Source organism: Simochromis diagramma, unplaced genomic scaffold, assembly GCF_900408965.1.
Source record: "Simochromis diagramma unplaced genomic scaffold, fSimDia1.1 OVJJ01000603.1, whole genome shotgun sequence".
Classification (NCBI taxonomy): Eukaryota; Metazoa; Chordata; class Actinopteri; order Cichliformes; family Cichlidae; genus Simochromis; species Simochromis diagramma.
The window spans coordinates 10,799,796-10,943,974 of NW_024387414.1; the positions used below are offsets into that span (position 1 = coordinate 10,799,796).

Below are 144,179 nucleotides of genomic sequence, written 5' to 3' on the forward strand. Positions count from 1 at the left end.
AAATCTCTGTTCAAAAAGACTAATGTTGTACAAAAGGTATCATGTCTCATTAACATAACTCGTAGAATATAGTACTTAATAGTAAGCATACGGTAAGTAAACACTTGTACATACTGTAGTTTTAAAATGAACATTCCAACAGATGTTTTACGCACATGCACAAAAACAAACAAACAAACACAACTTTCTCTCTCTCGCTCTCTCTCTCTCTCTTTGCTGCCTCGCCACATTTGGGCCTCCTCCATTTCTCTTTGGACAATCTTATTCTCCTTCTGAGTGATCCTCTATCCCGAAAGAACAACTGTTGCTACTGCTCTTTCTCATCTTCCATCTTTCCCTCGCTATCGTTTACCTAAGACAACACAACTCATTTAATACTGTGGGGTTTTTTTTTTTTGCTCCACGTTATGACACTTCCTCCGTCGAGCGCGTGTCTGTCTTGAGACGCACAAACTCTTTGGCCACCTCGTCGTTGGTCCTTTGAGAGAGTATCCTCATGATGGTGATGCCCGTTTCGTCCATGGAGATGCTCTTCACCAGCGGGTAGCAGGCGGCGCAGCTGCCCTTGTCTGCCAGCTCTTTGAGAGGGATGACGGTCATGCCGATGATGCGGTCCTCACGGGCAAAGCAGTAGTCCTTCACTGAGACATGGAGCTCATAGGCCTCTGGACCGTGTTCGTTACTCAGAACACTGAGAAAAATGACAAGGATGAGGTTGGGGTGTGACTTAGAAAGAAATTAGACATGAACAGAATTAAAAATGTAGTCCTAAATCCTACTTTTAAAACAGCCATCATGGGTAATGAAAATTTACATCACAGGCAGTGAGAGGGTGTCTGAGTGTCACTTAAAAGTACATGAAACTAACCTGAATGCACTTTTTTCCTATTATCACATAAGCTTAATAAGTGTTCCTGTCAGGAACTGTACAAGAATGTGAACGAACTGCTGACATTTGGCTTTGTTTACAGCTGAATATAGCCTGTCAGTAAACAAGTCTGGCATGGTGACATTTCCACGGTGAAAAGCCTCCTTACTGTATGCGTGGCAATCATGAGAAACCCAATCATGTTTTGTGAGGGAAATGAATGTATCTATTAAAAAAAGCAATTATTCTGAGCTTTTTTTTTTAGGCTTTTTTCTAATTATCCACAGAAGCCATATGAATATATATGCTGGACTCTGAGAAATACAATGCTTAAAATTGTCACGCTAAAACAGTTGCTTGATTTGCTTTTATTACAAAAATAATGCTGCTTAATAATGTACATTCTAAGGTTAGAAAAGTAAGGTGTTACAGGTACTATTAAGCATATAGATTTCTGCTGCTTTCTTTGTAGTGTGCAGCAATCTCAGTTGTTAAAAATGAAGGTAATGTGCCAAAAACTACAGTTTGTTGAATAGCCACCTGAGACCTGAAGTGCCCAACTTTAAAACAGAAATAAACACGTAGAACCTGGAACTTGTTTTTTTTTTTTTTTTTGGTGTCTCTTCAGCTTATTTCCCCTACATGGGACATTTTTATTATTATAGATGACTGATGGTGTGGACTGAACTGGGACAGGACTGTCATTCTGGCATTCAGTTTAAAAAGGAAAAACCTGATAAATAATATGGCTCACTGTGTAGTTCATTTTACTGATAGACTGTGCAACAAAAGTAACATTTTTCATTATGTAAATTTTTGACAAATTATTAGCATTCGTCACTGTGTGATGCAGAAATATAGTATATAAAAGATATAGCCACTGTGATGGACATGACTAACACAGTGTATCTGACAGAGAAACTGAGGGACACTGCTGCTCATTGCTGCTCAAGTTGTAAATTGTAAGTTATTAGTCATCCATTATCTTTTCTGAATCTTAGATTGACCATGATTTATCAAAAGGGGTTCATGTTCTTTTCAGTATGATTGGAAACTAGCAATCAAGGACATGAAGTCTTCCCAAAAGTGTTGACTGAGGTCCCTGAGCAAGGGAGCCAAGGGCTAAGTTCCCTTACACCTCTGTATAACAAGAATCTTTGTGCAAACAGAGGAGTTATCCCCTGCTGGCCATAATGCATAATGCAGGTTTCAGGGGCTTCAGCACTGGCTTCTCTTTACAGACCTCAAAGCTCCAGCTATGTTTTATATTGTATATAGATGCACCCTAGTTATCTAGGCTAGTTAACATTTGCTATTTGATAACTTAATACTGAGACCTGTTCTCCAAACACAACTCTGCCAAAAATATCTTTTGAAAGAGTAGACCACAAAACAATAGGTGACATTACAGTTCCAGGATGCATCCATATTTTATTTACACTTTGTGTTTGTAGTTTGCAGATAGCACACTGATTTCTGATTTAAAAGCAAATATATGAAGTATATTATTATTAATGACAGTAATAGAAAAAATGACACTAAATTAAAGAATATTACAATATTACAAGAAGTGAATAAAATTGCTCACAATTTTATTCACTTCTTTTAACTGACGAGGAGGACACAGATACTTACTACTGGAATGTTTCATTGTACTTTGGTGACCAATTGTTATTCTTGGTCTTGGTGCTGAATTTGCGTTTCTTGTCAGCCAGATGTGGACCCACAGCATTGACTTCTACAAATGGCCGGAACATGGCGTTGGTTTGCCAGATGAGGTTGTTCACTCCGACCACTGAGAAACGCAAAGGAAATAATAATCTCATTCATTACGACATGGACACAGGTACAAGAAAAGAAAGTCCACTAATTCTGCCAAAAAAGATTGTGTATTCCAAGCTCAGTTTCTATTTTTGGACCTGTATTTATCTTGTTCCCACAGATAAACGGCTAAATGTAGAAAATGTCACGTTAAACTGAGATACCGTCGGAGCAAGCATAACAGAGCGTGATAACAGAAACATTTCCAGCTATCTGCAGCATTAATGGTAAACATCTCTGCGTGTTAGTGCCTATGAATCAGCCTGCAAAGATTTCTTTTCATACTCACTCTTCTGCACTGATATTCAAATAACGAGTAAATCCACAGTGAAGAAGACCAGAGACATCGACTGACATGCAGCGTCAGTAAACCATAATGATGTGGCAGCATGCTGGATTTTCTGTGTGAGCTGCCAAATTTAAATTCAGGAAATGCAGAAAAAATTTAATCAAAAGCTAAACTGTGACTCATGTAATGATGGCTTTTCCTGTTTGTGAAAACATTGTTGCTTTGCTCTCACGTTTTTAGTTTCTCTAATGCCTATGGTGCTTTTGGGGGGAGGCAGGTTTAGAGACACTGTAAGGAAATAAGGAGGCTCACAGTGAATTAAAAGAAATAAATCTCTGGAGAAATTCTGTAATGATAAAGCAAAGAACTAATAAACAGCCAACCTTTGAGCCAGCTGTACATGCATAGCTGAACTTGACTTGTCTTATCTGTGTAGTAGCAGACCTATGTATTTTCCAGTTTATAGTTATTACAGTATACAAGTATCAATCTTTTTTTTTTCAGCTATCCCCTAATTACAGTGACTTTGTACTGTGCTCTAGCAGGATGTAATTTTGAAGTACAATAGAAGTATAACTTGCAGGGATAACAATGCAGTTTTAGGACTCCGTTTTGGTAAAAGGCTTTTCAGGTGCATTGTTTTAAAAAAAAAATCATACTGGCAAATGCAGACGATTTGAAAGAATGAAACTATTAAAGAGTAAGGTAATTACATTTGGACGATCAAATAACAACTGAATTAGTTTTAAAAAAGTTATTTTTTGCAATTGTCTTTTGCTTAAGTTTGATTACGTAATAAAATTTCCTTTGTTTTTATCAATGTCTTGTAGTATGTAATGCTCTACTACTACCAGAAGGTGGTGATAATGTATCTATAAGCTGTTTGCCAACAACCATGAAACAACACAACATAGAAGAAGAATGTTACTAACACTTAAACAGGAGACACACATAAAGGCCAAAACTATTGCCCCTTGTGAAATTGCATGGAAATCCAAATATGCACGGTCATTTGAAAGCTTAGAAGAATGATTGACTAATACCTATAGTACCTAGTGGAATTGACAACAACAGCTATTACAAATATGACAATACTGCATCAATCCCGACACTGTCATGCATAAAACACCTGATTTTCTATTTAATTACAATAAGAAACAACATATCAAAAGGTAATTAACTTATTCTCTGATTTTGAAGGCGCTCCAAGAAGCTGTGCTGCTGATGGCCCCTGCAGCCCAGTTGCACAGATGAGATAGATTTTTGTGAATATTTGCAGGTGTGAACAGATTTGACTAGAAATAACAAAAAGCAGGTTTGAGTATAGGAAAAAGCTCACCCTTCACGCTGACTTTGTGCTCTCCAGTGCCAGGGTGAGAGATGAGATTCACTTGCATCGACACCTCCCCCACTGATCCGTTGGATGACTGACCTGGACACACACCAAAACAGCAACAGGAGAATTGGAAAGAGGCGTAATGAAAATCAGAAAGAATGGAGGAGCAGCAGTGAGGAAGCAGGGAGAGAAATACAGAGATCAGGAACCCGAAATAAAAGAGATGGAGACCGAAAAAAGAGAGAGAGAGAGAGGGAGGATGTGAGGACAGATGCAAAACTGTGAAGACAACTATCTGTGTACCTGGTGAATCCAAAGATTGATCCAAAAAGCTGTGTATAAACACATGAGTGTGTCAGAACTAAAAGAGAAAAAACAGACCTAAGGAAAACAGTAAGAGAGTAGACTTGTTTTCACTCTCATGGCAGCCCAGTAGCAAGCAAAGCCAGAGTTTCCTTTAGCTCCAGGCTAAACAAGAATAACAACAAGTAAAAAAAAAATAGAAACATGAAATAATCTGTCTGGTTTGAGGGCTGTGAAAAAGGCACATGTTGTGAGGGAATCTACTAAATAAATAATGTTCTACATGCTGAAATCAACAACGTCTTAGCTCAAGTGAAAACACTGGATTTAACTCCATGGAAACACACTATGAATGCCATGCAACAGAAAGGAAATAGATGAGGCAAAGGGAATGCATGAATATAAAGGAGGACTCTGCTCAGTTGCTGTGCAGCATCATTAACGTGTCACTCAGTCAGAGATGAACAATTAGAATGGATTGCTGACCATGTTACATACTGTCTGATGTAGGGAGCCTTGCTCATTTCAGCTGCTTCATGTTTAAGCCAGCCAGGAGCAAGTAGACGTTGAACACTACTTAATGTAGAGGCATGTTGATCCAATAGCTAATCAATACATACCAAACATGCAGCACCTGTTGTGGCTGGTAATGGGGAAACAAGCCTTGAGATTTATTGTAATGAAGCCCCAGGAAGCCGATGGAGAACTAAGAAACTGCAGCACAATGAAGTCCTGAACTTGTGAGAACACACAGCAATGCCACTTTAGCTATCAGTGTAAAAACCATTAGACATTATGATATGTTGTGCATTTATGGAAAAAAAATATACCGGTGTACTCAACAGATACTAGAAAAGGAATTCTGAGAGACGTGGAAGCTCAAAGTGTGAAGAAGACAAATGGTACATGTTGAAGATAAAAGAAAGCAGGGATAGATAAAAACCAAGGTGGCAGCGAGTAGGCCTTAGGATCAGATTAAGTGAGGAAAATGCAGATAAGAAAGGTGAGTTGTCTGCATTAATTGACGAAGACTTGCTCTTAAATTCCCCGATTTTTTTTCCACTGTTTTCCACTGCTTAGCCTACACCGAGTGACATTTCAACACACCAATACTACATAACCAAAAAACTGCAAAATATTCATGCGAGATTACTGTAAGCTAGACAACAGCCCCCACTCAACAAAGAGACACATGTATGCTTCCGAGAGCAGGCTTGGCAGGATTAAACTGGTACATGCCGTGGTCTAAATATGTCGTTCTCAGAGCACAGGGGTTGGTGATTAATGAAACTGTGTCCACTGTGCTACATCAAGCATCATCTCCACATTCTTTCATTTTTGACCTCAACCAGCTCACTACTTCCACTTAAAGACAGAACATTAGGCCACCTCAGATAAAAAGCATGGTGTGAAATTGCGGGTGGAGCTGGAATGGGATGAGAGATGTAGCGCGGGTGGAAGAAGAGAAACACATCGAGCAATCTGAAAATAGCACACAGCAAAACACTGTGCATCTATGCCCATCTGCCACTCAGGGAAAACGGCAATGCTGGTTGGCCTGCTGGCTGCCGAGCTTTTTCCTACAGGCTTTCAGTTTCCTGCTGCCTGCTATGCAGTGTTCTACAAGGCTGAGCACACTGAGGGAACCGGGAGCTTAAAGCTTCAACGCCCTGCCGGGTTGAATTCCCTCTTGAGCATCTCTGGATACCTGAAGGTATTTCCACCTTATTACAGAGAAGAAAATCCAAATAAAGACGGATGAGTCAACAACATATACAAGTGTGCCAGAGATGCCGGAAAGAAAGAGTGAGGCGACTGCACAAAAGAGAATATATGGATTTACATAGCAAATACTGTATATCGTATTTATCCCGACAGTGTTTTTTTATGCATTGTTAATGAGAGAGTGAAGGGAAAAGAGCATGAGAGCAATTAAGCCCTTAAGCATACAGGATGAAAAGGCCAAAGATACCGTTGCTGTTTGTTTGTTTTTAAAGTTATTTACAGTGAAAGAGGCACAGTGCTCCTACAGTGATGAGATAAATGCAATTACAGCAATGTTCACTGTGCATTTAAGCTGATAGGAAATAAAGTAAAAAAGAGGCATCTTCAGAACACATTTACAGCAATATATATGGGGTAAATACTGATGGGAAACTCCATAATGTTAAGGTTAAATAAAGCATTACAACTCCGAAATGTTGCAGACAAATCAGATATTAACTGTAAATTACAGCAACAAATATGTTGTGAATAACCTGTTTTGCTACAAGTGTAATCAGTCGTCATAAAAATATGTTTATTCACTTCTGCCTAGGTGCTAAAATATAGCTTCACAATAGAATGACCAATCTGTCTTTTTTCACGCCTTTGCTGGCACTCTCACTGTGTTTTTATAGATGCTTTCTGTAAAAGTGAAGCTGCCCAAGCAAGGCAGAGAGAATACAGAGTATAGCTTTTAAGACAAAGGTTTTCCAGCATTTGAATGCTGGAATAACTCCATTCCCTCCCAAACTGAAACCCAACTGAGCCTGACCATAGCTAGGGGCTTACCTTGAGAGGTTTGGGTGCATATATATTTCTTGATCAAGGCATCTGTAGGTTGAGTGTAAAGGCTGAGAGCATATTTGAGGGACTTCATATCAGGGCTCTTTTCAAGGAAAGTTTTCTTCAGGCCATTTCCTCCAGCATGGAAGTATTGCTATAAGAAAAGAAAGAGGAGTTAACTTCCAGATGACTCCAAGAATGTTTTCCAGGAAGGGATCCTCTGTTGAGTTCATACACATCAGCAAGTTTCAGTTGGCAGAGAAATAACCTGAGATTATGTGGACAGTATGCATTTTCCAAGCAGGAGACCAGGCAAGAGACAGCAGTAATAGCCACTTTTCTGTCTAATTACCGTGCATTTAAATCTGAAACCCCTGCTTGGGTGGTTAATGCACATTTGCGCTGATAAGCATGATAGCTGAGTACACACAAAGCTTTGCATTCTTTTGAAATGCTGTCACCACTCCTACATATGGAAGATTGTGGCCATGGAGAGATCTTATTAAGAAAAGATGGACTGCTTTTTTGTGCTTATCTGTTCAGCTAGCTTTCTTCTACAACACATGATCATTACACAGACAAAAGAGCTATTGTTAATGGCGCTTGTGTTGTTTGTGGAGTTTCTGTTGTCATGATCCAAGTTAAAAAGTTGGTGCACCCTTATCTCATGTCAATAAATACACAGGACAGAAAATGCAGTAGACAGAGATAAGGTATACACAGCTGCAAAGTGACATCCGAACCACATTGTCTTCATCAGACAAAGCTTGACACCACAATGGAGAAAGTGCCGGTAAATATTTTCAGACTGGTGTCAGGTCAGTGACTCGACACATGGGGAGGCGCTGTGGTCTGCCTCACCAATGATTTATTAGTCATACAGTTTGACCGACATGTGCTTCTTGTGAATTATACATAATCTGGCGTGCAGAGGTTGAGTCATCAGTGGAGTTTTAAGAGAAAGAAAGAGAAACGGCACATATTCTATCCATAAAATGCCCAGGAAACACTAAATATACATAAAATTCCCAGAGATTAACATCTATAGTTATTTAAAAAAAACACACCCAACTACAATTGAATTGGCTTAAACAAACAGTGGTACAATAAGAGTTGTATCTATTCACAATTTCCCACCATATAACACAGGAAGATGTTCAGAATGTCTGTGTTTTGTGCCTTGGAGATTTGTCTCATTTTAGGTCAGAACATTTGAAACAATTTATTCAAATAAAAAATATCACCTCCTCATTCCAATCACCGTCACAGCACTAAGACTCACAGAATAAGCTGTACTGATCTATAAGAGTGTCGCCTCATCCTGAAAAATGCCTGCAGTGTTACTGCTGGGCTGCAGTGCTGCATTCCCTCTGGCAAAAAGACCCAAACCAACCTGCATGCTCAAGATATCACCCTGCCTCCAGTAAAATCACCGGCCACCTTTACAACATCCGTACTTTCTTTTTGTTACCCTATTACTTTCTTCCAGTTCCTTATATTTTGCCTCATATATTTGATTTCGTTTTTCTTCTTCATTTATTTTTTCTATCTTCAAGGCTTAGCAGGGGTTTGCATTTGGTAGTTAATGATGTGAAGCTGTAGTCTTCTGCTGATAAGTCTTTAGCACATTTACCTGAGCAAATAAGTGATTACTAACAGTTTATTTTCTGGTAATACTAACATCTGATAACAAGAAAGACAAATAAAATGGCCTGCATAAAGAATCTTATTATCAGTTTTTTTCCTAATATCTATGTTTGTTGTTCAAAAACTGGGATCTATTCTGAAATGCACTTCAATAAATGCCTACATACATTTTATCGAGGAACTCTCAGACATCTTTCTCATACAATCAGACAAGGCCAGAGTTCAAAGAAAGGATAAATAATACATTACTGGGGCTCTGTTAAGTGTGCTATTTTGTCAGGTAAGGTCTGCTTAGGCCACTGCATTATCCTGCCCATTCATTTTTACAGGTTTGAAGTTCAGCTTGGATGAAATATTATATTTAAATGTTTAAATAAAAAAGCATTTAAATAAATAAATATGTTGCACAGGATTTAACTTTTTAGTCCAAGAAGAAATTGTGTATTTTCAGGGTTTTTCTTGTCTTTATATAAGTTTGGCTTTAATAAAGTGTAGACTGTTCTCCACAGTAGTAACTAGTGAGTCATTGTAAGTTGCTGCATATTCTAACTGTAGTAACCTGCCCGGAGGAAACCCTTTGAAAAGCAGTTTTCAATAAGTGCATTATTGGAATACCACCTGCTTATGTGAAGCAAGACAAAGATCAGCTGAGCGCCACCATTAAAAAGTTCAGAATTCTTCATAATGTTGATGAGAACAAACATACAGTATAATACTGTATTTTAGAAAGCCTGAAAGAGGTTTCTAGAGTGTCTCTCCTGTCAGCATATGTCTGCCTTACATTCCTGCAGTGAAAAATCAGCTTATATAGCCTGCCGTTGGAGTTCTATATATTTATAGTTACTGATGAATGGCACATTTCTTTTAAATTTTAGTGTATCTATTTTTGATGGGTTTTGGGGTTGTTCTGTTTTTTAGACTGTATATTCAGGTAGCCATTTAAACAGAATTTCTAAATTTCTACCAACTCTGTGTTAATCGACTGCTCTCATTGGAATACTGATGAAAGAATTTCGGTGACATGATTGATTTAAACCTCCAGGTAGTTTCCTTGGTGACAGCAAAATCAATTAGTTTTTTTCTACACCTTATGGAGTTGTGTTTCCATAGTGGCACCTTGCCATAACTCTCCTCTTGTGCCTGAAGAACTCGGACTTGGTATCATTTTGTATCCTTTTGCAAAAACTGTCAAATGGCAGAAAAGTAAAATGCTGCTGTTTTTTCTTCTTTTTCTATGGGCTTGGGAAGTGTCAGAGGTATTTTTAAGATGCAATTTATTTTTAGTTTTAAGTTGTGCACCATACTCTTGTAGTTTCACTTCATCAATATTAACATTAACAAGCAAACAAGAAATACTAACAAGCTCCTGGTTGAACCAAAGAGCATCGCTTTGGAGCAAATACTACAACTCGTGACCAGTATTTCAGTTTTTTTTAAAACTGCTAAATAATTTTTTAATGTTATTTTTTATTTTATTAAGTCCCACCCTATTACACTACCACCACCATATTTTACTGTTGGCATTATGGTCCTTTTTTGAAATGCTGTGTTAATTATATGCCAGATATAACAGGAATCAAACCTTCATATAAGTTCAGATTTTGTCTCGTCAACCCACAGAATGTGACTTTGACAGTGACTTTGTTTCTCTTGTGTTTCTTTAGATCAGGGGTAGGCAACTCCAGGTCTTGAGTGCCGGTGCCCTGCAGGTTTTGGATCTCACCCTGGGTCAACACACCTGAATCAACTGATTAGTTCATTACCAGGCCTCTGGAGAACTTCAGGACATGCTGAAGAGGTCATTTAGCAATTTGAATCAGCTGTGTTGGATCAAGGACACATCTAAAACCTGCAGGACATCGGCACTCGAGGCCTGGAGTTGCCTACCCCTGCTTTAGATTGTAGGATGATGTGTTGCTTTTTGAGACCTCTTAGTCTGCTTCACTTTGTCACTCAGGTTCTAAGTAATTTCGTAATTCAACAGGTCTGCCAGTAATCAGGCCTGACTGTGGTTAGTAAAACTGAACCAAACTTTCCAAAAAAAAAGTGGTTAATCACAGTTAATTCATGATTTAACAAGACAGCCAATTAATTTTTCACACAGAACCAGATAGGTTTGGATATCCTTTTTCCCTTAATCAATGAAATCATCATTTAAAAACTGCAATCTGTATTTACGTGGGCTATCTTTGTCTAATATAAACAAATTGTTTGATGATCTGAAACATATGCAAAACACTAGGAAATCAGAAAGGGGGCAAACACTTTTTCACACCACTGTAGCAACTCAGCCATAGAAAACCCTGCCACGAATCACCTGGTACACAACTTTTGTACTGATGCTAATGCTAGAAGAGGTTTGGAACGCTGCAGTTATTGAGTCAGCAGAGTGCTGGAAACTTTTACGTACTAGCCTCAGCACTTAGCAACCCGCTCTCTTTATGTGGTCTTTTACTTTGTGGCTGAGTTACTCTGATTCCTAAATGCTTCCACTTTACAATAACACGACTTTCAGTAGATGGTGAAATATCGAGGAGAGAATAAATTTCACGAACCTACTTGTTGTTGCAGTGGTATCCTGATACAGTACTACACTTGAGTTCAGTGAGCTCTGTAGAATGACCCATTCTTTTCTGCCCTTTATGTTTGTAAAGACTGCATGGCTAGGTGTCCGAGTTCATACACCTACAGCAATTCGAATTACTATTTCATTCATGTACTTTATTATTTTTATATTTTGACAATATTTAATATCATTATATATGATGTGGAAAAAATAAAACATAATCGGTAACCTTTAGTAAATCCATTTACAGTGTAAACATAGGTGCAAGTAGAGACTATAGCTCTTAAGACCAAAATGTCCAAAGCATGTCACGAGTAACAGAATTCCACACTCCTAGAATATGCATGTTTAAATCATTTGCATATCTCTGCTATGCTATGCACACCTGCTTTTCCTTTTAAAGGTCAAGTTTAGCCAGTACTGCCAACTGTATAATAAACAAACAAAAAAAAAAAAACTCACCTTGATGGTGGGAAGCACAAGGTCCATGGCTGCGCACTGGCGTGGTGTCAGACTTCTGGCTTCTTCTCGGATGACATGCTCCTAGAGAGAGAGAGTAAAACACTGCAGTAAGCAAATACCATCACAAGTCACATTTGTTAACTTTGAATTTTAAGATGTATCTCCAGCAAAATGGTTAAGACCTTAAGTGAGCCATAGTGCTCGTGATATAGAGCATTTACTGCTTACAAACCAGAACCAGTGCAAGTCATTTAAACTGTGTGTGATAAATTTAAACCTCGCTGTCTCACACCAACACACAAAAAAAATCTATTTTAATCATGAAAAATGTTTTTGTTAATTCTAATTGGAGCTTTCATGACCCGTAAATTGATTGCTGTAAATAACTTCTGGCACTGCCTTATTTCTCAGGTGTGTACAGCTCGTGTGTACAGAAGCAAAAGTTTCATATTGGATGAGATTTAACTATTTAATCCACATAATCACACTGTCAGGTGCATGCCGATGGTGGTTTACTTTGAAAATGCACATCGCAATCTTGAGATGAAAGATGTGTGCATTCAGCTGCAATCATCATATGGTACAGATTTAATTAACCAAAAGTCTTTAAACAGAGCTACTGTGAGAGGAAATAGTTTAATCTGCATCAGTGCTAAAATGTTCTTTGGTTTTGATGCCAAAATTGCACTGGGTCACCCTCATTTGCATTGTGTCTGTTCCAGCACTTTCTCCATCCAGAGAAAACAAAGCCATGGTGTGCCCCAAAAACACTGGAGGTTGCATGGAAGAAGATATGTTCTGATGGAGAAACAGTGTATGTTTAGATAGACTTTTTTTGCCATTTATTTTTATATTATATTACTGTAATAATGTATTTATTTACTCTCGTAATTGAGTATTTCAAATAGAAATGGCTATCTTCCTGCAAAATCCATGTAGTAAGCTGGGAACACACTACAAGCTGTTTGTTGTCTAATATTTGCTGAAAAAGATAAGTGCTGTGTAGAGCTGAGCACGGGATTTACAGAGGTCATAGGACATAGACATCAAAGTGGTCCTGCACACTGCATTACATTTTTCAAGCAAACTGTCAATCAGCCAAAGTGTTCTTCAACTGTTCCAGCGAATCTGAAAACATTACATAGTTCAAAAGTCACATCACTGCAATAGCAATTAGTCAGGGATTTACTTCGGATGTTAGATTGTGTAGGAAGAGTTAGACACATGCTTTAATATATTAACAGGAGAGAACAGAGCTAAGAATAAAAAAATGACATCAGAAAATGAAGCCTACATTTTATGACAAAAGTAAAAGAGCTGGAGATTATCAGTCATAATCACGAATAACAAGAGGATGATGAAGCACTTTAATACTTTTGGAGAACGACAGAAAAACGCCCATCTGTGTACAGATGATCAGTACCCAGATGTTGCCTCAAAGGACATCTGACGGAATCCCACACACAACACAAACATGAATTCGCTTAAAATTCAGCAGGGAAACACACATTACATTTGCAACTTCTGTGTGACTCAGAGCTAAAATACCTCTCAGAGGTATTGTCACACCCTAGTTGTTAGTGAAACCACAGCACAGCCACTGATCTATCCAAATGCCTCACTAAATGGAGCTCGTGGGATTAGACATCCTCCAGTCACATCAGCAATTAGACACCTGCCCAGTTATGTAGCTCCGAGCTGTATTTCATGATGCCAAAGAAGAATTATCTTACAAGGTTTTGTTCTTTTTATATTTCTGGACGCTTGCATGTATAAAATGTTGATCATGTTCAGCTGTGTGGTGAGATTATTTCTTTTGATTTGTGTAATATATATTACATAAGCCATGACCACAAACATTTTTTGCAAATATAAGAACAATCCATCTTTAATTTAAGTCCCTTTTGGAATTAGACAATATAGGATTCAGACCAAACAGAGTTTCTGTATTGTGATATTTATAAGCTCATTCATAAATTACCTTCAGTTTGGATAGCTGTCCCAAGTCCTTGGCAGCACTGAAGATCATCTGAGCTCCTTGCTGTTGGAGAAGCAGATACGGTTCCATCATGAACCATTGTATGAAAATATATTTTTGAAAAATGCAGCAGAAATTGTTAAAAGATTATCAGGTGATCAAGCTAAACAGAGTGAAGGGATAACTTATTGTTGCTGGAATTGGATTTCTAAAGTGGCATTGGGAGACATTGCAAACACTGTTTGACATGATGACTTTAAGCTTTGCCTGGTTTGGGTGACAATAAAAAATGGGCTTAATGAGATACTCCTAAGATGAAATATATTAACCAAGCTCTTACAAAAGGATTAGGAGTATGAAAAAACTCGTTCCACGTGCATAAAGATTTAGAGATGTCATGTTGCCGTGCTTCATCTTCTGTACAGTGATTTGTGTGCTATGAGGGGGCAGGAGAGAGCGGAACAGATGGAGGAAGGGAGAGAGACAGGTGCACAAGAGGAGGGAGGTGGAGGCCAAGTGAAGAGCTAAAAGGGGTAGGAGAGAAGGGAAATCTCACACAATACTCACACTCTGGTCACTCAACGGAGGCAGAACAATTGTTCTCTCGATTGTGTTCAGCACAATCTTCCAAAGCTCTTTGAGGACTCGTTTCAGCACTGTCTTCTCACAAATCTTGGCAAATAACATTAAACTGCAAAACAGGAAAGGAGGTCATGTGTCAGGTCAACACTTATAGCCCTGCCTCAAAACTAAACAAACATGGCTAAAGACTCCTACTAATGTCTTCATAAATATAATGATTAAATAAAGAAAAGAGGAAAAAAAACAGCTGGGATTCAAAGAATAATTGCAGCAGCTTTATGATTTCATCTCACCCTATTGTGCAAGCAGGGTCTAAGAGACATGAGAAAGGATTTTGTATTTCCATATCATTAAGAGGATTCCCTGTAATACCCCACTGGCCTCAATGTTGATTTGACAAAAGATTGAGAACGATTCCCAGGGCTCAGCTAACCATATCAGAACACAGCGTAAAAACCCTCCAAGTAATAAATGCAGTCCTTAGGTTACGTTAGTAGGCAGTGATCGATAATGTGTCTCCTGTGTATTATACCCATTTTTCCTAGTATCAAAGTGGTCCCAACCAGAAATGAAATGATCAAACAATTGATCAGCATTGAGGAGAGGAGGAGAACGGATTTCTTTACAATCAAGGGTCTATTTTTCCCTTAATCTTAGTCTTAGGACACCACACTGTCTGAAAAAGGCAGCCCAAGGACTTAAATGATACTAAATAAAAATGCAATGTCCTCTAACAATGTGCTGAACTGGCCAAACGAATAACACCAAACAATAACTTTCGGTATGTTAATGTGCGTGCTATATTTTTCTGCTTAACTTGCAAATGCTGTGTTTAAGGAAGTGTGATCTAGAGCTCCCTGGTTGGATTGCTTTTGTAGTTCTGTACTTGGATTAATGACATTTGCTGGAGAGGTTGGCACGTGCAAGTATTGTAAACAAAAGGACAAAATTGTGTTACACAATTCTTCTACCTTGTATTCAGTAGATACCCACTTTTTGTCCAGAAGGTCCATAAGAGGCCGGAGGACAGTCTCTGCATCCATGGCAGCATTACTTCCTTTGGCTGGACCTTTCATCTGAACCAGCTCCTGGTTCATCTGCTTCACACAGTCCTCAATCACAGGCTTAAAACTGTGTGATGGAAACCAGAAATCCTTTGAATCTTTTTCTTCTATTTTTTTTTAATGCTGCAGCAGTAAAAATTAACCATTTTGAATTGGTGCTAGCTCACTCCCGCTGTTCCTATTATATGACTGAAAAGGTGTTAAGAGCTGGGGTGACATTTGTTCATTTGGAAATGTTAAGGAACTTGCTGTGCTCACAAAGCATGGTGCACAGCAAGAGCGTGAGCCAATTACATTCTGAGCAAATGTCTGTCAATAACTAAGCAGCCATATAGTTCAATTTCTTTGACAGAACAAGACATGAATGAAGTCATTAACCATTTGAAAAACACCCCATGCGCGCATTTTGAGTAACACCAGTGCTCACCTGGAGCCAAACACTCCGCTGAGCTCATCCAGCACTGTGTTGAGTTTATTTTGCAGCTCCTTTAGCAGATCACTGGCCTCTGCATCCAGCTGTGAGTAAAAAACAAAAAAGACAAAAACCCAGTTATGGCATAATTACACACCATACACTAAACACACACTGACTAGAACTCGGTATCTCTGGAGGATGCCTCTACTAGGGTGGGGGTGCTGGGGGGATGGGGGCAGGCACAGAGGAGTGGTAACCTGCCTTGCTGGTGGCCTCCTACTCATTCTGCCTGCCATCTGTGGCAAACAGCGCTCTGAATACCAATGGACAGCTCACCTCCGAGCACTGTAACGATAACTGCCGAGTCATGAGACACGGTGTCAGCAAAGAAGCAGCGAGCGAGAGGTCTCTCAATGGAGAACATTTTTGTGCACTATTACACATGTTACAGAAGAGAGAAGATGCTGGGAGCCTGCTACATCTCTGGGATTTAAGCATTTGGGCATTTATACATACAGATGTTCTGATTCTCAAGACGTCTGACTGACGTTTTTCAGTTTTAGGGAGAAAAAACCTTTTTATGTTTGTTGCAATAAACAGGTGCAAGATTTATTTGAGAGTGAAAAGTTTATTTATTGAAATGTGGGTGTGTTTTGATTGATATCTGTATTCCACATATCTATATGGTGACAGATGACAACCTTACAAATGAATAGCTTCCAAAGCCAGCCGATGCAAAAGACATCAACACTTTTTTTCCCCACAACATTTACTGTACGCATGCATTTGTTGGCCATATTTATGCATGCGCATGTGATGAATGTATGCGCATGTTCATGTTTGCATTTATGTAATGTTTTGGACATATTTTCATAAAATACATTAGACACATTAGACAATAGACACTCGTGCTATGCTGCGTGCCAGTAACTAAATGTATGACTGCATCTGCTTGTCTCAGTGTTTGTGAGGCTCTGTACAAATGTTGGTGTTTTTGATGTTGTTCAGGCTTAGTGCTGAGATGGATGTTTGAGGTAAGGCACGGCACCACATGCATGACAGATCGTCACGTTATACCCGATAAGCTTAGCCATGGAGCCGCTCATCTCTCACATTCTAGTGGCAGATAGCTCAGCTGGGAAGCAGATGAGTAAACTAAACCTTTTATGGCTGTGGAGGAGACACGCCTCTATTTGTGGATTGATCGAAATAGATTTTACATCTGTGTGTTCACATGCACAAACATTAAGGCTGTTGTCACCTCAATGGAATTGATGGATCATGCTGACAAAAAGTAGTCTGCGCCCATAAAGATTTGACGTGTAATTTTTTTTCACCATGCGTAACGTGATTAACGTCTTTTCATATGATAGCAAAATAAATAAGTTAAAAAAAAACTAGGTATTTTTTATTTTGCTTTCTCCTGGCAAAAGTTTCAGATCGGGGCTCTAATTTCTAGCCTGGCAGTCCCTGAAATTGAACAATATGTCTGGATGGGGGTGCTGGCAAAAAAAAAAAAAAAATCCCAACACTGTTAGAGAAACCAAGGCAACTGTCACCTCCCAAGTGGAAAGAAAAGTCTACTCTGACTAATGTGTTATTCCTGATCCTGCAATCGAATGTCTACCTGCAGTCCTGACAGCAAGGCCTTCATTTAAAACCTGTGACACGCCAATTTAAAGATGTGGTGCATTTTCCTGGATACGATGTCTAGAAACGAATATGGGTACAATTGATAGATACTACTGCATTCTGATTTGAAGAAACTGCTGATGAAATTTAGGGAAAATGTACACCAATTCCACCACAAGATTTCTTACACACGTAGTCTAAGTAGCCAGTGCATTTTTAATCTTGTCAATTAATCTTTAGAGGAGGGAAACAAAATGTCTGGAAATCATGGAGCAACTGGTTTCACTTGACACTGAGTGGCATCCAGAGTCTTCCTGAGTGTACTACTCTCCCCTGGCTGACAGCCTATCAACTGCAGTCCAGCTCTGATTCCCCTTGCCTGTTTCAACAATGCAATATCTACTCACTGGCAGGTTGTTAGTCCAGAGCACCGTTTGTCCATAATGACTAACAATGCCAAGTAAATAAAGGCTTAATAAAATGCCATTTCTAAGTTGAGCGAAATACCCCAAATAAGTACTAATACTAATCTGGGGAGATCAGTCCATGATGAGTCCATAAATGGGCACTGTAAGAGATTATTGTTAATCTCTGTTATGATAACAGCTCTTGGTAATTACACTGGTTCTCTGGGAGTTAATTTCTGATACGGAACTCCTCTGTTATAAATAGAGGAGAGAGGAAACTAATAGGACACTTTCACCTGAAATAGACTTTGGCTTTATAGTTAGCCAGATAAATTACTTGAGACATGCTTAAAAGATATGCCTGATCATCTATTACCAGTAGTTATTCACAGTTTTTGAAAGGAAGTTACGACTTCTCCTGTCACTATAATAATGGAGAGATCCGAGTGTAGATCTGCAAATATTTAGGCCATAGCAGCACCTCTGCTAAGGGCACAGCTGGAGAGATGTAAGTGTTTGAGAAGCTCATTAAACACAGTCTGAAAAATCCTGTCTAAAGCATTTTGTGGCTGCAGCTTGGGGGATGGAAAGAGAAGATCAAAACCACAGCCAACAACTTAGTGAGCCCCTGACTCTGCTCTTTGCATCGGAGTAAAAAAAAGGGAGCAGTGAACTAAAATAGATATCACACTTCTAAATTTGACACGGATAGAAAAGTGGCAGACAGACCCCCCCCCAAAAAACACGCTAAAAATAAAGATGGGATCAGGTGGTTTGAGCCACTTTCCCCAGAGAGCAGGGGATGGTGAGCCTGAGCAGCCTGTCCAGAGGGGTGATGGGTAATTCAGATTCCGTATGCTCTGTGGCACATGCTGCTGGAGGGGCTGAGGGGGTGGGGTGGGGTGAGAAGCGTACAAGCGTGAGGGGTGGAACGGGGGAAGAGGGTGTGCTTTTTTTTTTTTGGTATTATTTGGTAAATGGTGAAAAGGGGTGCTGACAAATCCTACTACACACACCTTACAGAAGGACACAACCCCCTCCTCCTGGAGACAGAGAGAGAGAGCACAAAAAAGAAATGGGAGGAAAACAGAAGACACAACGACAGAAGACAAAACGCAAGGCAAGACAGGTGTTAGAAACTACAAAGAAACATGCAGGTAAGTCATAGGAATAAGTGGCAGCTGCTTCTCACGTTTGAATGACAGGTTGACAGGGAAAATATTCACCTGTGTTTCAGGCACAACACGGAGATTTTGGGGGTTTAAGTCAATACGAAAAATGTTAAGTCAACACATATTATACACAGGGGAGATTAGAGGTGGGGAAATATAGATGGAATACAAAGAAGGTACGAACAGTAGCAGACGTGGTAGTCGGAGGGGTGATCTACATGTCAGATAAATCTGTTAGCTGTCTGAACTGAGGTTAAGATTATAATGGGGTCAGTTCACTTCCACTTCATATGGATATCATCTGAAATGATCTTTTACATAATCACACCATACATATTTTACATTCGAGAAGGGAGGTTTAAACTTTCAAATTAGCTGGCACCACCTGTGCTGAAGACACTTTAACAAGATACTAAATCCTGGCGATGCCGTTTTTTAGCTAACCTTGTAATTTCCTCTTCCTGGAAGATAACAGATTAAGGGAGTATTTAATTGTAATGATTGATATATATGAATAGATTGAGGGTTACAAGTCTTATTGAAATTGAAAGTGAATTGCCTCAAAACAGACACAGACATCACACAGAAATAGCATATAGATAGTTATGTAAGTGCACACCTGCTTGCCACCCATGGACTCAAACATCTTCTCCAGCTGGACACGAAGCTGCTGAATGTTGTTGAGAATGATGCAGGGCTGTAAAAGGATGAGAATGAATGTGACTACACTGTTTTGTAAAACACAATGTAACATCTAATGTGTCTAAAAAATATCTTTGAAGTTTAAATCCTGCAAAAAAAACTAGCACATCAAATTTAATGGTTCCCAGATACTGACATAGTAATGTAACAGTTTGCTGGATTAACATTTAACTGAAAACACAATGCATAGTGTCAGAAAAATCACAGGGGCACTCACTGTAAAATCTACTTTTGATTTCCTGACACATCATCTACACAAACTGGCAACGTTTCTGAATGACATCAGCAGTCAACGGGGGGAAATGCAATCCGTACGCAACACAACAAAGAGAGAAATATCTACACCGAATGTGTCAGGTGGCAGCGTTATCGATTCTCCGCTCCACAAGAAGTTTAACAGATGACAGACATTAATCACAGTGCTCTTTATGGAGACCAAGAGTAACTCAGACAGTCACAGATTATATACGCTCAAAACAAAGCAAACAAACATAAAAACAAGACAGACATGAACTCAACAAACTACAATTATGATACTTGTAATAGAAAGTACTAAAATGATCATAATGCGGCCCACAGAAGAGGGGATGATTACTGTCTTTCAATCCCTAATGCAGCCAAAATTGTGTCTGTGGCAAAACGTAATGGGTTTCTTTTTATAAGATTTATGAGCATATGAGATATTCTAAAACCACATATGATTATTTTCCACAGCTGCATAATTTTAGTCTGTGAAAAATGTAACCTAAAATCCTTGGTTTACTGACATATGCACCGGATCTATGGTGCAATTTAAATGTAAGAAAGGGCAAATAAATAGAATAACAAATCAAACAAAACAAAAAAAACAAAAAAACAAAAGAAAATCACACAAAACTAAAACTAATATGTTATTGTGAATGCACAATGTTCATATGTAAAACTAGAAAGTCTGACAAAAGCAAAGACAATTATAGGGTACATCCTTGGTAAAAAATAAAATAAAAAATTGTGTACTGTATAATATATGAGTTCTAATAAATTAGAGATTAGATTAGGTTAAATTTCTGGAACTATGTAACTTCATTCTTTTCATCAATTGTCATTTTAATTCTGTCTAGGGAAGGGACATTTCATGTTTTCTCTGGGACAGTTGTAATGAGCCTGTCAGCACTGTAAAGAAACATCTGCCTCCTCTGCGCGGAAACTGTGTGTTATCGCTCACTTCAACTTCAAAGACCACTGTGGATAATTAGGCCACTCACAAGGCTCTGTGTTTAGTCATCCGTCACATTAAACAATGGACAGAGAGCTCAGAAAATACCAATGACTTTTCCCCATCAGCTCTGGGCTGTGACATGAATAATTGCATCCCGGTTAATAAAGACACTTTGTTACGTGCATTAAGGAAGACAGGGCAGGGCTCTACATAGAAGAGACTGCGCTGTTATTGCAAACATTTTTTACATAGTCTCCATGCCAACTGCTGCTAGAGACAGTAATCATAGAAACACTTTCTTCTGACTTGCCATATTTGCACTTGCACAAAGAAACTCAACATAACCTTTCCAATTAGCATTTGCAGGCTTTGAGTGGGCACTTACCACATTCTCCTTATTCAAATACAAAGGAAAGTCCTTGGATATGATTGCAGCATATTGCAGAAGAACTTTGTTTATAGTCTGCGGGGATTGAGAGAGAGAGACAGTTTTCTAATTAATGACTGCTGCTCTACTTGCATTGCTGTATGTCCAGAAGTCACTGAAAAACCCTAAACAGTTAAAGCCTCATAACTAGATCATATTAAACACAATAAATATACCAAAGAGTATGCTTGTATCTAACAGTGAGTTATTATTCCCAGCAATAGTATTCAGGGTTCACTAGGGGGGCCTTTCCAAAGAGCCTGACCTTCGCAAAGCGGCACATGAAGTGAGCCAGAGCCTGTGGGTTTGGGCATTCCAGCTTCTTGATAATCTCAAAACTCTGGTTTAGCTGAGTGAACACATCCACCACAGAACAGGAAAAGAGGGCATGCTCTGAGGTTTGCTGGAACTGTCGAGACATGTTCAGACAAGGAAACATGGAAGGGAAAGAGAAAGAAAAAATGTCAGACCTTAAGACCTTTAGGCACCTTCATAATTGCCTGACAGTTGTATCTTAAAAAGAAAGATAATTAAAATGTATTTACTGAGTAAAGGTACTGATGATGTTTACTAATGACTGGGGATGCACTAATAACATTCCACATAACTATCTGAAATGCTTTCAAAAGACCATATCAATTTCTGTGGTTATTCAGTATACACATGAACTACAATCAATACATTTTAGGTGATTATGATATTTCATGAATTTAAAATTTAACTGTTTCCAACAAATAATGAGTAAAGTGCCAAAATAAAGTACACTTTACACTTGATTGAGGAGTATGGACGCTGATGGGGAGTAGGAGGCATAGAGCTTAAATGGGCCTGCATCCAAAAATACTGCAGTTTCTACATATTCTCTAGCATAGTGTTTCTGTTAAAAATATCTCAGTCATAGACACCATGAGTAGATAACAGAGAAATATGCTTCTGACTTCAAAAAGCTTGTAAAAAATCACAGAAGACACTGAAATACTGTTTTCAAAGGCTGTGCATAAACTGGGCTTGACATTTAAAACCTGGGAATCTACCCCTTTTTAAGTTATCCACTTGGGCAGGTTTAAATAAAAAACACTTTCACTATGCAGTTTGAAATATCAGAAAATGTTAACTTTAGCAAACAATATTCTGTGATGTTGATAGTAGCATTTGTAGGTGTTTATCTGGTTAAATGCATGAGATGAAATATATATCTTTTTACTCTGATAAACATTAACAAACAAGCGTACAGACCTCAGTATACTGCAGTTGTTTTCTGAAGCTTTTTCCCATTTCCTTTCATTATTCTCTAAGATAATTCAGTGCCTTTCTTTGCCCTGAAAATCCTGTTTTGTTTCCTGTTCATATCAATTTTTAATTGACATTTTATTAATATTCCAATCATGTCTTAGAGCTGTCTGTTTGGACTGTGTGAAATTCCTTTTATCCTCCCATATCCTACTCAAGAGGTAAATTCAGGCTAAACAGGCCGTCCTTGTGAATAACCAAGCAAGTGGCGTTGGTGAGTTAATATAAAAGTTATATATTAAGAACTAATTCAATGCTGTACTCACTCCATCTTTCTTGTCCCTTTCCAGCGCTCCATTGAGGAAATCCATAGCAACATCTTCATTTTCATCAAGCCACTGAATGACAAATGGCTCAAACCACCTAAAACAAAAAAGCCTTTTTTCATTAAAGGATCAAACTGTAGTTTGGGGTTTCTTTGTATTATACAGAAGTTATTCAGACGCAGAGGGCAAGAGATTTTCATATATAAATATGGGGGAATCAATTGAAAATGATTGTAGTGCACTCAAAAGTTGGCAGATTTTGTTCGTGGTATTGACCAAGGTTGTCATTCACGAAGGTTTTTAAAATCAAATTTCAGTTTGTGGACAGATTAGACTGCGAAGTTCAGACAGAGGACAGAGGAAGACAGGCCGGAACAAATGAGTCTGGTAAAGAAGTACATTTGTTAGCGGAATAATAATGCTGTTCTATCTGTTTCACTTTGACATTTCCGTGTTTAATATTGTGCCTGAGTCTGTCCTCAGAGCAGCGGATGTTCCCCCAAAATTGCAGTGTACTCTGGCTAAGGGCATCTGCCACATGAAGTAAAGCCAATAAATAAGGTGGGCGGGGTGACAGAGAAAGGGAAGACCGACAGGGAGACTTGTGTGTGTGTGCGTCCGTGTGTTTGTATGTATGATGTGTATGCCTCTAGAAGAATCAATCTTGCTGTTGATGGTGTTTGAGTGACAGTTGGGCCGACAGGAAGGGTGAGTCATTATTCTGATAAACCGGCTGCATGAGAGAGGGCAGCGCGTTACTTGCATCTAGCACATGTTTCTATATCGCAGCTATTTACACAAAAAGCAGAACAAAACATTTTTTTGCTTCTAAGTGCTTTAAATTCTTTCTCCTCATCAAAACAGTATTCTTGCTTAACCAGAAACGGCTGCATGTATAACAATGGTTTTAAATTATATTTAAAAATTCAAAGTTTTAAAGATAGATTGTTCAAGTGAAATATCTTCTGTAACAATACAGCTGAAGGTGAGTGATATTTACCCATTTAATTTTAACACTGAAAACTTATCATCTAATAAAGCTTTGTAATGCCTAATGGCAGATATGACTACCACATGATAGAATTTGGACAAAACAAATAAATTAAGCTCTATTGCCAAAAGTATGGGTCTGCACCTCTTAATCTTTGAATTCAGCCATGTTTAGTCCCACTGCCTCAGGTATATAAATTCAAGCACTTAGCCATGCAAATATTTTCAAAATAATGGTTTGTTCTAAAGAGCTCAGTGAATATGAGCACTAGTCTGTAATGCAGATTAAAACATGCAATAGCATGCCATTGCTGCAACAAGTAATTTTGTAAAAGAGATAGTGCTAGAGATTACATATTCAACTTAAAGTGGGATTATTACAAACTGGCAGCATTCAGGAACCACGGCAACTTAACAAAGTGGCAGACCACATGAAGTAACAAAGGGGGGTTACTGAATACTGGGGTGCAGAGTGCAATCTCCAGCCCTCATCCAAACCTCCTCTGGCATTAGCAACAGTACAAAAACTGTGCACTGGGAGCTTCATGGCGTGGGTTCTATGTCCGCACAGCTCGTGTAGGTGTGATGTCATTCCCACTCATGCTCCTTTAACTTCACTCTAAATGTTTTAACTTGGCTTTATAGTTTTAATCCTTCACTAGCACTACCATTGAAGACCAGCGCTCTGATACAAAATCACCTTCCACCTAACTTGATGCAGATTTCCTGCAGTGAATCTGTGTTGATGCACAGAAGCTGTTCTGTTATTTATTTGATCCTCATTTATATCATTGGGAATTATTACAGCTGAATCAACAGCTCTCTAAACCATTTTGACAAAAGCTGATTATGACTTTCATTTACTGCTAAATCAGCCTGTATTAGTTTTATCTTTGCCATAATTTTAACTAACAGTTCATGCACAAACCTTTGCTCATACAGTAACACGTGTGTGTGTGTAGGTGTGTGTGTGTGTGTGTGTGTGTGTGTGTGTGCGCATGTGGGCACGCCCATGTTTGTGCATGTAGATGCGTGGAAAACACTCACAGAGAATACTCTGGTGGAACATCCTTGAAGGCCGGCAGGTCACGGACATACTCATTATGGAACCATTTGACTTTGAAGTGAAGATTCATGTATTCAGTGCTTTTGCATAGGCGGTGCTTATCATGCTCTGTAATGCAGATTAAAACATGAGGCACACATGTTAGCAAGTGCAGTATTCACTGGAAGTCATTAATAATGACACACTGAAATCTAAGTTGTAAAATGAATGAGTCTTATAGGTAGAAGGACCTGGACTGACTGGAGAGGATGCTTTAAATTAGTGGTAAGTGTATTGAATGCATTCTGTTGTTCTTTCAACATCTTCACAAGAACCACAAGAGCCGACAGACACTCACATACTCTTATATTTGCTTATATAAATAAGCAAATATCCCCATGAACATGAAAAACACCTGCGCAACAGTGCTTGCTTTTAGTCTGACATCTTAACAGCCTCGATTATGTATAGCCTTGAGCTATCAAAGAACAAGGAAATAAAATGTGTCTGCGAATGTGTCCAGCTCTCACCAGAGACAGAAAGCTTTTGAATGACTGCAAACAAACTAGAGCTAAAATGAATTAGACTTTCATGTCAGCTGACAAGTCTGCTGAGTCATTTAGTCCAGCTCACCGTGGGCATTTCAGAACAATTAAACACTTTCATGGGATCCCCTTTAGAAGAGACGGATGGTAATGGTGCAAACGAAGGGGTTAGGACAGAATAGATGAGAGAAAAGAAAGGAAATGAGTAAAAAGAAACTGTAAGAGAAATGTCAGACAAAAGAGAAGGGACCACTGGAGAAAGACCAATAAGAAGTAAAGCATTTTGCGACTGCAGTGATGGGCACGGATGAGATTATGGCTCTCAGAAGAAGAAGAAAACTGCAAAAATGAGAGGTCCATATGGTGGAGGGAAAATCTAACACAACACAAAGGACCACTAGAGTCTCTTGTAACAAAGAAATTGGATACAGGAAACTGTTTCATCACAGTTTCAACACAGGTAAGATAGCATATAGGTCAAGGAGACCATCCTTCACTGACAAGACAAAAACATTTTCTGTACAGGTCTACCGTACATGTCTACAGCCATACAAGCAGCTCACATCAAGTGTGAGAGGTGGCAGCAATGGAAAAGTTTCCATTGGGTGTGACACAAGCTGCCAGTCTTCTGCTTGTCACTCATTATTGGGCTTCCAGCTGTCCTAATCAATAACCACCCAAACAAAAAAGAATACTAATGGAATTGCATTTAATTATATAATGTCATGCTACCGTGTGAGAAAATTGTTTACTAAAAGCTATTCTGCTCAGTTGGATGAGTGATGTTTTAATAGTAATGGGTAATATTGATAGTGAAAGTTAATACTTTGCTTCCTTCACAATTCTATAGCTATGTAAGACATTGAGCATCTGTAATGCAGTAACGTAATTTCTCTTATCCCATTATAATTACAATTATGCCATTATTGTTTTATAAAGGTTCTTTAGATAGCCTGCAGAAGGGCAAGGGAGCATGGCTGAGCTTTTGAGGTGGTAAAATGAGGACATCACTTGTATTTGTATTGCACAGATTATAGTAAATTTGATTATGGTAAAGCGGAAACTGCATCCAGGACAGAAATAACTATCTACTGCTGCTAACACAGCATTGTCCCTTTGCAGAAATATGCAGAAATTTGTCCAATTTGTGTTTGTACTTAAACACTGTAAGTGCGTGTGTCCCCTTATTAGAACAGGGATTGGTGCCAGTGTGTTGCCTGAGGTTTCCATATATGTGTATATATCAATGCACTCCTACGTATTTTAGCATCAAGCTGGATGTTTAACAGCTTTAAAAAAAATGTGACTTTTTTGGTCAATTACAACAATTATACTGACAGGAATGCTGTTTTCTGTGAAACTGGTAATTATGAGAGTGACCCAGTAATGACGTGATCCAGCAGTACAAGTTGTGATTTTAGTTAAATACTAACATTACAATATTGGCTAAACAGTGCAAACATTGACAAGCCTTAAATTTAGACTGTAATGTTGAGCATTCGGTAGCAGTGGTGGCAGGGAGCTAACCCTTGCTAATTAGCACAAAACACATAGAGCCCTTCTAATTACCGTCATGTGCCACCTTTTCTACTGTCCTCTGTCCTCTTGCCTGTGACCTAGAGACTGATCTCACCACACCACAAGAGAACATCTTAGTTCCTATCTCTAAGGAGAAGTGAGGACAGAACAAGGAGCTGAGAGTGAAGATGCACAGGTGTATGCTCTGCAGAAGCATTTTTACCAATCAAGATGTGACACACGCTTTTCCACATTAAGAACACCGTTATGCTCATTTGACAGAGATCTTGACACAGAGCTGTATGCCGTAGCAAAACAATGGACATTTGGTGCAGCTTTGACACACATCAAATTTAATTAGCATTGATTAAAACAGGGGGAGGCGAGTTCTGTTCAAAAATCCACAAATAGAAATGAAAAGAGGGCGCCGTACACAAGTAAAAAAAAACATTATTTTTCTTTTATCTGTAAACAACAACATTATGACAATCCATGAAAATGTTGTTGCAATGTTTCAGCTCAAAGCGATGGACTAAGAGACTGATGTTTCCTGGAGCTGTTGTTGCCATCTACTAGTGCACATTTGTTAGCATTATAGTCTTGCACTAAAGCATCCTGCACTCCCCTTGGAAATCCAACGCTTCTATTGAATCACGTGTTGGTCTTTTTATTGGTCTCTGCTAGCCAACCACTCCCTGTTATTTTGTTTGGTGTTTTTTCATTTTTTGCACAACCCTTTCCTTCTCATTTTTCATGCACTTTTATCCAGTATGCAAATAGCCATACAATTCCTTTCTCGATGGCAGACACGATTTAGTGTAGCAGCTGCTTCAGTGTTTCACAGATGGAATGTGTTGCGTAGGCACTCTACATCTGATCATATGGTCATTTGATACACATTTGAGGCGTACTGTAATGCCAAATGTATACCGTAATCCATTTTAACTAAACCATAAAAACATTTGTCTATTTCTGGACACACGATAAGAGGTCTCAATAAGGCTGAAAAAGCGGGGAACATAAGTGAGCACAATAGTTTAGCAGAAAGAAAGAAACCACCTAATCACACACATATTCAAATGCAGGAAAAGATATAAACAAGCACACAACATCAAAGACATGTTTAAATCCAATGCATTGCACCGTGCCTGTCGTGGCTTAATCCTGATAAGAACCTCAGTGCTTACTTTGATGAATAGTGCCATGCTTGCCATGCTCGCTATACTTCCTTATAAGCTCAGAAAAAAGATATTTACATATGTGCAATTAACACGTGTCTGCCTCAAGATGCATTCAAACACAATACAGTGAGTGCTGTACTTGAGTCAGTCGGTTTTCAGCTGTTACCGCAGCTCGTTTTATACCTGATTTAATAAGTGTGACTCCACTTTAACAACGACATAGGCAGGCTGTCATGTACATTAAATATCTATGTGAATGCATGTGTTATAGTAGTTCTACTGAAGCATTAACATAATAATTGGATGGCACACTATTGTTTCAACGCATCTTACTGAAAGGTTACATAATGTTGATATCCCCAGAGAAAACGTCTTCAAAGCAAAGACCTGGGTTACATTTTTATGAAATGTGAAGACAAATGCAACAACAGATAGAGAAGTGCTATAAAGTAAGACATAGAGAAATGTCACAATCAACTGATTTTCTCCACTCCACAAAGTAGTCTGTGCTTGAAAATGCACACATTAGACTTATTTTTGAATATTTTCATAAGCAGCCATGAAACCGGTTGGTTTAAAGTGATTTTCTGTAGATTACTGGTATGAAAAACCACAATGATGTCAGGAAATGAATTCTTTTCCTGACATGTCACTAATTTCATCAGCACCTAACCTGCAAGGCTAAAGTGGTTTTCAATGTTGAAACTGCCATGTTAGTTCTTACCTGAATTCCCTGATTCAGTCGTTGTCAGAGAAGGAGCAGCTGGTTTAAACACCGAATACTGAGTCTGCATTGTTTTATTAGGGAGGACCTACGGTTGTAATATCTGAATAGCTATGGCAGTGCCACTTTAATAATCGAGCTGGCACTGCAAGGCTGCTTACACACACAGCAGAACAGACACATATACATGCACCATCACAGTGTGTCAACCTTTCTGCCCTCAGCTCTGCTTGCATACACCTTTGCTGTCACATACTCACAGTCACCTACAATCATCACCTAAAGGAAGCAGATGGAGGTCAATTGGAAGACAGAAAAGTAGAGGTCAGCAGGTGTTTTGTTCAGTGCTGCCAGTGAGCTTCTTCATTACTGTATGTACAGGAGCATCAATGACTTAGTTAGAGAAAGTGGTAACAATTTTTATTTTTTGACAGCAGATTGTTCTAGCTATAAACTTGCTGAGGAAAATAATCAACTCTAAGAAGAGTTCATGCTTGAAACAAAATGAAAGGAATCCAGTAGTCTTCAACCATGTTATGTACGCTCCATTTCGTTTTGTCTGTTACATTTCTGTGTTGATAATTTATCTGATTTTAGGACTTTTCTAACTGAAGGTTATTCCAGCTTTAGAGGAGAGCTCGTGAATTTGATCCTGATGTTTTCTGGCTTAATCGTAGCACTTGAGTAAAGTTTAGGGATACCAAAAGAAGCATCATAAGGACAGATCCTTTAAGTATAGTGAAACAGCATGAAGGGTATGTACTATTGTGTTACACTGGCACTACTGGCTATTAAAGCAGATTTAATCCTTAAGCTCATTCTGGATACAAATTACTTAATTACTTAAAAGAGGGCTATACTCTTGACTTTAAAAGTGCCTCAGTCATAAAGACACATCATCTTATATCATCTTTCTAGAAAATGCAACACAAAGGGGGAGAATAATTCTTTTCAAACTTGGACTAAAAGTCATTTTTCTTACCAGTGTGATTTTTTTTTGGAACAGAGGAAAAAAACTGAGGTAAATAAGACTGCAGGGAACATTAAAAAAAATACTGCAATAAAACATACAGAAGCTGCCTGACTTCACAATGAGTCATCTGAAAGTGGTTTTAAATTTTTTATAGCTGAGAATTCCATTTTAAAATCTTGAAGGCGACAGACATAGCTTGCCTTTAAAACAGGCAGAGCCTTCTTAAAAAATGTAATTACAGGAAGTTGAAATTCAACACGATTAATTTATAATGTGACAGTAATTATACTGTAGCTCTTTGTCAGATCTGTCATTTTGCAAGGTAAGTTGATTCAAATTTATTGTTATGCTGATATGATTACTTATGCAAATATGTCAGCTGCACAAGGCCTCGTGGTGTCACTGCACTGACATATTAAAAACTATATAAGTATTTAATTGTACCATGGCTGTTCATGCTTCGATGTGAGCTATATGCTTAAGTACACTTGATCATAAATACTGTGGCAATAATGTGGTGCTAATGTGTTTTGTTTCTGTTCCAGCTCTTCATGAATGATGCAAAACTTTGCAGAGGGCCACAGCAATAAAGTAGCTGTATGCAAATGAGGTAACACAAGGTAAAGTGACAGCCCGATGACATCAGAAAGCCTTATGATTGCATATGATCGATTGGACACTTCACCTAAGACATTTTTCACTAAATTAATGAAGTTAATGGTAAAAAAAAAATGCCAGTGAAAAAACTCAGTAAGGCACTGAGGTGCTCTATAAATGAGACCTAAAGTTCTTTTTAGTACTGGTGGATAATGTCCATTACAGCTTGTATGAAGACCTTCACTCTTCAGCTGATTGGCCTGGCAGGCGTCTATGTGTTTTCACAGTCCAAAACACAGATGCAGGTGCTAGTCCCAAATAGGATGCATTAGGAAAAAACTGTCCACACACTTCCATTAGAAGCAACTTTTGTCCCTGCATGACTAAGCTCCCTCACCAACCTTACCAAGTGTCCTCTTTCCACAATCTCATTCACAAAGAAGATTTACACCAATGCTTTCTCACATTTATTAACAAAAGTATTAAGTGAGCTTGAGTGTGGTCTCATTGTCTCATCTAGCTTTTTAATCGTGCTGTAAATATGCATGTAAATGTGTGTAGTATATCATTTTGTGCACTCATACACTGTTGTATGTGTATTTGGATCTATGTCATTTTCCCCTGCTGGTGGTAAACCGTGTGGGCTGTCCTGAGGGAGGAGTAGGCTCAAGGTCCCTGGCGAGGATGTCATCTTGTGTGACGCAGCCCACAGGGACAGATAAACTCACAAGAGACTGCCTCACTCTCTGCCTCATTGATTTAATACAGTGGATATTATGAAGTGTAGCAGTTTACTGCAGCTTTTGCATTGTACAATTACCATTCAGCGACTATATCTGTAAGAGTGCAAGGTTAGACGGATGTGCTCAAGACAAAAGCCCAGAGGAGCAAAATGGCAGCCAAAGGCAGTGTACTTTTCTCTGTGGCATAATTCCTTCATCTTGGCTTCTGACCCAGTTCAGTCAAAGGGCCTCCGTAGCTTTATCACAGGGGTCTACTGACACAGCTCGGCTAAAACACAAGAGTCCACAGAGACACCAACCCATGTTGACGAGACTCAAACAGAAATATAATGAACTGAGACACAGCCAAACCTGAGGTGAACTAATGTTAAGGCTCCACTCTGGTTCAGGATAATGAATCACCACTGCAACACGTAGTGCGGCATTTGTGGTCTTATGTTAAATCTATATCTTTGTGGATATTAAGTACGGATTTATGTTATCCATTTTATTAAAACAAATACAATAACATTGCATATTATACAGCAGCTCCTTAAGAGGGGAAATATAAAACATTATTGTTGAACTGGACTGACAGAAGGCATTACATTTAATGGAAGCTTTATTAAGCATTTATGAGACCTCCATGTATGAAAAAGCTGCTCTTCAGTGCTTTATAAAGTCAATGAATATAAAAAGACATAAGCTGTCAGATGATGTACTAAGAGATCTGAACTGAGGTTCCAGTCTTATGCCAAAAAAAAATGAAATGAATAGTTTAAAAAACATCAGGCACGCCTCAGCCCTGTAAACACCACCTTGTTATAGAAACCAAAACCGTACTGTACATTAACTGAAGTTCAATTTAACTCTTTTATGGAGCGAAGCTGTTCCAACAGGCTGAAGGTGAGTTAATGGGCTGCAGAGGCACTAGATCTTCAACGGCATGCCCTGGGAACCACCGTCATTAAACAGCTATACAGCGCATATAAAATGTGTGCCTTAAACTTCATCACAGTCTGAAAGTCTAGAAATAAATCCGTTGTTGCTGTAATGAAGCACTATTTTTATTCTCTTCCTTATTTGCTTCTGTTTAGCTTCAGTGACCAGTCTGCATGCTCCCTGTCGGATGTTTTTTTTAAGGTTTTTTAAGAAATCAACAAACTACACAACAACATGGCAAATTATAATAATGATTGATATGCTTCTAAAAGCTCAGTTTCTAACTACACAGCACAATTTTACAAGTTTATTAGTAAGTTATCAGGGATTGCGGGAATACATTCAGCTATAGTCACAATCATTCACACTCGATATGCTCCCACATCTTTTCTCTGTCTCTTATTTTATCCACTCTGTTTTTGTTATCCCTCCTACCTCTCTGAAGCGCCCTTTCCCTCTCCTCTCACACATTCAGAGATTCTCACAGTGATGCTAAAATTAGCAGCATCCATTTCTGCACCAGCACTGGCACCAAGGGCCTCCAAGCAGGAAGCAGAAGATGCATCAAAGACTTCATTAAGTAATGTGCATGCACATCTGTGCACAGAGTCACAAAGACACAAATATTCTCTTTGTATTTTCATTCATTCCTTCTTACTTACTTGCACAACTGAGCGCGTGAACAAATGTGCGAAAGTGCCTGCACATTTGTCTGCACACATGCATGCACATATGCACGCATGCGCACACAAGGACACACACACGCATACAGACACAGATAGATAGACCAATGAAGCAGGATATTCCGGCCCACCTCCTTCAGGGTGTCTCTGTCATCCACCCTGCCAGTTTTATGGGCCTTCTTATATAAACAGGTTACGATATACTTCCATTTGTCTGAATGAGACAGCTGAGCAGAAACCTGAATTGGCTCAAAGAAATCACCTCTTCTCTACCACCTCATCAAAACACGGTACATGCAGGAACAGTGCACGTGTTCATACACATATGTATGCAGCTTAAAATAGACCTACAGGACCAATTTGGTCACTTGTCTACAGTTTCTGCTATTACACATGCAACTTTCAAATAGCACTGTAGGTGGTTGTGGACATAGCAAAATGTAAAAAACTTCCTGAATAGTATTCTTACACAATGAATGTGAAACTTTAAGAGGACTTTTCTTACCATGCCATACCATGAATTGTGACCAATCAATTGCTGATGTTCACTTTGATATTTAACATATTTAGTCATGACTGTGAAACGGAGTGATGAAGCAGAAAGGTGATTTAAGGGACTTTAAACTTGGCATGGCTGTTGGCGCCAGGTGGGCTGGTTTGAGTATTTCAGAAATTGCTGTTCTATTGCAGTTTTGCATAATCATCTTTAGGGTTTGCAGATAATTCTTTAAAAAAGAGAAAATATCCACTGAGTGCCAGTTTACTACTCGGAAAATGCCTTGTTGATACCAAAGATAAAAGAAAAATGGCTAGACTGCTTTGAGCTGATAGGAACACTGCAATAACTCAGATAACCACTCGTACAACCAAGATTTGTGGAAGAACATCTCTGAACATGATGCATGAAACCTTAAAAAGGATGGATACCAGACTACATTGGGTGCTATAAAAAAAAAGAAAGAAATTGAGCCTGCAATTCACACAGGCTGATCAAAATAGGAAACTGGAACTGAAACTAGAAAAATGCTGACAGGTCTGCCGAGCATCGATTGCTGCTGCAACATTGCGATGGTAGGGTAACAATTTGGTGTAAAGAATGTGAAAGCATGGATCCATCCTGCCAGATATCAACAGTTCAGACTGCTGCTGGTTGGTGTAATGGTGTCGGGAATATTTTTTTGGTACACTTTGGACCCCAGAGTACATCCTTTGCACACAAAGTATAAACATTGTAGCTTGAGTATTGTTGCTGACCATTTCTATCCATTTATGACCACAGTCACTAAACTGTAGCTATTGTTACTGATCATTATCATTGCTATTAAAGGTCCCTAAAAAGCCTCCAGTTGATCCAAAATGTTACTATCAAGGACTAGAAAGATAGACCGTATTTCTCCCATATTAGCTTCTCTTCATTAGCTCCCTGTTAAATCCAGAACTGAATTTTAAATTCTTCTACTCACACACAAAGTTTTGAAAATAAGTCAAAAATATGCATGGGAATAATCACGCCCCATTATCCCTTAAAGTCCTCATAATATCACACTATGGCAAAACAGCACTTCACTCTCAGACTGCAGGCTTACTTGTGGTTTCTAGAGTTTCTAATAGCACAATGGCTGGCAGTTCTTCCGGACACCAGGACCCTCTCCCGTGGAATCAGCACCCAGTTTGGATTCAGGAGACCTTGTCTATCTTTAATATGAGGCGTAAGGCTTTCTTTTTTGATAAAGCTTATAGCAGGCTGGATCAGGTGACCCTAAAACATTCCCTAGGTATACTGCTATAGGCTCAAACTGTTGCAAGAACTCACGTGATGCACTGAGAACTTTGTGAGTTTTCACTCACCACATGTTTATATATCACTGCAGCATGTCATGAAATCATTGTCTAGTCTGTGTGTGAATGAAGACCAAAAGGGGGGTCCAAGCTGACACCAGCAAGATGTTCCTAATATAGTGACCAGTGAATATATTTAATTTTATTATTCCCAAGAAAATGTTTCGTGAGTTTACATGCAAACCCTTTAAGATGTAGCTTAAAAGTGTATGCAAACTTTCCAAGTTTTGTACTGTTTTACAATCAGTAAAGTAGAAAAGCATCTCGCATGATTTTGGGTGTGTGTGCTTCTGCTACACCATTATGTGGTTTATGAGCCGTCAAATGCTCCCTCATTTAACTACTAACCTCTCTCCACCAATCCAAACCCAGAGCTCCAACTACTAGCCGATCCAACAAAAAAGTGAGCAATAATTCATACAAAGTGCTCCTTTGAGGAACATGACAGTCATTTCCTCCTCCTGGCATGTGTCGCTGTGGGCATGCAGTGATGTAATGACAAGAAGAGGCACGAGGAGGCAAAGCAGGGGAAAAGGGTTCAGGCTCAAGGAGCGGGAAAGAGGGTATGTGTGACTGAGTGCATCCGAGATTCTCGTCTCTTTTTGTAACACTGACTCCACTGGGCAAATCGTGCACGCACACACAAACACACATGCTGCCCAAACCTGCTGTGACAGCAGTCAGTAACACCCCAGGTGGTCACATGCCCAGCTGCCCTGACTCAGATATCCTCACATACAAACACAAAGCCCCAACTGCTCTCACTGTCTCTGTTGCATTATTGATTTGCTTAAATACATATATTATCAAGGAAGTGTAAACACACGAGATGTTTTTATATATTACAGAATTTTATTGACTCTCTTTAAGTTATTGGTTTAATATCTAAGAAGAACAAATATAATAATTATACATTATTTTGACCTTTAATGTACACTAATGAAAATGATATTTTATCATCTTTGGCATGTTTAAAGTATATTCGCTGTTTATTGTTACAGTTTTCAATTTTCTTAAGTTAGGTATTGCAGAACTAAATCCTGCACAGGTAACAGTACAACATGCCACCAAGCTGGATTGTGTGAAAAATATTCAAATTGAATGTACTTCAAGTACAAACAGATAAACAGGTTCAAGAAGTTCTGCATTGCCAAATGATGAAATAAAGAATAACTTTCAAATTCTTTTCTTACTTCAGGGCACAGGAAGTAGCAACATCCTATATAAGACAGAGAGTGAAGGAAGTCTGAGGCTATACAAGTATGTGATGCTTTCATAAGTATGACGTACTTATGAAAGCATACGTATGTGATAGAGGCTACTCAGCATTTACTGACACCTAATATGTTATGAGTAAATACCACTACTAAAGTTACTGTGGAAATTAGAATTAAAAAAATATGATTAAAGTATAAATTTGTGTGTGAGTTTATGAAAGTCTCAGTTCACATAACCCTGAAATCTTTGTACTCTGTGCTCTTTAACCTCACCATAGAACCCCCCCCACACACACACACACACACACACACACACTCTGCACTTGTCACAGTATATTAAATATAAAATGGACATTGACAAGAATTCTGTAGCCTTACCTGACAAATAAAATATCAAAACTACAACCATCTCAATATAACACATGTAGAATATACAGTATATGCTTCACGTGTGTGTGTGTAAGAAATACTGCAGTTTGCAGTGTCTTCACCATGACACCTGGTTGCTATAGCAACTTAAGAAGGCTTAGTACAGATGAAGCAGCAGGTATATGCTGAGTAGATGAGAATAAATTGTCAATAAGCTCTTTGGTGCTCCTGAGCTTTGCGTCTTCAGCACAGTCTGAAGAGCATTTCTAGTGTTTAAACCTCAATCACATCACCCAGCCTGCTTGCCTTCATCAAAGTAACAAATATGTCTTCTGTCATATTTAATTCAGCACAGATGTGGCTCAGAGGTTCAGCTCGGACCAGGCAAAATATGCATGTTTAAAAAAAAACAACCCACTGAAACATCAATGTAAATGATAAATCAGGGTCGCAGTCGATAAAGAGAATCTCATGATATTTAATATGAGGTGCAAACCATTTGATATCATTTTCTAAATGCTGCTGGACATTTTATCTTCTCTGCCCAAATCAAATATGCATAAATCAAATAGATCAAATCAGATAAGCTGTGTCCTACATAGTCACAAACAATCATTTTGTTCATAGAAATAATGAGTTGAATGACATGAAGTGATTAGATAAGTAAGATGAATTTGGTAAACTTAAGAGTAGCATCTGTTGGGGGCGGGTGATTTCTGTGTGAAAAAAAAAAAAGCTCAAAAACATTCATTGCTTTTCAGAGACGTGACTTTGGCAAACTTTATCTAAGTTAGACTTCAGAGCAGAAATCCACAAAAACTCAGAACCAAGGGTGACACCCTGCTGAGTCCTTATGTGCAAACACACTGACACGAAACCATCTTAACACTTGTTCACAACCCCACTCTTCATTAACGCCTTTCTGTATTCCGCCTCCCACCATATATCCTGTGGGGATTGATCCAGAAGCCACCAACCTCAAAAACCAGCCTCCAGGTGGCATTTACTGCCTTTTGGGAGGAGAGCTAGAAAACGCGTGGGCAGGGATTAAAGACAAAACCCACATAAAACAGGGAACATCTGTTTTCGTACTGGTAGAATATATCAGAGATTTATGACCTGATCACTGCAACTCTCTGCTACCTGTCTGGAAAAAAAAAGACTTAACTTGTATTGCAAAATCTATATTAAACCACCAAAGCATACAGAAAAACAAATACTAGTTTCATTTTGCAGTACTACACAGCTGCAACAGCTTACACTGTTTTTGGTTCGTCCATAATTACAGTTAATAAATAATCTCATGAAACTGCAAAATGTAATTTTTTATACCTTTACAGTGCATGTCAGTCTGGTGGCCCTTTTTCCAATACCTTCCAGTTTATTGTGTAATACAATAAGTTAAATACAGTGTTTATTTGGCCAAAACAAGGACATGCTGTAAAAAATAGAGATGCAGCATTACTTGAAATTTTATATTGATCATGATTTTGGATTCCCAGAAATGAACATGATTGTGCAATATTGAACATGCATGCTAGAGAGAAAAGTGAAAGCAAATCAACCTCTCTCTTAATCTCTACCTGACAACAAGACTGAATGATGGTGCTGCAAGCTGTTCCTTGTAGCACACAGCTTGAGGTTTCCTGGACTAGTCATTGCGAGCAAGCAACACTACATTATATAGACAACAAGAATCAAATATTTGGCACAGCAGATGGTAAAGTTCATCCCTCCGTGTTTGGAAATAATTTGGATATCCATCCATCCATCCATCTTCATCCGCTTATCCGAGGTCGGGTCGCGGGGGTAGCAGCCTAAGCAAAGAGGTCCAGACCTCCCTCTCCCCAGCCACCTCCTCCAGCTTGTCCGGGGGAATACCAAGGCGTTCCCAGGCCAGCCGAGAGATATAATCTCTCCAGCGTGTCCTGGGTCTGCCCCGGGGCCTCCTCCCGGTGGGACATGCCTGGAACACCTCGCTAATTTGGATATACTTAGGGCAATTGTTTTTAAACCAAGAAGTCATCATATGCGGAAAATGCTGAAAGGATAACTAAGTTGTTCTATTACCCGAAAGAACATCACAAACTGCAGTACGATGAATACATGGAGACCAAGAAAAACAACGCAGTGGTTGCTAATGTCAATCATCCAACATCAACTCTGACACCCACGAAAGACAGAATCTACAGCACGTCAGAATCCAGTTCACCAAGATGTACTACAATTATCAACACAGTCTTATTAGCTAAAGATACATGTCCAGTAAACAAAATGACTATGCAAATGTCACAGAGGAGAAACAGTCAAATCTCACAGGTGTCCAGCACTTTTCTCTGAGTGCTATTCACATCAATCATGCAAGTACAATGATTGTAGTGAAAGACTTTATTTTGCCTCTTGAGCATATGGGTCAAGTGAATAAACGTTAGTAACAATGTAAAAGTGGAAAAAATAGACCTGTTGATTTACCATTGTGTTTTTAATTTTTCTTCTAATTTAGGTGCACTCAAGTTTGTTGTCCTCTTTATTCACCTAAGCATACTTTTTTATTTATTAAAATCGGCAACTGTGGCAGCGTCTCGTGATCTGCATTTTGATTAAAATAATCATAATAATAATCATGTAGCCCTAGTAGAAAGTATACGTTAGAAAAAACTCCAGCACACGCTTGCATGCTCTGTATCTTTAAATATTTTAAACTGTTTGACTTACAATCAGTAAGATATAAGACATCCTTTTATCCCAAGGGAAACTTAATTTCTGAATTTAACCCATCTTAGAAGTAATGCGTTGCCACTCTGCAGTGCCTAGGGACTAAAGCCAGTGCCTTGGTCAAGGGCACAGTGAAAATACCAACCTCTTTAGGGCCAGTTTTTGGCAAATGCCAGCTAAATACCCTCACCAATGGTGTGCCAAAGAGGATGAAGAAATATTCTGTCATTGCTCCTATTCCTCATGAAAAGGTCTGGCACTATAGATCAATGTGCCTCACACATTGTTAAAAAAATGTTTGCCTCACACTGCAGTAACAGCTGATACTAACACCATAGACTCGAAACATACACTGATTCCTGCATAACCTGACTTTTTCAAAATCATATTTTAAACTAGAGATTCGGTTGCTGATACTGGTGAGCAGGTATGACTAACCAGGGTACTGACTTTCCCTCCAAACAGGTCAATATTGTCCATACGGCATTCACTTATATTACAGTTAATATTGTATGTGCACAGTTGTGTCAAGAGTTTCTGTGACGTAGAATTCAGTATTGAGAAACAATGATCCTAAATCTGACATTAAGATGTCACTGATGCTGCGTGTAAGCAAATATAAACATTTTCATATTGATTTAAATGTTGGCCAGTTACTCCAATTTTACATGCTTGGGTTTTACATACTGCGATAGTTCTACCTCGAGCAGAAAGTTGCTCATATTTACTCATGTGGCATTACAGCAGTAACATAACCAAATCATAATCTTGCCTCGAACTTACTACTGCTTACTGAAATTTGCCATTAGCCAGGGACTCTTACTCCAAATGTTGCAAACTGCAGTAACACTGGGGCATCATAAATACTTTTCTTTGTTTTTTTTAAGGCGGCGACTGAACGACGGAGGCAATTAAATAAAGAGACACAAAACCTGAGCATCTCACTTGTCTTTGATTGTGCAATTGATCAAATGCTTATCTTGATTAAAAGAAGTTCCAGTTTCACTACAGTGATCAATAGAATGAAAGAAAACAAGCATAATCTAGATAGGCAGTAGCGCTGACCACAGCCAGGCACAGGTGATAAACAGTGAGACACCAACCGATAAACAGCACTTACATAGACAGGCATAAAACACAGTAACACTCTGAACTTTTGACTGCAGAAAGCAACACAAAGGTCAGTTATTGTTCTTCACCAAGACTCAGTCAGTTCATATCATTTGTCTTAATCTTCCACTCGGTCACTTATATACGCATGCAAAATTATCTGATGAGCACTGACCTTCCATTGCATACTTCATATCTAGGGCAAAGAGACTCCACATGATTTCAGCGCTGATCTTGCCCGCATTCAGCTCCTGTGGAAACCTGGTGGAATTCAAATGGATTTCAATCAGACTCATATCCGTACAATGACACGCTCGAGTGGATGGTCTGATGGCCATCCCAGGTCTCTAACGAATGACTTAACAGATGTGGTAGAAGACATCTCATAATCTAATAATCCCCCGCTATTTCCAAACCTAGTTGAATTGGGGCGGAAATGAGTTGTATGTGCGTGCCTTAAAGATGAGAATAAGTGCAGAAGGAAATGACAAAGTGAAAGAGAGAGAATGAAGGTGGCAACGCATTTGGGAAGTAATCTTCTATTTTGAATGCCTATAGATTTTCAGTCAAAGCTTGAATGTGAGATGTCAATGGTTTAATTATCTGTATCTTCAGACAGTGAAGGGAGGACATTTATAGATGGCGGAGCCTTGGTTTGAGAAAGGTCAATTTATCTGGAAATGTTTTACTTTTGCTCCAGGCCGCCTTGTTTCTAACAACAAACTCATTTGTCCGACAATTTCTATTGGAGCAGTAATCATCTGCTCAGCTGGGACACTCCTGCAGAGAAGCAATGCTGAAGTGCACTTACTCACATACACAAAAACTCTGCTGTTCTCCTTTTCCCAACCTCAGGTCTTTTTATTGAGGTAAGGAGCCAAGTCCAAAAGGCTGATTCATTGCACCCAGCGAAGAAGAAAAGTGAACAGAATCCCTGAAACAATTTCACTTTCATCTCTATCACTCTAAGAATCTTTGTTTCCATCTCAGTTATTCCTCAGCCTTGTCATACAACCAGATGGTGTACTGTAGGTAGGCCAGATAATGAAAACCCTTTGTGGTGAAGATGAGCATAATATGTTCTGCCACAGTCTTACTTCTATTTGGTGAAATAAATGGTTTATGCATGAGGTGTTTCTGGGGATATTGCTATGCTTATGCTTTTAAAAACAACTGCAGCATCCACGTTTTTCCCCAATCATAAAATGTATTCTTTTAAATTAGTTTAAATGCGTGAAATTTTCAAGGCTAGTTTCATCATGTAAATATTCTCAACACAGTGCGACAGACTAACGTATTTCTCCCTATGGCTGCAGCGGCTCCTATTTAAAGGCAACAAGTCCCCTCCTGGATTTATCATGAAAAAGCATCTGAGTTGCTGTCACTCTGGAAGTTGACCAGGGGAATGTGGAGGCATTAGGCATGAATATTGCAAATCTATCATTAGACAGTGTAGGAGAGAAAGCTCAGGGCATAAACAGAGTCTTAATAAGCATCGTAAATCAGCAAGAAGAAGGAGAAAACAAAAAGTGGGAGGCATTTGAGCAGATATGTATGAGCGAGGCAGAAAGAGGGAAATATATTTAATCTTATTTTCTTTAAAGGCAAATGACACTCTCTTTCCTTTAGGTCATGAAATTTGTTTATTTTATAAACTACAGTGCTGTAGTATTGTGTAGTTTTGAGTCACCCTGCATTTCTTCAGCGTGCCAAGAAAAAACAAATTTGCCCCTTTCTGATTTCTTCTTCTTCTATATATTATTATATAAATAATAATAAAATACATGTAAAATATTATATTAAATTGCTTATTTTTACACAAAAACAACCTGAGCAATTAGAAAATGCAGTGTTCAAAATATTGTGTAATTTATTAATCAATTAACTGACATTAACCTTTTTGCTTGGAGAGCTAAGTATAATTTTCCTAGCCACACCCAGGGATAACTGCATCCAGACCTAATGAATCGAGAAAACACTTTAATAGAACTTGTTCGAAAAAATGTGGGGAAGAGATCTCAAAAAGTAGCACATCATGCCACAACATAAAGAATAGAAAAACTGTAAATCTCACTATGTGAAAGTTTATTTGTCACAACATGAATTTTTCAGGATGGCCCTTTATCGCGTGTTATGGTTAGAATCATAAAATATAAGGCTCATCAGTGTATATGCAAGGCGATGAAAATGCATATATTGTCGAGTAAAGAGATACATACTGGTTAATGACAGGGGTGTAAGCTGTCCGGTCTTCATCAATCACAGAGACCATCAGAGTGATGAGTTTTGGCCAGAAGTCCAGGTTTTTTATCGATGGACCCTGTTCCTCCCTGGGAAGGTCTTGCTTCCGGCTCTAAAGGAAAAATTGAAAGTTAAGGTAGAGGCTGAAGCATTTTTATAATGAAATTTCAACAAGACAAAACACAAAAAAAACCTCTTTTTACTTTATAATGACCTAATGTTCTATTTATATGTTCTCTTTTCAGCATCAGCAGTGAACAGCTTTGATAATGAATGGGAACCTGAACCTAACACGACTAGTATATGCTCTTTTTCTCAAAAAAAAAAAGAATGTAACTAAATCTGTTTCATTGTTGTTCTCCTAATGTAAAGTGAAGTTTTGCTGCTAGGCAACAAAGAAGATGGCTGTGAGACATGCAGTGTATTTGTCTTAGATCCAAACAAAGACACGGTAAATTAAGGTGTTTTTCTGATTGTAAATGAGTTTTACATTTTACAGTGGGTAATAGCACGAGAGTTGTTAAATGAAGAGTGGCAGGCATCCCAAAGTGCTCAGCAGGGTAACAAAATCCTTTTACTCTGTGCTCATGTTATGCAAAAAATAATGATGATAATAATAATAATAAATAAATAAATAAGTGTGCTCTGTGTTCAGCATGAAATAAGACTGCATTGGCTTATCCCACGAGAGGTAGATTATTAACTGAACTAATTATAATAAACACACAGTTCTGAGTTTTTTCTGGCTTCACTGCACACAGTGACATTATTGCACTGTGTTTCAGACAGCATGTCTCCACACTGAGTTTCTTCCACCCACAGGTTTCTGGGAGCTGGAGGATAAAATTACAATGGCTATAACCATGAGTAACAAGGTGTGGTGGTAAATCAAGGACAACAACCTTTCAGTTTCAATATCTAATGTGTGTCCATGCAAATGTGAGTCAAAGTCCACTGCATAAATCTCTTGCTATACTGGGGAGAAAGGTGTTGAATCCAAACCTCTCACTGACTCTGCCATCTGTTCACACCACACTGCGTGCGTCCACACTGATCTCTAGTCACCAAGTAATTGTCCCTGTCGTGCCCTTTATCATAAACAGGTTTTATAGAAAATCAGCAAGAAAACAGCAAAACACTCCTGAGTTTCCAAATTGACAAAAACGTACACACACTGAGAGAACTGCATCGTACGCACAAACGATTAAACACCCACGCACAACAATGACAATGAAAAATCTAACCCAGTACTGTGGACATGCACTCCCGATAGGAAGCCATGCACATTCCAACAACTTGCATGCATGACTAAAGCAAACATGTCTTTCTGATGAAAAGAAAATTTTGTTAAAAAATGAAAATGTTCAGATTAGTCGTTGAATAATTTAGGTTGAATTATTTAACAATCTTCTACATATTGACTTTGGGGTGCAGCACAAAAAGGAGCGCTCTGGAAACATGTGATGAGTCCATAAATCCTCAATACAGTCTTCCCTACAATAATCAACTTGTTTCTAATAATGAATTTTCTCCTTTTAAAGAAATATAAGTCACATGGTGTTGGTATGTCCCACTGACACTGCATTTAGGAAGAATCGCACTAAGATTAGACTATTACTTCTTCAATGAAAGCTTCTATCGTACTGATTATATCCATCCATCCATCCATGTAGTGACACATCTGTCATGGCAACAGTGCGATTGGTCTCAGTCCTATTTCTTCACATATGTATGGTTGCACAGGACCCCTTGGTATCACATTTTTAGTACGCCGAGTACCCTTATTTTTCAGTATACAGGGTTATTGTTGTGAATATGTTTATTTTAACCCAACCACTATATTTTCCAAATCTAAAAAATTATATTTTGTTTACTAAGCCTAGCGGATGAAACGAGTGAAATCAAAAGCAACTAATTTAAAATGAAACAAATTGCAGCTTTGTGGTCTGATGATTGGTGTTGTTATTTATGCCACTCCATCTGTCTACTTTTACACTTTTGAAAACGATTATTATAAACAACAGGTTCAACTTCATAATGGCCATCTAAATAATGTCTACAGGTGCACATAATACGTAATATTTTTTTAAACAACTGCAATTTTTCAATAAACAATTATGAACATAATAATTGGTTATATTTATGATAAACATGAATATAACCAAAGATTTACTAATGATTAACCAATCAGTAAGAAAAAAAGCATAAAAATTAATCAGAATCACGCTGTTTTGTTTGATCTATTAATGATGTTACTGAACTGAGCACATGCTGTTCTGTGTTCATTTGTACAAAGACTCCATTTACACCATGATCTATATAAGCTGGCTATGAATGAGAAGTGAAACTAGGCCGGTCAGTGTGATCAGAAATTAAGACAAACAATGACAATGGCAGATGCACTTGTTAAATGAATCATTAAGTCAAATTTATTTGGATAAAGAAGCAATTTTTGAGTTCAAACAAAGCTACCTTAAACAGACCAGCAATCCTTATTGGCCTCTATCTGTACTTTGGTAGAATACTGATGCTCACTTCAATGAGAAAGGCAATGGTTTAATGTGAGAGGCCTGAACCATTGGGGAGACATGCCACTATGTATTGGAAGGTAAATTTTTGTTAAATTGGAAACATGAATAATAAAACACATGTCTCTGCAGGTAGGGAGTTAGCTATGCAAAGCCTATCTGTGTGTGTATTTGTGTGTGCAAAAGTATATGCATATACGAAGGACACTGAAGGTTGTGTCATCCCTGCTAAATCTGATGTGGTATGCAGCAAGCTAAAATGTTGTGTGTATTCCCTTTGTTTATTGGTATTCACTTCAAGTAGGTACAAAAATCCACTGTAACAAATCCATTGTCAAACGTGATTAAGAAACTTCTGTCATTTTTATCTTATTTTTTTTTTTTTTACTACGCACCCATGGGTTTGACTCCCAGTTTCAGTAGGAAGTCAATATGACAGTGAACTAAGAGTCCAGTGCAGTTTCTCTACTTCTGCTGCACGGGGTAGTGGGAGCATAGCAGAAATATTGATAGCCGTGTATAATTCCTCTAGGGGGTAGCCAGTGGTTTATGTTTATTGTTTAGCTCCTGCAATTCCCATGCAGAAGAAATAAGCATTAGCATACCACTGGCTCCTCATCAATTCTCGCAATGTGACACAAATTACAGAGCCTCTGATTGAAGGATGTTCCCAGAGAATGTGATCAAATTCCCAAGAGAACGAGCTGCGGGTGGAACTGAAACTGCTTCCACGCATTTTAAGGCACAGTGAGAAATGGTTGTGTGTTTAATGCGTTGGTGAAAAATACATTTAAGGACACCGATTCTGAAAACGAAAAGCATCTTTTTCTTAAATACCCCTTTGTGTATTGTTGGCAAATATGTGATAATGAAGGTAATGTAGCTACCTATCAAATCACTTTGAGAGGCTTGCTAGATAAGTGGCGGAGCGCTGTAGCTTCTCCTTTGTTCCTGTTGCACACAATCATTGAATCCTTTCCTCCCCATACAACACCAAACCGCTTCTGTTCATTTGTCTTCTTGTGCATTAGCATTTGCATTGGCATGTGCACGCGTGCGTACATATGTGCATTATTTAAGATGCATGTGCATGTTACCAGATATTTCTAGTGTGTGCACCATCACTGCTGCTCCACATTCCTCCATAGTGGATAAACCTTTTCTGTGATTTCTTTGCCCTCCCTCCAATTCCCCTTCATCTTGCTTTTCAAAATCCTCCCCTTACTGCCAGGATTTAAGAAACAGTTAAGCTAGATTCCCTCAGCCCCTCCTCCCCCGAGTCATTTTACACCCAGGCAGAAGCAGAAAGCTTTGTTGTCGTGTTATGCAAGATTCCTCGTTGTGGCTGGGATATTTCTCTGCTTGCCTGGCCACTGTGTCAGCTCTTGTGTCACCACACTCAGTCACTGTTAGCAACTGGAGAATTGGGGTCTGAGATGTGTTCTATCTGCTGGGCCAAAGGCTACCTGGTGAATGTGAACATAATTTATAATCACAGTGAGGTTTACTTTGGGGTGAAGTGCATGCCTTTTTTTCTCTGCCATCGAAGAAACATTGATAGAGAGGCTGTCTACTGCGAAACTGGTGGACGAAGACGTAATTAGCACCAAGTGTCTATCTCACCGGTTTGGTAATTACTTACAACCCCTAAGGCTGTTTAAACAAAGGAAACTTATTATTCAACTTTTGAGCAGATTGCACCCTATTACGACCTAAAAAGACATTATCTTCTGTGATGTAAAGGCCATTCTCCCTGGGAAGTAAACCGTAAAATAATCAGCGGAGCTGCCTGTTGACTGATTATTTACTCAGGCGAGGCCAAAGCACAAGTAAACTATCACGCGGAAATGAGTCTGGAAGAGCCAAACATAATGCAGGACTTGGTGAAGCTACTTTTTGAATACGTAAACAGGTGAATCTGTCAGTTCTCAATATAAAAATGCTGCTCATAGTACTAATAATACTGCATAGTATTTTATATGAATAGTAGTATGATATCATAGTTTCACACAAAAAAACCATCATTCAGAATGAACCTTGTTTTTGTGGTACTATATTATCTGCGGCGACACTTGAGAAAAAAAATCTTCAAAACAGTTGACAAACTTTGTTTTTGTTTTGTTTTTTTACATAAGGAAAGATCTTCCAGACGGTTGGGTGCTTTATACGGCTGTTTTCCACCTACACGCGTCCTTTTCAAGGCTGAAGTCTTTTATACAAAGTCTGCAATAGACACTGTGTACATTTTATTGTCTGATAAATGTCTGTGGGGGATATATAGACTATTGATTTCCAGCCATGCGGGATTGAATATACTTTCCAGCATTGTCACACATCAGTACAAAGCAAAATAAAGCTGAAAAGGAGACCATGATGTCACCTTTATTATAGGCTGGAGGTTTTACCTGATAAAGCTGTGCTGTCAGATAGATGCCAACACTTGACAGACCATGTTTTTAAAAGAAAGTTTTTAACTTGAAATTAAATGATTCCAAATTAATAACCACGTTAAATGTTATTGTTACTATTGCTTCTACAGTACTTTTCACACTGATGTCAGTAAAACTCAATTAAGTACCAGTTATCTAGTTATTGGTGTGTGCCTTGCTAGTTAATTAGCAGATGTTGAGTTGCTAGTTTGTAAATTACGAATGACTGCATGAACTGTGAGTTGTTCTCATTAACATTTAGGAGCTGTTGCTCAGACTGTGTTTACTCGTCAAATCAAGAAATTGGGAAAATATTACATTAAAAAGTCATTATGATAACAATAGGCACATTAAATTTTTATTACAGTATTTGTCATTACCCTGTGTGTACCATCTATAAAAACCCATCATCTTTGCAGAAATTGTCTTTTTTCTCCTGTGAATGGGCCACCATCAGAGAGGTTATAGTTTTCAAGCCCAGGGAGGCCAAAGTAACCACAACCATAATAAAATAAATAAAACATTACAGAGCTGAACAGGTGGCAAGCAAATCCCATTCCAGAATACTAGTGAACAAATGTGTTTTAAAACTGCTGTTTAGGAAGGAGGAAAATTGGAAAGTGTTCACTGACCCCAGTGTTTCTCCTGCAGCAGGTCTACACACAAACTGCTGTTATATAACTGCACAGGTGTGCAGATGCCCTGCACATGAACCGGGCTGTGATTAAGCCACCTGACCCTCTTTTAATTCTTCTTTTCTGAATTAAACAATCCATGCATAACTACATTACTGTACCCAACCTTTACTTTAGCTGTTTACATATAACTTAATATCAAATCACAACAGCAGTCGCCTCTGTGCGGCTTTATATTGTAAGGTAGAGACCCTACAATAATACAGACAAAGCTACAGTGAAGCTGGAGGATGGACGCTAACTTTTTTCCACTCGATAAAAGTTACGTGAAGGTTCCCGATGGTTGTGGACAAATGCAATCGCATGGCAGGATGCTGTAAACGGACCAAACTTCAGTCAGGAGAACAACTGAGATAATCCATCCACAATACGAGGTTAGTCATTAATATACTGCAACAACATGGGAATAGAGCAGCTGCGAGAGAATTCAACATTAATGAATCAAGAGTACAGAATTGGAGGAAGCAAGAAGAATGAGATGAGTAAAGTTTGACTTCTCTGACTGTTTTGTTTCGCTTCATGCACCTTATAATCCGTGCACCTTATGGTTCGAATAATACGGTACCTATCTTTCTTTCACTGTATCACAAGCTAACTTTAGCCAATAACATGTCTGAGGAGCTTCAAAAGTAAGCAGTCAGTGTAGTATAAACAAGTGCATAGTTAGCAAGCCATTGAAGATTACTAGTACACAGCTTGAGACCTAGCATGAAGTGTTCTCATGTGCGTTCTCTCACTTTGTGCAAAGCATCTGATTTTGTTGTTTAGGAATGTTTAAGTTTAAAAGTACAGGCCTTAGTGTCCTTAAAAGAGATACAAGCCAGTTACCTGATCAAGGAGCTGGTTGTACAGCTCATGACAATTATCAAAGATGTATTTATAGGTGGAGTCTAGACAGGCTTTGACACAGTCCTTCACCACCATACTGGCTCTTGGTGGACTCTGGAGTTCTTGCACCTGTAAACACACAGAAATACATACAGTGTTTAAAAATTATGCCTTCACATTCAAACATCCTAGGTTTGTTAGCAGTCCATTCAACATGAAAATCATCCAGATAATAGACATAATGCTAGCAACCCTAATCAACACCTTATCCCTTTGCAAAAAAGGGCAACCTACTCTATGTACTATATATAGTAACTGACATGTAAGTGAACTAGCATTTAGGTACATGTGCAGTGTATCACATACTAACACAGGGGCTCCACTGTTTGAGCAGCGGTGCATACTGTATACACAGTGAGGCTCAGCATGGCTATGGCACAGAATGAAAGCTTTGGTAACCTAAAGTGACAGTTTTCATTCCTTTGCTCGCAGCTGCCATCTTAGCTATGCCTCAGTGCGCTAGCGCTACAACCCGACTCCCACAAAGAACGTCGGATGGAGCCGTGCTTTTCATATAGCAGGAGACAAGTCAGCATACTCTTGGGGTTGAAGGAGGTAGAGGAAACAACCATAGCTGTTTATTGATGAATGAAGTTTAACACAACTCCACTGCTTTAGCCTCAACTCATGTGGTTGTGTAACAATAAATGGTTTAGTTTTTAAGTAGTAGAAGGTTTAAGGAGTAGAAGGTGAAAATTCTAATGTATATCAGAGGTATGCAAAGTGCTCCGTTATCATTTAGTGCAAGTTTATGTCTCTTTTAGTTTTTTCTTCAATTACATCCTTGTGTTCCCCTTTCACCCCTCAGCTTGTCCACTGCCCATCCACCCTTCACTGTCACACATAATAACACACCTTCATCCTGAAGAACGTGATGCTGGTCAGCAGATCAACAGTAGATTTCAGATCTTGGAGACGCTCTGGGTTTCCCGCAGGGAAATTATCCTGATTTAAAACAGAGAGAAAAATTACATAAGGAGAGAGGACAACTTGTTGGAAGCAGCCTTGTAACGTCACACACCTCCAACTACCACATCATATCGCTTAGGCCAAAATATTAAAATTGATTACAGAGCAATGCCCAGCAATCATAACAAAATGACTGTCTGTCTAATCGTTTAGTGGACAAGGGAGGTCTCTGCTGATGAAAACCTCTATTTCAGGGCCATGAAGTCATCAGGCAGTGCAAAGCACCGTGACGGAGAGCATATAAAGCCCTGACAGCTCAGAAGAAAGGCATCGCCGGCCCATACATTATCCTACTTCTCCTACTCTCTCAGTGCTCTAATAAAATTTTGCTTGTTTTCAATCCGTCCTCTTCCTTGTCGATGAACGCACATGGGAGACTCAGGAAGTAGAGCCAAATCTTAACGCCGCCTTTAGGCTCGACAGCACAAGCGCAGGAGGGGTTTTTTATGCTAGACGATCAGCAGAGGCAAAACTCGCCTGACATCTTAACGGTGTCAGCAGCATACAGAATTTGATTGGGTTTCCAAGAATACACACAATAGACAATTGAGGTTTTTAAAAAGAAATGTTAAACACAACCCAGAGGCAGGTCTCGAATCTATCCAACAGATGAAAATGCGGATGACCTGTTAATGTTTCACAGTCAGTCTGCAGTCTACCGAGACATTGCAGTATATTTCTCTAGACCCGTGATTAACAGGAAAAGTCCATTTTAGTGGTGAAAGTGTAGACCCCAGTAAACAAAGCTTGACACACATTTCGCATAAGCAAATGTAGATCACGTATTCTATATTTGGCTGCTGAAGTGGGAAAAAAAGAGAAGAGAGAATCAGTAGGGGCTGTTTCTTCTTCAGATAAAACGCTGTTTGTGTCGCTGCCTTTTATATGAACAATACAGTTCTTTGAGCGTTTTATCATTTCTCTCTAGATAAAAGATTCCATTCAGTTTACATTTCAAAATGAAATTTATCCAGTTGCCAAGGGACTTCTTTTTTTAGAGTTATTGGGAAAATACATGGTCATCAGTCACTTCCTTTGCCTTCTTTTTTCTTCTTATGTAGCCTTGAAACACAACATTTGTACCTATGAAACAACTGCTCTATACTGTAGTGTCACCATAGCCTTGAAACTTGGTGTGTGCGTATGTACTCAGACCACACAACAACAGCTCAGTATGTGCTTTAGTTGTTATGTGTTGGTACTGAGTAAAACTAAAAGACTGCAATAGGATTTGTTTCTATAAAGCATTTTTTTAAAACAAAGGTAATCCACTGAGGCTGATGAATTTCTCAATTAACATTTAACCTAATCTGTGGTTTCTTATTTTAACAAAAGAGGCAATAACAACTCTTGGTATGAGAAGAAAATCATCTCAGAAAGAGTTTAAACTGCACTCCAGAAATGTTCAATTTTCACTATTGCCAGTCTGCCTTTCAGTGATAATGGAGGTCTGATCCATTGCTGAGTTATACAATTAAATGACTCTTTTATATTGCATTTAGGGAATATTTTAAATGTATTAATTCCAGCAGTTTCCTCAACTTAAAATTGTAATATAGGTGTGTAATTATGGTGACTAATGTCAAATAAAATCAAGTGCTTGTTGACATTCACTTTAGCAGCTGTACAGAACATAGCATCTACATTCAAATATTATGACCTCACCTACCAATCTAATTTGATATCTGACAGCCAGTTTTGAATGCAGCTGGCATGTTTTTACAAAAAAAAAGACTTTATTACTGATTACACCTGTGTAAAGCGGGGGATTTCTAAAAAGCGGGCTACTTTAAACAGCTCAAAATGGCCCATACTTGTCAATTAGTGTTACAAAGTACAAGATGTTAAATTCTAATCTGCAAAATCACTCATTTATTACTGTTCAAGTGCTGCTGCTCTTAACTTCAGGTCTTTCTAACAGGAGCAACAGTGGTGGTGTAAGAATTTTGTCTAGCTCAACCTCTGACTATGCTTGAAAACACAATGCTGCAACTAAGAGCTCATCAACAGAAAAACAAAGTGAAAAGAAAGGAGAAAAAAGATTTATTGTCCACAAATAGACAAGTATACTAAAAGTCTAAGCATTCATCTCTGCTCCAGGAACAAAGACATAAGCATTGCCTTACAAAGATGACAGAAAGTCCATTATGAGATGAAATGAGGAGTGAATGATGCTGATTAGCTTTTAGTTCTTTGTCTTTGCTCTAGCGTATACTGAAAATTATGTTGGGCCAGTGCTTACAATTAGTGCAAAATTCCAAAACACTAGCTGCTTAACACATAAAAAGAAAAGTTAGAGCAAGCCTACCATTTACAACATGAACTGTTTAAAATTTCAGCTCAGACGCTGTAAACAATACCCTGTACACTGTACGACTGATGTTAGGAAAGGCTCGAATATTCCACAGACAGTGAACAGTTAGACTGATTTTACATGTGTCTGCTCTTTGGATACCCCCAAAAAAACATTTTTCCTGCTCTCCCTGTCACAGCAGCATTAAGTTAAGTTTCCATTAAATTCAAGTTATTAAATTCCTCCAGTCTATTTTTCTAAACTGGTGACCTGCCAAGCACCACTACTTTAGGTAATACCCAGACTATAGACAAGTACCTCACACAATCCTACTTAAAAAAAAGAAAATTCAAATGTTTATTTTTGCCAGGTATGGAATGGACCAAGTCCAGCTAATTGGGTGGTAAAAGACATCAAAAGCAGTCATGTACTGTTGAGCGCTGGAACACATCATGGGATCTTTGAACTGGAAACAATACACTCTGACCATGAAGACATGTGGTATGCACCTCTACACCTCTACCTCTACAAGGTATAAATACTGCATTTAGGGGTTGCATATTAGATTTTATACACCTTTTAGATTTTCAAAGGCCTAACTTAACCTCCAATAAAATTAGTTTTTAGTTGTTTTGCTGTTTCAAGTAGACTGAGGTTTATGCTGTAATATACTGAACTTGTTTTTTTTCCTGAGTATGTCAAATTTATAAGAGACCCCAAAAAGAACCAGAGAACACTGGTTAGATTATATTTCTCATCTGACCTGAAAATGCCTTGAGCGACCCAAGGACAAGCTCAAATCCTGCTGAAGGGGATGTCTGGACTAACTTATTTAGTCTGCTGCCACTGTGACCCACCTCTGGATGAGCAGCAGAAAATAGAAGAAAGTACTTCTAAGCCCTTTCTACACAATAAATCCAGCCAAGGTTATGAACATTGAACGCCACTATCTCATTCATTCCACTTTAGTTCGTTCTGTGCCCTTTCAATAAATAAATATAGTTGGCACAGAAGTTTCTTATTCTCTGCATTCTGTGAAAGGTGACACTAGCTCTTTTCTTCCGCTTGGATTTTTTACACTTTCTGCCATAAATTTCAAAGGGCTGGCTCTGGATTAAGCAGGTTCTGCTCTGGAAAGAACAAGATTACTCTAAATGCGTGCAACAATGCAGGCGTAGCTTTTGTTTTCTGAATGTTTGCTTCACAAGCTTTGAAATTATGTCTGGGTGCTATGTGGGAATCATATAAGGGTAATGTTTGAATAAATGCAAATGCTTTAACAACATCTTGTTGGTATTGACTGTTAAGCATTTATTTTTTGTTTTGTTCATTTGATGCTTTATCCAATCCATAAAAAGGTGTTAGTAAAGAAAGCTGACGTAATAGTGCTGTGGAAAGCTACAGGTGCATTATTACATTTTTTTCCCACAGGTTTTGGAAGCAGAAAGAAAAAACTGCTGTTTGCATGAAGTTCTACTATACAGAGTTTCATTTTGAGACTATATGACAAGACTTAGTGTTGCTCACTGAACAAACATCACTTTATATCAAACTGCCCAAACTCAGCCCACATCGTGCTCTAAATGCTGAGTTTTTATGCACGACCCAGTGAACCCCAGTGAAATCCCAGCTGGAACAGACTGGCCATATGAGGTGTCACCATGTATCAGGAGTATCAGACTAAAGTTGAAGGGGAAGAAATGCATATGTAGCAAAATGTAGAGTGGCACTTGCAACCTGGCTCCCTCACTGCTGATTCAAGTCCTCTGTTTTACAAAAGCAAACTCGATCTCCCTCAGAATGTCATTATAGGGAAATCCATACTGTGAGCAGGCGGAGAAGCCAGATCTGAATCTTATTACTGTCCAATAGTGGCAGGCGGGCTCTGTGGGATGGCTTCAGAAAGTGAGAGAATGAAAGAGAAGGTATAAACTGTGTGTGGATGTGTGTGCATGAACCACTGGTCTGTGGCAGGTTTGACAAGAGAGCAGCAGGGCAGTGCTGGCAGGTGAAGCCAGTGCGATATACTGTGACTTCTCTCAGTGAACGTGTCATTGCCAGATGACCAGGCCATCTGAAAATAAGAGAGGCCATCTCTCCTACACTTAACTCTCTCTCCTTCTCTGTCTACCACCCATACTTTTCATTCGTCATCTGTTACTCCTTCCCGCTCTTTCCAAATCCATCTCATTCCTTCCAAATGTCTCCCTCTTTGTCCAAATCCTTTCTCCTCCAACTCCTTCTCTGCTTCTTTCATCCACTTCTCTTTCCAAATCCTCGCGATCCCTCCCTCACTGTTTGCAACTTCATTCTCCGTCTACCGTTTAGGCGCACACTGCTGCTTTTCGGGTGTGTCTTTAATCACATGTGGCTTCACACTGATGGCTGTGGCAAAGAACAGGGGGACTGAAGCAATCACCCACTTAACGACACATTGCCTTTTGTGTTACATTAAAGGTGAGTGGGTCATCTTTCAGCTACAGTTCACTGTTTCCTGCCTCCAGCTAGAGAGAAGCGTGGAAGTGCCTGCTCTCAGGTGCATACCTGTGTGTGCATGGCAGTATAGTGGGCTTGTGTGCAAATATATTAAATAGACAGAGAAAAAGCGGGAGAGAGAAAAATATGTGTTTGTATTGTATATCTGGAGGTGAGCAAATCTACATGCACAGGGTATGGAGGGTAAGGAAAATGGTGAAAAAAATGAGTGTGTGACTAAGTATGTGGTATGTACGGAAGAGGATTAGGGCCACTGGAAAAAAAAGAGGAAAGAATTCTGACTTTAAAGTCAGAATTCTGAGATTAACTTCTCAGAATTCTGACTTTAATCTCAGAATTCTGACTTTTTTCTCAGAATTCTGATTTTAATCTCAGAATTCTGACTTTTTTCTCAGAATTCTGAGATTAAAGTCAGAATTGGGTTTTTTTTTCCAGTGGCCCTAATCCTCTTCCGTAGGTATGTAGCAGGACGAGCTCTTAAAGATTATATGCTGGAATTTAGAATTTTAATTTAAAATATGAAATAATCTGCATCCAGATAATAGTCTCAGGACAACTGAAGAATTACTCTCTTTTTGTATCAACATTTCTTAAAATGCACATCTCATGACGATACATTAGGAACATTAGGAAAAAAATTAGGATGTCTTGGATACACAATGATGCAAAACCACTAGCTGAAGACATTTTTATTTAGAAAAGCATTTGATTAATTTCTTCTTATGCTGTTTTTATAGTTTTATTGTTTTACATTGTTTTATTTACTGTTATATTGTTTTTATATTCCCATTTCCTGTGTTGTAAAGTACTTTGTGATTTTTATCTGTGAAAAGTGCTATATAAATAAATTTTACTTACTTACTTACTAGACAGTCAAACTAACTATATTCATATTTATATTGATCAAAACCATTATATTAAAAATTAAACATTAATATTGTTTAAACACCCATACAATGATACTAAAAACAACTGTGTAACTGTTGTCTTTGCACACTTTCATACAGTTATTGTTCCAACCACTCTCTATCAGCATGACCTGGTAGTAACAGTTTTGTTAATTTGACGATAAAAACAGCACATAATCAACAAGTTATAGAATAATTTAAGTTACATTACTATTGCAAAGAATTGTAATTTTCTATGATATATACCAGGATAAATATAACTTGATAAGGTGAAAAATAGGTGAACTATATGGTCATCATGGTGATACTGAGCAGCTAAAATACACAGATGGAGAATCATCATAAAACAGTCATAACATGATCTATTACAGTGGGACTGAGAGAATTAACTATTGAAGGAAGAAGTCATGATAGTCCCAGAGTTTCAGAAATTATGTGTACAACAGCATTTCTGACATTCACTGTCTTTGAGCTCCTAATTCACTAAGTAATTAAAAGTAACATATTATAAAACTGATGCAGACATTGTGTTGCAGACACATTTATTGAGATATGTTAAATTGCAACTTATTATAAATTTGGAATATGGTTAACAATATATCTGTTTTTCTTTATTTACCTATATAAATATTGGTTTTTGCATGTACGTAATTTTATACACAATATATTTTTCTACTTCAGTAGTCAGTGATACATCTATCACTGCGGAGAAAACAGCATAAAGCAGAAGCAAGACAACATGCCAGTGAGGTCATAGAGACGTGTAATAATGTATAACGGTGAGAGCAGTTTACATCAAACGCGTTCATGCTATGGCTTTAACAAGTCAACCAGGAAATTTTTACATAAAGCAGGACAATCAGGCTCACAGAAAGAAGCTGCCTGATGTGCACTGTTCAGGAACAAGGTCCAGGCAAATGACCCTGATGTATGAACCAATATCACCTCCACTGGGCTCATATAGTGAAATGATATTTCCCACCATGTGCAACAGACAAAATATTAGAAGCACGTTTCCCGAGACCAGAACAGTTCAACTCTAGGGTCACTATACTATAGATCTGAATCGATATCTCTATACCATAGTATTAATAAAACTGATAACATCTACAAAGATTTATTACAGGACACTTTAAAGGACTGAACTAGCTTGCACGCGTAACAGACATTTATAGTATTGCCTCATGGTACAACATTTTGATAAATTGTAACTTTGATTGCCAGTAAGGCAATCTGATTGTTCCTTTAGAAAACATAATTAGTAGGTTGTTCTTTCTGCAGTCTGTCCCTTGCTGCTAAACTGTATAGTTAATTTAATGAAGAAGTTTCTGATGCTGGACACTGCAGATGAACCATCAAAGGAAAAAGGAAGAAGACATGATTGCCTCATTAATTAAGAGCCCAGTTTAGGATTTAGCACTTATGAAATACCTTTGTTCTTTATAACAGTAACAATAAATTCATATTTGTCTGCAGATTATAGTCTCTGGGTAGAAAAGAAAATGGAGCTAACAGCCTACTTTATAGATATTTTCAGGATGTCCATTACCAGAGGCAGAGTGCTGGGCACTCTTTACTGGATCTCTTTATTGCACTAAGTGGACCACTATTTTTGAGATGATGGCCTCTTGACATTGTGGGCTGATTACTGATGTTTATGTGCCTGGATCTACCAGGGGCTGAGAAAACTGCAAAAACTGAGAGGCCATGTTTTTGTACATTTGATGCAACAATTTTGTTAATTATGGCATCAACAATAAATGCCATAATGCCCATGTCTAAATATAGACAATGTATATCTATAATTATTCTTTTCCAGATCATGCTTTTTAGGTTTTCACTTCTTTTAGCACAGCTTCATACTATTAATATTGTACATAGTCCACTTGGTAAATGTCATCCTTGGCATGACATCACAACATTTACCAATGACATTTACCACACCTTAAGCCCCAATATTTTGCGCATTTAACACCTTTGCACTTGGGATTAAGATCCATCTAAGAAGGAACCGTATCCAAGAAAAAGAAGAATCCACATGCATTTGGCATTAACAACAAAGTGTCACTGTGCCACACTAGATAGTCAAAGGAGAATGTAATCCAAACAAAGGTGACTCCATCTGGAATTTGTGATGTAATGGGTACTTAGACCATCTTTACGGCAATAAGGAACATAGAAAAGAAAATGCCAAGTGATGAATAATATTGAGACAGACTCACTATTCTCAGAATATTTGCCTTAGTCCCAGTCCTTGTATCCAGAAGGCAGTTGTCTGCTCCCTAGAGTGTTTTGTTCTTCAACCGTATCACTCCTTTGTTTTACCTGTGTATGTCTAAGTCTTTGATCTTGCCACCCCCAGGGCTGTCTTCCAGACCCTTGATGTTTTTACCTTTTGTATCTATTTAACACCTATAGGTATCCCACTGCCCCTGTCATCTTCTTGTGCTTCTGTACAAACAGTATGATTTCTCAGAGGTTTTGGGTCAGCTTACCTTCCAAGACTGACATTCTGTGCTGGTAAGCCTAGCGTATGCTTGAATACTTTAATAAACATTCGAACACAGCAAACTCTTAAGAAACAGAATTGATTTTTACATTTTTTTTAACACAAGTACCTTTCTTTGTAAAAAAAAAAAAAAGAAAGAAAGAAAGAAAAGTGTAATGCTATGGCAGTGTATTAGATGAGAGACATATATTACCATCCAACAAATACACTCCCTGGTTGCTCCATTAGATATATCTGTTCAATAATTAGTTAATACAAATACCTAATCAGCCAATTAGATAGCAGCAACTGCATTAAGGGATGTAGACATAGACAAGATGACCTGCTGAAGCTGAATTGAGCAACAGAAGGGGGAAGAAAGGTGATTCATGTAACTTTTTACGTGACGTGTTGAAAGTGTCAGATAGGCTGGTCTGAGTATTTCAGAAACTGCTGATTTTCCCACACAATCCTATCATGCCAATTTCTGTTGTGACATTCAGATGGTAGAGCCAGAATTTGGCATAAACAACGTGAAAGCATGGATCTTTCCTGTCTTTTATCAACAGTTAACTTTGTACGCCTTAATACCAACCAAGCACCACAAACATCACAGCAAAAGCGTGTTAAACCCAGTAGTAGACAGGTATACTTAATAAAATGCCTGATGTGCATATGTACATATGTAAAACAAGCAGATATCAAACTGTCAAACATTACCAACATCATATTTTTGTAGTGACAGATGCCACATAAACATGACTTCACACAAACACACACACCACATGTAAAAATCTAATACATACCCGATATTTGGAGAGGTCGATCCTCAACGAGTTGTGCAGCTGGTCCAGTAATTTGACAAATTTCTCCCTCTGCAAGGACAGAATTGTATAATTCAGTTTGGAGTATCACCTCAAAAGTATTGTGCCTAAACATTTCTAACACTGCATGGTGTGGAGCATATCTTCGCCCTGTTAATTCAGTTTTATTTGCTGGAACAAGATTTTGTCATTTTGCAATATTGCCAGCGTCAGCTTGCTGGCTAAAAATATTATATGATGCCTTACAACATTAACTTCTGAGATGTTGCTGATTTTATACAAAACTTATCTTCCACTAGAACTATTAAAAACAAATAGTGAAGTCAACAGTTCAATATCAGCTTGTAGAAAAGTAAAACATGCCACTTAAGTCTGACTGTTGCCAATAGAAATTACATTTTTTTATGAACACTATATTACACTACGGTTGGCAGACAGCAAGAAAGTATTATGTGTACTTACCCCAAAGTTAGAGGCAGCAAATCGGTCTGAAGCAGAGGCAGTGGTTGTGGTGGTGGTAGTGGGATGGGCGAAGTAGGAATTGATATTAGCAAGCAAGTTGCTCATCACTGCTGGCACCCCAGGACACATGTATTTGGCGGACAGACAAGAGAAATGCCTGCAGAGGAGAATAAACAGCTATTATCCTACAACAAGTGGCTGAGAGAGTAAGAAAAAAAGGCATGATTTCTTCACAAGGGAACATAAAACAATTACATGAAAAAGTACAACTTAAGATCCCACATCAACTGGACAATTTCAGAAAGCATCAAGAGCTCAACACGCACTTACATAGTGGCGAGAAAATGCATGTGCTAAGTTACAAAGGTGAGAAAAAAGGCTGAAAAATATTCTGTGCTACTGCAGTAACCACAATAAAAAAGAAAGTGAGAAGACATAGAGCAGTAGAGTATTTCCTCATCATATTTCAGCTTCCTATGGCTGAAGGGAGAACGTATTTTAATGTTCCAAACAATTACTTCTGTTAGAAGAGTTAGTTAGTGCAAGTAGACCACTGCCCATGTTCATGCAGTAAAATGCGTCTTCAATGAGTATCTATAGAAAATTGTGTCATAAATCAGACTGAGCTGTATAACCTATACTGTTAACGACATAAGGCTGCAAAGTAACAGATGGAGCATATAGGTTTAATAGTAAATCAAGGGAGGTTCAAAGGAGGAGAAATTAAACGTGTAAATTTAACTGAGAACCATTAATCCTGTAATTTTAAATATCACAGAGATAGACTCCAGCACAGTATTTGAACTGCCTAGCTGAAATCAGCCCAACAAAATTTAGATCTCAGTACTGGATGGTGCTTTAAAAATAAAGCAAGGGAGGGGGTGAGGATGGAAATGAATGAGAGCTCTTTTACTGCTGCAAACTTGACATCTTCCTGCTACCTTTTCTAATCTCCCTAGATCCTTTTTTGATTCTGTGACTTTTAGACTACACACAGTAACAGCGGCACATGCCACTTTGGATTTGGCATAAACTTGCCCTTTCTCTCTACACACATCTGAGCAGCGCTACCCAGCAGTAATTAAGTGGTGGAGCCTGAGAGGCCTAGTTTGAGCAGGGATCTATGCCTGAGTGAGGAGCATATGCTCCTTTTAACACTCCATCCTGCTGCTCCACAAGCCATTTGGAATGCATCTTAAATCATAATGCAGCAGGATGTTGTTATTGTAGATAGTATACCGCATATAAAATTAATAGGTGCAATAATCTGTATGTTTACTTTAATGCATCTCAAAACCATGCACACTTGAGCTGCCTTTTCAGCCTCAGGCATGACCCATAGCAAACAAACATTTGGATGCATGAGAGCTTAAAGCAAGATAAAATAAGCTGAACTTTATACATTTAGTATATTTTAGCACCACTACCTTTGAGGCAAATATTGTACTTCAGTCTTACAGCTTTAGATACTACCGTAAAGATTACAACTTTGCATGACCTTACATATCACCAAATTACATTTATGATAATTTAAAGTATTACATGTTAGCATTACATGAGTTGGAAAAATATTTAGGAACCAATTGATTTGTCACTGAGTCGAAATCTGGGCTGTAAAAGAACTGGACAGGTTGTCTCATCTACTTCTACTTGCCTTAAAGCACTGAGTTGCTGCCATGTGGTTGGCTGATTAGGTATTTGTATTAACTAACAGTTGAACAGGTATATCTAGTGACGTGGCCAGTGAGCTTCAACGCACAGCGATGGGCATATACAAATACATACAGGACTCGATATGCTGCTGTAGCCAACAATGCGACGCAGTTAAAATTAGCTGAAGCTTAAATGCCTACAATGTGCACATTAATGCACATTACAATATTACTATTGACGGAATAGTACAGATGACATCCATACATATATGCTCTCATTTAAGGTTTTGAATTCAAGATTTTTATTTTTAGTGGTGTTTTTTTCACATGGTGGTATTATGAATTTAATAGGATTCAAATCCACAGATTTGAGCATGTCTAAGAGTCGGGCATTTAGACTGAAAACAGACATTTTGAAACTAAGAACATCCTGCTGAGTGAGTCATCACTTCCACAGAGTTATGTGGAGTAACGGTAGCAGATTTACTCCCCCTTCTTCTTTGTGGAGCGGACACACACACACACACACACACAAACACAAACACGTTCTCATTGGGAGGCCGATTTAATTACTCTGCTTTCAGCCTCCAAATTACCCAGGAGCACTTGGGGTTAGGAGAGCAAAGTGAATGATGCAAAGAGAGTGATGATGGCATCCGCTGAATTCCCATGGTGCTTTTAGAGCTGGATCTCCTGAGCCTATTTCCAAGAGGGAAGACATTGCCTCCCCTAAAGTTATCCTGCTTTGGTTTTTTACTAGCGGGTGAGATGTACTACACACTCACATATCATTTAATGGGTTCAGATAGCTAGGAAAAATGAAAAAAAAAAAAAAGATGATGAGAGATGCGGACAGGGAGACAGGGGAGTGGTGATAGTGTGCGATGAAGAAAAACGAAAATGAGGGAGGGGTATGCCGGGAGTTGTTGTAAAGGGCACCGGAGGGAAAGTGAGCCTTCACAGCTGCTGTGATTTATGCAGTCATGATGTCAGGAGTTACTCTGAGTCAAGGTTCAGCGATGAAGAAAACAGGAAGGTAGGACCTTTCATAAATTCTTGATGAAACATAATGAGAAACACCATGGTTAAACAAGGTTCAAGCCTGAAGCATTAACTCCACGTGATAAAGCGGGTAATCAGGCCACTTACTGCCCTTAAATAATGTGGCTATCCCTCATATGATACAATGAACTGTCACAGTGAATCAACAACATGTCAGCTAGCAACTCTCCATCAGTTTGCTGCACCAATATGATCCAACATGTCAACAATGCTTGTGCTATAGTTGGGCTGTTGTTGTAGCAGCTGCACCCCTTTCTTGTGTGGATATTATATGATAACAACTGATGGATTTTGGAAACAATTAAAACTGACTTTGCAAGGTTAAAAAGAAAGTCAGCTGCATGTTTGCCCTACAGGGCCAGCAGGAGAAAAGATAAAGTCCACAGGGTTAAATCGTAATCGGTAAGAGAGTAGGTGGTGCGAGAATCAAACATACTCAGAGGTCAGTGGTTAATAAATGAAATTAACAAATTTTAAGCAAATAATTTGAAAATAATTCTCAGTCCTGTTTGATCACTTGATTTTCAAACTTGAAAGCAAAAATATGAGTTGAGCCTTCCATTCAATTTGCCAACAATCTGTGTGTAATTAGGGTCTGATTTAGTTAGGCAGCAGTTAATTACATAGTCAGCTAGTGGGACTGCCCAACAAGTGCAGGGGGAACAGAGCTTAAAAGGTGTACTTCGGTGGTGCTTTTCAAACAACAGCTCATACAGAAACCAGACTGCAGAGATACTCAATGACTCATTATTAATGAATTACTGCAGTAAAAGTCATTAGCAAACAATAGATAATAGCTGATATAATGCAAGCGACTATCTTTACCTGTTTAATTCTAAAACCCATTTTTTATTTCAACTGGTAAAGGATGCTTTATTCTCTGTGTTTACCTGCCTATGTGATATACTGAAAAGTATCTTACTATAATACAGTATTTTAGATATATACATAAATTATTAAAGCAAAATTTTAATTAAATCCCCATATAGGTATCTCCCCTAAAACATAGAAAATCTCAATCTGCCCATCCATGAACAGTTCCTTGACAATACTTCACATACGTGGCACACAGGCACATCTTGAGGATTTATCTACATCAAATATTATGACACCATCATGTTCCCTAGCAGCCACTTACCAATGGGCTGAAATGTCTCATTTATAGCATTTATCCAGCTAGAACATCAAAAACACTTGATCCTTTTTGAGTCATGACAATAACATCTGATATGCATCTACAGAAGTCGAACACTTGAAATCTCTCTTTGACTGCAGAAGGAAGAGCTGAGCAACCCAACTTGGCACACAGGTACACAGTAAGCACCTAAAGGACCTCATCTATATCAAATATGATGATGTTGCCTAGCAAGCATCTGGCTCAAATTACCAATTTTTTTGCAATCATGCATCTATAACATCTATATTTTATTTTGAAGTTATGAAACGGTCTCAAACTTTGCCACATAGTCAAGCAAGGGATAGCTTAAACATACTAAGTTTTACATGAGATAATATAGCTTCAAGATAGCCAGGCTCGTGTATAGACAACTAAAACGGAGAAGTAAACCTTAATTAAAGATCAGAGTTATTTTTCGTACTAATGTCACTGCAGTAGTTCCTGACTTGCTCAGTCAATGTCACACAGAGCAACAAGTGTTTGCATTCACTTTGTCTCTGTGGTGGAACCAAGCTATAAATGTAGAGTTTAAATAACAGTGTAAAAAAGAGTTTTTTATAAGAGTATAGTAAACACAAATATTTTAGAACAGGAGAAATCCATTCAGCCACATACAGTACAAAAATAAACTTGGGAATGTAAAGTAGTGCATCTGGGTTGAAGCTTAGAGGATTAAGTAAATATGCTGTGCAAAGACAAAAAAATAAATCTGCTGCTAGTGAACTGGATGATGGATACATGTATTGTGCAGACTTCTAAAGTGTTAACAATTGCTTTAACACAGCACAATGTCAAATGTCACTGCATGACCTTGATCAATATTGAAAGGTTTTAATGTTTCCAGTGGTGTCACTGCAGGGGAATGTGTTTGGGGGTCACGATGGAGACAAAGAGATAAACATTTATAGACAGAAAGGGTCACAGAGGATCACCGACACAAGCAAGGAGGAAAACAACACTGTTTGTGTGCCCATGATCAATGTGACAAAGGCAGGTTAGGAGCTTTTTCCATGAGACCAACAATTAATCAATCAAACTTGGGAGCTCGATAGTTTTCCAAGCTCTGATTCTGCTGAGGAGACATCTTTACTACTCCAGTTCTCCTTCGCTCGTCCTTCTCACATCTCCTTTTCTCCTTCCACTCTGGTAAATGAGACACTGACAGATTGGTGAGGTAAAAGGCCATAGATCAGGGTAGTACTAACGTCATAGCCTGATAGATGGATTCCACTCCGTATCTCATGGCAAACTCATCCACTATCTCCTGCGACACATCATCAAAGTAGACCTTCCACGCCTCTTCCCCTTTCACCTGCGGGATCTTCACTACCCCGCTGTTCTTCACCTCGGTCAGATAGTGGAAAAGGTTCTGTGAGTGGCACGAGAGATAAGAGAGGAACAGGTTAGGGTGATGGAGCATGGTGTCATGACAGTTTTTTTGGGTGGTGCATGCCAGCTGATGATGAACTGATGATGATCATAGTTGTAACTGTCTTTATAAACATGATGCTTAGAACTGTGGCAATGATCAGTGGATTAGAGCAGCAACCTTTCCTAGTACAAAATCAAATGCTGATTACCTCGTGTAAACAGGTGTACTGGCCATGAGGAGGAACCACGTTCTCCTCCCCTTTCATTTCCACGCTGATCTTGAGTCTGATGGCACCAGATACTGCAGATTTGTCAGTTCTTTTATCTGTAAAACATTACCGAGCTGGATTAGACATTTAGAATAACTTAAAATTATCAGGAGAGTAGATGGCAATATTTGTTCAATTTTAATTCTATCCAAAACACAGGGTGCAATTTTCATTTTCTATATTTTGAGCTATGCAGTGTGGTTATCGTGCACCAGATTGACTAGTATGGACTGGTAATTTGTTCTTTTTACTCTGCACAGCTTTCTAAATTGCGGGCCATTGATTTTGACAATTTCTTTCTTCACAATAGCAGATGGCAAAACAAGTTAAAGACATAAAGCACATTAATCTCTACAAGTTTTGTTGCACACAGTAAAAAAAATGGATGAGAGAGACTGAAAGGGAGGGAAAAAGAGTGAGAGCGTGAGATACAAGCTCAAGCCTGTAAGAAGTGACCTTACTCTGAAAAAGAACATCAAATTTAATAATGTCCATCACTCACACAAAGAAGAGACATACAGTGCTGTGAAAAAGTGCTTCCTCCCCTTTGGAATTCCTTTTTTTTTTTTTTTGCATATTAGTCACACTTAACAGGGCTCTAGACTAACTTTTTGCCATGGGCGTACCGGTACGCCTAACTTTAAAAAGTTAGGCGTACCGGCACAAAAGTTAGGCGCACACAAATTTTCTAATAATTTATATAATATAATGTGTTTTTCTGGATACACTGCTTTTTCAGCATTCAAAGATTGATGACACCGTGTCAGAGCACTGGCTATGAATTTCAGAAGGATCAGGCCTTAACTTAACAGAAAAGTTAGCAATAGTTCTTTTCCTATTACAGCTACATCCACTTCTGCCGTGCCTAGGCTGCTCACTAGGGCTGGGTATCATCACTGATTTCTATAATCCATTCGATTCCGGTTTTCAAAGTCCCGATTCGATTCAACTTAGCCTCAGACAGTCAGAAATATTATAATTCTGATCATTTATCAGTACTGACTTCATCAGAATTGTGAACATCACAGCAGATGCCGTTGTGTGAAAGTAACTGAGAATAAAACACAGAAAAACATGAAGGAGATTTTATAGCAGATAACCTTAAAAATATTCTACAATGTTCTGCATATAAAGTTTAAATTTCTTCAGTATTGAACAACAGAAAAAATAGGCTTTCTTGTCCGAGGTCATTTAAGTGAAAAAAAGAAAAAGAAAAGAAAAAGACAGCAGCCGACAGCGCTGTAAACAACGGTAGACTGGTGGGTAATAAGCGAATGAATAATACAGAAAACAGAGATTGGAGACGGGAAACTGTTCTTGAAGTATAGAGAGAGATAGAGAGAGAGCTAGCTGTGCATGAAGTGTGATTTTAATAGTCGTGGAAGCAAACAGCAAAATTCATGACGACATCGATCAAATGTGAAGCGCAGTTTGCTGCTTCTTTTGCTGCTGGCTCGGTGAATTTTGGCTGGAGAGAGACAAAACCTGCAGCTCAGAATCAGCGCAAAAAGACGTAATCACAGCGCGGACCGGACGCATCAGAATCGCTAAACTCCGACAGCGTGTCCGCTACGGGCCGTCGGGTGAGAAAGCCGAGAAAGACAAAGTTGATTCTGATGCCTCGGGTCTGTGTTTACGTCTTTGTGTGGAATGCGTGTACCTGCTCTCATTTGCTGTTTGGTTGTTGTTGAAATGGTTTTGTGAGCTTTAATCTGAGAATCTGCCGTTTCTGGCAAAACACAGTTATATTTAAAAGTCGATTCAGGATTTAATGAATTGATATCGCTTTATTCAAGCTACTCACCTCCCACTTCCACCTGCACTTTCAACTGGACCACGGCCAATCAGAGAGGTCCCGCCCCTGACTATCTCTGATTGGTTTAGTCCACGATAGGGGCAAAATGTGTGTCTGTTGTTGACCACAGGGAAGGTTGCAGTTTTTTTTTTTTTTTTGCCACCCTGAACATTTGGTCGCACAGGTGCAACCAAATATTTTCTTTTAGTCGCACCACTGAAAAATTTGGTCGCATTTGTGACCAAATTGGTCGCACTCTAGAGCCCTGCTTAAATTGTTCAGCTCATCAAACAAGTTGTACTATTAGGGAAAGATAACCCAAGTAAATACAAAATTGAGTTTTTAAATGATTATTTCATTTATTATTAAAAAAGTTGTTCAAACCTAGCTGGTCTTATGTGAAAAAGTAATTGCCCCCTAAACCTCATAACTGGTTGTGCCACCTTTGGTAGCAAGAAAAAAAACTGCATTTAAGCATTTGTGATAACTGACAATGAGTCTTCCACATCACTGGATGTGTTGCTTTTTTAGATCTTTTAGTCTACTTCACTTTGTCAGACAGGTTCTATTTGAATCATTTCTTGATTCAACAGGTCTAGCAATATTAACCAAATAATTAAACCTAAGTGTGGCTAGTGAAACTGAATTGAACTCTTTCCAAAAAATGTGGTTAATCACAGTTAATTCATGGTTTAACAATTACTTTTTCACGCAGGGCCAGGTAGTTTTGGATAGCTTTTCCCCTTAATTAATAAATAATATATATATTTTAAAACACAATGTGAAACCTGAAAGTGTGACAAATGTTAAAAAAAAATCAGGAACAAAAAGACTAACATTAAAATACATCTATGACATAATCTGACACAGAAATCTTGGCGAGAGGCATTAATAACACTTATAATGACATACAATAACATTTTGGGTTTAATTCTCCACTAGCAAATATCAACACTCAAAGACCACATGTGACAAATAAAAAAAAACGATCCGTACAGTAAGGAGATTGGGTAACTCTGTGGAGAGTAATTTGCTGGTACAGGTTGGGTTTATTTTTCACCTTAGAAAGAAGGGTCAGCGCAAATCAATACAAAGTTGTTTTCAGGTGATCTCTTTTATCCCAAGATGAAATATTTCTTTCCTCATGGGAGTGGTCTCTTCCAGAGAGACACTGGTCCCATCTGTAGGGCATGAAGGGTCACTCAGTGGTTTGATGTGCATGAAAATAATGAATCACGCTAAGGCCTTTGACAGATATCAAAACAGTTAACAGTTATTGGACATCACTCTCTTCCACCATCATCACCTCAGCACATGAGGGAAGCATGCATCATTCCCGCAAAGTTAAAGAATTTACTTGGCACATCGAGTCCCACTGCATGCTGGGATAGTTCATGTTGGGGGATCCACCTGACTCTACACATCCACATTCAGTGAAACACAGAACCAGAAGAATGATGGATTAGACCAGTGGTTCCCAAACTTTTTTTGCTAGGCCCCCTTTGTTTTACAAGAAAAATGTTCGCGCCCCCACCCCCCCGCGCGTGCTAACACATCCTCCGACCACACACACCCATATTTTGCTCCATTGCGGTTTATTTCATACCTCAAACATTTAGTAAACAATTAAGCAAATACAAGTAATCTGCAATAAATTACAGGTAAACTACTAACTCTTTTACGCTCCGTCCACACCTAAACGGGTATTTTTGAAAACACAGCTGTTTCGTCCACACGTAAACGGCGTTTGGAATCACCGAAAACAGAGATTTTTTAAAACTCCTTTTTTGTGTTTATGTGTGGACAAGGAATACAGAGTTCGTCACGCAACGTCAAAGGTATGTGCCTTTTTCACGTCACGCTGTGCGCCATGTTATTGTTTACATGAGATGAATTGCAGAATGGCAGATAGAGACAAAATACTGTTAATCTGACTATCTGCAGGTTTTACACGCTTACATACACACACAGTTACTGTCCCTCCATTTACAAAGACAGAGGTGTCACGATGTGATTATTTTACGTGTAGTTGTTTTTTTTCCTGTGTAATAATATTCAACATTGCTATCAATACATTTTTCAAAAAATGCCTCTCTGTGCAAAATGGGTTTAAAAACATAAACAGCTGTAGGATACTGTTTGTCCGTGATTTGAACCGGGGGGACAAATCGTGACAGGATCAGCCTGATATTATTTGTATCTCACTGTAACTTTACTGTATAAAGTATAGTATAGTATGTATATCTCCAAAATGTCAGGAGTAGTTAGTCATTACAAAAAGTGTTTGTGAACTAAAAATCAAGAATGTGGGATACTGTTTGTCCGTGATTTAAACAGCCCAGCGCTGCTCCCGACAAAGGGAAAACCAATTCTGCAGGGGAGACCAACCTTGGCACTTGTGCAGGTGAAACCAAAGGGAAGATATGCTTCATCATATTTTCTAGTCTTTGGCTTAGAATGAAGTTGGTTTGGAAACATATTCAGCGATGCTTCATCTCCTGCTTTGCGTTTCTGTAGGCGCCCGTGCTAGCAGTGTCCAAGCGTTTTGTTTTTTTTCCCCCTTTTCATCTTTCATCTTTTCCTTTTCATCCCGCACCCCCCTGCCATGGCTCTGGGAAGGTCTGGATTAGACATTGACTTGTCTGGTAGCTAATGACGCTGTGGGGGTTCTTTACAGACATTTAACTGGCGCCCCTCTGTGCTCTCATATACAGTTCAACTGTTCTGTATCAAAGCAGTGAAATTTTCCTCTGCAGTCAGTTGCTCAAGAGAGAGACATGTAAAAAATAATAACATCACAAAGGGACAGACACAAACGCAAAGGACCAGATTGAAGAGGATCTGAAGAGGCTTAGAGAGGAGAGCAGCTGGAGGGGTGGACACCCACTCCAGCAAAGGCCTGTTTAAACATTCATTGTGGACATTTAAAAAGGCATAGAGCAGCAACAGTGGGAAGGGGTCACTATTACCACAAATTGCTTCCGTTTAGCTCGAGAGGCAAACAAAGACAACACCCGCCAGTCGTAATACCTCAGCAAAAGTGCGATCTTCCATTATGCTGCCATTCAACCTCATGCAACATTGTGAAACCAGTGATATATGAGAGCAGATACAGTGAAAGATAGCACATGGACAGTAATGGTGGCCACAGCTAAACCACATTATATCTCAAAAGCAGTTATCAGCATCAGCTCCTAAAGCAGCTGCAATGTAACAGGAAAGCGAAGGGGGAAGACATCAAGCGGTTAAATGAGGCTGCATTGCTGTCATACTGTGTGAACTTTGCAAAATGTGCAATAATCATAATAATGATTGCCTGGGAAGCAATATATATATATATATATATATATATATATTATATATATATATATATATATATATATATTTACTAGGGGTGCAACGATATTCGTATCGATATTGAACCGTTCGATACAGTGCTTTCGGTTCGGTACGCATATGTATCGAACAATACAACATTTGTAATTTATTTTATCAACTTTCCTTCTGACGATGCTGTCTGTGTGGAGCGCTCAGTGAATCTGCGTTTGACTACTCCGCCTAGGCTGCACTGTCGAGCGCAGATCCACTGAGCGCTCCACACAGACAGCATCATCAGAAGGAAGAGCGCAGGGCAAGCTAGCGAGACAGAAGTTAAGCTCTCCTTGCAACATGGCAAATTGAACCTCCCCCACCCTCATTCAGATCTGGCGTTTGGAATTATTTTGGTTTTCATGTGACGTATGACCCTGAAGGTAAGCGCGTCATGGACTAAAGTAAAACAGTATGTTGGATGTGCCACGCAATGCTCAATTACATGGGTGGGAGCTAGTGTGTTAGCGCAGTTAGCTCGTTAACGTGTTGGCCGTCTAGCCCCATGCACGGGGCTATCAGGGGTAGCTCGTTAACGGAGATTTGCCGTGTTGTGGCGTTAAGGTCATTTTAACGAGGTTAGCCTGAAAGCACTAGTGGGAACACAACGAATATGACTGCACATTTACGCCGACATCATCCTAGTGCAAAGACAAAAACAACAAGCATGCATGCTACAAACTTTACCCGAGTCATTTAGACAGCCGTTAGCACATGATTCTCCTTATGGGGACCTGATATGTTTAATATGCTGCTGAGAATATAGCCCAGAAGAAGCGTATAGTATAGCTTTTATTTTGGAAAGAGCCATTTCTCTGTAATAAACTCTCTTTTCCAAAGATGAGTGATTCCTCAATCAGATACAGGGCTCGCAAAATCGCTAGCCCGACGTCCTGGGGCTAGCGATTTTTCCAGTCGGGCTACCAAAATCTATCTCTGCCCTGCCCGTCCGGCTATTGTAGGAAGGAAAAATATATGTCAATGCTTTTGCATTCTTTCAGAAATGTAGCTGGGTAATTATGTCATTGGCATCGGTGAGCCACTGCCAATATGTGACATATTGAAATCGCGTTTGAATTTGCGCTTGTTTTTTGCTTTCACTTTGCAATCGCGCGATCTGTGTATAGAGAGCGACAGCACTGATTGGTGAGTGATGATAATTTGTGCACCAATTCCTCTGACATCGTCTTATTAATCGTTAGCTTACTACGCAAACATGACAAGTGAAATCTCCTGCAGCAAGCTTAAACATGTGAGAGGTTGATCGCGCAGAGAATCGCTGAGCTTATGTGAGTGTGTGTGTAAAAGCAACAGGATATATATTTCAGTTCTGCTGAGCCAAATAAGACAGGTCAGGGTGAAGAAGTGACAGCCAAAGAAAAGCTTACCGCAAAACGGAAAAGTTATGACAAATCAGACTATAAGGCAAAAAGAAAGTGCAGCTTTATGGTTTCATGGACAAAATAATTTCTGTGGCTGCAATATGACAAGCTATATAACCAGGGCTGCACATAAGTGGTCCGCAGGTGCGCATTCGCTGTCAAAATAAAAAACACGCACAAGGGTTAGGGTTAAATTTAAAAACTGTACTTTTGAGTTAAAATATATATTTATAATTTTAATAAATGACAAATTAAAAATGCATGAACATTTTATTTTGTATCGAAAAAATATCGAACCGTGACACCAAAGTATCGAACCGAACCGAACCGTGAATTTTGTGTATCGTTGCACCCCTAATATTTACATATATTTTGGTAACGACTCTACATCCATACCCCTCAAACCTACCCCGCCACCCATCTTAATCCAAAACCCAATTTCAGTCAGGATCACATTAGTCAAAGAAAATTATTATTCCATCTGTAGTAGTTTATATTCTGCACATGGCTCTGTTCTGAGACCTCGCTGCCCTTCAACATGCACACATCGAAAGCCTGAGGCAGAAAGGGCATACCTCCTTGCTCGTCTACGTGTATACAAAAAAAGCCTGAGGCTGGGACAGCAGCAAGAAACCGCTTTCCCTACTAACATACAGAACAGAGCAAGCGTCAAACAAACAAGCCCAACACTGCATTATAAGGAGAAGCTGGGCCAGAGGTTGCAAAGTGACTTGGAAGCAGCAACGGTATGTATGTGCATCCTTTATTTTAATTTTTTAGTTATTTAGTTGGGTTTTTTTTGTATTGTGTTGGGGCAATATTACCATTTGAAAGTCTAACACTTTGATAAATGAATAAAAGTCAAAACCTGGGCATTGTATTCATGTTGTACATCACAAAAAGTAATTGATGTCATCACATTTTCACACAATGGTAACGTACCTAGATTGTACCATACATCCATCTCCCCACTGAGAGTGCGAACCTCGATGATGGTCTGGCCCAGGAAATCATCTGACTCGCGCTTGAAATGTTGCTTCACCCGTGATTTGATGTCATCGTCCTCATCCCACACACGCACCTTGATGCGGTCGGTAGCGTTATGACATTCACTGGAAGTTAGAGGTTGATTACGTCAAGTCAAGCAAAAAAAAAAATATCACAGTAACATAAACACCAATAGTAGCAAAGGCATATTCAGTGACAGCTCATCAGGTTGGGGTATTCAGCAGAGCGGAATGGCAGTCAAATGTACAATTGAAGCATAAATATAAGCTCTAATACACACATACTTGCGAGCCTTTCCTACATGGCATATGGAGAACAATTCTTGCCTAAGAATATTAGTTTTTTTTTTAATTAAATAATTTTTTTGCTGTGTTTCAATGAGTGTAAATGTCTATCATGTCCATACTTTTGGAGAACGTCTCTCTGCCAGGCAGGAAGATTTACCTCAAGTCACTGCATGACCTTTATTCTGTATCTCTAGTTTTACTTTTCCCCTACTACCTACTAAATTTATCAGAATAAAGCTGAACATTTCACCAGGATCACTGTTAAGCATCATAGCACTGATTATTTCTTTGTGAGTTATAAGTTTCACTGTAAAATATCCATTGCATCCTTGCATATGTGCAGCTGACAGATGCTTCACAATAATGACGCTGCTAAACAGAACATCGTTGACCAAAGCACTTCTGGGGTCAATCTGTTCTCTGGAATTCAAACTGAGAGATTCCATTTTGTTCTAATGACATCTTGGATGTGACGGCCAGAGAGAAAACAGTTCTGCAGTTTTTGGGGATTTTTTTTTTTAGCTAATCCCTTTCTGGGGAAAGCACTGGCTGCTGCCGCTGCACTAGTCTGGGACTTTGCTCTCTGCCAAGTACACAGTAATGTATCGCTCTATTAATCTACATCCCTGTAGTAATGGGAAAGACCTTTATTACAGCCACAACTGGAGTCTCATTACAGGTGTGGAATTTTGTTTGTGACTAGCTTAAAACACACAAACATTCAGAAAATCTCCAAAGGACACAAGTACAACCAAATGCTAAGAAGTTATTATGATTATTATAAGTATATTTAATATCATGACCACTAAGCAGTCCAAAACAGAATCATTAGAAAAAAACACTTAATTTTACATGAAAAGAGGAACACATGAGTATTACAGGCAAAGACTGCAAAAAAAAAAAAAAAAACACCGGAAAATTTAGTGTTAGTAGAAATGAAAAATGCCATTCGCTGCGCTTAGTCAACATGAAAAACCCTCTGTGATCCTTTAACAGTACCCTATCTACAAACAGAGGATTATTAAAGCTAAACTGAAAAGAAAAAAGGAAAAGAAATAAATATGCACTGCTTTGCTGAAGCTTTGTGGACTGGGGCCAAACTTGGGTCAAATTATATGTGCATGTAGTTTTTCTATTAGTTTTAACAGAGACATCTAGAAAGGCTAAATATCTAATTATCTGATTATTAACTGCATAATGAGTATTTACAAATCAGTTTGGGGTGCACTTACTATTATTACTTTTCACTGCAATAATCGTGGGAAGCCTTGTATCTGCACAGCACTAGTGAAAAACTAATGTCATATCCTATGTTTAAGATTTGCAGCTACTAAGTGGAAGAAATCCACTTTCCTTTTTATACTTTAGTTTTTTTCAATTCTGGTACTCATCTAAATGAAAGACAGTTAATTAAGGTAAAGACGGCAAGCATCCCACAGGGTTTATAAAAGAGCCAGGTGTTTGTATTTTCTAAACTATCGATTTGGGAATAAAGTTTAGGTTCAAAATATTTTCCTGAAAGCTGGTTTAACTTTTCATTACAATTTACTTGGTTTTAGATTAGTGATATATTTTAACAGCTATATTTTTTTGCGTGGACATAATTCGGAATATAAAGTAAACTGAAAGGAAGAGAGGTGACCAAGGCGATGCAATAAGACTACACTTATAACAACAAAATGCATTTTACTTTGACATCCACATCCTCCATCTATCATTATGGAATAATGTCAGACCTACTGGGAAAGCACTTCTTGATTATTGTATTTAAATGATTCAAGTTTAAAAGTTAAAGATCTAATTTCCATCAATTTTCTTAACTTCTTATCCGTTTCAGGATCTAATGGACATGATATGCTATCAGTTGATTTTGGACAGAATAAGAGTTTACTTCAAGTGATGGTTCTAATGCCATCTTTCATGGGCTATGATGGGAACCTGCCTTAACAAAAAGGTTAAACCACCACTCATTTTTTCTGCTTGGGCTTTGTATTTTGTCAAGCCAGCTAGCTAGCAGACCTAAGAGAATAGACTATATTCTAGACTATAAGCGAAATGGAGAAAAATGATAATCACATGCAACTAAAGCAGTAAAGCTTTAATTCATTTCATTGTTGAATCAGCAGGGTTATGACCTGTGTTATTTGCCTTGTTAAGATGTCTTAAGACTTCCCTTGAACAGATCATTCTTAATCTCACCGAGGATTATCTGGTCAAGCAGAGGTCAAATTTATCGAGAGAACTCACAAGTTAAACTTCTCATCCCAGACTGGATTGAGGTTTCCAAAGATGGTCTTCGTCCTGCGTTTGGTCTTGCCCACCTGGACGGTTACATAAGGGTCGCTGGAGCCCGTTTTATCCTTGGCCTGTAAACCCTGCGCACTCATAACTGGAGACAGGAGATAACTGGAAATCAGTGCTGGGTCATTTAAGTACTACAAGCTGTAAATATGACATCGTTTTGAATGTTTGACTTCTCTGGCATAAATAGCACTGCTTCAATATGCCCTCTAAAGCAGCATTGTATTTAGCATGGTGTGTTTCTAAAACAATTTTTTAAGCTATCACTCAAATTAAGCATATTTAATATGTCATTCTTTCAGGCACTGAGAACCTGCTTCAGAGTGTGCCCGAGAAGCTGCACGTTTCTCACATCCCAACTAAAGAAATTGCTTGTTTTGCCACACTCAGCCTGCAATAGCCAATGCAACAAAGCAGCTCTCTGGCTCCTTGACAACAACCATTATTCATTGTTTTTTGTATGTGTTGTCTATGGATTATCCCTTCCTACATCTAGGCTATATGAGGTTTCCACCTCTGTGTTTATGCCCACTGCTGGGTTTCAGAGAAAACTCATTGATTCTGAATCTTACTTCCACACACAGAGGAAGGTGCAGAGGAGAGACAGTAGTATTTCACCGTGCCATGAAAGGGAAAAAGGACACTGCAGCATTAAATATGCATAAGTGACAGTCTAAATAATTCAGGGTACATATATATCCTTCAGCTCAATGCTGACATGAGCTGGTAGGCAGGATAGAGAGGTTTGGGGAGTCACAGCCTGCATGCTTGCTTTGGGGATACTCAGAATTCAGGGCATCCTGTAGTAAAGGAGAGGTCTGAGAAACTGACATATGCTTAAAGGGTCACATGTATGCTTAAGATAAAGCATTTGTTAAAATTACCCAATGGCAAGTAAACCCACTGCCCTCACACCTTTTTATATAAGAATTCAATCCCAGACATGACATGCTGCTGCTATAAAACATTTTTTACATCATAAGCAGCGTTTTAAATTCGCCACTCGCCGTGTTACTTCTGTATATTTCCCAAACAATAACAAATGGACCGCAAATCCCTCTGATGAAAGATTGCCATAAAAGAGTGTCACTACCCTCATCTGAACACTTCTAATATCTTAGCTTTGTCTGTGAAAGCCAGCTTTTTATTTCTTGCTACTTCCCTCTGTTAAACAGAATAAACCAGAGGCAAATTAGGTGTTTCACAGAATTTTATCCCACAACAAAATCTGTTTATAAAACTTAAATTCTATTGAATCCTGTCTGTAAATCCCATGCGGCTGTCTGGGTTTAAATTTTCTCAAGTATACACAAAAACTAATTTAAACCTAGTCTGCATTTCTGTTTTTTATGCACACTCCTGTTTAACAGTAAACATGAGAAATTACTCTGAGAATTGTTACATTTCATGAGAATTTGATGATCTCAGAAACCAATTAATTGTTGTGAAGCTCTTCAATAGAGAAATAAGATTCCCATGCTGCATGCTTGACTAACACTGTAGCATAAAAGGCTGTGTTTTTAGTATGAGGAACCGATACTGAACAGAGGAGCCTGGTTGCATATCTGCTTCATAAGAAACATCATCTCAAAACAACATTGCTATGAAATAATATAAAAAATATAGATAAAGAAGGATAACTTGTTTGAAAGAGGGTGCTTCAGACTTTCAAATGTAAAATTAGTTTATGGGTGGCAAAGGTTCAAATTTACTGTGCACATTCAACAAACACAGAACACCCCATGCTCACTGTCTGTGCTGCACAGTTAATCCCAGTCTGTTTTTATCTAAAGACTGATAGAGTAAATAAATAAAAACATATTGCCTACATTCTAAAATGGAGTATTCAATAATTCCCCCGGAAAATCAACTGAGGTAACCATGGGTCTTTGTCACGTCTCTTTCACCCTTATTTTTTCTCCTTTTCTGCTCTCCCAGTCCTCTGCCTGTTTTTCCCTACATCTCCATTTGTCACCTCACCTTCTCTGTTGCTATTTCTCTCTGCTGTATTGACACTGTGAGAAATGCAAGATGGGCAATAAATGAGCTGGACCTGGCACAGTGGCCTCAGAGATGGATCGCTGTCCGCGGCCACATTACAAATATAACTTTCTGACCTTCTTTCAGAAGCCAGTTAACATACATGGGAGAAATGTTTAATCCCAGAAATTAGATGCATGTCCCAGATTCACTCTGCAGAACCATATAAACCATAACATGGTCATCTAGAACTACCTTCAGAGAAGATAAATATTTTAACAGCAGATCTTTATATTTCATGCCTATGGCTTTATTGATTTTATTTTTTTATGTGTGTGCGTGTTGCAGGACAGACCATATAAACAACAGAACACAGCTGAGGTTTTACAATCAAAGAGGCAAAGACACCCATAATTAAATATGAACAAAAAAAATGTTTAGTTCAGCTGGTTAGTTTTGTTTAACAAAAGAAACAAAAAACAGGACGTTAGGTTAGAAAAAATATAACTAGATCATATTACGTTTGCATTTAGGACACCAAAAGGGAGAAACTGTTCCGTCTGACACACACACCTAACTACTATGTAACCTGTGGAACTGATAATCCACCCCCGAGCCCAGATCCTCCATCCCCTACACCTTACCCCACCACCTCAGCAGAATAAATGTTTTTCATCTGAATATGTAGTAAAATGCTGTCAAATGGCACTCCGAGGCAAGACGTTTTTGACTGGCATATCTGAGAAAGCTTGAGGTGCTGCTTTTGGGGGTCTCATTTTCAAAGTATATTCTGCAAAGTTGTGTCAGTATAGCTGTAAAAGCGATTACCATGGTCGTGAAAAAGACATAAAGCTCTCTTTCAGTTGCAGAAATTACTGTTCAACTGTAATAATAAGTCATTATAGCCTCTTTATTACAACATCTCTGATGCTTTGTACTTAATGCGCCATCATTTAACATTTGGGAAGCATCATGGCAAACCTGATAACTTTTTCTTGTTTTTATTAGCACTAGATACAAAAATCAAGCATTATCAAAAATACATAGCTTCCTTCCGTGTTACACAAATCAATTAGACAGTGGATGATTGCAAGAATTCTTTCACAGTCATCTAGAAGATGACCGGAAAAATTATTTATTATATTATCTCCAGTAATAACTCTCATGGTATTAAAAGCAAATTATCTCTCCTCAAACTACTAGATCAATTTCTTTCTCTTTCTCACACATTTATTCATCTACAATTTCTCTGCAGATGAATAAATATGTGTTTCTGCTTGTGGTCTGGTGTCAGAGAGATTATTAATGAGATGAAACTCGTTAATATAACATTGCTGTGTCATTTGACAAGGCCTCTGACAGTTTTTTTTGAATTGCTTTTTGAGTCAAGGGTCACTCATAGCAGATATTACTGCCTGAGAAGCAATTATCAGTCATCTGCTAACTGATGACTAATGTGTAAATGAGAGGGAAATAAAAAAAAAAAATCCATATCATTGCTGGTATGCTATGACCCATTTTTGACATTTTCGTGGACGATGAACTTTCTGGTATAATGAGAAATTGGGCTAACCTGTTATGCTGATTTTGGCTGACCACTTAGAGGTCCCTTCCAACACAGCCTGCTTGGCTGTTTTCAGATGGCTGCTGAAGTCCTCTTTGGAGATATGGAACATCTCCTGGATCACTTCAAATACTTCAGGGCAGTTCTTCTCCCTTATCTTCATGCGTTCCTTCATAGCCATGATGATATTCTGGGTTTTATCTTCTGCCCCATGCTTGGAGCTCTTCTCCACTGCCCCTAAAAAAAAAAAACTAAGTAGTTTGCATACTCTGTGTATAAATATTGAGCACTAGGCTTGCTACAGTCACACTACGGAAAACAATGGTTGGAGTCTCTGGCATGGGCAGTCGGTCGCCATCTGCAAAGCTGTTTTGGTACGTCAAAATGTTAGAATGGTAATACGATACAGTCGGTCTGCCCTCAGTTTGCAATTGAATTGGGTCAAGTTACCAATTATATGCTATCTGCTTATGATAAGATGGCAATTAACTGCAGTAAATGAGCAAAAATTGCAATTTTTTTGCCATCTACATCCACAAAGTTGAGCCAAATCCCTTACTGCAAAGACCCATGTCACGGACGAGTTTCATTCATTGGCTCAGATTGATTGCAATGTGTTGGCAATATATCAGTGTTTAGAAATTAGACTGCAATTATTTACATTCAGTCTGAGCCCACTTGTTGGGAGACAGGCTGCCCCCCACAAGACAACTTGCACAATCACACTGCAAAAGTGATTGATAGCTGGTCGCAGAGCAACTTGCAATCAATTGCTGAATATGAAAAAACTCAATGCAATTGCTGGGCAACCATCAGTTTTTCTCTAGTTGCAAAGACGCTGCTATCCTATTTTTACTCTAGTGTGACTGAGCCATTAGCATCTTCTCTAAAATCAGCATCTCTAAGTGTGCATGAAGAGTAAAGTTTGCACGTTTGATTCTGAGCATTTATGGCAAAGCCAAATCAGTAATTTATGTAATAATGATGGAGTGTGTGTGCGTGCGTGTGCACGTGTGTGTGCATTATTTTTATGTGTCTGCAGGACAAAAGAGGAAGTTGTACCGGTTAATTTTCTATATCTGATCCCAGTATCACACTGCATATCAGCAGCGCATTCATGTGTAGATGAATGTGATAAAGATGAATCACGGTTTGAACTATAAAACACTGTTATGCTAGTATGAACGTGTTATAAAACATTGAGTTTTGTAACAGGCAGGGTGTCGCTAATCCACTTAGAGTGAGTGAGGATTGCCGTGCGGATCATCCTGGAGCTTCCATGTCGCATTGTTCAAATTAGTCTACACGGTCACAACAGGGCCGTTGCTGATTGAAAAACCTGACTGGAGATCGTAATGAGTGCCAGTGACTGACAGAGCACTGTAAATGTGCCATGTAGCTATGAGTACAAGGACATATGTAACATGCATTTAACAAACCCTTTTAACAGCATTCAATAATACTTTAGGCTTTCAGCTTACTGGTGATATTTAGAAAACTGGGGAGAAAAAATAATTACACCAAAAATAATGTGTGCCCTGACCAGATTTTCAGAAGAAATATGTTTACGGCTGCTGCACACTGTAGTAATTAATCTACTCCTTGTTTATTAGCCAAAAAACATTTGAATCATGTTAATTATGAATGATAAATCAACAAACACCCATGAGCAAGCACACTAAAAACGCCAAGATATGTTGCATTAATGAATTATTGAATGTAAAATACAAAGCAGCTTAGTGTCAGTATATAAATGAATGTACTTCCTTACTTTGTAAACAATCTGCATTGAGCAGGTCCTGGCACTTCTCATGGCATTTAACCCCACACTCAGAGCAGCGCATCCCCTGCCGGGCGATGCCCCACAGCAGACCCTCACACTCATGGCAGTAGGTGGGTGCAGTTGCTGTCCACACCTCGAAATTATGGGGTGTTGTGGATGAAATTGGGTAGATCAGTGCCTGCAGAGTTTTCTTGAAGACGTGTAGTTTCTGAAAGAAAGAACAAAAGAAAGAAAGAAGGGGAATTTTTAAAAATATGAGAAATAATAAAGGTATGAAGACAATGACGGAAAAGATGCGGGGGCTGAGCGGATCGAAAGAGATGCTGCTGCTGTTGTTAAACTCTCGTGGCACTATAGGCCTGAGAAAATGAGATTTCATAACAACTTCAAAAGTTAATAAAAACAAGTTTGTACTCAAATTGCTTTTCAGGTGTTCCCTACAACTTTAGATCAGTACTAAAGGAAGAGTAATACTTTTGCAACTGCTGTGGGAACGCAACTGTCTGAAATTAGAAAAACGTCTGAGTAAACTAAGGTGCACTCAAGGCTGGGTGAAATTTACAACACGTGTCTGCGTTAATCTTGGCAATTATGTAACTTGACTAAAAAGCACTCTCATTTGGTACTGCAGCAATTTTTTTGTTTCTTTTTTCTTGGACAAAGTTCCTTCCCTTTTTACCTGATTATCAATGGAAAAGTCAGCTATAATAAATCAGTCTTAGATCTCATTAAGCTTAAATTAACAGCATCCTTAGCCCACAGGCCTTGTTTCCATTGAGTTTTTTCCTGGCTAAAGTGTTTCTAAACCAAATACTAAATTCTACAAGACACCTGCCTGGACTGATTGGTGTGTAACAGAAGCCTCTTCAAATCGAATGCTTTACTGCAGCAGCCTTGCTATGCACAAGGACTAGAAAACTAGCAAGGCCTTGCCAATTTTTGAAGGCAGAATCAATGAACGCTGTAAATAAGGTTCTTAAAAGTGAGCATTATCCAGATTGAGAGGGAGAGAGAGAGCGAGACAGAGAAAGAGAGGGAACGAGAGAGAGAGAAAGAGTATGAGATGTATTGCAGTTAAATAAATCTTCAAGAGGTACTTGTTCACCACCTCTACTGCGCTCCACTCCTCACCCCTTCTTCTCCACCCCTCCCTCTGCTGTCAGCCTCCAGTGTGTTGACAATGTGCTTTAACACCTGAATGGTAGCTCTGCACTTTACCGAGACTGCTGCACTGCCTGCTGACACACATCCAGCCGGAAACACACACACACACACACACACTTGCTGAGATGATTAAATGACACCAGATGACAGGACAACACGGCTATCTAACATTGTGAAACTTTGCTGATACAACACAGAGGCTGCTGAACCCTGGAGGACCTCTAATGAAACATAGTTGGAGACAGAGAGATTTCCCTTTTAATCTGAGGATGATGAGATGAAGCAGATGTCTGAGATTTATCCACGACCTACGCACAGCCTCCACTATGGCCACACCCAGAAGGCTGCTCTTCGCTAAATTTAATACTGAACTGCCTAATACTGGCAGAGCCCGCAGGATATGAGTGAATCAAAATTTCTTTCAGAGACATCTCACTAACGGTTTTTCTCAGTGAACCCACTTAGCTGGCAAATAATTGATTTATTTTTCTAATTTAACCACAGAGCAAATGCTTTGAGTCGCAGTGAAAATGTGCAAAACTCAGTTTGTCTGTTTCTTTGGCCATTACACAAGTAATATTTTATTACTGGTTCCACTATCACTCTCTGTTCCTTCCTCTGCCACACATCACACAGTGCAGCAGATGTGAGCAGAGTGTTGCATGTGTGAGTCCCAAGTGTTAAACTGTGAGGTAACCCTGGTGATTTTGTGCAAGACACTACTGGATTGATTGGCAGCCTGTGCCTGTGCCTGAGAGCAACATGACAGAGAGGAATCTAATCTCAGCTCCTCCTTTCACCCCTCCTTTTCAATTTCACCACCTATTGTCCTTGTCAACCACTTCATTGACACAGCCATCCTGCTCATGCTGTTTCAGCCTTCTACATCGCTAATCTCTTGCACTAACCAGTCTATTGTCTCCCCTCTAACAAGGCTTTTTATTTTTTTTAAGCACAAATACATTTTAGACAATTGCAAGCATTTTGAAGTTTATGTCAGGCTAGATTTGAAAAACTGCATAAAATCATTTGGATCAAAATCACAAGCAAGCATTTTAAAATCAATAGAGCATATTTTGCTGCTAACGACCTCCCTGATTATATCTGAACTGACTTAAAGCAACACATCACATCTCATTTCCAGGTACTCTTTGAAACGTGTCAGATCGTAGCTTCCTTCCTCCTTTGTAAAAGTCCCTGCCTTGTCTCAGCAGGTAAGCATGGCCTCACTTTATGTTGACAGTCACCGTTAAAAGGCTTGAGTGCTGCGATCACATGCAGCTCAGAACATTGAGCGGACACACAGGCAGTTAGCCGGCCCACACATAATGTTTCTTTCTGCTCTAAAAAGCAGATGCATGGGTAACACGACACAGAAAGAAACAGCATAGGGAGATAGGGAAGTCTATATGTTCTTAAAATAAAATGAGTCACAATAAATTGCATTGTATTAAAAAAAAACAACTGGAAGGCGTAGTCCGGAGAAACAATGAGAGGATGGAAGAAGTAAGCACTATAAGTAGAGTGAAACATTTCTCCAGGGAAGGCAGTTTGTTCACCACGGCTGCCTGCGCAGTGACATCACAGCCCCAGGGTCAAAATGACAAATCCCTTTTTGCCCTGATCTTCTCTCATTCTCTCCTAATTCCTGTCAATTTCTCACCCTTCCTTTACTAGTCCATTCTCCTCACTTAAATAGCATATGGTTGTTTACTGAGTGCTCTCAGAGTTCTCACAGGGAAGCACTCTCCTGGACTTAATGCAGCAGATAAAACTCTGACATCTGCTCGTCCTACTTTCTAAGACCACACAATCTACAGCTCTGCTCAGAAGTCAGCTCCCCCTGACCAATATTAAGACCAGTTTGCTCCTAATCAGCATACAGCTCTTCGAACCCCTAAAGTCTTCACACCACAGCACAAAGTTATTCAAGAATCGGCTCTCTGTACACCAATTAGGATGCTGCATCATTCACATCATTTCTCCTTCATCTAGGTCATGAGTTGTTCATCCCTAAAGCTCCTTTAAAACGATCCATGGTTATTAGTAAGCAATCAAGACCCCTGTCACCATAGGGAAACTGGCCATGTGGACCAAGAGGAACAAGTCAAGCGTGTGAAACTTATGAGCGACACAAGCATGTGCACAATCAGTGTGCACGAACTGAGAGCTGCATTTAGGACCTTTTGAAAAGATTAAATCTTTGAGCAATATGTATACAGAGCGCATTTGAATCCAGTAATCTTGTAGGCTTAGGCATCCCCTTGTTGCACATCAATGGATGTGAAATTGTCTACTTGTTTGTCTCGCTGAGAAGCTGCTTTCTCCTGCTGTTTGCCTCCTGTTACGCCATCTTCCCTCTGGGAGGGAAGAATTGCAATCCATTAATGCAGAGAGAGCTTTAGAGGTCACAAAAGTGTCTCACACCATCAACTGAGACATTTTGCCCTTTCTTTAGATCTCAGTCATCCTCAATATGCAGTGCTCATTATTAATAGTCAAAATAAAATAGTAGGACCACTGCTTAATTTCTGAACTTGGCCACATAGTAGCTGGTCACAAAGACCAATTCTTTAAACTGAAGCTGTCTATTTGTAGACAGACAGACCAGCACGCAGACAGATCACAATATGCTATATGTACATGTAAGAAGTAAAGTGGCCTAGTAATGTAATCCTCACATTTTGGAACTCCGTGTTCCTGCCAACATGACCCAGCACCCTGAAGTACAATGGCTGCAGCACACAGCACAGCTCTAAAAGTTTATAAGCATTTCAGTACCAGACTTTCGAAATACAGCCCCCCCCAAAATAGTCATAGGGTGGATCTAGCACCCTTTGTCCCTGTAAAGCCTTCCATGTTCCATTAATAGTACATAATAGCCACACATCGCAATAACCACATAATGACTTCCATGTACTCACCAGTTCCTCGTTATTCAGGGTGGACCTGTTCACCAGAGCGAACGAGATGCCTGCCTTTCGAGCAGTTAGGGTCTGATGGAAGAAGAGGAGGATAAAAAAGAGATGAATTCACCAACCCATTTTACCTATCCGGACTTTTATGCAGTATTTTGGGGGATTTAGACACAGCTTTAAACTATGTGTTAAGGAGTAGAAATATTTAATTAAATGTAGAACAGATTGACTACCACACGCAGATTTACTTTAGTCGTTTAATTGAACATTTGAAAACATTTTTTTTTAAACAGAGAATATTACTTTAGCACAGGGGGAAAAGAAAGCAAGCTTACCAAAGCCTGTAATATCCAAGAGATCATGAATAAAGAATGAAAGAAAAAATGAGAGAAACTGAATTAGACAAAGAGTAGGAGGGGGAACACTGAAAGCATAAACAGCAAAGGAATTGAATTTCTAATCCACAGTGAGAGCATAGGTGCTTCAACTGCCATGCAGGACTGCTGCTTAGGGCACAGAGCTCTAGAAAGATTCAACTATTTATCAAGAGAGATTAAACAGCGGTTGCATGATTCTTTATCCATTCATGCACTAGAAGTAACTAAACTGCAGTCATGCTTGACATTTATATTCAGTTTTCTGTTGGATGAAGCTTTGATCATATTTTCTGCTGTCTGCTCTGCACATTAGTTTGACACAAACAGAGAAACACATGGCACACACATACACACACACACACACACACACACTCACGTATGAGTGAAGCCAGCTGTACTGCACAACACCGACTCACACTCAGGCACGCGCACGCACACATCTGCCCAGACAGTCACAAACTTATGTGAACAAAAACCAATAGACACCCACACAAGGCACTCTCACAAACACTGACATGTAACACACATACATTCACACTAATACACACATTTACTTAAATTAGCTGTCATAGTAATATCCACTGAGTTTGGGTGAGCAGAGACTGATAAACATTTATCCCATACTGAGGAAAATTACATAGCAGAGGAATGCAGACATGGACAGCTGACAATATTGGATCAGTCTTTACCACGACCCTCTTGTCTGCACAGCCCAGCTATGGTAAAGATCCATGGAAGCCATGGAGAATGTAGGAAGGAACGTGACCTCTACATGAACCGTGAGTGTTGATGTAAGTTTATCAACATGCACCAGCACTGGTGAGGTTGCTGCGGGCAATACAAGAGGACCCTGTGACCAGATGTTGTCTATTCAGCTACAATATAGCATTCAGTGCTTTGTGAATCAATCTTCAACTTTTGATGTTGTTGTTGGTTTTTTTTTTTTTTTGCATCCCGCCATAATGTGGGGGAACTTTGCTGTCCGTTCCAATCAAACGCTGTTGCTGCCCTGAAGCAATCGCACAGCAAATGGGGGACATCGACAAAGGAGAGGCAATGAAAGGGGACCAATTAGTTTGCTGACTACTGACTTCATCCCATGTGTAAAAGGCTTGCTCAGTGTCACTTTTACATGATTTAAAAGCCTCACACAGTTAAATCAGAAGTCAATGAAGTCTCTCGGATATATTTTTGGGCTGAGTTGTCAACATTTCAAGTTAAATACAATTTTTCAACACCTGCCGAGCAACAGAAAAAGCAAGAAAAATGGCGAACATCGGCGAGGCTGAAATCTGACAACTCACTGAAAAATATTACCCATAGCCGTTATGGGTCTTTGTAGGAATGGCAAATATACACCAAAATTCAGAAGAAAATTTAAAAAACGACAACCCATACTTACCAAGACATTGTTGGTTATTAATTTCATGAGAGATATGGACAAATACAGCATCAACTCATGTTGTTCACCGTGATATAAACATTCATCAGCATCTATGTGCATGACATCAAATTGCATTATCATTTACACAAAACTCATTTTGTAATATTTTAAAATAAAACCAATCAAGGAAGGGCATTCGACTTAACGAGTATACCAAGCAGTTTGTTTAAAGATCTGATTTGTGTTAATATTTGTTTGGCTTTGGCTAAAAAACATGAAGAGAACACAAAAACACATACAAGACAGACATAGTGTGCAGTACATAGTGGACAAACAATTATAGACACACATGAATACTACTGGCATCACAACAGACTGTTGTCTTTCAGACAGACTAACCATGTGGCACAGTGCTAAAGTGGACTTGTTTGCAACATGCCGCTCTGCGGGATATCTTATGACACATTATGTTGCAATAAAAGCAAATGGCGGAGCATCATAGTGATGCAATGTCTTAAACACTCTCTCCAGGCTAATTAATTAAGCGACAGCATTATGGCTAAGGTTAGATTTTAAATACCCACAAGGCACTGCTCTAACAGAATAGCCAGAGATTTAGGTGTTTGCTTTTATTACCCATCACCTTTTTATTGGCTTAATTTTGCCACAGTGAATGTCTAAGTGACACCTAAATTTATTTCGAATAAAATGTCTGTATAGTCGGCTCATTTTTAATTACAACAATCATAAGCTATAAGAACTTAAAATGCAAACCTGACACAGTCAGATTTTAATGACAAATTCTTGGAGGTTGTTATATACAGGATAGTACAGGACAATGATGAGAAACAAACAGTGCCACTTTGAAACACTGTAACAGTATTTTTGTCTACTACAGGGAACCCCCTGCTCATACTTACACTGAGAATGATTCCACTACCGTGTTAAAACATGGGGTCACTTAGATAGATTTGACATAAATCACACATAACCTTGTTGAGGCAGATGACTCACCAGGTCTCGGACAAGAGGCACTGTCCTCTTGCGACGTAAATCTGGCATGCTGTCAATACCATAAAGAATACTGCCAGCCCTGGAGAAGCAGACAGATTTAAGGTGTATTAATATCATAATAATGCCATGCTGTGGGAGACATTACTACAGGGAAAGGGGGGGCTTGATTTACACAACTGTCAAACCCCATGGATCACGCCTCCTTCTGAACCTGTCTTACCCCCTTCCACTTTGCTTGTTGTGAACAAACACTAGTAATAGAAATAATCCCTCTAACCCCCTGCTGTACCCATAACCTCCACTTCTTCCATGTTATCTATTTTTTTCCAAGACATACCAGGGGTGATGGCTATTACTGACACATATTATACTTGTTATTATTTATATTATATACAATTAATACATGTTGAGTCTGAAACTCAACTTGTACTCAATAAAACTCAAATTTTGAGGGCCCAGTGCAGAAAAAAAATTATGCAAATTTTCTCTGCACCGGCAAAAAACATGAACTTTAATATTAATTTGTGTCATGTTTAAACACTTCAGCTCCAGTTATCTGGCTCTCTCTATTTTTCAATTCCCTTGTGCTCACTACTTCCCCACATGTCTTACTCCAATCCCACGAGGCTCTCAGTGGCATCACCTCAACTGTCACTCAAAGACTCCACAATGACCTCAACCTAACATCGAGGACCCAATGCCTCCATACAGATAAAGCTCCTCAAGCTTTTCTGTCAGCCCTCTCGACGACATCAGTGATTTGACCCTGAAGATACACAGCATGACAAACTGCACAGTCCTTTTCCTCATCCAGGAGACCTGAGCTTCCCCTCTCTTAATGCTTGGTGTATCCTGCTGTTACACTGCATTGTCTACACTGTCATGATATGCAGTGGGGTAAACTGAGGCTACGTTTGACAGTTTATCACATATATCTAAGCAGTTGGGTTCATACGCTTGCATGGACACTCGCATTACTTAACAGGAAGTTAATCAAATACGTGACATATATAAATAGTGTGAAGTCATCCTCCTTCTAGCAATCCTGACAGGCCTGTAGGTTTATCTAAATGAAAATTCATTTTCATGGTCACAATAAAAAAAAAATTGCATGTATGGACTGAGGAGTCAAATCTAATTTAAAAAACATGTTTAAAAAGGCTTTGATACTACATAATGTTGTTTCCACTGGAAGTTGCGCTTGTATCACCATCTTTGGTGTTGTTGAATATTCCTATAGATTTCATTCAGGATTCATTGAGTGGCATGTTTGCCTTTTAATGGCTGCATTATCCCCCTATGGTATTTGACCAAATAGCAAGCGTGGTAGTTTAATTGGGGCTGTATGCCAGCAAAGCAGCATGCCTGTAGCCTTTCAGCTACAGGTGAGTGAGCATGAGGGTACAAACAGCACAGCAGCTCCAATTTGAGTAATTGTGAACCAATCAGATCAGTACGTGAGCTACCACTCACCCCCCGGTCTGCAAGCCGAGCACTTTGGGATCCAAAAGACTGCGAGGCTTCAGAGAGAAGAAACACATAGTGTAAAACAAGAACTACAAAGAAGAAAGCACTCAAGCACGCACAAGGAAAATGGGAGACAATTGAGATAGAAGAAATAAACACTATAATAACAAGAACGTGGGAAAATAGGTACAATAGGAGGGCAATTCAGGACAAGATAAATGATAGGAGCAGAATAATACCGCACAGGGAGAAGAGAGGAAAGCACCACAGGCAAAAGACAAAATAATTCCACATCAGTGTAGTTTGTGAGTTTTGCCGCTCTCTGCGCTTTAGGCCACATTTGCCTATTGTGTAATGCTCCCTTCTCACTGACCAAATGTGAAATTTGAAACATGTATAATTTTCTAAAAAAAAAAAAAGGAATAAAGGGATAACCAACATAAGGGCACATGCTGCAATTATCTATCACACCTACAAATATCACTTTGATCACACACACATTATAAACTCCACATTCACAAAAACACACATGCACATGCACAGTAATCACAAGTGTCCAATTATCTGATGATAAACAGTGGCTTAAAACCTGAGTATCCAAAGCACTGGTGTCTGAAAGAAGAAAATGACAAGAACATGAAGTTTTAGAAAGGATCAACTCACTAGAATAGTAAACACTTATTTAGGACATTGATCTATTATTACTGCCAGATTACACAATTCTGTTTTGCCAAACAATTTATGTCAAAATGAAGAGAGAATTAACACTTTAGAGGGAATTGCTAAGAACAGAAAAAGACAGTAGAACCAGCATAAAAAAGAGGGTTCCCAGCTAAGGGCTAATAGATGAAGATTATTTCTTGGACACAGAGTAAATAAACGCAGTTTGAAAGAAAAATGGCTGTGATCTATAACATTACATGGGACATTATGTAAGCAGTTGGTATCGTGTTGCTATTTTAAAGACAAACTGCAAGAGGGCAAGCCCTTTAAATAAGTCAGACCGGAGAGGTGTAATTACTGTGCTATTGATCCATAGGTGATAAATGGCAGCGTAAACATGATCTTATGTGAACAAATAGAAAGCAGCTGTTCACAAGAGAAAGATCAAATTGCCAGCCTGATTAAAACAATAAACCTACTGTTGGTTTTCTTGTTGGTGCATCACTAATAGAGAGAGAATTAAAGGTAAAAAATAAGATAACGACTTGATTTTGTTTCTATGATTTTGATTTTGATTATGATTTTAATCCTACACATTTATTGAAAATGAAGTGGTTGACTTTATCACAACTATTTTATAGTTATAGTTAATGTTTTAAGATAAGTGACTGCCATGGAAGCGTTTCAAAGCGTTAAAAATGTTACGCAACATTGTATAAATTCTTGAAAAGGTTGATTTTGTACAGGAACATTTTTGGTAGAGCTAGGAAAATATATTGTTACTCTACACACAAAAAGGAGCTCAGCAGTCAGTGGGTACCATGGACAGCGACCAACTAAACTACTTTGTGCACAGCTATACGAGATAGAGCCATCTCCTCCACCTTCAAGTCTGTAGCTGCTCTAGATAAAGCCACAGCACAGCAGATAGGCTATAGGCTGCAGATATAAACCTCAATTCATAGGTGCCTTAAATCTGTGGAACAAAAACGTAACTGATTGGTAGGAAAGCTCAGCGCGTGTGTGTGTGTGTGTGTGTGTGTGTGTGTGTGTGTGTGTGTGTGTGTGTGTACATGCCTATCTGTGTGTGTGATGTGGGCAAACAGCAGCAATAAATCCAGCATTATGGTCCTGACACACATTGTCACACCGTACATAGATCAGGGTTCTGAAGCAGAAAAGCTTCACATAGCTTTCAGTATTACCAGGACTGATCAAAGCCCCTACACATCCAAGAACGTTTGTTCTACAGTGGACACCAAGTATAGGTTTAAACATAAAGAAACTAGTGTGTTTGCGCATTTTTACTGATTTTTTTTCACCTTACATCACAATGAGTTTACCATCATCTGAGTGTATGAAAGCAAAAGGACATTTTCAAGCAGCTCATGACAGATACAGGAAATTAAACTAGGAATGTAGAGCTAATCCCGTGACAGTTTCTCATAACCCTTCTCCTCACACTGAAGATTCACATATGAGTGTTAGGAAGACTGAAAAAATTGGAAATGAACAAATCCCCAATGTATATGGTTGTTTAATGTGTTCCGAAAAGCTGAAGTCTGAAAGCTTTAACTAGTTTTGCAGCAAGGTATATTGAATAAGTCTGACATTAACATTACTTAGATAACATCTGTGGCTATATCATATTGCATTTCCAATATACAGTACCATGCTTTACTCCCAGAGTATGTATGTTTGGCTATATTTCCTTCATCGACAGCTTATCAGTGTTCTTAAACGGTTGTATATTGATGTCAGGGAACATTTTTGGTTTCAATAGATCCATATAGCCTATATCATTTACAATCATCTTACTGCTGACTTCAACCCTGATTTTGGGTTCAATAATAACATCTAATGCTTTAGAGATTCACATTTTACTTGTGTACGAACTGAGGTTTTGTTTTTAATAGCCTGCAACAGACCAGAACACAATTTACTGCAAGTGCGCGACCATCTTTGAACAGAGGCGGTGGTTTACGACACCAACTGTCTGCCACCTGCAATCCAGTTTTGAGATATCTTCCCGGACGCTTTAACACCCACTCACACCCTGGGCCATCTGACCTCAGGAAATCACATGGTAGGGTGGGGCCAGGTTTCACAATGAGCTCACCCGAAACCCTGGCTGATTGTGACCCACACCCGTTTTCACACCTTGGCTCATGTGATTAGGTAGAGGATCATCAGGGGGTCCTTTGTCCCTCGTTGGGGGGACACCCCCACAGGGTTTAAATCTGGGACTCTCCACCATTTGACCCTTAGAACTGAAGAAGCTTCTCGGATGAGAGGTGAAACATCTTCAAGCGACTTAAAGAAGTCCAGACGCTTTTCTTTCCAAGCTCCTTAGACTACGATGACCTGGATGACTGAGAACCTTCACAGACAACTTTCAATACTATTGATCTTCCTCAGTTACCTTCAGTAATCACGTCCTCCAAATAATTGATGTGTCTCCTAGGTCTCATTTTTACTAGACTAGGGATTCAAAATTAAATGTTAAATATTATCAGGCTATGTACCACAGGCTTTTAAGATGGTCGTAATTAATACATTTCTTTAAAAGCCTTTACTTCACCCAGCTGTCTTAGCTAATTACAGACCAATCACCAACTTTCTTTTTATTTAAAAATAATTTGAAAGAGTAGCTGTGAAACAGCTAACTCATCATATGCAAAGGAAGGGTTTGTTTAAAGAAATTCATTCAGGATTCAGAATTAATCACAGTATAGAAACAGGGCTCATTACTAATGACCTTCCTATGGGCTCTGACAGTGGACTCATCCCTGCACTATTCCTGTTAGACCTCAGTGCAGCATTCAATACTGCTGACCACAATATCTTACTATATTTTACTCCTCCCTTCACTGCCAACCAGTTGTAGCAGTTCTACGTATTTATATAAACAAGCCTACCTATGCCTAGCCTACCTAAACAATCCTATGTTCCTACTTTTCTCAATTTCATATAACTATGAACTATAAACATTTAAATAAAAATCATTTATGTACGCTAAAGAACTCCTAATTTATTATGATTATGACTACTGCAGTACAAACTTTTATAGTGACAAATGCATGTTTGCACTGGCTAGACTGAATTGCTCAGATTGCTTAAAATTGCCCATATTTCCATTTGGTGGCAAAACAAGACAAACAGTCCAGCTCCTCCAGTTCCAGTAAGTCATCCCTAAACTGGGGGCCTGTTGTAGCTGCAGTCCAGGCTCCAGAGTAGTACTTGCAGTGTGCACAGGTTATTGTAGGATTTGATTACATCTTTCACTGTGTATTTATTATTATCAGCCTCAGATACCCAAGATTAGCAATAAGCACTGAAAAATAAATAATGACTTCCAGCAACTTGCCTTAAATGTATATTAACAGACCATTCTTTCCAATAGTTAGAAGTGCAACTCTACTTATACTTGAACTAACCCCCTACCGTTTAGTGTACGGTGCCAAAACTGAAAGGTTTACACACTAAAGAGAATGGGGCCATAATTAATTTTAAATATCATCCCCGTGTTTTCCTTTTTACACAATGGCTGCTGTGACAAGGACCTACTTACTGTGTGGATTCACTGAAGCTTGTGAAGACTTGACAGACTAAATTTAACATACGCTAGACAAAATTACCAAAGGGGGCTTGTTGTAATTGAACTACAGTGTTGAAGAAAAAACAAATATAGTTAGAGTTAAAATAAAGTTAGATGGAAAACTAAGGCTATGTCCACACTAGCCCGGATAGATTTGAAAACTGCGCGTCCACTCCGCGTCCACACTAGCATTTTCAGTCGTTTTGAAAGAGTTGTGCGTCCACATTGAAACAGCGAAAAACGCTTATTTTCCAGTACTGCGAATGCTTGAAACGCAAGAAGATTCGACCTGCCTAATTTAGTCTGCTGTTTATTTACTTTCCGGCTCTTTGAAACGTCGTGGCAAAATGTTGAGTTTTTTAAATGGACTAATAATGAGGTGGAGTTGTTGCTGCGAGCAACACAAAAGTACAAAGATGCAAAAGTAAGTGAGAGTTAAGTGAAGAAAAGCTATGTGGAGCATGTACAGACTGATATTAATCTTTAATAGGGCTTTCAAAATTCAGAGCAAACAAAACAACTGCTGTATAATGCCCTCCACTATCTTAGTTTAATTGGTCACATGACTGCATCATATGACTAACATGCGTCATCGTTTTAGAAAGTCTGCGTTTTTGCTGTCCACACTGCAACGCGAAAGCACCGTTTCCAAATGTATGCGTTTTCGAGAGCATTTTCAAAACGCTGTGTTCTCCATCAGCGAAAGTGCCGTCTCAGTGTGGACGGGAGGCCAAAACGGAAAGAAAACGATGCGTTTTCAAATGAAAATGCATTAGTGTGTACGTAGCCTAAAACAAGCTAGATGGCAGCAAAACTCTGGTTGTATTTGGCAATCCACTCAGGTTGGTGGGACACACACAGATGCAGTAAAGTGAAAAGAAAATGTCATATTATCAGCTGTCAAGTAAAAGCTCCATGTTTAATAACCTCAGAAATTACTTTATGGAAAATAAATCAGTGACAAAACATGTTAGAAAAAAAGAAAGGCATCCAGTGGGAGGTTCTGGCCTAATGGCTCTGGTGAAATATATTTCAAAGTGACATATGAATGTCTTAAGTGCCTGTGCAACCAATCTATTCAGAGCTTGTGCTTCTGATCACTCAAAATATACCACATGACCAATATGGAATAAAAGCAACAGCTATATTACATAAGCAATATTAGCGGCCACTGTTCCTCTCACTTTTGTTCTAACTATGACTATGTCTTTGAGGCTGTGGCAGGCTAATGTCAGTGAATTCATTCACTTATTCACAATATCATAGGAAAGAAATTTCTGAAGAAGTGAACCAAGATCAGCAAAGATGGGTTATCAGCCCCTATATATATATAAGCAAAGTTTTGTTTGTGACATTGCAGCAACTATTGTCGTAACTTATACTAATAGAGAACAACGCTGGGGCAAGTAGACGGTAAAAACTACAAGTATAAAAAGTATGAAAGGATATAGGGTATGATTTTTAACCAGAAAAGAAAGCCATTCAAAACAAACAAACAAATAAAACATGTAAAGGAAACCATTATTGATTTTCCAGTAGCTTTTAGTAAATTCAAACTCAATGGCAAACGTTAGCAATAATTACGAAACTGAAAAATATAAATGAAAAATATGAGGTGTATTGTCTGAGGATGCAAAGAAAAAGAAAGTAAAGAAGAAAAGTAAAGCTGAACCTTGTATGGATAGTGCACAGCAACTAAAAAGGGTTCAAAGGAGATAAACACTTGGCATTGTTATTACTAGGTCAGTAAGCTAGATACAAGAGAGCATTTTAAAACATAAAGCGTCTTTTCAATGGCTGCATGGGGTGGATGCGTGTGTGGGGAGTTACCTATTGACACTTTAAGTGTTTAATCTGAAAACTGCAGCATCTCAAAGTTGGGAGTGTACATTACCTGTGAAGAACAAGTTTTCACTTTAGATCCATTTTTTCCCCCAGCAACAACACAAAGTCAATCAATATTTTGAATTGGAAGATAACACTTTAAACAACAGCAGGAGAGGCCCTCCATTCCCTTTATCTGCATTTTTCATATCCACACTTTCTTGAGAAATGGTGAACTAAGCATAAAGAGGGTCTACCTCCTTTGCTCCCCCAGGAACAAGCAGCAAACTTCAGTAGCGGTAGACCTCTATAAATATTCCAAGCAAGGCTGACCTGGTTACAGAATGCCCTTGGGAGTGTGAATTAGCATCTGAATACAGACGCTGCTGTAGCCAGTTGAAGACAGGCCTGGCAGGAGTGGCAGTACTGCTGAGACTCCTTTCACAGCTCCCACACAGACCAGCCAGCACGCTCCAGAGCACGAGAATGATGAGCACATATCAGCTACAAGAGATGAAGGCATAAAGCTAATGAGGGTGGGAGTAGGAGCGTGTGAGTGGGAGGAAATGTGGGGGGCATATAGATTGTGCATGCATCTATGCATCCTTCTCCATAAGCACCACAAAATAATACAATTTTTTTTAATTACAATTTGTGTGTATTTTTCAAAAAACTGTGAGGTAACATTTCAGGTGCCAAACACATCGGATAGTGTTTTAGATGACACCGGAAAGAGCAGGCGATTATATTTTTGGCTCGTTCTATTATGTGTTATAATATTTTATTAACACTTTTTACACAACTATATGATTGAAGTGCAGATTTTCCGCTTCCATTGAAAGGGTTTCACCAAGGTGCAGCAATAACTAGATGTTCAAACAAAATTGGACAAATGAACATAATGTTAAACGCAAGGATTGTTTTAAAGACTTGACGACTGCCAAAAGTCTAGCACCCATGGACTGCACCAAATGCTGAGTTTCCTCCCTTTAGATGCATGCCTAGTTGGGTTAAAATCAGGTGAATGACTTGACCATAAAGCAATATCCCATTTCTTTGCCTTGAGAAACTCTTAGGTTACTTTTGCAGTATGCACTGGATCATTATCCATTTGCACTGTGAAGCTTTCTTCAATCGGCCTTGCAGTATGTGGCTGAATCTGAGCAAAGCCTTGTCCACTTTACAATTGGTCCTGCTGCTTCTGTCAGCAGTCACATCTTCAATAAACACTAGTAACCTAATTCCACTGACAGTAATACATGCCAATGCTATAACATCACCACCACTATGTCTGAAAATGATGTGGAATGCTTCAGAATATTAGCTGTTTCTCTCCTTTACCATACTTCTCTCTTCCCATCATTCTAGTACAAGTTCATCTTGGATTCTTCTGTCCAAATAAGTCTCCTTTATCTATTGTATCTTAACTTTTTAGATGTTTTTCTTAACCAAGGACAAAATTATGCAATTAACCACGTTAACCACTATCATCAATAGTATTGCAGGCCTTTTGATGATGCATTCCTACATTTTAAGGATGTACCACATTATTGATCTGACCACTCAACTGAAGATTTTACTATCTGTCTGATAGGTTTATTATTGTTTGGGGTTTTTTGGTTTTTTTTAGCCTAATGATGGCCTCCTTCACTGGCGTGTCTTTGGACCGCATAGTAAAATTTCTGGTAAAAAGCTACAAAATACAAGTTAAACACTTGCAATCAACTCCTGATATTTTTTCTGCTTAATTTGTCATGGAATAATAATGGATCAGGGCTCGTCTTATATGAAAATACATGCTAAATGTCTGATTATTTTTGCTCCTAAACAGTTAACGTAATACTTTAGTTAAACATTTTGAATTAAAACTTTAGTGACATCTTGATTGGTTGATTTAAAACCACTGTGATGGTGTAAAGGGGCAAAATTTATAAAAATGCCCATTTCCCTAACAAATTATGCATCTAACTATATTTCAGAAACAGCTACTGGGAACCAAAGACTTTTTCTAATGATACTTACTTACTATAGCAATAAATAGTTATCATTTATATCCACATTGATGTTATTCTCTGATCAACATCATTATAAAACACATAAATAAACTAACCAAAAAGCTTGTGGCATGGAAAAATATGCAGCCAAAAGAAAACGAGTGCAAAGAAAAATCAATTTCACATGTCTGTGTGGTTACCACTCTCTTACATTTCCACTACACATTTCAGTCTTTGATAGGTTGTCACAAAACAAACCTGAATAATGAAGCAAAACAGCACAAACACATAAACATCATAGAAGGTTTTAAAATTTCTGTACTTTTAGGTGACAGAAGGAGACATGTGGCCTGGTCAAAACACAAAGAGCTGCACCCTAAAACATCTTTAAATATAGTAAACATACCTTGTGTGCCACAGACTGCTCCCAAACACGAGGGGACAAATAATACCTCTAAAACACTTAAGTTGGCTTTATTAAACGTTAGATCTTTAGCTGGGAAAACATTTTTAAGTAATGATTTAATCACTGAGCACAGCCTTGATTTTATGTTTTTAACTGAAACTTGGTTGGACCAAAGTAACAGTGGAGCTGTTCTCATCGAGACGACCCCTCCTAACTACAGTTTTATCAGTGAGGCCAGGGTGAGCAGGAGGGGGGGGTGCTGTCTTATTTAATGAATCATTTCAATGTAAGCAGCTATCTCCTGGAAGTTTTCAGTCTTTTGAATATGTGGCTTTACAGCTGAGTTGTGTTTCTTAATGTTTACAGGCCTCCCAAATACTGCACAGACTTCTTTAATGATCTCAGTGAACTGCTGTCTGTGATCTGTGTTGATTTCGACTGTGTAATTATTGTTGGGGATTTTAACATCCATGTGGACAACTCTCAGGACAAAGGGTCTAAAGACCTGAGTAACACTCTGGGCAACTTTGGGCTGACTCAGCATGTAACAGAGGCCACACTTAATAGAGGACACACTCTTGACCTACTGATCTCCAAGGGCCTGAGCATTTCAAAGGTTACTGTGTCTGATGTGGGCCTGTCTGATCATTACTGTGTTTTCTTTGAAAGTAAAATTTCAGCCCACACAGATATATCAACAGCAGTGATCACAAAACGGTGTATAACCGAATAGAGTAGTGAGATCTTTAACCATGTCTTCCCATTAACACCTGACCTATCCAGAGGTTCAGTCAATGAGCTCGTCAATAGCTTCAATGCTAAAATATTAAATGTAATGGACACTATTGCTCCCATTAAGGTGAAGGTTATCTCTGGAAGGAAAAAGTCTCCATGGAGAAACTCCACACTGGTGAAAAATGAAAAAAAAGAGTGTAGGAAAGCTGAGCGCAGATGGAGAAAAACAAACCTAGAGGTTCATTATGACAGCGGTCCCCAACCCCCGGGCCTCGGACCGGTACCGGTCCATGAGTTGTTTGGTACCGGGCCACGAGAGTTGAGGCTCAGGTGTGAAATGTATAGTTTTCAGGGTTTTTATCGGTTTTCAGCGTTATTTTGTTATCGTTTTTATCGTTTACTCTGTTTTCCTGGGTCTTTTCACATGTGTTATGAATACATTTTCTTTTTTCGGTACCGGTACTAGTTTTATTTTGTTGTATTTATCCGCGACACCTTAAAGGCCGGTCCGTGAAAATATTGTCGGGCATAAACCGGTCCGTGGCGCAAAAAAGGTTGGGGACCGCTGCATTATGACATCTATAAAGAGAAATTTCACAATTACAATTTACAACTGAGGAGTGCAAGGAGGTCCTACTTCTCTGACATCATCACTAAAAACAGTCATAATGCTCGGGTCTTATTTTCTACAGTTGACAGGCTAACAAACCCTCCTGTGTCAGTGGCAGCTGAACTTCATTCGACCATGGCCTGCAATGACTTTACCAAATTCTTCACAGAAAAAATCCAAAAGATTAGACAAGCAATTGGTACATCAACAGCAGATTCAGGATATGTACTGTGTCCACCGAAAAACAGTTTAAACACCATCAAACAGTTTCACCCTATTAACAGCAAAGACCTGGAGGACATCTTAGCTCAACTGAACTCCTCCTCTTGCTGTTTAGATGTCCTGCCAACAAGTTTTTTCAAAAAGGTCTCAAAGACTTTGGAGTCAGACCTGTTACAGATTGTCAACTTTTCTTTAATGTCAGGTGTGTATCCAGAACCACTAAAACTACTGTAATTAAATCTATACTGAAAAAGGACACTCTTGACAAGACACAAATGAACAACTACAGGCCGATCTCAAATCTCCCATTTTTAAGTAAGATCATTGAAAAAGCAGTTTCTCAACAGCTCAATTACTTCTTAAAACAGAATAACTTCTATGATGCCTTCCAGTCAGGTTTTAGACAGAACCACAGCACTGAAACCGCTCTGACCAAAGTGTTTAATGACATATGTCTGAATACAGACAGTGGAAAAATGTCAGTCTTAGTTTTACTGGATCTCAGTGCAGCATTTGATACAGTTGACCACAACATATTACTCAAACGACTGGAGAACTGTACTAAACTGGTTCAAAACATACTTAGAAAACAGGAAATACTTTGTATCAATAGGTAACTTCACATTTGAGCAGACAAGTATCACATGTGGAGTTCCCCAAGGTTCCATCTTGGGACCCCCTCTGTTTAACATTTACATGCTCCCACTGGCACAGATTATAAAGAACAACAAAATAAACTACCACAGCTATGCAGATGACACACAAATATATATCACAATGTCACCAGGAGACCAAGGCCCTGTACAGGCTCTTGGTAAATGCATTGAGGAAATTAATGACTTGTTGTGCCACAATTTTCTCCAGCTAAACAAAAACAAAACTGAGGTAATAGTCTTTGGTGCCAAAGAAAAACGATTACAGGTCACCAGAGAACTTCAATCTATACACCTAAAAACCACCAACCAGGCGAGAAATTTGGGTGTAGTGATGGATGCAGACCTAAACTTAGAAAAACACATTAAGACAATAACAAAGTCAGCTTACTATCAGCTCAAGAATATTTCAAGGATAAAAGATCTGATGTCTCAACAAGACCTGGAAAAACTAGTCCATGCATTCATCTTTAGTAGCCTTGATTACTGTAACAGCATCTTTACAGGTCTACCTAAAAAATCAGTCAGACAACTACAGCTCATTCAGAACTCTGCTGCTCGAGTCCTCACTAAGACCAAAAAAGTGGACCACATCAGTCCAGCTCTGAGGTCTTTACACTGGCTGCCTGTCTGTCAGAGGATAGACTTTAAAGTTCTGATGCTGGTCTATAAAGCTCTGAATGGTTTAGGACCAAAATACATCAGTGACCTCCTGACCCAGTATGAACCTTCCAGATCCCTCAGGTCATCTGGATCCGGTTTTTTATCAGTTCCCAGAGTCAGAACCAGACACAGAGAAGCTGCATTCAGCTTTTATGCTCCATATATCTGGAACAAACTCCCAGAAAGCCTCAGATCAGCTGAAACACTCAGTTTATTTAAATCCAGGTTGAAGACTCACCTATTCTCAGCTGCATTTGAATAAAACACCAAATCCACACTTTTAAGCTTAAATTTCAAAACTTAAATGTTAACTACTGATTTTATCTACTGTTCTGATTTTATCTACTGTTTTTTTTTTGTTTTTGTTTTTTTTATCAGTTTGAAATCATGCTTTTTATTTGTTTTTGTTTTTAATGACTCTGTAAAGCACTTTGAATCACCTTGTTGTTGAATTGTGCTATATAAATAAACTTGCCTTGCCTTGCCTAGAACCAGGCCTCTAACTGATTTATCAAAGATGGAAAAAGAATCAAAAAGCCAGTGGAAAGTGAGGATAGTCTGTCACACTTGCCTAGAGCTCGCTGTATGCCTCACCTCACACCTATGAGATTCAGCAATAAGGAGTGACACAGTAAGTCAGTCATTCAGTTCAAGTCTTAATTCTTTTTGCCTGGTAGCCATAAAAAGGCAATGTGTAAAACTAAAGCTGCAGAGTCATAGCCAGTAAATGTTTCATTAAGTTTGCATTGGCCTGTTATAAGATTACCTGTTTATGTTAGAAGTGATGTATAAAGCATAGACCCATATACTGCGCCAGGAGGGGAATCTCCGGTTAATCTATTTTAATTTGAACTGAATTTACATTTATGAACACATCTGTCACACAGCCAGCATTAAGGAGTAGCCTGTATTACTGAACTAAAATTGCCCGCCATCACTACAACCGTTACGTATGTGGGTCAAAAGCTTTTTGATTTTAAGTAAGCATGGAAATTCCCTTACGTCTTATTTCACTCCAACTGGAAGACTGTTCCATCAATGAATCTATCCAAATTTTAAGTGGGATGCCATAGACCTACAGAATTCTGAATAAATACTACTGTGGTGAATCAAAGGTATACAACAACAATACAATTACTGGTATAATGTATAATGGTTTTATTTATGATTTAAAATATTGTAGTGCATTTAATAGCTTCTCATTGGTAAAAAAAAGAAAAAAAAAAGAAAAAGAAAAGAAAAGAAAAAGAAGCAAATAAAAGGTTTATGTTTACACTTGTTTGAACTCTCTGCCACCACAATGTCATTAAATAGCAGTGCAGTCATGCTTTTTTTCAAATGATGGTATGTTTAGGAGGTCACCAACAGAATTCTATGTTCCTAAAAAGTCTGGTAATAAATAACAACCCACCAGAAATAAAATACTATCCCTTAAGCCACAGCTGTCTGCATGAGAATCCAGTGCTGTGCCATGGGAATTCAAAGTCATTGCCACCCATAACACTGCCATCCACCACCTAACAGATTCACTGCCTTCAGTTTTTCACCACAACATAAATAACCAATTCAAACACATTTGCCAAATGTATCAAAGTCTGAGGTTCATGCAAGAGTCGCATTATTACAATACCTAATTTCAAGTCAGGGGCTTGGTTGCACTGTGTAAATCATATACATTCATTTATTTACATTCACTGCAATTCAGGCTTCCACCAAAGACTTTCTTGATGTTTAAAAATAAGAATTCATGCTATTTTTGCTGTTCATTAACTGAAAACAAATGGGTATATTACTTCTTCCCATACTCCTTGTTGTTTTCCTCATTGTTTCCTGGGATTTGTTTTTTATCCATCCATTCACTTTCACTTATCCTTATCAGGATTCCGTGGGGACTGGAGCCCATCTCAGCTTTTATATTTTATAATTTATTTATTTTTTATATTTACCTTTTTTTGTTGGTTATAACATTTGGTACTATAGCTGTAACCACATTTACAGTAACTTTGTTGCTGTATTCATTAATGCACAATCACCTGACACTTGACTGCTGTACTTGATGTTCACTTGCTGTTTGCTTCTTTACTGACAAATTTTGGGGAGCACATAAATGTAGATTTTGTCTATTTTGTTAGTAATTCATACAACACATGTAAGACCTGCCATGTAAAAAAAAAAAAGTGGAACAAAATTCAGATAACACTGTGACAAATGATAGGAAGAAAAGTATCATACCCCCTGCAAGGATCTGCTGCTCCAGTTCGGCCATCTGTTTCCTGTAGGCCCTCAGCGCTGCCTCCTTAAATGTGGGCCGAATACGTTTTTTAGGTGGAGCCTCTATTGGTTTTTCTTCTGGAAGATTTTTGTTTTCATCCTCTTGCTTTTGTTCAACTTTTTCTGCCACCTCTGCAACCTCTTCAGTTATTTCTGCCACCTCTTCCAGCTCCTCATCACCTTCTTCCATCTCCTCTGTCAGATCATTTCCCTCTGTCTCATCTGGTTCTTCTACATCTACATATTCTACCATGGCATCATATTCAGCAGTGTCCTCAGTCAGTTGGTTTTCATAATCCTCGCTGTACTCTTCATCATACTGTTCATCCAAACTACAATCATACTCCTGAACACATGTTTCTTTACTTGCTTCATTGTCACCTGGGGCTTCCAACTCTTGCGAAGCTTCCAAATCCTGAGAGGCATCAATGTCTAGAGTGGCTTCAATGTCTTCAGACACATCATAGTCCTGAGAAGTCTCACACTCCTGAACAGGTTCATCAGGCTCCTCTGTCTCAGAAGTATTAGTTCTGTTCTCCAGGTTAGCTAGCACTTGCTCCATTACTTCAACATAGTGGGTCTCACTGTCCACGGGTTGTTCCTCGGCTTCTGTTTTATCCTCCTCTGCTTTAAGGAAGACGGGCTCTTTCTGGATATCTGAGTCAACTGTAGTACTAGAATTATTGGTAGTGGAACCAGATAGTGTGCGGAATCGCCCCATAAATGAAGACGAGGTGTTTGAGGTCTCCTCAGGTGGCGCAGCAGGGGTAGTCTGAGACCCAGATTTCCATACAACCTCAAGAGCTGACTTAGCTCTCTGTAAGGTAGAACCAAAGCCAAATCCAAAGGACTTTTCACTGAGATCTATGCTGAGCCTACTGCTCCAAGACTTGGGAACTTCCTCAACCTTCTCTGTTCGAATCTCACTCTGGCTACGGTACATAGATGAAGACTTACTCTGGGGCTGGTGAAAGCTATGATTAACATCCAGTTCGGGGAATTTTTCTTTAGGAATTGTTTTGGGGATATCTTTAGAGACTTCTTTAGAGGCTACTATTGGTGCTACTTTAGGAGCTTCTCCTGGGGCTGGTTTAGGGGTTTCTTTGGGGGTCACTTTAGGGCTCTCTTTTGGGACTACTTTTGGGGACTCTTTAGCTGGAGTCCCCAAAATTTCTTTAGTTGGTATTTTAGCAGTTTCCTTAGGTGCTACTTTATGCACCTCTTTGGGGGCCTCTTTTGGGGAAGGTTTTGAAGCTTCTTTGGTAACTTCTTTAGGAGTAATTTTCAGACCTTCTTTAGGTACAACTTGTGGAAGTTCTTTAGCAATAACTTTAGGGGATTCCTTAGGAGATTCCTTAGGGGACTCTTTAGGAGTCGAGACAGGGGTCAAGACAGGGGTGTCGATTGGGGTTATTTTAGGGCTCTCTTTAGGGGACTCTTTAGGACTTTCTTTAGGAGTCAACATGGGGCTATCTTTCGTGGTCACTTTAGAAGTGACTTTAACAATCTCACTAGGACGTGCCTGAGATGCCACTTTAGATACCTCTTTGACTGTGGGCTTTGTTGTGTCTTTAGGAGTGAGTTTAGGACTGTCTTTAGAGATAGCTTGAGAGGATTCCTTAGCTGCTGACTTTGAAATCTCTTTAGGCAACTCTTTAGGAGCTGCTTTAGAGGTCACTTTAGGTAAAACCTTAGCAGATACCTTAGGACTTTCCTTTAGCAATATTTTTGAGTTGTCCTCTTTTGTAGCCACTTTAGTTTGTTTATGTGTCACTTTAGCAGTGGCTTTAGGGGAATCTTTAGGGGAAGATGCTACTTTCGTGCTTTCTTTTGAAATAATCTTACATGGTTCCTTAGATTGACGAGCAGATGACTTGACATACTCACGTTCCGTGATAGGAGGAATAATGTGGGTCGTTATTGGTGGTAGGGAAGATTCCCTGTCAAGCATCATAAATTCCTCATCTCCTTCAAACTGTAAATCAACTTCCTGACATTTAGTGATGTTCTCTGGAAAACCAGGAATTGTTGATGGGTCAAATGGACTGCTAACCTCTATGGAGGCTTCTAAGCCAGAGTCAGCACCCTGCTCCAAATGATGCCAGTCTTTCCACGGTGATAGATCACCTTGCAGAGAAAGCTGAGAGCCACTGTAGTGACTTCTATCCCTTGACATACAGACAAGTCCATTGCTAACTCCGCTGTCAATAGTTTCCGTAGTCTCGACCTCATTATGTTCATAAGCTTGATTATCGTGGCTAAGAGCGTGACTGGGGCTAGCATACCAGGAAGAAGCCATGTCTTCCTGTTTCCTTTGCCACAGTTCCTGATCTGAGGAGGACAGCAGGGAGCAGCCATTTGCCCGTGTAAAGTACTGACTCTCTGAAAAGTCTTCTGAGTATGACTGGCAAAGTTTTGAGCAGTCAGACTCAGAGCGGCTGAGTTTTGGAGTGGAGTAGTCACTCTGGGAAAGCCAACCAGGGGTCAGATCAGAATAGTAAGCCTTTGCATGCTTTTCTGGATCATAGTAAGGGTCATCAGCATAGTGAACTGTGCCTGAGTAGCCAGCCTCATCTCCTGACCGGGTATGATCATGGGACCGCCTCTTCTCTGATTTGCTCTTGTGAACAGGCTTTGAAATCACCATTGCATATTTATTTCTGCTTAATTCATCCAGTTCTTTGTCACTGTCCATTGAGTCCCAGTCATCACTCTCCACGACTTTATCCTTTCCTGAGATCTTTATATCCATGCTTTCATAAGTTTGAGAGGATGACAGTTTATCTTTTCTCTCTTTTCCATCATGAGTTAAGCTATCAGTAGACACGGTAATGCCAGTTCCTTTAAGTTTATAGCACTTTTTTAAGACTACATCTCTATCTTGGGGTGTTGCAAAAATAACAATAATAGGGCGGGGTTTAGCATTAGAACATTCTCTTTGTTGCCCTAATCTATGAGCGAGTTCAATTTTAATTGTTTTATGAGGGTCAACAAAACCCATTTTGTCTTTTATTATTTTATAAATTAGACTCTCTGTTTTCTCTGACTTTTCTTCAGGAACATTGAGGAATCGCAAGGTGGAATTATTGGCCTGGTGACTAATTTGTTTTATGTAGTCATGGATATCGCGAGTTTCCCTTCTTGACTGGACAAATCCAGAGCGAAGCTGTTCAATCTCACTCTGAACTACTTCCACACTGCTGGAGATCTCATCAATTGAACTTTTAAGGGCATTGACATGGCCACGAAGCTCAGATAGTTCTGTCTCTATCTGGCTGATCCCCTGTAGCTCCTTAAAGATCATTTCCATTACATCCTGTGTTTGACTGATGCAACCTGTTGAGGATGAGCCAGGCTCAAGGGTTGAGCTCTTTTGTTGCCGTCCAGCACGGTCCAAGGATTTGCTCCGAATGCCTAGAGTTTTCCTCCAATTGCTCACCTCGGAGTCTGAGGAGACACATTCCTGGCTCTTTTTCCATTTTCTTAACTTGCGTAGAGCTCCCAACCTAAGTGTGTGTAGACTGGAGCGCTCCCCTCTTTCACCTTCAGAGCTACCATCCGAGGGAGCCAAACTGATGAGGCTCTTCCTGTTTCGTCTTACTGGCATAGTGTGCGATTTATGCTCATCCAGTCTCCGGATGGGTTTTGTGTCACTCAAGGAGTCAGAGTAACTACTGTCAATCGAAAGAACCTCGGGAAAGATGCTTTCATTATTATTCAAAAAAAGAGAACTTTTTGGGAGTCCATTTGCTATAGCTACACGATAACTGAAAGTGGGTGACAGAGATGAACAGTCGTTTTTTCCGTCGTCTTCCTCGAGCGAAATGTTACGTGCTGAAGAGCATTTGGAAATCTTTTTAACGGTAGTCTTCAGTGTGGTAGAGAGAGTTAGATTGTGTACTTGCAAATCAGTGGTCAATTTAGGCTCTTTATTTTCACTTCTCTCTTTCTTCTTTATTGGTTTTGCCAATTTCTTTGTAAACATTCCTTTGCAAATCTTTTCAATGTAGGCTGATATAGTTTTGATTAGGGCAGAAACCATGGATGGCAATCCTGTGGACTTTTTTTTATCATCTAATGAAAGGAGAAGTTGGCTGGGAATACAGCGTCAGTGAGCCAAGCACAATCAACCTGTGCTTGACAGTAGGAGCCCAGCTCACAATCACTAAAACCACAGCCCATGCAGAGAGTCACTAATACTTTTGAATCCAGTGGCCTTCCTCCAGAAAAGGACCATCTCTCTGTAAGACAAAGAAAGAATATTTGTTTTACAATTGGGTCGCAAATTCCTAAGATATACATAAATACAGCAGAACCCTACTTTTTTTTATTTTTATCTTTTGATCTTTAACATTTGTAAAGCCAAATTTTCTCCTCTGAACTGTCTTCATACACCAATTAAATAACTGCTTAAGTAAACACTAAAACAAAGGACAATTTGCGTTTATATTTAAATTTCTGCATTAACAACAACTAACTTTAAACACATTGTTTTGCTGATAATTCAATAGAGCACCTAGTCACCCATTCTATATGGATGTCACCTTAAATCACAAACTAGACTTCCTGACAAATCAAATGAGAAAGAGACAGGGAGCACTGAAATAAATTGTATTTCAAAAAAAAAAATCATACTTAAACTATCCATGACAAATAATTTTTAAAAAAAAAATTTTTTTTTGTTAAATGGCTAAAATTTGATGAGAAAACAAATTTCCTTAATTTAATTGGAATGGTCTGATACATGAGTTAACTATATGGAAGTAGTACTACTGGAAGGTAGGTGAAGTGAATAACAATGATCATCCTATTATAATGTAACATTATAGCATTCCTGGGAAACAGTTGGTGTTTACATTTATGTAAATGTTACGTCACCTTCCCCAGCATGACAAACCACCCAGCAACACTGAAGAAACTGCTCAGGAATGGCTCAAGGACTGCACAAAGTGGACAGCTCATTCAATTCCCATCAAAGAAAGCAACAGTACAAGTTCAAAGATCTGTTTCCAACATCCAGACACCACAGAACACCCCCAGGACTTCTGTTCACGTTGTGATGGATCAAAGATGTTTTGACCAAATGAGGGAGGCGTACTCAAGTGATATTAAAATGTACTGGCTTATAAACAGTCATTTTAGGCTCATGGAAAAAGAGGCCCCTTGAATCATGCTTGATAGCTTTAAACCTTCAATTGCTTGGAGTGGGTATGAAAGGTATGTATTTTCCATATGGCGAAGCTGGTCAACTGATTCAAAAGAGAGATGTTTGTTGTGCTGAGGACCTGACAGCTGCTACACATTAGTTCTGGGGTTTAGAGCTTGATGTGTCTACAGTCTCATGACCACAGAGACATGCTCACTTTAAATGAGCTGTGAAACACAGCATCTCAGTTAGCTTTTACTGCTTGCCTCAGAAGAAAGATCAGACATTAGCAAATAGAACTGAAATGTGATGCCAGCATGTACATTTTTCTGCTACTACTGTATAAAGTAAGGAGTCCAGCAGTTTGGCTCTTTGTCTATACATAATTCTGAAAATGTCTTGCAGTGGAACCAGTCTTAATAGGTCACCAGATACTCAATTAACTAGTTAATTTAAAAAAAAAAAAAAAGTATGATATCAATGAAATGCCAATTTATCTTTCAAAAATTGTCCTGATGTATTTGCAAATCATTAAGCTTTTAAAAAAATCTTTACCAACTGTCAAAACTCTTACAGGTATGGAATGGCAAAATGTTGAGGTAAAAAAGAACTACAATATACTGGTATACTGGGAGGTTCATGACTCAGCTCTTTTAAAATGGCATACAGCCAAGAGCAGCCTTTTGAAACCAATGGTTCATGACCTAAAACTGTCCCCAACAAATGAATCACAGCAGATAATGTTTTAATATGTTCCGAGATTGCCTGAAATACTTTCATGATCAGTGATCTTCTGAATTTTAAACTTATAACTGCATGATAAGAGTGGCAATTGAGTTGTGAACAAAGCAAAGTCTCACACAGTCTTAAAGAAAATTGTGAATGAAAGTGAATTTCCAACATGTCTCTAAATGAATGAAAGGGAATGAGTGCACCGCAGTGCAAGATCTTGCAACACCAGCAAGATCAAGTGCTGATGATGGTGCTAAGTTTCCAATCTGGTGCCATTAAACTACTGAAAAAGACCAACATAACAAGAGCTTGTTATTCAAAGAGTGCATTTCTATATTTCAAAGCGCACAGAAAAATAGCTGGCTCATTTACACATTCTTGAAGAAGGGTCTGAGTTACAGACACCCCTTCTCTCCTATTTAATTGCCTCCTAATTGTAGAGAATATTGGATAGCCCAAACAAAGGTTCAGTAAACCCTGAGAAACCACTGTACTTTACTAATGCATATGTTTCAGCCAGACAAAAATTAACACTTAAAACTAACTAGGACAGGGAAAATAATATTATACTGTCACATGGGGTGGTAGAATATTACTGGAAAGCATGTTTTTTTCTTATTGAGTGAATTATTTCAAATCAAGACACAGAGATACATCCCCAAATGATTACAAATTACTTTTTATAAATAAATATGTTTATTTTTTACACACTTGAATAGCACAATATAATGAGCAAAATGAAATGTTTGCATGAAAGAAGAGTACGGTAAGATGGAAATGATGAGTGGAATGCGAGGAAATAAAAGGAAGGGGATGTGCTGAATGATTGAATTAGACATTTGCATGCCAGAAGCTACAATATAAGAATTATATTTTTGATTATGAAAAAATTGGAGGATTATGATCTATAGTGATAAAAACTGCAAACGTGTCTTTCTCAGAGCAAATAATTCCTTAGAATTAACACTGGCATCAAACCTTTCAGTTTCCTTTGATGTTATGTATAGCTGACATACAGTTTTTTTGGCTTTTTTTTTTCTTTTTTTTGATTGGCTTTTGAGGATCTGAAGCAGGATTATATTTTTTTTTTATGGTTGTTGAGATAAAGCAGTTCTTGCACATCTCTTATGTTACCCCAATGAGTCACCAGTCCTGGGTCTTCTAAAGATTTAATTCAGTCTGATCAAACAAACTTTTGCTGAATTTGTCAAAGACGTGCAGGCGATACACACCTAGCAGGGAAGGCTGTCCCTGCACAGGCAGGATTGCAGATACGGGGTGCTAATAAGTGCAGATATTTTACTGTGCTGTTGTCAGTGTTAGACAGAGACAAATTTCAAGCTATCCAGACATAGTACAGCTATAGTCCATAGTCCATTTCCATAGTACAGCTAAAAAATTCTACTTTTGAAGTACTTCTCATTGCTACTCAAACATAGATTATGCTTCAAGGAGGAAGGTCTTGCATAGCATATCAAAAGCGACCTTTTCAGTCGTTATACTGAAAACTGTCAAACAGATAGCCTAATTTCTAAATCACATCACAAAAATGTTTTTGTGTAAGCTTTCTGAATGATTCAACCATAATAATACATTATCACGCAACCATCTACACAAAACATACCTAAAAATGACTGCTGGTTAACTTAAACCAATTACCTCAATGCATTCGTGATGCACATTTTTGTAATGCACTTAATGAACCAAATTGAGCTGCAGCCACAATCCTGGATGAAATATGGCATCTAGGATATGTTACTGTTTACTGTAGCAAACACTGGACCATCACTTACATAAAGCACTGTACTGCAGTGTGGCTGCACTTGGTCTGGACACTTCACACTAAAATAATACTAGTGTTTAATGAGTGTTGATCACCAATTAGGGAGCTGCCTTTGCGTAAACAGAGCCAACATCCTGACATGTGCATGTTAAGGTTTGACAAATGAAGCATTCACCCTTTTCCAGAGCTAGACTTGATGTGCAAATAACTTGCTAATGCCCACGAGGTATCGCTTGTATCGTCCCATTAGAGCGTAATGATGCAAGAATAAAGAAAAAAAAAAAAGGATGAGAGACAACTAAATTACCTCATCCTACTTACGCGTGTTCCACTAATTTCAATTCTTTAAGCAGACTCATATTGAGTCCGTTTAACCAGGTTTTTACATATTCAAATACTGTACTGTAATTTATTTGTCTCTACATTTTGGACCTCAAGCTTAACCTATTCTTCTGCATTAAATCTATGCACAGTCTACAATGTAACACTGAAACACTAGTTGGTCGCTGAGTTTCTCTATTCGAGTTGATCAGATCAATTTGAAAAACGGAAGTTAAAACATAAGGAGCCGTAAATTTGTACGAAGCTACAATGATCCCCAATGGGTCAATCACAGTCATTGCAGGTTGTGTTAATGTGACATATGGTCACATTTCTAGCAAAGTGCACGTCAGGTTGCACGATAGGGTTTCAATAAGTTATGATGTCATGACGTACCTTTGGTGTAGCGTTAAGACAGATGTACAAATCCCCCTTTAGCCTCATTTTTGAATAGGGATGGGGAATCAAGAGGTTCAATTCCTTGGAATTGCTGGTCTGCTTGGAATTGTTGATCTGCTTGCCTATTTCAGTTTGTGTACTGGAATTGTTATATCATTACATAATGTAACATAGTCTTGTTTTATATAACTGAAACGTTTGATACAATTATTTTTGTTTTGTCTGTCTTTTAAAAGTGGGTCATATAATTATCAAATATATTTCTCGACCCTTGAGCGAGGCACTCAGACTCAAACTACTCCAATGGAGTGTCTTTTTCATCAACTACTTCAGCATATTTTAAAAATAACTAATTTCTTAATGAACTTGCTTAGTCAGAGATCACTGGCTCCTGTAACAAACAAAATTGGGGTATTCCCATAGTCCGGATTTACAGCCCCTCCCATTTGTGAGTCAGACTAGAGAAACCTCCAGAGAAAGGGGAGTACCTCAGCCACACCCACTCCCTATGCTCTGAGGCATTCCTACCCCAAGCCCAGCATTACTATCCAGGGACCTATTTCCCCCATTTTTCCAAATGCATTTGATCAGCAGAGCACTCTAAAACACTCCATTTCTCACAGTCTGTACAACTCTCTTTTAATAAAAGTGAGTGCCAGTTAGAGGCATGCTAACCTATTTCTCACAATAGTACAACTGCTCCTCTTCTGATGTAAACTCGGCTATACCAATTTAAGGTTATTATGCTGCAACCAATTACTACTACACACTGGTGTGTTGTTTAGTCCCTTAAGCTTTTGGTTGACACTGAGGGATATTTTATGCAAACCTTCAGAATGGGCTCCATATAAATGAGAGATGCTCATGTGTTACGTCATGTCTTCAGACTCATGATTATGGATTATGGTTGAGTGTGGATTAGTGCACATGTGGATGTGTACATCCCTGTGCGCATATGTGTGCAGCCATGTATGCACACACACATGTGTGCCATGCATGCCTCCGTGCATGATTGCTTTCAAGCACACATTTGCTGCTATGTGAGTAGAGCGAAGTACACTAGTGGGGGGGCTGAGCGTGTGAGGGTGTGTGCATCCTCAAATCATTTTGCCCTCACGCCCATCCTCAGCTACATTCCGCCTCCTTTCTTCTAACCTGTGTAGTCTATTTCCCAACAGTGAAATATCTGCCCGCAGCCCTAGGAAACCAGCCAACATCACAACAGATTGTCTCCACTCATAAATCAAAATATTATCATTTCTTTGGCTGGCATGACGGGATACAGTCTCATCGCGTTTGCTCAGTGTGAAACAACAGCATTGCTCACATGCGTTCCTGTTGTGCAGAACAACATGGGGAAAGGTGAGAATGAGAGCAATGGGACGTTTGTAGAATCGACATTGTTTGAATCAGAAACAACAATACGATTGACAGTATCATCAACACCTTGCATTTTATTTTTTTTCACCTATTTACATCAAGATGATGCCATCTATTCGCATAATTCTCAAATAACGTTTCATCAGTCCACTGACAGGGCCACTGAGGGAGGGGAGGCAAGCAACAAGAAGATCCAGGATGAAGTCAAACAGTCAAGATTCCCACGCCATGCAAACACGTCTCGAGCGCCTGACAGGGCTTCGCCGCTGTACATACCTGGTTGTGTCAAATCCCCGTGTAGGACGCCAGCGATAGTGTGCAAAACGAGCCGTGTGGAGCCGATTCCCCAGTTTCAGCGAATGGTCGGAGCGAGGAGAGAGCAGCGATGCTGGGGAGGGGAGGGGAGGGAGGGAGAAGACAGAGTGGCTCGGTGCGCAGCTGCCTGCTAATACCAGAGCTCACAGCATCTCTCTGCGTCCGTCAGACACCACAGCCCAGAGTCGCGCCTCCGTGAAGAAACGTGCACACACCTCTGCTCCATGCCACCGACTGTACCCCCTCTTTCGCTCCTTCGTCGTGGGTTTTATTGGTTCCAGGAATGACACACAAGCGCGCACGCGCGCTCACACAACCACACACAAGATCGTGCCCGTAGCCTGTTTCACTGCACGGGGTGTCTAGTCCAAAATGGGATGCAGGCGGGTGGCGGTGACGCTGATGGGGAGACAGACAGCGCTGCTGCTGTTGCTCCTGGCTGCCGAGACTGAAGCTCTGCTCCCCGGCTGGAGAATACCCATCCCTCCCTTATACAAAACTCTCTCTCTCTCTTTTACTCACTCCCTCTCTCTCTCTTTGTGTGTGCGTGTTTGTGCTCACTGAGCCGGGTTGAGAGAATTGAGCCGACATTCAGACACACGGACGCAAGATACCCCCAAACACACACTCAGGCTTACGAGAGATGCCTTGAGTGTGATGGAAGGAAGGAAGGAAGGAAGGGGGGTAGAGCCCCGGTGTGTGTGATTCGTGGTTGCTATTTGCCTGATGATATGATCACTGGACATGCTGAACAAGAAACATCAGAATGATGTAATATCATAATGAACCAGGAGCAACACAGACACACAGTGGGACCCATGTTATTGTAGGCTACGGGAGTACTGCTTTAATTCTTCGTCAAGATCCGCGCGAATGTGTGGTGCGCGCGAGCTCTTCTGTGTTTGTGCACGGCTTTATGGGCATGCCTGAGGGGCACTAAGAGCGCACTTTCATCTCTTCCTTTCACACACACACACGTTTATGGTCAGGGCCAACCTCAAGTTACAGAAGACCATATCCATCTCTCACACACACACACACACATTCAGAAATACGCTCACACATCATCTAATTGCATCTCTCAGTGGAATTGTCGTCATGCATGATTGCTCACAGGCGCTGTAGATTTATCATAGCCACTGTGGTATATTAAAACACCACCACTGTTGTGAATTGCACTTAGAATGATTTCACAACAGTGAAAAGGAATGGAAATGCACCTAAACCCGCGAAGAAAATAGTAGGGCGATTATGCCAGATGTTTTAATTTGTCCTTGTGTGACATTTTGCTAATTGTGGCTTTAATTTCATGTTGAAGAGGACAAATTAAGACGGACACTGTGCAAAGAAAACATTGCAGGTAGCGTGTCACATGATAGTCCGCATCATTTCACTGACTCCCCCTGCCTTGGCAGTGATTAGGCATTCAAATAAAACCCATCTCTCTCCCTCTCCCTCTCATTTCGGCTGCTCTCCTCCTCTCTGCGTGCCTCCCTCTGTCAGTCTTGCTCTCCTCTCTCAGCCGAGATGTGTGTCATGCGCTCCTCCAACAGCCACTAATTATCTGGCCTTCTAGCTAAATCGCATTCCATTCCACTATCTCTCTCTCTCTCACACACACACACTGTCACATGGGAGTGTGGCACAGGATGTATGGAGATGTGTGTGGCTGTGTGCGCAAGCGTGTGCGGTTAGAAGTGGTGGTTGGGGAGAGGAGTGCAGTACCCCTCCTCCTGTGTATGGCTCCCGATCGCCTCCTGCCGGTAACGAAAACAACTGCAACTGAGAACCTCATCCGTTTCTGAGCCAGTCTGACCCAACTGATCACCGCTAATTACTGCAGCACATTTGTTTTCAGAGAAAGATAGCAGAGCAAATGCTGATTTATTTTAGCATTGACATGGTTCACTTTAAGTCTAATGTGATCTAATGCTCGAGTAAATGGACAAATTAGTTCTTTCTCTTTGTGATTCATTCATCTTATACAGTTGCTTCCACAGTTAATGCCACAGACTGTATATTGGTAAATGGACTGGTTCTAATAAGGCACTTTTCTAGTCTACTTGAGCATTCAAAGTGCTTTATACAACATGCCTGTCTGGAAACCAGTCTTTGAACTCTAAGATGAAGCCAGAGTACCCACTGGAAACCCAAGCAGCACAGGGACAACATGCATATTCTACATAGAAAGGCTCCAGCCTAGATTTAAAACAAAAACCTTCTTGCTGTGAGATGACAGTACTTAGCACTACACCACAATGTTGCCCTACATAATGAGTTGACAGTGAAAGATGTCACCAACCAGAATCATTCTCTATAAATACAGTCACAGTTGCTGATAATAAAACATGATGAAAAAAAAGTCCAAAGGCCAAATTCGAAGCTTTAAAAACAGTAGCACAAACACAGAACATCATGCAGATTATACAGTGGCTTGCAAAAGTATTCGGCCCCCTTGAACTTTTCCACATTTTGTCACATTACAGCCACAAACATGAATCAATTTTATTGGAATTCCACGTGAAAGACCAATACAAAGCAGTGTACACGTGAGAAGTGGAACGAAAATCTTACATGATCCCAAACATTTTTTACAAATAAATAACTGCAAAGTGGGGTGTGCGTAATGATTCAGCCCCCTTTGGTCTGAGTGCAGTCAGTTGCCCATAGACATTGCCTGATGAGTGCTAATGACTAAATAGAGTGCACCTGTGTGTAATCTAATGTCAGTACAAATACAGCTGCTCTGTGAAGGCCTCAGAGGTTGTCTAACAGAATATTGGGAGCAACAACACCATGAAGTCCAAAGAACACACCAGACAGGTCAGGGATAAAGTTATCGAGAAATTTAAAGCAGGCTTAGGCTACAAAAAGATTTCCCAAGCCCTGAACATCCCACGGAGCACTGTTCAAGCGATCATTCAGAAATGGAAGGAGTATGGCACAACTGTAAACCTCCCGAGACAAGGCCGTCCACCTAAACTCACAGGCCGAACAAGGAGAGCGCTGATCAGAAATGCAGCCAAGAGGCCCATGGTGACTCTGGACGAGCTGCAGAGATCTACAGCTCAGGTGGGGGAATCTGTCCATAGGACAACTATTAGTCGTGCACTGCACAAAGTTGGCCTTTATGGAAGAGTGGCAAGAAGAAAGCCATTGTTAACAGAAAACCATAAGAAGTCCCATTTGTAGTTTGCCACAAGCCATGTGGGGACACAGCAAACATGGGGAAGAAGGTGCTCTGGTCAGATGAGACCAAAATGGAACTTTTTGGCCAAAATGCAAAACACTATGTGTGGCGGAAAACTAACACTGCACATCACTCTGAACACACCATCCCCACTGTCAAATATGGTGGTGGTGGCAGCATCATGCTCTGGGGGTGCTTCTCTTCAGCAGGGACAGGGAAGCTGGTCAGAGTTGATGGGAAGATGGATGGAGCCAAATACAGGGCAATCTTGGAAGAAAACCTCTTGGAGTCTGCAAAAGATTTGAGACTGAGGTGGAGGTTCACCTTCCAGCAGGACAACGACCCTAAACATAAAGCCAGGGCAACAATGGAATGGTTTAAAACAAAACATCCATGTGTTAGAATGGCCCAAAGTCCAGATCTAAATCCAATCAAGAATCTGTGGCAAGATCTGAAAACTGCTGTTTACAAACGCTGTCCATCTAATCTGACTGAGCTGGAGCTGTTTTTCAAAGAAGAATGGGCAAGAATTTCAGTCTCTAGATGTGCAAAGCTGGTAGGGACATACCCTAAAAGACTGGCAGCTGTAATTGCAGCAAAAGGTGGTTCTACAAAGTATTGACACAGGGGGTTGAATAATTACGCACACCCCACTTTTCAGTTATTTATTTGTGAAAAATGTTTGGAATCATGTATGATTTTCGTTCCACTTCTCACGTGTACACCACTTTGTATTGGTCTTTCACGTGGAATTACAATAAAATTGATTCATGTTTGTGGCTGCAGATTTGGGGAGTAACGGAATACATGTACCGCCGTTACGTATTTAAAATACAAAATATCAGTAACTGTATTCCGTTACAGGTACAGTTTAAAAAGGTGGTATTTAGAATACAGTTACTTTGTTGAAATAAATGGATTACACGGCTGTACTTTCCTGTTTCATATCGTGGCGGGTCAGGACTGTTTGGGTTTTGTTTGACAGCTACATTCTGTAGTTCCAGGCGGCAGCGTTGCGGTTGCCATGGTTACAGGGTGACGATCTCGCTCTGCGTGTTTCCTGGGTGAGAGAGCGCCTTTTTGTTGTTGCTGTTGTGCTAAGCTAATAGGCAGAATGCTACAGGTATAGCTCTAAAGAATGTAGCCTCATGGGCGGTGTAGTCCGTGCTGCAGGGAGAATGGACTGCCATACCCGTTATGTGTCTGTGAGCGCGAGGTGGGAGAAAAAGGAGAGTCGAAAAGTATGAGTCGTCATCAAGCAAAAACGGGAGCTGGAAGCATGTAAATATAATAATAACCACTGCAGCCGAGAAGAGTGCCTGACGAGCCCAGTTGTAAGTAAGCTATTAAAACTCGACTGTACGCTTTGTTCGTGTTTTCCTCCGAAACAATAAGTTCCGTTGGAGCAACCTTTCAACACCTCTCTCTGTCTCTCGCAAGCAGAGTTGACCCACACAACAAAGTAAAGCTATTTTTCGGCTATGAGCCCGACACGGAACGGTATTAGTCAGAGGTCCCTTTACTACGGTTCGGAGCCGCGAACCTTCAGTAATAGTAATAAATCACATTCATGTAGTTGTAAAAAGCATGATAATATTGTTGCGGGTCAGGGCTGTTCGGGGTTCTGTTTGTACAGTTATGTTTTGTTTATGTTACCATAGTGATGGGTGACGCCCTCTGGCTGCGACGGTGTGTCCTTCCGGGGTCAGAGGGCGCCCTGTGTGTTGTTATTGGCTGTATCCCAATTCAGGGTCTGCAGCCTTAAAGTACGCAGCCTCAACGATCCTCAAGGGCCGCGTACTGAAAGACCGCTAAGGCCGGAAGTGCGAGGCTTGTGTAATGGGACGGTCTAGCCTCCGTTGCGCTGCCCAGGTTGCCTAGCAACCATGATACTAACCACTGGAAACGTGTCATACAGCTTTGTTTGACAGAAATGAAGGAGAAAATATTTTGTTCATTTGTTTGTTTGTTTCTACATGAGCTTTGATCATTCTCTGTAAGATTAAGCTCAGCTATTGAACGGCGTATATTTTAAAGTAAAGGCTTTAAAACCAAGTTAGTACAAACGTCACTAATGTCACATAACTTTGCCGACATGTGGCCAACAGTAATGTTTAATGTTCTTCATTATTAAACATTTGCACATAAATAAGTGACATAATATTCAGTACTTAAAGTTTACTCTTCAGCCGCCCCTCATCCGCCGTTTTTTTTCTGCAAATTTATCCACACCCATCGCCGCGCTATGCATTCTGGGATATGTTGGACCACGAAGTCTACACTGCCGCAGCCTTAAAATTCAGGGAAATGAAGGACACATTTCAGGGCCGCATTTCGAGCAGCCTTTGAATTGGGACAGCCTTCGGCGCGCCGCTGTGACGTAATCGGCCTTGAAATGCGTACTTTAAGGCTGCAGACCCTGAATTGGGATACAGCCATTGTTGTTGCTGTGCTGTTGCCGCGCTGAGCAGTGAGCTAGCGGCAGTGTTCTTCCGGCAGATGTAAATAAATGGCTGTGCTCCCGGGCTAAGAGGGCGGGGAAGCAAGACCAAACGGAATTCTGTCTCCTCCTTGTCTGAGCTCGCCACAATATGTTAAGTAATCCAAAGTATTCAGAATACGTTACTCTCATTGAGTAACGTAACGGAATACGTTACAGAATACATTTTAGGGCATGTATTCTGTAATGGAATACATTTTAAAAGTAACCTTCCCAACACTGTGTGGCTGTAATGGGGCCGAATACTTTTGCAAGCCACTGTATCTATGTCTTTAAGCCTCTTACCACTAAAATATCTAATAACTAATAAATGAAATTAAAAACAGAACAATAATGCCAGATTGGGAGGACAGTGGGTTCCGAACAAAACCTACTTGCTGTTGTAAAGGTCAAGGCTTAACGGTTTTCTTTTACTGCTCGCCAACTTAGGCATTGATCAAAGTTTATATAGTCATATCTAGTTTGCATACTTTTAAACACAGAACAAATAACTATACCTCAGACATGCCCCGTCCAGTGTGTGCATTTCTTGCACCTTTTGCTTTACTTTTATCATTTGCAGTACAGATGCTAAGGGGTACAATGCGTACCATCAATGAGACAATTTATATACTTGATAAAAAATTATAGCATAGAAGTTAAAGGTTTTATCTTAACCCAGGAGAATAAAAAAATATCATACAACTACCTCCTATGGCAGACCTTCATCATCTGGAGTCAGAAACACAGGAAAGCTGGCACTAATGAGACAGGCAGATGGCCTTTATATAGCCCTTTGGTGGTAGAAATCTTCCTATTGAAGCATTAAGAGATAGCTGTGGGCTGATGTAGTATTAAATCTGCCACATGACCATCAGCCTGAAAGAAAATATCTTTTCATTTATGTTCAGAAAATGGAGCACAATAAAGGAGAGTATTTGGATAACACAGCTGTCGACACACAGCTGGCATCAATTCATGCTGCCTTCAGCATTGTAGAAAAGGTTTAACATTTTCATTACATTTGCACCTGGTGAACAAGATTAGGTGGAACAATGTATACTACAGAAAAATAAAGAATTCAATACAGAAACTGACCTATTCATTTAACAATTCTAGTGATGTTAAAAGTCTGAGTGTAAACCCACAACTGATGTAACCCAAGGAAAATGTCAGTTTTGTTGATATTGACGATCAATGTTTCCCAGCTTGTTTAGGAACAAGGAAACTAGACCAAGATTCAGAAGCAGCTTAGTGAGTCTTTGCTTTAATACAGTGTCACACTGAGATAAATCCCTATCTTAGTTAACATGCTAACATGTTAGTCAGATTTTAATAGGTATTTAGCTTGGTTTATCATCTTAGATTAGCATAGTATAACATTAACACTAAATCACTGACACTACACTTGATGTTGATGTGATGAAGTAGTACTGGCAAACTGACATTTTGATTTGAGGCTTTTTTACATTTTACATTTTTATTTTATTTTTTATTAATATTTGATATTTGTAGAGTTTCCCAACCAGACCTTTTTGTATTGACATTGTGAGACAAGTTATAGAAATATGTTCATGGCAGGATGCAAAATGGGTATTTTGGTTTAGTTTATAAAACAAACATTTATTTCTTGCAGTCTAATGTTATGTTTTTTATTTAAAAAATACAACACAAATACAGAATGGTTTTAAGAGTCATACAATATTGAGAGATACAGTATGACATAGATCAGTGGGTGCTTGAGACCCTGGAAATCCTGAATTCAATTCAACCAAATGCTGCATTGCAGATACAAATCCATCTTCTGCCAGACAGCTTTTACACACAACCAGGACCAGCTAACCTCCTAAAAGCCCTTAAGTACACACAGTGTTGGGAAGGTTACTTTTAAAATGTATTCCACTACAGATTACAGAATACATGCCCCAAAATGTATTTTGTAACGTACTCTGTTACATTACTCAATGAGAGTAACGTATTCTAAATACTTTGGATTACTTAATATATTATCAAGCTTTTTAAAACTACATGAATGTACTATTGCTGTGTGATTTATTAATATTACTGAAAGATATTCGCTATACCAATACCAACTTGATTTTTAAATCTTAATATAAAATGAGTAACAGTAGGGTGGACATTAAGGCTGCACTTTTTGCAGCGATCTCGTATAGAAAACTATTCCACGCATATATAAAACAGGTCCGCGGCTCCGAACAGTAGTAAAAGGACCTCTGGCTAATACGTCGGGTTCGTGTCGGGCTCGTGTCGGGCTCGTAGCCGAAAACTAGCTTTACTTTGTTGTCTGGGTCAACTTTGCTAGCGAGAGACAGAGAGAGGTGTGGAAAGTCTGCTCCAATAGAACTTATTCGGAGGAAAACACGAACACAGTGTACAGTCGAGACTTAATAGCTTACTTACAACTGGGCTGCACTGCCCATGAGGCTACATTCTTTAGGTCTATGCCTGTAACACTCTGCCTATTGGCTTCATATTAAATCATTTTTTGAACAATAATTTGAAAAACTATTCCTTCACGTCATTATGCAGCCGCAAATAGAGCTGACATGGGCCGCGAGATTGAGACACGGGCATTAGAGCCTCTTAATGCGTGTTTTGTTTGGATTTGCACCGGCGTGGAATTACCAAAAATAGAGAGGGCATAGCCTAACATGTGAAACAGGAAAAGACCGTCTTGTAATCCATTTATTTCAACAAAGTAACTGTATTCTGAATACCACCTTTTTAAATGGTAACTATAACGGAATACAGTTACTCATATTTTGTATTTCAAATACGTAACGCCGGTACATGTATTCCGTTACTCCCCAACACTGAGTACACACTATTTGGTAGAAGTTTTATTTTCCAGAAGTCAGTCTTTTTCAAATTGTAAAACACAACAAGGCAACTTAGCACTTAGTGTAACGTTTAGAAAACATGGTAGTCCTTGAAACTGCAATTTAGATTTCAGAAAAATTAAAAAAACAAAACCAAAAGTGGTTCATATAGATCTTCTTAGTACTGACCCATATTTGTAAAATAACCTTTCTATAAAGGATGCCTCAAATCAAAAAGGACATTATCAATTCAACCATACAGGTTGCTATTTAATTTTGTTGTTACATCCAGATCATACACCAAGAAATTTGAAATTGTTCTTTATGTGCTGTAAGCTACAAAATCCTTACATCCTAAAAAGTCTGCATTTCAAAATGTTTAGCCACAGCTAGTTAAATTAAAAAAAATAAGTTTTCTATATTATTATGTTATTATGGTTTAATATCCACCATTTAGCGATATGATGATATAATAACACTGCTTAACTGCTTTTCAAGATCAGAAAAATTTATAGTGTATTCAAAAAATGTAAAGTTGAATATTATATACATAATACTTTCTCTATAAAAAATACGATTACCTTGAAGAGTTGGTCATTCTTAAATTTATGAAAAATAAATGTTTGAGGAAGCTTAAGCTGGTCCAAATGAGAGCTTGGTGCACTTACACTCTAGATTATGCTAACAGAAGACCTAATATTATAATACCATAAATTTCAATGAAATTTAAGCCGTTAAACTGATTTTTTTCAGTTCATCAGTTAATTTATTTTTATGGTAAACCAGAATATTTACAGAGAATGAGCTTTTAAAAAACAGGTGTTGAAATCTAGATAATAAATGTGCTACTTGGGAACATGGGAACTTGGCACATTGGGAAATTTCACTACCAAAATTGCAATAATTGCTTTTGCTACTCAAACCTCATCTTCATGTGAAAATTACTACTGCCACTGTGGCTTTTCATCATCATTGGGGCCTACTGCATTCCTTTTTTGTAGCCATTTCCCTCATTGCTGCGTTTCAAATATGTTGGTTTTGATTTTTGTGTAGGAGTCGCTCTCATGACTCATCGCATGGTCCCATTGACTGGCCAATCAGTGGCATACAGTCTGTTGACGTTACATTTTCGGATCCTCGGACCACTTGGACCCCTGGCAGAGTAAGTTCCTGAAAAAGTACCTGGTATCAGGTACTATCACCTAATGGAAAACCCTAAAAACCATGGTAAGTCTTGCCGCATGGGTACTAATTGAAAAGGGGCTTTTAACTCCAACTAACTGTTGATAGCTTTCAGTGTGGAATTAGAGGCCATTTGTTAAACTCTACAAAAAAAATTCAAATGAGTGGTTGTTACTCCATGTACCCAAAGTTATTCTCTCAACAAGTTCATACAGACCTCATTGACTGTGTTATTAAATGTGTTGTGTAACGTATCTTTTAAGATCCTTTCTTTCTGTTAAAGACAAAAAATATGCATTAGTAGACTCTCAGAAGGCATTGCCCAGTCTTCAGATTTGTCCCAAGATTAAGTTGACCAGTGTTAGGGTTTAAAATTATTAAATAAAGCTCTTTTTATTATTTTTATACATAACGCACGATGTGCTCATAAACGAGTTGGCGCTCCGTGTTTTGAGGGTGTAAAACGTTGTTCAGCGGTATAACTGGACTGAAATATTGAGAACTGACGTAGAGCACTAAGGGTTTTTTTTTGCTGCATGCTTACACATCACACTAGATACCGGTTAGAAGGATATTTTCTGGGCCAAAGGGAGTCCGAACAGAATGTCTCGAACTACATGAACAGAATCAGTAGTAGGATAATATTAAAATGTTGACTTGAGCTTACTACTAAATGGACAGACGTATCCTTAGTCAACTCATTTTACTTTAACAAAAACTTTTTATTCTTCTGACCCTCAAATCTTCTGCCTTTTCCTTATATTCTCTCTGTTTTGACAATGTGACAGTGTTGTGAAGACATTATCTCCCAGATTTATTGTCCCTTTTGTGCTTACTGCTCTCCTGCCCCACATAAGTGCAAATAGCTTCTGTGGCTGACACACTTTTGTGGTAATTAGTACAGGAAACTTTCGTTTTTCTCCTATTTACAGAGCCTGAGCTGTATACCTAAGTCTTTGTTCAGAGCAAATACAGAGCAGACAGCAAGCAAGTGTGAGCAGATATTTGCTGAATCTGAGAAAGAGTGTATTGGATTAGAATAGCTTACTCTGCCTTTAAACTGAATTTGGTGGCACGGCTCGATGTGTGACTTGATTTGGCTTGATGTGCTCTAATAAATAACGACCTGTGAACTGGCCCTTTGGCTCAGGAGAAGAACTTATAATTTCAGAACTTGTGGCCAGCAAGACCATGACTCACTTCTGGGTACTGGTGTTTGCAACAAGGACCTGACACACACAGTGTTTGACGTGTTTTGTTTTCTTTTATTTTGCTTGGTTCAGCAGTTCACTTTTGGCTTAAGGCACTCTTGAGCCAGGAGTCAGCTCCTTTTGCAGCTCTTCCACTGCACACACTCCTCTTGCCAGTCTCCGCCGTCACTATATATATGGAGAGAGTCATTAGTCACAGCACACACACCTTCCTCGACAGCTCACTCCTCCACCCCTCCACTGCAGCAGGCCAGAGACCACACCCCTGCCACACACCCCCAATGCCGGACTGAGGGCGAGGCCAAATCCGGCACCTCTCGCACTGCAAACAACAGAAGGTCTAACCAACGATCCCAATTGCGTTCATCCTCATGAATGAACTTACGAATCATGGACTTTAAAGTCTCATTCAGCCACTCCACAAGCCTGTCACTCTGAGGGTGGTAGACACTGGTCTGAATAGATTTAATGCCCAATAAGTGTGCAAGACAAGTGTACAAGACATGAAAGACGTGCCCTGGTCATTAAATATTTCTTTCGGAATACCAACTTGGGAGACGAACTGAAACAGCACCTGCGCCGCACTCTTCACAGAAATGGTGCGCCTATCAATCCATAATACAAAGAGTGGGTAGGTCTGCACAGTTTCAGGGCACACCAAGTAACCATCAATATCTATCTAGTCTGAGCGTAGGGTGTCATCACGAGACTGCTCCAGTGGAAAATCTTTCGTGGGGCGAATCATCGGAGCAGGAGGGCCTCTGTAGAAGGCCCTGCCATCTACTGCCCCCCAGAATCAGTGTCAGAAAACCTCGAGTCACCGCTGAACACCGCTGAACACTACTCACGTCTAACTGTCGTGATCGCATCCCCACATACTGCCCCAACAGGTTGTGAAACCCGGGCCAATTTGTTCCCAAAATCAGGGGATGTGACATGTTCAAGCTAACTGCAGCCTTTATTTTATGTGTTTTGGCCTTTAACTTTAAAAGCAACTGCACTATGGGATACTTGTGAATGTCTCCATGCACACATTTTACCTTCACCCACTCTGCCTCCAATAATGCTCCGGGGCGAACCAAGTTTTGGTGGACCAGGTTCTGCGTGCAGCCCGTGTCCACCAAAGCTTGGCAAATAGCCCCTTGACATCTAACCAGAATGCAGTACGTCCCTCCTGGGCTGGGAGAAGGTGCTGGAGCCCCAGCAACCCCAAACACCTGGCCTACACCTCCATCACTGGACAATCCTATCTCAGGTGCCCCTGCCATCCGCACTTCCAACACTCCTGCCCCAGCGTCTGTGCTGTTCTCCGTGGCTTGGAGGCAGCACTTGGGGCTTCTGGGATCTGGAAGGGACACAGAGCCACAAATGGGTTGGTGGGGCTCCATGCTAAAGTTCGTTCGGTCGCGGCTGGGACAGGGAGCTTCTTCTGAGGCACCGGAACCCACGGCCAGTGACAAGTAGTCTGTCTGCCCCAGCAGCCAGGTGATCCTCGGCCAAGGTAACCACTGTCTCCAGGCTTGTCGGCCGGTGGCACCGGACCCACGCGCATTGTCTCCAGGCAGCCCCTTCACAAACTGCTCCAACACGATGAGTGACAACATGCAAGTCTTCCCCTCCAAGGGTCCAAGCTGTAGCCATCTCGTGGCTGCATCCTGCAGCCTCTGTGCCCAGGCGAACGGCCGCTCCTTTCCGGTCAGCTGGCTGGCCCGAAAACATCAAAGGTGGCACCGTGTGGCAGACGTTGTGAAAGTTCCCCCGGGATGCCGGAGGCAGACTTAGGGCTGCCGTCTGGGCCTTCACTGACAGGGTCGGCAGCAGCCACGGCACCCACTCCGCCTCCGGCAACTGACACGCCAGCGCCGTGGCATGGAAAGTCTCTATGAAAACCTGTGGGTTGTCACTGTCCCCCATCCGGAGCACAGTCAGCGGAAGGGGGTTAGCAATTCGCTTTTGGTTTAAGGCACTATTGAGTCAGGAGTCAGCTCCTTCCGCAACTCCTCCACTGCACACACTCCTCTCGTCAGTCTCCGCTGTCACTATGGAGAGAGTCATTAGTCACAGCACACACACCTGTCCCCCCTGCTGCCCCGACACTGCCTCGAGAGCTCACTGCATCACTCCTCCACTGCAGCAGGCCAGACCACACCCCTGCCACAGTGTTACTCAATGATTCAGCCCCAGTCAGAAATAAGAGTTGCATCTCTCTTTCCCTCTCTCTTCCTTCCCCACCAACACACACACACACGCACACGCACAAATATAGAAGTAGCCCAGAAGTGACAGCCTGTTGATTTCTATTAGTCTGCAACTCTTCTTACTTGCAGCTGAGTCACTAAAGATAAACGCACAATAGAGAGTTTCCCATATTTTACTTCACTATTTGGTAACTGAGTTTAGCATTCATTTTATTTTTTTATCCAACCATGAATACAATCAATAGATTACTAAACAATCATCAGGTTTATTATTTCGGAAGTTCAGTTACTGTGAACCAGGTAAGCCTTGACCCTCTTGCAATGTGTTTCCTTACCTGAGAGGGGATTAGGTCAGCATTTTGCCAACCCTCATTATAGTTTTGCTGCTTTTCCACTGAGTCTCTTGTTGTGCACACAAGTATACTGACAGATGTCAGAATGACTGATACCAGAAGAGCCACCCGTCTGCTTTGGAGATTGTGGGTCACTCTAACTAGACCCTGCAGCAGGTGGAAAGCGGGGTTGTGTGCCACTACCCAGTGCAGAGCAAAATAATGATATGAAATATAATAAGGTGAAGTTGGAGACCACCCGAGGGATGTGAAACTCACTGGAGAGGCAGCTAATGATACTGTTCAGTAATTTATTTGTCAGTAAGTGCTTGGCAATTGGAATATTTGCAGAGAGATGCCTTATACCTAGCATTTTTTAATACTTGATATAAGAAAGTGTGAGTGTACAAACAGAATCTTATTATTTGAGGAACACTGCAATATCGTCACATTTTGAACAAGAATAATGTTAAAGATCGGATAATTTACCGTAATTCCCGAACTACAGAGCGCACCTGATTAAAAACCGCATGCTCTAATTTTAGAAAGAGAATCAATGTTGTACTTGTACAGGCCGCACTGGATTTTAAGCTGTATGCGTTTCACTTGTAATATGAGATATTTACACAGAAATATTACACGTGAGGATTTTTAACGTTTAATTTAATCCGTAAGGTAACATAAACATGGTAGCATAAACGTTATGGTAACATGCAAAAATACATACTGCAAATGCTTTTTTTCCTCGAACAGCGCCTGTAACATGGCTACCTTTAACCTTCTCAGGCTCAAATTAAGTTTTTGTTGCTAATGCACAAAAGAATACCTGCAGTGGTACTTCTGAGTAAAAAAAACTCATAAAATATGTATGTGGGGTAATCAGGTTGTTAGCGTTTAACTGTTGCAAATCTGCAACGCCTGCCTTGAGAGGGTTAAGTATACGTACGTATCGGTAACACACAAATTACATTGCTTATGGGTTTTTTTACGGAACAGTGCACAAACAACATTACAACGTCTCTTAACAACCGGTAAAAATATATACCGTGTATATATACTACTTATCAATTTTATTGGTCTACTGTTACCAGGCAAAATGTTTTTGGCCGCATGAAAAAAAAAAATGCATTAGCCGCACGTCAGTATAAGCCGCAGTGTTCACAGTGTGGGAAAAAAGTAGCGGCTTATGACCCGAAAACTACGGTAATCAGAACAATTTAAGTCCTTTAGATAAAGCATTAAAAGTGAATTATCACATAAATAAAACTCAACAGATGTGGTCTTATAACCCAAGGTTAAGAAACAACATCAATCCATTTTAATTCACAATGACTGAATTTCACTTCATAAAACACTGGTAATAGAAAGTGAAAGATGTGACCAAAAAGCTTACGTGATTCAAATTTGGTAAGTCTGATTTTCCAGTTCGTCATCTTTTGCTCCTCCGGACCATTTCAGCAAAGCTGATACTTTTGGATGGCTAACTCTAAGTCCCATTAGGTCCCTTTGCACTTTTGCTCTGCGACAGATCCTGGAACTACTCCAGTGTGTCAAAATGATGTGTGATCCTTCAACTTCACTTTAATTTTCGTGGAGTGGACAAAGTTGTAGGGAGCCAAATTTGGTGAATGGGCCAGGTGGTGAGCGACGATTGTGCTTGTGTAGCCAAAAAACTCCTATATTTTCAATGTGCTCTGAGCTGGCATGAGATTGCACTCTGGCATGCACAGATTGTTCCAATTGTTTCCTCTCAGGATGTTACAACAGAACTCGCTGAATGCATTGACAGTGTCACTGTGTGGGGCAATTCATGTTGCACAACCCGATGAAGGAAGAGAAAAATTCCAAGCATTATCTCTCCTCAACTGTGGACTTTTCAACTGAAAACTGCTGAAAAGCATTCAGTCATAGCCAGAGACCCAGCTGACATAACCAGCAATGATCCTCCTCATGAAATTTGTCTTGGAAATGTAGGTTGGAAGTCCATGGTGAAATTTCACAACGCACCTGGTAAGAACAGGACTTCCAGGGAGCAACGGCATGACTGAAGCTGTCTGGACATATTCGACAAGGTGTTCTTGAACGTGAGATCAACTGAGTTTAAATCAGGCATGGCTTTTAATATTCATAGGCTTGTTCCTAGGACTTTTTAATCAAACCTTATATATACAACAGCAATAACACTCTCTTCTTTTCTTTTCCTTGCTTTTCTCTCTCTCTCTCTCTCTCTCTCTCTCTCTCTCTCTCTCTCGCTCTCTCACGCACACAGACTCATACACACACACAGTGTCGCTCAGGTGTGGATGCATGATGCTTCAGCACCGAGAGAGTGCATAGCTGATTATCATTAAAATTAGCTCTGAGCACTACAAAGACTCTCTACAGTATAGTGTTAGCGGCACGGCTGTGTCAGCGCAGCACTTCCTGTTTACCATTTAGTCCCACAGCAGGCTGCAGACGCCAGATAACAGCACAAAGCATGCTTGGAGATAAAAGCGCCACAAAATGTGCTGGGCCCCCTGTAGTGACTGTCGTTCCCTGATGTGGCATCACTTAGTATTACTGCAGAGAATGGTACACCCTCAAACAGGTCAGTGTATGAGAAAAAGAGGCAATAACAGAAAATGTGACATATAGACCTAGATTTGTGATAGGTTAAAAATTGCAAAACACTAAAACTATAGTTTTGGATTCTATCATTCACAAACCATTTAAGAAATAATAATCAAATTTATAATCTGCCTGATATCTCTATGGTTAGTAAAATCCCATGATTAGAATGGCACATGGACATTGCATCATCTGGCAAAGCCAGTCCCCGATCCACAAGTTTGAAAGAAAGTGATCACATTCCACAGCAAATGTTCATGGCATCTTCCTTTGACTGTTTCCCACTTCTCTGCCAACTTTAATGACATTTGGCTTGGTAGTTTTTGTGTAGGCAGACCTGCTGGCAGAAAGGAAATCTTGCCTAAAACCAAGTGCTGTGAGGATTAACAGAAGGTCCAAGGGTAGAGAGGCGAACTCAAAAAAGAGCAAACCATCATACATTTACATCCCAAGTAGTAGCAAATATTCCATAATCAAATGCTTAAACTGCCGCTTAAAATCAGTCAAAGTGTTCTAGCCTTAACAGACACATATTTATATTTGCAGTTACAGGGTTATAAGTGCCATCAAAATGTACTTGGTATATGTATGAGCTGACAGAAATGAAAGAGTTATGATTGTGGGTAAGTTAAAACATCGCTGCCAAGACATATTAGGACAATAAGACATTTATGTATTGTTTTGTCTCTTGACTCCTGCACACTGGATACAAAGTGAAACATGTTTAGGATTAAATTGCTTGCTGACAAATTGAGATTAAATATGTTCTTCACAACTTTACTTTCATAATTTCAATTTTTTGAATTCACTGACTGCTTTATATCTATAAGTGCCTTTCCACGTTTACAGTGAGAACAAGAACACTGTAAGGAATTGTTTTCATTAGAGAAACACTGCCCAAGCTAAGTAGTGGTGAGATAAAATCCCTCCTAAAGGGGTAATATTTTTTGAAGGTGCAGAAAGTACACAAGCATTTTCTGCAGAAAACCTGCAATGGCAAACATGTTGTTTTTGATAGTGTTTTCTGGCTAATTTGACACTTTGTACCCCATCTGACTCTTCTGCTTAATCGCCAGGCTTTGCACTGCTAAAAGAGGAACTTCTACACCTACTCTCAGTCCTTGAGTATTAAGTTTCCTTGACATTAGAAAAGCACCAGATGACACTTTTGATTGCCAACATTATCAGCCAACATTTTCTTTGCTTGTTTGTTTAAGCTTTTTACCTTAACTTCCATCTTCTACAGGAAAAACTGAAACTAACTCATGTTACATAAATGTTAAAAATCCCTGTTTTCTGTTTTATTTTTGCACATTACTGTTCTATACTTGGGGGGGGGGGGGGGGGGGTGTTACCATTCCTTCAGGGTTCCAACAAACAACAGTTCTTCAAGCATCATGAGGGTGGACTTAGACTGTGCAGTGCTAATGCAGTCATATTTATATTTATAAATATGCATCTAACTCATAATTGCCTTATGTAAGTCATTTGCTGCATTGTAATTATGTGTTAAACATTGCTTTATTTATTTCAAATGTGTTCTGTTTGTAATGCATATGCTATTATGCAAACAACTCCCAGTGTCACAGTGGATCAGATCAGGAGGCAACAGAGGAAGCTTTGCCCCAGGAAGGCAGCAGGCCCAGACAAGGTGTGTCCTAGGATGCTAAAGGCGTGTGCTGCTGAACTTGGGGAGCCGCTACAATGAGTCTTCAATCTCAGTCTGCGACTGGGGAGAGTGCCCGCCCTATGGAAGACATCCTGCATTGTCCCAGTCCCCAAAACGAACTGGCCCAATGAGCTGAATGACTTCCGACCGTTCCGAGCAGCACAGCAAAGAAGGACTCATCCAGGCTGGAAAAACTGATCAGGAAGGCTGGCTCTGTGGTCGGCATGAAGCTGGACACTCTGGTGACAGTGGCAGAGAAAAGGACACTAAAAAAAACTGCTGGACATTATGCACAATGCTGGGCATCCTCTGCACACGGCCATAAACAACCAGAGGAGTCTGTTCAGTGACAGGTTGCTTCTCCCAAAGACAAGAACCAACAGACTTAAAAACTCCTTTGTCCCACACGCCATCAAACTGTTTAACTCCTCTCTGGAGGGGAGGGGGAGGGGAAACAGGAGGACAAAGGAGGGGGGAACAACTAAGCTGTAGTGCCTCTTCACCTCACTGTACAATACTTTTTGTTAATAGTCAACGGTGCAATAGACTTCAATACTTGAAATGTGCAATTCCCTTGTATTCTTATTCCTATTTATTCTATTTATCCCGTTCGTATATTTTATTTATATATGTCTCTGTATTTATATATGTGTATATATATAATATTCTGCTCACGTTCTGTAATTCTGTTGGTGCTGTGCTATTGGAAACCGAATTTCCCAGAGGAACCCACCCGAGGGATTAATAAAGTTTTATCTTATCTTATCACTTATCTTAACTCTGAGTTGCAATGCACATATGAAATGCGCTATACAAAGTGTTTTAATTATTGTTATTATTAAAGCTATGCTATTAGCAAATCTTATTGTTATCATTGTTATTCTCTTTTAAAGGTTGTGGCGGAGGTGTGGTCCCGGGCGCGGCTGCAGGGGAGGAGTGGTGCAGTGAGCTCAACGGGGCGGTGCTGGAGACGCAGGTGAGAACAGCTGATGGCGTTTGGACTGATGATGGTTTCCTTCCCCTTTTATAGTGAGACGGGAGAGGAGCGGAGGGAGAGCTGGAAACCAGCTGAGACCGGAGCTGTCAGACTGTAGACGGTCATAACAAATGAAAACTAGAAATAAACGTAGCATCTGGCGACAAACAACTGTGCGTGTGTGTACGTGTGTGAAGTGCATTTCACAAAGGTTTACATCAGTACTTCAAAAATTAGTTCACTGTCAGTTCCTCTATAGGAGTTGAAAGGCAAATTTCAATAAATAGAGCAGCAGCAGAGAGCCTAGTCTAACATGCGATATCCACAATGCGAAGACTCTCTATCGTTGCATAAATGCATCCATGGGCCTGGCTTATTTATAATTAAGACTTTTGTCACATCTTCAGAGTTAGTCCTTTTGTTGCATCTATTTAGAATGTATTTACACACACATAGATTAAAGACTTAAAGATAAAAAAATCAAAGCTAGGTTTAAGACAATATTCTCCATATGAAATGACATAGGCAAAACATGTGATGATAACATATTAAAAGCTGCTGCTTCAGTCATTATCAGATCCCCTGCACTGCCACCCAAGTCCAAGCTTAAACACCTGTGCTCCACACTTAATACACCCAAAATAAGCCTTGAAGAAAGGATATAATTTCATTCAGTACAAAGCTCCGTGGTTGGCAAAAGGCACTGATACATATATCTCATACACCAAAGCTGTGGAAGTGCACCTAGTGTACTGTAGTTGAAGTCTACGTTGTTTTATTGTAACACCTCCTGGATGGTTCATGACTAGAATGAAGCTGTAAATGTCTGTGCATACAATATGTCTGTCACTGGAGAATATGCCTGCCCTCGCTACAGCAGGCTAATTGTGTTTCAGCCTCAGTGATAAATGTGGCTCTGCTTTGATTTACTTGCAGCTGCCCTCGCTGTATTCATAGCCTTTCCCATCTCTTACACACAAACACAAACATGCACACGAATATGAAGCTGAATTTCCCCTGAGAGCAATTATCACAGAGTTCCGCAGTTTGTACTTGTGTTATTAATCTCCGTGCGGACTTTACAGTGACAATATGGCACTTTCTGTGTTCTTACAGAACAATTCATGGCTGGTGCATTTTACTGCAACCCATAATTACAGGCACAAATGAGCTGACGTGTAGAATTCGAGCAACTCAAAATGTGAGTTAGCTTATTATAGCAGGAGGTGGGGTAAACAGTGGGAGATGATTCAGCTCAATGACATGAAAAACCCATTGAGTTCCTATCTGTCACCGTCAGTCAACGCACTGTATGTATATTTGCATATTTACCATACCTTAACGTACTAGTAAAACATAAAAGATGAATCGGTGGTGATGGTGTAAACACTATAAAATACGAGAGCTGAGAGATGCAAATATTATGTGAGAGCAGTACTTTTTTAAATCTATGCTCAGATGTTTTTGGTTTTGGTTTTGGTTTGTTTTAATGTATCAGAGGTGTGAGAAAGAGCAAGGTTATAGTATTTTAGAAATACATAATGTCATACATTGTCATAAAAGGAAAAGTGTCTTTAAGACGAGTGTCATGCCGAAAATAAAATAAATGCATAATTATAATAAAGGTCAATCAAATGGACCAATATGGCAAGGCCATGATGATCCACTTGGTAAAATAAATCCGCTTGGCATCTTTCTTGGCCTTAAGACAACAATTCTGATGGCTAAAGATCCAAACGGGACAACAAAAAAAAAATAAAATAAAATAAAAAATAAGACGAGTGTCATAAAGATTGGGCCATGAATTGAGCAATGCAGTTTGGTCCATAAATATTTGAACAATGACATAATTTTTGTAATTTTGCCCACAATGGATTTTAAATCATAAAATAAGATGGAATTGAAGATTTCCAGCTTTAGTGCATGGGCTTTCACGAGTATTGCCTTATTAATATTCCCTCATTTTCAGAGACTAAGAATTCACTGCACAAACTAACATAATTTGAGGACTGTTTTTAATGCTGGCAGAAAATCCTTTGTAGTCATCAAGCTGTTCTGCTATGTCTTTACTGCAGTCACCTTCAGTTGTCTTCTTCTTCTTTTCTTCTTGCTTTCAGTTTTGCTTTCAGTATTTGAAAAGGATGCTCTGTGGAGTTGAGAGCTGACTTTTTGGTGTTCCTGAGCTAGCAAGAGTATTTCTTCCTTTTAACAGTGTATCAGACTGTCTATATGCTCTCTAATGAAGTTTTAACTGTCTCCCTGAAAGACAAGCAGTGACCTCCTGCACTTTACAACTACAAAATGTTAGTCCACCACTTGGAATTAACCACAAGTCTTTGCTTTGCTTTGCTTTGTCATAGAAGGAAGAAGTGAGCAAGCCTAGCCTTGTCATGAAACTGCTTGTCAATTAGTTGTCCAATTACCTTTGAGCCTCTGAAAATGGAGGACTGTGTATAAAAATGGTTATAATGCCTAAATATTAATATGATGGTTTACTGAAACATCTTAACTTAAACTGAAATAATATACTTGAATAACATTTTCATTATTTGATCTAAAAGCTACTGTGGTCATATACAGAGGGGGAAATGGGTCATTCTCCAAATATTTTTTGATCTAGCTGTAAATGAAAATGTGAAACTTAGTTTCTCTCTTATCTTTCCACAGTTGAGAAAACAGTGTGAAGAGGCTGTGAATGTTGGAGCATAAGCTTTGGAACGTAAAAAATATGGTTCAGACCAAATATTCGTTTTTTTGACCTCAGAAAGATAGGGAAAGGCGAGATTTCTGACATTATCTGACATGCAAGTCTGTTTACTAAGAGGTAGAGAAGGCTGTGGGCGGGTAAACAACAGGGGTTTGGCTAGTGAGAGAGGTGAGGTGAGATCGCAACAGATGGCCTGTCTGTGGACTTCCTCCATCAGCTTAATAAACACACACATACAAATACATATTCATGGCCAGTATTCTAGAACAAAAAACACTGTTGGAGTATGAGCTTCCTGGTTGTTTGCAAGGAACTGTAAAGACCTACCAGTTCTGAATATTCTCTAAAGCTAAACCATCTAGCCAATTATCTTTATCTTTCCACTTCACTAAAGATGACTAGCTTCAGCAAGTCTGTTATCATTGCCTTTGAGCAGCTTTTTCATTTCCTGCAAAAAAAAATACAAGATCTTATGTATTCCTCATAAGAGTTAAAAGCAATTAACTTGGTCATTGAATGCCTAACCTCCTTGTTAACATACACATTGTGAGCTTTGTCTTAAAGCTCTTGTGCATTGGGGCAGAAATAGAACAAAAAAGAACCGCGTGTGCTGCAGAAGTCGGACGATTACAATCATAATACAACTGTGTGCTAAAACTGTTACTCCAAAGCCTAAATGGGAAACTCTAAATTATGATTAATCATTTGGGAACTTCTTTGCATTTTAATTAAAACCACTGATGCATTAGGCCAAAACCAAACTTGTTTTTACCCAAGGAAATTTATAATCATTATCTGAAACAGAAACAGATCTCCCCTGTAATTTATCCACCAAATAACTTTGAAACTCAAAAACTGATATGTACATTTTATTGCTAGATTTGGATAGTAAAAGTTTACATTTACAGTTATTTACATACTACACAGATAATCTTTTCTTTGCAGTTCACAAATGCCACGAATAAAGACAAGATCAGCTGATTTTGCAACACTGCGCATATTATGGTAACAATTTAGAAAAAGCACTCAACTTACTTAATTGACTCAAAGGCCTCTATTGATTTAACCTCCTAGGTTAAACCTGGCATCCTCATATGTGGACATCACATTTTGGTTTGTCTAGACCAAAATATTACATCTTGCTCTACAAGGGCCTGATATCCACTTATGAGGACATTTTACTTCCACTGTTCTATCGAAATTTAAAGTGAATGTCCTCAAATGTGAATCTCATTTTTCTCAGAAACAAAAATCAGGTAAAAAAAAAATTGGTAATTTTTTGTTTTTATATTCATCAGGTGCCAATCATCCCAAATATCAAAGAGAAATTTAAAATGCATGCCATGGAAGAGTTCGGATCTTAGGAGGTTAAGTTAAATCTTGACTTTCCTTAAAAAAAAGAGCCCATTGCATCTGCTACTAGCTATGGGGTTTAACTAATAAACCCAAATACATTCTGTTCACCGCCTACACTTAATGGTATAACTAAATAGGTTATTAAAGCACTGGATGGCAAATCTTCCTAGGTGTCGCCCCTTATCAACAAAGCCTTTGATTCAACAAAAGTGATACTTTACTCCTTTTACCATCTAGTCTAACCTCATACAATAAACATAAGTTTCTTAATTTTGAATTTGTATTTGTTTTATGTACTGTAGGTTCATACTTTTGTCCCTTATCAGCTCTAGATATCGTATTAGCAGCACAGCTGTCTTGAATTCCAGAAGGAAGAATACTTACAGAGCTGCAATTAACAGGCACTATAAATAGATCATCCGACCCAAACTGTCTATGTTTTATATTTTGATTGATTTTCTCTGCAGGGTGTTTTAGTTGAAGGTCTCTTTTCATCTTTTCATTTTAATTGGCCTGACATGAAGGGACTTATGCAAGTCAGTTACATTCAAAAAACACACTTCCCTTTAAAAGAATTTTCACTGCTAAGGACAGTATTTTGTTCCTCTGTTTCGATGCTGTTAACTTGAACTTTGGTCATTAATTAATGCAAGCCCCCTATATATCATCACTGAAGAAGAAAAAAAGATCATTTTGAACTTTCACTAATAAAGTGAACATAATTTAAACAAAATCATTTGTTTTAATTTTATGGTAAAGAAAAACACCCAGTGACACCAGGATTTGCAGATCAACCAATTTCATCACATAGAAACACATTTAGTTACTGAAAACATGTTTTTTTTTGGCTCATTAGAAGCAATAACAACTTGTGATACAACTTGTATGGTTTGCTTGCACAGTTCAATTAAGACTGCACTTATACCGCAAACTTTCCAGATATAAGGGGACAATGCATTTACGTGCTCTTTAGCATTTATGTTGGCTTTGGGTTATGGCATTCCTCACATTCCAGTTTAAACCACCAAAAACCTTTTTTCTCAGTGCCTTCAACACCATTAAGACCTGTTGATATACAAAGTCAGCCCCATAGTTTGTCCAAAGCATAGTGGCACATAAGGATCTTCTTGATTCGTATATAAGAAATATATATTTTATTTTGACAGAGGGTCATTTTGACTTGTTGAGAACTGCAGTGACTATGGTCATGGCATAGTCACCGGTCATCTGTTTTTGGACTTTGACCAGACAATACTAGAATTTCCAATTTCCAAGTTAACTCAGAGAACCTCTGTTGCACCAAGAGATTAAACACTCACATTTGCTGGCTTAGCTTTGCAAACTGAAAGTCACAGTTGTAGTTACTCGTTCAGCAACAGTGAGCATCTCATCTTTAAAAACAGTGCTGACCACTGAACCCTGTGAACTGCATATAATACTACTCATGACACAGTTATTTTCTTTGTCACAACAACTCCACAGGCAAAACCTATACTTGTCTGTGCTGAAGTTATGCTATGCTTGGCTGCTCACAGCAAAACAACAAATTCAACCCCAGACTTGTTGATGCCTTGGCAAATGCACAATGCAAAATACAATTGTGTATAATCTGTCTATTATATTTGTCCCCTCTGGCTGTGACTGTAGTCAAATGCCATCTAGACAAGTGATGGATTGCATGATGAATCGCATTCAGATATTTTGCAACCTGTCAACCAGAGATCAACTGCTGTAACACAACAGTAATGTGTGATTTCTTCATTTAAAATATTTACATTATGCATCCTGTCTAACAGTAGATTTTTACTTTGCTAAAGAAAAAAAGATTTTTCTTATCACTGCCCCTTTTTTGCATTTGAACTCTGAGCACATCATAACTGCTCTAAGTTTGTGAGGGTAACAGCAGGGGATTTGCTTTGTTTCCAAGCATAAAAGATGCCTGCTAAAGCACACAATTTGCCAGCTTGGTTCTGATCTAAGTTGACGTTTGTGTATGCATGTGTATATGTGTGTGGACTTGTAGAGGGGCAGGCGGTTAGGCATATATTGGCACAAATATTACAAATATTAAAAATACAGATATTCGTTTAGCAAATTTACATAATTATATTTGTTAAGATGACACACATTTACAGGGGGGAAGCTGTATTGCTCATGGGCTTGGTCGGCTCTCTAAATAAAAAGGATGCTGCGTAATCAAGGCCTGGAGAGAGGACATTCCTTTCTAACTGCAAATGACGAAAAAGGGCTGTCCCAGAGGAGTGCCTTCCCACCAGTAGCTGTGATGGCTGATGACATCACTTATTAGAGGTCACAGTAAAGAGCATATACTGCTGCAAGCTCCAAAATGGAATTAAACAAAGACGACAGTAGTTTAAGTGGCTCTGACTTCTTAGAAGAACAAGCAGTTTGCTTAAGCTCTCCATAGCAATGAAAGCCAAATACTATTTCTAATTCTGTTAATAAATCGATTATTTTAGTACTATGTATTCAACCTTCACTTATGGAATACATAGATAAATGCAGACACACAAATATTTACTCTGTATATAGTGTATGTTAACTGATAGTACTAAACTCCAAACTAAAAATCCAAGGTAGCCCTGATGTGGCCTGTCCAAGGCACCTGAGCTGAAGTTTTTGCAAAATTAAATTAGTAATGATTTATTGTGATGTTAGTAGTTAGAGTATTGCAATATATCCATAAAGCCAACCCTGATGAAGAGCATGTTTATTCAGTAGCAAACAGTATTAAATTGCATTGCCTAATCAGGACTACACCATTCTTGTGGGACAGCTTAGTATGCTAATAGGAACATATTGTCATTATAGTTTAGCTTACCCTGACTGATTACTTACAGAGAGGTTCTAACTCATTTGGTAAATGATTACATACTGTATATTTTGTATTTGGAGCCTATAATGACATAATGAGGGGCAGTACGAGGAGATAAAGCAGGTTGTTTACTAATCAGCCGAGTGGTGGGTCGATTTCCCGTCTGCCAGTCATGTTAAAGTGTCTCTGGGTAAGATATATGATTATCTGAATGTGACAGATAAAAATAGCTTAATGTGTATAATACAAAGCACTCTATGGGTTAGAGTTATTGTGCCATCCATCCTTATTTTTAATGCAAATCACTGTGGTAGATTCCTCATAACACTCGAACAGAAATTTCTGCTTTTGTGTGAAAACTTCCTTTCTACAGCCTTCCAACTGCCATTCCTCCAGTTACATAGATGGTGATTATGCTTTTCAATGGATATGAATATATTTTCCATAGTCAGTGACCACGAGAGCATGTAATCCTCTTGAATCTCTCATGGCCTTGAAAACAAATTTGTTCTAACCAGGACATGCTGATTCCAAATCCCTCTGTTGATTCAGACACTTTATTGTGATGAACAGAGAGCAAAAAGTTCACTCTGAAGGCTACATGAAAAAGGTTTTCACGTCATAATTTATCCTGCTGTGTTCTGACATTCTGAAACAAGCCATGGCTCGATCCTGACACAATTTACTATTTCAGGTAAGACACAAGAAGAGACAATGGCTTTGACATGGTTTAATAATGTTGAGCATTATTAAACCTTTTCCTTACTTCTATTTGAGAAAGAAGTGGAAGAGAAAGGTTGTGCACCATTGCATCATCAATTTAACTTCCAATACAGTGCAAAGGTAATTCACAACTAAAAACAGGATAGAATTGAACCTTTGACATTGCTTAATGAATCAAAGACTTGTTTTGATTTCCAGTTATTGTACTTCTCTTGACATCTTCATTTCAGCCCTAAAATAAGGAATACATTGAAAGTGACAGTTGGGGTACTTTGCAGTTTAGCTCGCATTGTACACAGGATGCTCTCAAGGACAGAACACATGTAAATATCACATAAACATGATATTAAATTCCTGCAGTGGACTTAATGTGCCCACAGCATTGAAGTGCAAAGATTAACATAAAAATTATGAAAATGATGGGGATAACTACAGCATTCATCCTAAGGCCTTATGACTATTTAGATTAGATCTGAATTTTCTGGTGTGTGGGTGCCAGACTGATGAGACCATTTGGGCGTAATCTGGACTGACACTCGCCCACATGTATCTGCATGGCAAAGACACACGTTCAGCGGAAACATAGAGTGAACAAAACAAATCTCAATGCAAAGAGAATAAAACACAGCACAGAAAGTTTTACAAACAACAAGAAATAGCAGTTTTGCAAAGTTGTTTTGAAAGCAGCACGACTCAAATTGAGATAAAACAGCATGACTTTACAATGCAGCTCATAAAATGCAAAAAAGGGCTCCTTTCTAGATGTAAAAGAGAGTAAGTGCAGAAAAACACTGTTTAGAGAAGACAAAAAGATCATGGTAATAAGGTTTCTCTGAGCACACTCCTCTGAACCTCAGTCCCTTCCCCAGTAACCTTGAAAATGAGCTGTTCTCTCCCCTCTTCTTTCCCCACACCTCTGACTTCATCATTGTCCTAAAAGCTTCTCCTAAATCCCTCTTGATTAAGCATGTTGCTTTTGTTTCAGTGAGGACACTGCAATTGGAAAGGATAAATTAATGTTCTGAAGATCACTGCACTGGTTTCCTGTTGCACTCTTTTTTTCTTTAATCCTTATACCAAGAGTACTCAAAATAGGAGGAAGGCATGGATATGGTGTCAGGTTGGGATGCATTTTACACTGAAGAGAAAAATAACTGGCCCAAAACCTCTGTAAGACTCCTTAGAGGTTGCAGTGTTTGTTACACACAAAGACTGTAAATAAAAATGGTGATAGCCATGGTTATGTCAGCCACTGTAAAACTATTATTATGCACAATTTTAAACCATAATATACTTTAAAAGTGCTGTCTAAAAAGGCCTCTCAAAACAAATACATGATAAATAAAAACCATGAACAAAATAGACTATTTTTTGAGTTTGCCGTTTGGCTCTTACCTCTAGAAATTAGACTTCATAACAAACAGTGAATAACGAAATTACAAAAAGCATTCTCCAAAAATAATGATGCTAATCATATAATCTATCATATAATCTATTATCAGCTCAAAGGATGAAGCTGGGGACATCAGAGCGTGTGACAAGGCCGAAAGTGCAGTGGTTGATTCAACTAGGGGGAAAAAGATTGCTTGAACGAGTGAATAAATCATTTTTTTGTTGTTCAAATCATTTCAGTCCTTAACCTACACCATGTAGAACTGCTGTCTACAAAATCAAAGCTGCATTAACATGCTCTTTTTAGAGCTGAGGGGTACTGCAATTTTAAGGAAAGGGTAAACATAAATAAAACTATTAAAAATGATGGTTACAGCAGCAGGAGTAAAAGTAGTGCAGTAGCTTTTACTGGCTAAATTTAATACAAGCCTAATTAAGAAGTAGGCTTATTGATGAAACCCCAAATGTAACGTTTTAGCATCAGTGTTTAGTTTAAAGTTTAAACAAAGCATTACGCCATGAGTGCAAAGATATATGTTAACACCTTTAATTGAATCCCTGGTTTCATTACAAAAACATATGGGAAAGACAGAAGGGCATTAAGATTATCAGTGGGAACAAAGTCCACAACTTTCCACAATATTCAGGATTTCAATCACATTTAAACTGATAGATCTGCAGCAATGAAATAGAAAAAGGAGTTGAGCGGCAGCTGTGAGGTAGGATGGTGGAAATTAATTTTGTCCAGAACCTTTTACTGGCTTGACAGTCAACTTGGCCCAGGCTCGAGCCTGTCATGTCTTTCTGAGGTTAGATAAGCCCTGGGTCTCCAGCTCTCTAACAGCCTCTGAATGACAGACATGATGCTGTGATAATCACATATTACCACTTCTGCAGCTGTTGGGCCGCTGTTTGATCAATGGATGTGAAACAAGCACGGATTCATACCCTGTGCAGCAATAGACAATTACGCGTTTCTCCACAAAAATATGTTCTCCTCTCTCTAAGGAAACCATGATAAATCTATCAGAAAAATCCATCACATTATGATCAGTGCTTGGAAATGAGCCACTCCAGAAAGTAGAATATGGAAGAGCAACTTCAGATCAAAGAAGAGGAGAGGAGATCCTGCTGATCATACCAAGAAATATTGTAACATCTCTTGCTCTTTTGAATATAACTGCCTTTATCTCCTACTGTGCCCTCCTCTATTTCTTAACAGTGAATGTGAGAAAAAGCGTGATTTTTATGTGTATTAACAGACGCTGTGTCATTTTTTATGGTGAGACCAAATTTCAATAGCTGAAGTTAAAGGCACAAATTTTGCATTCTGATTGAAATCATTACAATTTAAGTTTACAGGCCAAATCTAAATGAGATGAGATTTTCATAGGATCACAGGGTCTCCTATTTTCATGCAGAATAGGATATAGATGGAACAGTTTAAGATGTGCAAATGTCACGTTATTTTATGGATTTGTCTTTCTCAAGATTCATTATCTAGCTTCTAAAAGCCTGATATTTATTATCAGCTTGTCCAAAGAGTTGCTGTTATCATGTTGCTCTCAATTCCTTCAGGCTTTGTATTAAAAACAAATTCGCTGCTGGGGACCAATTCTCCTTGGATATCTTCAGTTTTTCGATATGGAAAAGATTACACTGGCACACATTTTCGCCAACACAGAGGACATGCAGAGGAAAAATGCATAGTAGAGAGCAAGTTAAGAAAACAGGTAAATTGTTTACATGTTACATTTTTTTCTTTTTTAAAAGTTTCTGAAAATCTTGTAAACCAGAAAAATGCAACTTTTCAGAATTACATTTTTAGGTTCCATGTAAACAAAGCACTGTGATTCAGCACTGCATTAGCTATAAAAATACACCTAGTTTATACTTTAATTGATGGTCAGCGGGCCCGGTGGCGCCAGTGCTCGGCAGCCTCGCCTCTGTCAGTGCGCCCCAGGGCAGCTGTGGCTACAATGTAGCTTGCCATCACCAGTGTGTGAATGTGTGTGTGAATGGGTGGATGACTGAATGTAGTGTAAGGCGCTTTGGGGTCCATAGGGACTAAGTAAAGCGCTATACAAATACAGGCCATTTACCATTTAATTACAAAAATATAAAAAATGGTAACGTTGTCCTATGACGCTGAATTGGATAGTTAAGAAGACGGATAAATGAAGTTGTTACTGCTGGTGCATGATGTCTGTAATCTTTAGTACTGTTTAATAACCATGTATTTTCACCTGGTGACAGTGATATAGTGAATTAAAACACCTTCAGCTTCTACTTGTCTCCTTTTATTCATTTGACTAAGGCTGGAAACGGTCCATTTCTAGAGATCCTGTCCATGAACAGGAATGGCAGGTCCTGAAAGTGCAGGCAGGCAATCCTGTTTCCAAGGAAACAATAAGACATTTGAAGCATCTCCATAGGAATGGCATCGAAAGCGTGACTGGATGCATCAAACTGTGAGTGCTGAAGGAGGACTCCCCATGCAACCCGATATCGCGCCAAAACATGTAATAGACATGCCGGTCCACCATGTGTCTATTTCAGACTTTGCCTCTCCAAAGTGTGAAATAGACATGCATGCACAAGTTGCATTACTGCATGCACAAGTTGCATTAACAGCAGGGAGAGATAAACTATAAGGCAAGAAGTCATTAGTGAACAAAAAACTTATGAAGTACATTTTCATGCCCTTAATCGTTAGAAACGAAGCAAGGCGGGTAATATGTATATAAACGTAAATGTGTTAGTAATGTCTGTTTAAACACTTTCTCGTGATTATTTTCATGTTGGCTTGAAATGAAAAAATCTCCATCTACTGTTATTGCAGCTTACTACAACTTTTCATGCGTGTCTTTTTCACATTTTAGAGAGGCAAAGCATGAAATAGAGTGTGCTCAGACACGCCTGTCAATGACTGTCATTGCCTGGGTTTAGCTCAGAGTAATTTCATTATGGAAAATCCATTTCCTGTTGAGGGGTTAGATTAGGTCAGGCTAGATATCCAATCAATGTGGATCAACTCAAAAGTGGGATCGTAATAGTTTAAGGCAAGTCATCATCATGGCTGCCAACACCATTATCATCATCGTCACCATGCAAGCCACGTCTGCAATTCATTAGCTCCAATTTAAAATATTTGTTAACAGAAAATTATTATCACACTTCAAATTATTATTTTTCCTCAACAAAATACCTTTGATTTCCATTCAAATTATCTTAATGTTCCTCAAATGTATTACTCCAACATTCTCATTATTATTCACATTAACTCTTCTAAAAAATAAATACATGGATATTAGCTGTATTTTGCACTGCACAAGCATTATCAATAATTTATTGTACCACTAGACACACAGTAGCTTCCAAATTTTCAATTCATTCAAATGAGGCTATTAAGCTGAGGGCTTTGAAACAAAACATAACTTTCAAAGTTGGATTTTATTTCAGTGCCAAAAAACAACTGCCTTGTTGTGATTTACTCATGATACAAAGAGGCGCCAAGAGGCAAACTGGGAGGAGGCGCAAAACATGAGCTTTACTTATAAGAAGAAAACCAGACTGGAATTGCAGTCTAACAGATAACGTCAAATTGAGGCATAAGGAGAACCCAAGGAGCAACACAAAAAAACAAAACAACACAAAAAAAAGAAAAGAAAAAACATACTGACAACACAGAAAAGTAATGATGCATTGAATACAGTCCAGCACAGTGGCCCACCACAACAATACTATAACCTCGGCATAAAATGTGACTTAAGGGACTTAAAAGTGACAACTTTTACTGCACACACAAGTTAATAATGTAGTTCTACTAAAAGCATTGGTAGCAAATCATACACTGTTTTTTTTTAATCAGAGTTTTTTTTTTTTAAAAAAAAAATCAGGGATATTGAAGAGTTAAATAGCAGTTTCAGCTGCTTTGGTGTCAATGAAATTAACAAAAGGTGCACTTGAAGGACAACAATGACACAACCCCCAAAACAGGTGGTTTTATTTGATGGAGGGTACTGACATTTTTCCCTCCTCGTGTTTTCTGACTAATTTGTCACTACTTTTGCAAC

General features: G+C 39.2%; 1 protein-coding gene across 5 annotated transcripts; it reads right to left on the reverse strand.

Annotated features, from left to right (window-relative positions):
- Positions 1-313: 313 nt before the first annotated feature.
- On the reverse strand, positions 314-113,841 carry LOC120721001 (protein unc-13 homolog C). 5 transcript variants are annotated; one of them, XM_040010974.1, is made up of 34 exons: positions 112,364-113,840; positions 102,288-106,567; positions 89,277-89,299; positions 88,694-88,740; positions 87,221-87,299; positions 84,781-84,786; positions 84,452-84,523; positions 80,352-80,571; positions 78,590-78,817; positions 74,983-75,124; positions 72,383-72,552; positions 64,835-64,950; positions 64,460-64,623; positions 59,364-59,520; positions 58,884-58,952; positions 49,779-49,868; positions 48,864-48,992; positions 42,362-42,495; positions 40,318-40,403; positions 25,010-25,136; positions 22,973-23,069; positions 21,682-21,825; positions 21,375-21,452; positions 19,709-19,786; positions 18,934-18,960; positions 15,891-15,979; positions 15,393-15,530; positions 14,385-14,508; positions 13,821-13,880; positions 11,840-11,920; positions 7,171-7,318; positions 4,318-4,410; positions 2,504-2,663; positions 314-691 (listed from the first exon to the last, which is right to left on the reverse strand). In XM_040010974.1, exons 2-34 carry the CDS (start codon positions 106,366-106,368, stop codon positions 406-408), a joined length of 7,743 nt encoding a protein of 2,580 aa, XP_039866908.1. In that variant the 5' UTR covers positions 106,369-106,567; positions 112,364-113,840; the 3' UTR covers positions 314-405. The 5 variants fall into 5 exon arrangements, with proteins under 5 accessions (XP_039866908.1, XP_039866910.1, XP_039866909.1 ...); XM_040010976.1 differs by lacking the exon at positions 84,781-84,786 and having other exon boundaries at positions 84,452-84,505; positions 112,364-113,841; XM_040010975.1 differs by lacking the exon at positions 84,781-84,786.
- Positions 113,842-144,179: the final 30,338 nt, after the last annotated feature.

Bases quoted from the DNA above. Each gene is read 5' to 3' on its own strand.
- LOC120721001 (XM_040010974.1), bottom strand. From the start codon at position 106,368: ATGGTTTCTGCCCTAATCAAAACTATATCAGCCTACATTGAAAAGATT. The intron at 58,953-59,363 runs GTAAGTACACAT...CTGTCCTTGCAG, and splicing joins TTGCTGCCTCTAACTTTGGG to AGGGAGAAATTTGTCAAATT. The intron at 21,826-22,972 runs GTGAGTACAGCA...ATGTCTCGACAG, and splicing joins AAAGGGACAAGAAAGATGGA to TTCCAGCAAACCTCAGAGCA.